Source organism: Falco punctatus, assembly GCF_963210335.1.
Source record: "Falco punctatus genome assembly, chromosome: 1".
NCBI lineage: Eukaryota > Metazoa > Chordata > Aves > Falconiformes > Falconidae > Falco > Falco punctatus.
The window spans coordinates 81,733,490-81,877,668 of record NC_137580.1 but is presented as its reverse complement, the minus strand read 5'-3'; the positions used below and the strand labels follow the sequence as shown (position 1 = coordinate 81,877,668).

The 144,179-nt window shown below is 40.8% G+C and overlaps 3 protein-coding genes across 8 annotated transcripts; all 3 read right to left on the bottom strand.

Moving 5' to 3' along the window:
• Positions 1-354: 354 nt before the first annotated feature.
• Positions 355-56,585, bottom strand: CPE (carboxypeptidase E). The gene is made up of 9 exons (XM_080371174.1): positions 56,228-56,585; positions 17,615-17,811; positions 15,617-15,784; positions 14,551-14,668; positions 13,413-13,595; positions 6,677-6,816; positions 4,264-4,363; positions 1,975-2,093; positions 355-941 (listed from the first exon to the last, which is right to left on the bottom strand). The coding sequence occupies exons 1-9, from the start codon at positions 56,514-56,516 to the stop codon at positions 843-845; spliced, it is 1,413 nt and encodes a 470-aa protein (XP_080227300.1). The 5' UTR covers positions 56,517-56,585; the 3' UTR covers positions 355-842.
• A 7,413-nt stretch (positions 56,586-63,998) lies between these two features.
• MSMO1 (methylsterol monooxygenase 1) lies at positions 63,999-73,752 on the bottom strand. Of its 2 annotated transcripts, XM_080371209.1 has the most exons (7): positions 72,414-72,513; positions 72,113-72,179; positions 70,571-70,880; positions 69,384-69,532; positions 68,356-68,482; positions 66,482-66,636; positions 63,999-64,984 (listed from the first exon to the last, which is right to left on the bottom strand). In XM_080371209.1, the coding sequence occupies exons 3-7, from the start codon at positions 70,823-70,825 to the stop codon at positions 64,777-64,779; spliced, it is 894 nt and encodes a 297-aa protein (XP_080227335.1). In that variant the 5' UTR covers positions 70,826-70,880; positions 72,113-72,179; positions 72,414-72,513; the 3' UTR covers positions 63,999-64,776. The 2 variants fall into 2 exon arrangements, with proteins under 2 accessions (XP_080227335.1, XP_080227336.1); XM_080371210.1 differs by lacking the exons at positions 63,999-64,984; positions 66,482-66,636; positions 68,356-68,482; positions 69,384-69,532 and having other exon boundaries at positions 70,827-70,880; positions 72,423-73,752.
• A 135-nt stretch (positions 73,753-73,887) lies between these two features.
• KLHL2 (kelch like family member 2) lies at positions 73,888-137,791 on the bottom strand. Of its 5 annotated transcripts, none has more exons than XM_080371049.1 (15): positions 135,285-137,780; positions 132,363-132,488; positions 127,748-127,854; positions 123,048-123,169; positions 98,521-98,683; positions 87,144-87,253; positions 85,059-85,175; positions 83,889-84,038; positions 82,793-82,910; positions 81,955-82,152; positions 81,094-81,195; positions 80,041-80,169; positions 75,658-75,798; positions 75,351-75,494; positions 73,888-74,687 (listed from the first exon to the last, which is right to left on the bottom strand). In XM_080371049.1, exons 1-15 carry the CDS (start codon positions 135,305-135,307, stop codon positions 74,659-74,661), a joined length of 1,779 nt encoding a protein of 592 aa, XP_080227175.1. In that variant the 5' UTR covers positions 135,308-137,780; the 3' UTR covers positions 73,888-74,658. The 5 variants fall into 5 exon arrangements, with proteins under 5 accessions (XP_080227175.1, XP_080227176.1, XP_080227177.1 ...); XM_080371050.1 differs by lacking the exon at positions 135,285-137,780 and adding an exon at positions 134,555-135,252; XM_080371051.1 differs by lacking the exon at positions 85,059-85,175 and having other exon boundaries at positions 135,285-137,786.
• Between the last annotated feature and the right edge of the window lie 6,388 nt (positions 137,792-144,179).

The following is a 144,179-nucleotide window of genomic DNA, read 5'->3' as shown; positions in this document are numbered from 1 at the left end:
ACACCACTGACACATGTAAAGATTGCTGAAAAGGTAGTTATCTAATTAAAACAGACATCACCTGAAATGTTGGGGGTTTTTCTTGCTGTAAAACACACACAAGCAGCATATTAACAATTTGTACAAGCTCTTCTGTGCCCATTCAGAATTTTTCATTTGGTTAATAACTAATGAGAAATAATTAAAACCTGATCTTGAAATATGATCAACAGTTTAAGGAATAAAGCTCTGTTTCCTGACTTCATTCCATGACATTTTAAATAAAAGAGCTTATGCAGATTCCTTCTGCTTACTAAAATGAAGTCAGCTTATGTTTCTTACATATTTAAATAGCCCCAACACCAGAGACATACAAAATGTTATACTGAATTTTAATCCTTGTAAAACATTATTACACCGCACACTGTTATTATAAATCTTTTCAATAACATCCATTATCGAACTCAGTAAACAGCACTGTCTACTACTATGCACTCTCAAGTATTTCTGGCAGTATTGGGAATTGACTACAGCATATTCCTTTTTTAAAATCATGAGTTAACCTACATATTCTGAACTTGCAAATAATACACAATAGATTGTATTTCCATATAGGCTGCAGAGACATTCACTCATTTTTTTCTCATTTGTATATAAGAGTAGATTTTCTATAATATGAAAGAAAATTAATAACTTATCTAGCTAGGAAGCTAGTAGTTACTTGTAATCATATTAAACAAAAGATGACTGCAAAAATCAAAGTTAATTAAGTGCACAAAATCTAGAATTTGGGGACTTTCCACAGTACATTATACTATAGTCAACATATAATAGATTAAAAGCTGTAAAGTCAAAATCTTCAATTAAAAATTAAGTGTTTCTGACATCATCTTCCACCATTCCATCAACTCTTCTTTCTCCTCTTCCTTCCTTTCAGACAATGACTCCAGTTCAAAATCAACCTGAGTGAGGGAAACAATTAAAAACATTGGTAAGGCTTGTAGAAAGAGAGAAGTGTAAGCTTTTCAGAGTCATTTATTGAAAGAAGTTGTTTAACACAGACACGGGGGCTTAGGGAGGTACCTCCATTTAGGCTAGGTTTATTTCGAAGTGTCTCAAGGCTGATTTTAATACATGTAATACTAGCAAACCAGTAAAATAAACTTATCTAAAAATGCACATAGGTGAACAAAATTTCCAAAAGAAAGCAGACAGCTGTCCAGTCTTTGACATCTAAAAATGTTAAAAAATATGGGCCACTGAAATTAAAACTGCCAGCCATATAAATCATCTAGCAAAAAATAAAAAGTATTTTCAGAATATTACTAACACCTAGCAATGCAGACCCCTAACATATCAAAACGTATTCAATTTTATGCCATCAATAAGATCCAGGGAGCTTTCCTGACACACGGCTCATTAGTGTAGATATGATGTGCTAGTATAGTATATCCCAGGATTTGATGGAAAAATGCTTCTAAACTCTTAGATGCAGCCTAGATCTTACTTGCCATACATGCTGGGAATCTACACAGAACAGCGCTCCATCACTGTTCCTGCAGAGCCGAACACTGGTTTTAACCTATGCAGGTAGTCACTTGACAAGATTAAAAATATATGGTCTCAATGAAAACCTCAACATCTCTTCCTTATTATGCTGCACTATTTCAATATGTTCTGTAAATGTTCTCTCTGATTGGCAAGTCACACGTTAATCAATAAAACAAAAGTTTAAGTATCTCAATATTACCCTTCTCTGTGTCTTTTCATTTTAAGTAAGACAAGTAGGAGATGAAATGAGTTTACAATGAGATTACTCTCATGGGCTTGTGCAGCAAGTACTAGAAGAGTAGATTTCCAGACTGACTTCTAAATTAGCATATTCTGAAACAGTCTCAAAAATCACCTCCTGCTTATATGTATACCATGCATGACAGAAATAAAGAGGGTTTTTTTCATAAATTATAGACGATAAACCAACACACGAGCACTTACCACAACTGCAGGGCTAAAGGGCACAGCCACTTTTTTAGTTATTGCTAGATAGCCTGGTGCTGAGGCTGTAAGTTTGTAATTTCCAGGCACAAGCAATCTCCAATAATCACCATCCTTGGCTGTAGAGAAGAAGCAGAAGAAAAAAATCCAAATAAATATGTATAAAACTCATTATGCAGCTAAGAAGGGACCGTATATCTTGTCAGAGCCTTTTGCATTCCTGTCAGTCCTTTCCTTTTGTCTGTCTGAACGGTTTCTTCTGTAAGGGCTGTATAAATACACCATTACAGATTTTCTTCTTTTCCGTTAACCAAAACGCAGATTTAAACTCTGAAGTTGTGCTGTAGCCTCCATGAAAGATTTTGCCCGCTGAGGCTGAAGGCTCTCCAGCACGCTGAAGAAAAGGACAATACGGGACATTATCCCACTTTAGAAGCAGTTTATCTTGCAGAGGAAGCTATAAATTGTCATTTCCTAGAATACTGCACATGTATCACCCCTGAAGCATCACCTATGTGTTTCAGTATCCAGGCAACGTCTAGGGCTTTTTTCCACTGTTTAGCTAAACAAAGAAATGAAAGTTTGATCCAATAAGGTCAAAGCACTAAGCTCCTACTGCACTAAGTGCTACTGCAGATCATCTTTTTCAGTCACAGAATAAAAATGCATCATCATCTTCTCTAGATATGACCCTCTCCCATTTTCACAGACTCAGATCCTCCCTGCACCAACCGCACACAACTGTCTAACTTGTCACAGGCTGACACTCTGCATGTCTCGATCTCCAGAAAACACTGCAAGCCTGTTCTAAAGGTCAGTTAGCACTGCCACTTAAAAGCCTTAGCCATGCTCTTACTGCCAGTTCCTTAAATGCTTTTTCAGCATGTCTGCAGCTACACAGAGCACGGTGGGAAATACTACTTAAAAGTCTGCAATTCGCATGGTCAAAACACGTCAGTAGTCAGTCCAGTTGTTCCCAAACTTTTCTCTTCACAAAACAGAAAGGAAAAAAATACTGCTGCAGAGCTACGATAATGATCTCTTTAATTCCTGGCACTGGAACAAATTTTAACTCATGAACAAAGGAGCAAGGAAAAAAAAAAAAAAAGCCAAAGAACATTTATGTTTCTTTTTGAATGTGCTAAAATTCAAGTACTTGTTTTCCTCAGTGTTTTGCAATCCATGCTTCCCAGGCTTATACACACACAATGATGTGAGAGAATTCACAATTAGATGCTTTTCTGTACTGTAGAGGAATGAGCTGTAGTACCATAGGCATTACTCTCATACCCCAAAATACTGCTTTGCAGAGCTTATTCCCTTTTTATTATCCCTCAAAATTTATTTCCAGCCACCATACTTTTTGCCTTCTTATACACAGTGGAAGAAGGTGGCTATGCTATCACAGACTGTTCTGCTTGGTGGAAATGCTGGCCTCTTTGCAGGTGAAGTGAGAACAAATACAAACTGAAGCCACCTGAAGGGTCTAACAGTCCTGTTTCATAGTATCCTGCACCTCTAACAGTACAGTCAGACATGTCACTGAGAAAACGACCACAATGTAACTTCAGGCATAAAGCAATGACATTTTTTTTTTTCTAATTATTATCTGGTGCAAACAAAAGAAATTGTCATTCAGACTAAGAAAGTATCAGATCCACAGGGAAGACTGCAAGTCGGCACTGTGCGAGCTACCTTTGAATTCATTCCTAGAATAAAGGACACCACCACTGAGGAGGTGACACACAATTTTATATGAATACCAACACAATACTTCCCTCTTTTAGAACCACTCTTCTAAAAAAAAGGTCACATAACTGTAAACAGATGAGAGAATTTATCATCATAGGAGGAAGTTATGTAAACTGAAAATCTGGCAAGAATTTACATACCAAAAGGTATGATTGCAACATTAAGTAATATAACACTTTTGAACGACAATTTAGCCTTCAAACTCAAAATGGCACTGCCGACACGACTTCAAATCCTGGCAGAGCTGTGGAACACAGCTCATGCCACAAATCAGAAGACAAACTAAGCACAAATAGCCAAAAGCCACCAGAACCAATTCACACCAGATCCCCACAAAGATCAAACAACTAGTTTCCAGCTACTTTAAGAGCACAATACAAGAGAAAGATTCACTAAATCCTGCAGGCAACAAACTTATTGAAAATTTCGCTCCCTTAAAGCTTCAGCTAATAAGCTCTGAAATGGCTCCAGGCTGCCAGGTAGAGGGAGAAGCACTATATTCCAGCACTTCTTGTTTTGCTGAGGCACAACACTCACCTGATGTAATGTCGTGGCTTATTCCCTCCACAGAAATTGTAGCATTTGCTATTGGATTGCCCTGAAGATCTTTAACAAACCCCTTCACTCCTCGATGAATCTAAAATAAATAAATAAAGTCAGTAACGCATGGGAAATCACTGGAAAATTCTTAAGGGTAGATGGCATTTTCATCATATCTATCGGTGTCTCCAACAATGCATGTTATGGATCCCACGGTCTACAGGCTGAGCACTATCAAAGTTAATTACTAAACATCATAATAGAACAAACAGCGAAGAGGAAACGTAATTCAGCTGCCAGTTAGACCAATCTCTCTGTGCAATGCAAGCATTTCTCAGAAAGGTGCAGCAAATCATAATATATGTGAACATGGACTGGAAAGCCTTTGTCACCAGGGATTAATGAATGCACTGAAAAGCTCTGAAAGATAAAGTTGCATCAACTAAGACTTTAGGGCTAATAATGGACATAACTGCTTAAAGGTGAAACATTAACAAGGTTAAATGTGGGCACTTGGATTTTGAGTGGCAATCCCTGTGTGAGATGCTTGAGCATTACTGTGCACCCAAAACATCCAGGTCTTTCAGCTGGGACCACATGGCCTGTGAGCGAAAGGCAGCGGTGGGCCATGCCCTAGCTCCTCCTTGCCTCTCCACAACACGCTCCAGGCGACAGCACCAGCAGTACCTAATCTGCCTCTTCCCACAACACGTGAAGCAAAAGTGCTGACTGACCGCAGTGTGTGGAGAGACCAGTCCTGCTGGTATTTCTGTAACATGGTCTGAAAGCACTGAGCTCCTCAGGGGCAACCGCCCCTTCCCAGCCCAAAATGGGGAGCTCCCAGCACCGGGGAGAACAGGACGTTCTGAACCTGTGCAGGGATGCATCTCACTGGGAGCCTGGAAACGAAGTGCTGTGGAGTCCAGGCTTCTCTCTGGCTCTGTGATATTTGAAAAGACTTGTGGATCACAAATTTTACTTTGAGATCTTGATGCTCCCCTTTATGAACTTGTGTGGTGCATTCAGCTGCTATGATTTAGTTCAGCAGATTCCTCTAATTTACACTGTGGGAGAAGCCTGACACCGATCGGCTCAGGAAAGCAGAAAGTACATATTTGCCCTGTCCTCTGCAATCTCGGGTGAGCTGGAGCATAGAGCTGGGCCTCTTATCCTGTAAGAGGATAAAAACCAATGCCAGATAGACCATCTGAACTTCAAGGATAATTCAAGGATAAAGGCAGCAGTTCCACAGGAGCAAAGGAAGTTGGCAAAATAATCTCTTACACATTAGTAATCTTGAAAATGCAGTGACACCATAGTTCTCCATGATCAGAGAAAATTAACCCATGCGCAAAGGAGCTACAATTTGAGATGGATCCCATCTCAAATGGGTACAAATCTGCAGGGCAGGTACAGCTTTTTCTTCAGCCCACATCCAACTTACTAACAGAACAGTGTAACTCAAACATTTCAAATAGTCAAATACTTCAAATTTCTGGTTAACTAAAGCATTTTTGCACAAATAAGTTATTAAAGAAATTAATGTATTAATTGACCAGCTATGCTAACAAAGTATGTTTCTGATTTCAAGTCCCAGGTGTGCAGCCATTAATGATATCAGATATATTTGTGATCTTTAACTACAATATCCAGGTTTCATAAATTTGATACTCCCACAGTGCTTGGAAACATCGTTTCAGTGCAGCTTGTTACGCTGACATGAAATGATTAAAAAACCCAAAACCAAACAAAAAAAACAAAAAACCCAACCCCAAAACACACAGAGAGATCTATTTCAGGAGTTTAAACTTATAAAAATGCATTAGCACACTAAACTCATGACTACACTTCACACGTCTAACCAGATTTTGTGTAATTGTTAATGAAATCATCGCACTGACAGCTCTGTGTTGAGTATCAGCAGCTCATGCAATCAGAGAGCTGCAGAGTATCTACAAAACCAGGATCAGAGATGTCCCCTGACATGACACTGAAGTGCCAGGCAGCTACAGCCTAATCCAGCTGTGTGGGGTCTCTGCACACCCAGAGTGATTCATCCCACATCTGTACGCACACGTTCCTATCTGCAGAGGGCAATCCATCTCTCTCAGTATACACACCAGTGCTGGGGGAATTAATTATACACTCCGGTGATGTGTATTTCTTTTCATTGAGGAAACCAACACAAATCATTTAAATTAAATGTCTACAACAGCTAAAGTGAGATACTATAGTATTATCTTTCTTCTCCCCTCTTCTGCATATTTAGAAAGACCACACGGGGTTTACCATAAGAATTATGGAGCACCAATCGGGTTGTTATGAAATCTTGAATTAGATGTTCTCACAGCACAGAGTTTACAAGTTTTATGTACAGTAACTAGAGTTTTGCCAGATTCTTTTTTGTTACCTGCTCAATGTAATTGATAAGGGAGTTCTTGTTGTCCTCCCAGTAGCCCTTCAAAGTTTCTTCGGGTGGGAATTTTTCACAGCTAAGCTCCACTGTGATTTCAAAGCAGTTGCTGCTGAGGTAATTGAAATCCTGCATTCCTACAATGGCAGAAAAGAGTTAGCGATGCATTTTGCATTGTTCTGATGTAAATAAAGGGGGATACGTGAGATGCTGGAGCTATTAAGAATAGCTGTAAATACAGTTGGCACAGTTCCATTTAATCAGCTTCATTCTGAATTCAGAAGCTTTAAATCAGAGAAACCAATGAGACAATTCTCCAAAAAAAGTTTCCTTCCCATGGAAAGTTTACAGAAGACTTGACATCTGCCCTGTATACTTCTACCTGCTGCTGCACCCAGCCGGGATACTCCTACTTGACATGTTTTTGGACAGCTGACACATTAATCATTTCTCTTCAGGAACAGAAAATTATTTCCAATTATGGCTGAAGTATTTCCATAAGCCAAGAAGAAGAAGGACATTTAATTACAAAGCAAATGAAACATGATAAAGTGACTATGAAGAGGTTTGTAAAGATGGGTCAAAAACGTGTTGAGTTTTTCTTCTGAAAATATAGGGTATCAACTTGATTAACATTTTCCATAAAAAGCATCTGTTTGCTATTTTCTTTGTCAAGCTTTTGTGCATAGATTCCAAATATTTCCCACCAAAACAACAGATAAGCAAACCTCCTATAAACTTTATTTACATGGAAATTTTTCCATGGACGGAGGTATTTCCCAACCACTCGATGCCTCTGCAAAATCAATACTGCATAGCCTTCAAGAAAAGAGAAACATCATTATGAATGCAACTTTAATCCTAGGAATTTAGAAATATATATAGTAGCATCACTACTAGGAATAAAAACGTGATGGGAAAGAGGCACTCTTACATTTCTGAGCCCCTACTAGTACTACATGGGAACACTGGCTATTTTCTCAACTGTCAACTAATAACCAAGCTGGTGCCCAGTTTTGTAAATGCATCAACTAGCTGGAGAGGGACTGTGGCTGTCCCCAGGAGGGTTATAAATATATTCTTTTTAGAAGCTGATGTAGAACTAGCTCGTGCTTTCCTGCTCTATCTAGTCAGCAGAGTCAGTGGATTCTCAAATGGAGGACTGAAAAGAAAAAGGTTAACAAGCATTTTGAGCATCCCCATGGAGGTCAGGGAAGGATTTGAAAGTGTTTCAAACACAGCTAATTCATTCAGCCCTGTGTTCCCCCATGCAAAATACATATGAGACCTAACACAGTCTCTTCACCAAAGCACTGGTATTGTTCACTGGTCCAAAAATGTCCAGAGAGCTGATGTCCTATCCAAAAGAGAACCCTGAGGGCAGCAAACAGATTGAGTCAAGTGGGATTTTGCCAACACATTAGGGTGGAAAGTCTACTTTCTGCCAACCAGGCAATGACACTCCTAACTACTGACAGGAACAGAGACTTTTCAGATTCCTAAAAGAATGTTTGCATTTCAAAATCTTTTTTAGACGGCTGAAAAATGAGGACACAGCAGGCAAAGGTGCTCCTGGGAGAGAACTCTGATGTCCCACCAGGAAGAACGCAAGATGGACCATTCACTAGTACACAGTGTGGAGTTGGGTAAAATCCTGACAGCAGTGCTGACTGCCAGGCATCTGTGCCAGACACTAGATAATGCTGGTTTTCTTCATTTCTGTCTTTCTTCTGCAAGAAATTACTTCATGAAGAGGAAAACTGGGAGCTGAAGGGCGTGATGTAATGTTACTGCGGTGCCAACAACTCTTGACCATTACTGCTCCAATTGTCAGGAAGTTTCTCCCTCCCCTCCAGCTCCCAAAGCAAGGTGAGACTCAAGGATGCCCTAGTTTCTCAAGAACGGAATAAAAAAAGCCATATATTTTCCAGTTTTGTGCATGTCCATATCCTATAGTTTGTTTCCCAGCTCCTGGCCTGGTCCACAGTTTATATGTGTCGCTTCTGAAAAAATGCAGCTTGCATTGCTGAGCTGCAGGCGGTGATCTGCATCTCTGGACCGGAGAATGGCATGACGGTAGCCTAGATCTAAATGGTGGCCTACTACATCTGTAATCTGGAGAGCGTTGTGCTGGCTATATACAATATGCACTCTTTATCTGCCTGTGCAATATGGTGATTAGGTGCAATACCCAAGAAATCAACATATTTCAGAAGTTTTAGTCAACACTGCAGCAACTTTGCTGCCACCAGCAAGCTCTAACTGCTCTATTCCTTCTTGTTATGCACATGGCATACATCACATGGATGCACATCACCACAATCCCAAAGCCTCAGCCTCTTGTTTTTTAACAAAGGATAGCACAAAACTAACTTTCTTATACTTCAACAGAGACTGCTCTCTGAAGATCAGAAAGGCTTAGCAGACCTCAGATATAACTGAGATTCAGCAATGAATGCCCTTCATTACTGACCATGTGTAGGACTTTTATTTGAAACCAAGCAACACAAACCCTCCTCTGTTGCACTGCTCTCCTACCCCGAAGGACTGCAGCGTCACTACGTTAGTACTTACATAAATAAGTTTCTAATATGAAACAAAAGTAATTTCTTCAGCTTTTAAAAAAGGAACTCCAACCATCACAAAGAAAGTGGAGTGCAGGGTGTGCCCCTGGCATCCAGGCATCAGAAGTACTTAGACCTTGAATTACAAGCTACAGCACTAAGCTAGTTCAGCTTCTATGCATATAAAGATAGTAACTTTTAGCAGGACAGGATGAGTCTGAGCCTTGTGCATAATGGGGAAAACGTGTGCCTCCTAAACTTGTTGTATAAAATCCTAAAAAAATGTACCTAACATTGCTTCCAAAACTGGTAACATGAGAGGTAATTCAAGTTAGGAATTAATTGAGTGCCAAGAGCAATTTGAGAGTATCTGAAAATAAAAAAAACAACACTTAAACAATAACCTAATAGTACAGCAATGTCAGCTGCTTTGAAGTCCTATTTTTGTAATGACAAGAACCTGATCAGACTCAGGTGACTCTAATGACAGAACAAGCAGAACAGGCATGTGGTTACCTAGTAATTCATTACTATCTGTTCTTCTCATTTGCATTTCCAAATATATACTACACACAAAAGGTACACTAAAAAAAAAACATCAGTGCTATTGAAAAGTTATGTGCTTAACAGCTGAGGAAATACCAAAACTAAAGCTATCTGTGCAAATTTAATTTGGCTTTCTCGTGCAAGTGAAATCATTAATTACATGCTCATAGGGTGAAGACCAGTGTTAAAAAAAGCATGGATATTATGTACAGGCTTGTTTTCCCCAAGGTCTGGTGACTAAAAGGGCCTTTCCTGAACACAGAAGAATGACCCTTTTGCCTTTGCTTGCTGCTCTCTGAAAAACCTACAACAATCAACTAATTACAGATGACAACTAATACAAAACAAGTGTAACAGGCATCATGGTCTGAGGTTTAGCACAAAGATGCTGTTGGAGTTAATTCCTCTGTACCCCTGCTCCACAGAAGAAAGTAACTGCTAAGCAGGTAATGGTGCAAAGAACCTCACAGAAAGTGTATTAAGAGACAGAAGCAAGCATCAAACATTCCTGTACATCATCTGCTCTCTCTACCCCAAAAGCCCAAAGCCTAAACAGAGAATTGCCACCTTGCATGAGGCTGATGAGGAAATCCTGAGGTTTGTCAAAAGTGATGGACATAACATGGGCATAATGGAGGTTCATCCTTACTTCCAGTTTGAGACAAAGGCTGCTACCAGATGGTTCTGCCACCAGACGTTCAGCCTTCCTAATGAAAGAACCCAGGTATCCAGAAAAGCATGTGCAAGAGCAACCCATAGCCACATGAGAGAGCCACCCATATATTATCCCTGCATGCTGAGGAACCAGCGAAGGAACTGCTGGCCCACCACGCGCTGCTGTCTTTTAGAGAAGGTAGAAGTTCCTGTGCGTGAATGATGCGGGCAAAGAAAAGATGCTGCACAATTGAGAGCACCATAATAAGCTCTATAGGAAAACAGCAACTTCAGTAATTTATTAGAATGAAAAATCATCCCTTCCTAGGTCAGAGTTCTTGGTCTGATGAGGTACTGTCAAAGGCACCATCTAGGAGACCACAGCCTCTCTCACTTAGCTCAGCTGTCCCCCACTCTCTCCTTTCCCTTTCCCTTCCCACCGCTCTGCTAAAGCCATGCACCCCTTTGCACACCAAGCACGGCTCCAGCACCCACTCTCACCTATTTGCTATCTCTATTCCCAGTCATGTTGCTCTGGTTCTTGTCCTTCTCTATAAACCTGTGGCAAGTCCTCTTTTCTTTTGCCTCCGTTCAACCCAGGGAGATGACACAGGGATGCAAGCCTAACCTTAGATCCCCACAGGGCACTGAGCTACTTTCACGTCCCCTCACAGGACCTGGAACAGCCCAGAGCAACCCAACAGTGCCATGGCAGAGAAGCACCACTGGAACTAGCTCGGAACTGGGGCAGGTACCATGGAGACAAGGTCTTCGGGGAGTTTCTCTTGATAACTTCTGAACTTGGGTAAGGATATACAATGAAATACTTTTCCTAAAGCAATACAAATGGCTTTTCAACAACTTACACCGCTGCTAACTTTGAGTGCATTATCATACAGATAGCAAAAGGTCACTGATATAACCAATAATTTTACTGCCACATTTTGGTTTCCAGAGCTTTTCTGGCTAAAGCTTTCAAGAAAATTTTCACTTGAACTAAACAATGTTTCATTATTTTCTTTAGCACTAGACATGGAAACAACAGAACTGTTTTTGCTGAATTTTTTTTTTCAAGTCTGCTTATGGCAAACTTTACCATGGAGGTTTTGTTCAAAAGTCACAGTTTGTCAGCCGATTTCTACACTTGGGAAAAAAAAACCCAGATTCATGCTGCATGGTCCAGAGTATATTGTCATCTCAATTTTTTAATTGGCTGTACCATGTTAGGATCATAGATCCTGGTTAGAACCAGGATTCCTGTCCACTAACTTTTGTATAAACATATGAGAAAAAAGGAAAGAGCTCACTTGGGGAATTTGCAGTCCAACTTAAAATAAGATCCAACAGGAAAAAATAATTCAAACTTTCCAAAAAGTTTTTCTAATGGAAAAATGTGCCTTTGGCATGTGCAGTTTAGACGGAATCAGAGCATTTCATCAAAACAATGGAAAGACTGCTTTTTATAGCATTTTCCTAAGGGAAAAGCTGAAGTTAAATATGTCCATGTTTTTATAATTAATACCTAATATTTCAATCATATAATTTTTGAACTGAATTGAAACAAATCTTAACCATTAAACTTCTCAATATTTTGCTTGCAGTAAGGTTTTTTTTCAAATTATGCAAACTCTGTTTTGTCAAGGGTGTTTTAATTGTTCCAGTTCAAAGTCTCTGGAAAGCTTCACACAAAGGGAAATTTTTGCTTTTCAGTCATATTCAGAAATGTCAACATTTTACTTCACACCCCGTCCCTGGTACCTGTGGTATCACAGCAAAGGAAACATGCTGCCCCTGGGAAGACTGGGAATAAGAGCCCTAAGAATAAGCAGGTGAATGCAGATTGTGTGAGCACTACCTGTTATTGCTCTGTTTCTAATTTCTTCACATGACCTTAATTATTTTTATTTTCTTGTAACCCCATTACTGTAACAAAAGTAGTTAGGCTACCACCTAGGCTGTCTAATGTTTTGAGAGACTCCTACTCATTCCAGGTAAAAACTTAAAATTCTTTCAGAGGCTGCAATTGAATATTAAGAGGAAAGCAAACAATAAAACTGGTGTGTGCATTCAGAGTTAGCTGGTATAAATTAACAAAGCCAATGCACAGGCAAATCACTCCAATGCAAGCTCAGTTTCCAGCTCAGAAATCCTCAGCTCAGTTTTCATTCTAAAGTTTTGTCCAAGTTTAGCAGATACAGAAGACTCAAAGATTTAGGTACCCCAACACCTTTTTGCCTCAGTTTACAAAGAAAATGACATATCAAGTCTTAATAAAAAGGAATGAAATGTCTCATTTCAGGCTACTCTTCTAGACTCCTAGAAAATTAGTCTTGAAGTGGCCATAGTAGCACTGCTGTTCTTAGCACAGAAGGCTCCACCAAAGTCTAGGGGAACATCACCCGGGCAAGAATCAGGCACTAATTAAGCCACAAAGCAGGGAGACACAATTATCTTCATGGCTGGTTTACTTTCCATAGAAATCAAAGGCCAAACTCATGTTGCCTGTAATGCCGCAAAACTGGGCCTCTCCAGTTCTTTCAGGGTTGGATGTTTTTATTATTGAGGTTAAAACAAGAGTCAGTAGCCTGCTTTCTCTCATCAGGGTTTGTCAGGGGACTTTGTATTCTTTTTTTAAAAAAGAAAAACAAAAGCAAAACAAACACCCAAAACCCCCTTAAGTTCTCATGACAGCATAGCAATTATTTGCCTGCTGCAGGACTATTAAATTTGCAATGACCTGAACCCTGACTGAAGAAAAAACAGTAAGAGAAGAATATTTTAACAAGCATCATAATGAACTTTATGGGACTTCATAAATGTACTACGGTGAGTGATCAGCCTTTGATTTACCCTTAACCAGACCAAAAGTTGTGGATAACCTGGTGGTATTCCAGACTATACGTAAACTAGTGAAAACTGTAGCCTAAAATGACCACCAGTGACACAAACCCCCACACAGTGGAGCTCACCTCCTGGGACACTGTACCATGCACCACCATTAGTTGTTCCATCCACAAAGCTGCTGTCATCATCATTTTTACGACACGGCGGTCTGTTCGGGTCAGACATAGCAGGATTAAAAGAAGAGTAACTGCGAGCCAGGCTTTGAAAAACAGCATCATCGGGACAGGAACTGTACTCATGAGCACTGCCTAGGAAGGAAAGAAAGCCCAGGAGCAAGGATTATTAGAAGGGCAGTCAAACCAGCTGGGCTTGCAACCTAGATTATCAGCACTGCACAGCAGGGCTGTACCTGGAAACTACACAGGTATGTGTCACACAGCATCCCAATCTCATACAGCATTACCTTAATAACATAAACATTTTCCCAGTACTTCATCAATTGCCTGTATGAGGTTGCCCCATTATTAAGGTGACTATTTGGATCAGTCTCAATATACATGAAAATAGTAAAAGTTCACCACAAAATCTAAGTTATTCTAGGCTTTAGATATTTTCTTAGAAGAACCCACAGTACATAGACAAAGGTGTCTCCCTGAAGAGTTTCACAGTCTGATATAAAAAGGATTTGCAATTAAACTGTGTTTTCCTTTCATCTACTTTCTCAATTACAAACAATACCACCATATCATGACCATTTCAGTCATGCACATCCCCTAGTAGCAGAAAAAAAGAGAGTAATACTGCTGTGGCTAAATTATAACATCTCTGCTAAAATGTGATCCTTTTTATATGGGACCAACACTGAGAAAGTGGAAACAATGATAGTTGTTTCTATTAGCACACTACCACTTTCATAAATCCATTTTATTAATTTTTTAAAGGTGCAAGATCATACAGGCAGCCTAGACACAGCTCTCTTGCTTCACTTAACAGGGTACAGGCAGCCCCAGCTAATTTAAGAGTCAAGGTGCCTTGATTAAAATATCTGAGAGACTATGATTCCCTCAGGTATTACATCATTACATCTTCAAAACTAGAAAACATGGTCATATAGCAACTAGCTTTAAATGTGATTAATATGCTAAAACAAGTCATTACAATGCAGTGACACGATGTTTACAGAGTGAACCTCAGGTAGCAGAGAAATAAGTACAGAATGTAATCTCTATCTCCTACTGTTTCATGTTAGCTTCTATTACATACCACTCCGTGTCTCATCATAAGGATAGTTTGCAACAAGGTCTCCTCCATGAAGATTCGCAGAGAGCACAAAGGGAATATCCATGATCCAGTGAATGACACCTTTTGTTTCAGGAGCAAGCTAAAACAAAATAGCATTACCAGCAGTTACAAACTGAGAATCCAAATTAGAAACTTACTCAATTATATTTAGTGGGCTTAACTCTTATCACATATACTGTGCAAGACATTTAATTGAACAGCAATTTTCAGTTCCAAGAGAACTTAATCAGTCCTTTACAATAGATTTATAATTAAGTAGATTAATATAAGTTTAAAACTGGTGTAAATTAGTTCAGAATGAGACCACAAATAAAGCAACCTCAATCTTTCACTTCTTCCTGTTACAGCCAAAAAGCTCCTACCAAATTTTAAACCAAGGAAAAGAAACTATTTCAAAATAAATAAAGAAATAAAATTGTTAGGAGGATGCAGTCTATTCTCTGCATAGAAAGTAAATTTACTACATTTAATAATTTGAAGACAGAATATTGCTATTAAGGCCACAGTCCTATGGGGCTACAGTCACAACACTGTATTTTCTAGAACTTCCTCTGGGGTAAACACAAGACAACGAAAATCTCTCCAGATACACACCTGTATATTTAAGGCTTAAGCTTAACAAAAATGCACATGTCATATGTGAGAAGAGCTATCTAGCTGGAAATGTAATTAAGCACAACGCATGCGTGAATTTCTGGCAACAGTAAAAATGCAGAACATCTGCAGGAATAGCTTAAAACCAAGGGAGAAGGCTACACAATCTCTGGCCTTAAAAATAAAACATGTTTTGAGTGAGGAATTTTCTTAGGATTAAGCAATGTGGATCAAAAGGATTTACTACAGCAAGCCATTTTGACAAAAATTTCAAGAAGCGTCAGACAGATAAATTTAATAAAATGAACCAAATATTCAGAAGAACGCGAGTTGTAAAGACCACACACACAGCTCGCAGAGGTTGCGAAGTGTCTGCCTGCGTGAAAGGGCAGAGGTGGGGACGTGAGTGCCCCGACATTCAGCCCCTGCTTACCTTCGGATTCTGATCCACAGCCTTTTTCATGTTTTTCAGCAGATGGTTGTTTGGACCACCTTCTTTCTCATTAACATAGACTATTCTATCTAGATCCGGGAAATTTCGGTTTAGATCTATCCCTTGGGCGTTACTTCGACCAACAAACCAGTCTTTAAGCTCACCAGGCTGAATGGGGAGAGAGAATACAAAGAGAAGGGACATGAGCAGACTCAGGAGATGACATACCAAGCTTTATATGGGTAAGTTTAGCCACGCAAACATCAATCATGGGTTTACTTCTCATGTTCTCAAGAATAAGAAGGGATCATGTGGGAGCAGAAACTTCTGAGGCACCAAGAGCTGAGTCACCCATATTTCTTCTTAGAGCACTGTGGGAACAAAACCAGCCTCTAGCTCACTGAGGGTGCTGGAGGAGAAGATCACTCTCATGGTGGCAGATCCAGGCAAAGGATGGGCAAAATTACCGGCCTGCGTGGCCTTAATTCCAGTGCCTGATGAGCCTTGCCCCCAGCCCTGGCTTCTCCCCATTGCCTCAGGCCCACGGCCATGGATTACAGGCCTCATTTTAGGGCACCTCAGAGCAGCTGTAGATTTATTTCTCTGCCAGCCACAAGGAACATCTGTGCTCGTTTCAAAGTTCCTCTAAATGGCTTCAGGGTAAAGAAGGACCTTAATCTTTGTTTACATCAGATTTTGTTTTTATGGTGTCTGTCAGCTTCGTTCACTGAAACAGTAGCACTGAATAAAGATGCAATGAGAATTACTGCAAAATCTTTTCTTTAAGCTGATTCTCTAAAACAGGTTTTGGCTTGCATTAAGAAAATGCCTTCAGAGTACATAGTTTTCCCTAGCTTGCCTGTGTAAGCGTTCAGTACTCTTTTGAAGTAGGTTTAGTTGATGACTGGCTTTAATCTAAGGGTACATTGGATCTACTGTTACACACTGTGTACTTCTAAGTTAGAGCAACAGTGGCACTACAGCAATTCATATTATAATTCACCTGTAACATGTAAGGCAACCATGTAAAAGGAACGTACTTTGACTAGGGAGCAAAAGTTTGAAACAATATTATCACAGAAACTCTACGGAGAGGTATTTCAACGCAGTAAAATACCACAACTTGAGGACAGCTTCTACTTCGCTACCACGAGAGGGCGACACAGGACCGACTATGGTTTAAAAGAGGTTTGTGGTTTCGGGGGTATTTTTTTTTTAAAAGATTTTGTAACAATCAGTTTAGTAAAGATCTTACTAAGGTTTGACTTATTTAATCATAAATAAATAGTCACATAAAAAGATTCAAAATTTCCATATTAATTTAAAAAATAACTACACTGCGTAAAACAAGAAAATTCTTATTGCTGTTTGGAACATAATACACGCCAGAAAACTCTATTTGTTAATTGTGCATTAACATGTTACATGTTTCTTGACTGAGTCGTCATCCTAAAATACATGCTAATTTTCTTGACTAATACCTTAACTAAAGTACCTCATGCCTGAAATTTAAAATCAAAGTTATTTGTATTAAAAAGATGGCTCACAAATATTGCTTGCTTTGGGATCAAGCTCTGATGAATGTGAATAACTCATGTAAGTGCATTTACATGAGACTATGCTCAAAGGAAACATCAGCTTTCCCTGGTGTACCACTTCTGAAACATCATGTGTTACTAGAAGTTACTTGGTAGGAACCAGTCTGGTCAGTGAACTTATATGGAAGAATATGCATAAAACATTGACATCATTATATTTTAAAATACAGTAAACTCACTTACAGGAGAGACAGCTATTTGTTGAAAACCTAAGCATAAAATCCTCCTTGTTAAACAGAACAAGACTACCGTACTATTGGGCAATAATTCAGTTATGCTGTTCCATTCAAGAATCACCACCAGGAGTTCAGGTATCTGTAGAACTGCTAGTCCAAGTGTCATTATGATCCTAAGGTTGACAGGCATTGATAACTATTCTGATATATGCAGCCGCACAAACCTGGGATGCTGCCTTCTCAAAGCCATCTGGATTCAGAGATGGCATGATATGGATACGCGTGCTATGGATCAAGTTGATAATAGTTTCATTTCCTTTCTGGTACTCATTACACAAGTACTGAGCCAAGAAGATGAGCAACTCCCTTCCGACAGCTTCATTCCCATGCATATTCCCAACATATTTAAATTCTGGTTCTCCTGCAAGAGAAAGGAAGAACATGACTTAGAACAACATACAAAAATAACCCATGGACAGGATCACACAGCACACCTGAGACGTAGGCATCGCTATTACCACAACTAGCCACAGTATCCCCAGGGAGCTACAAGCCTCCTTCCAAAAAGTGGATTTAGGTTAAACAAATTGCAATTTATTTTCAGCTGTTTGCCAAAGACAGAGAAAGAATACCAGATGACAACACAGTATGCCAAAATAAATGCTAAGCACTGCCATCAACATTACTATTGTTGAGATCTAATGCAATTGATGCCCCAATACTAAGAAAGAGTGTCTTGATTAGGTAGTTTTAAAATATATAAACTGACACTAACAGAGCTTCTTGCCTTTAATGTTCTTTATAAGATTAAGTAAAGCTTATCACACTACACATGCATTAAACTGAAATTCTTTTACCAAAGCACTGCCAGTGAATAGCTGCTGAACCTAGTGATCTGCAAAAGCCTTATTCAGCTGATGCTCTGCATATTCAGCTCAGACTTTAGAAGCAAGGGCAATAACCTAACTCATAAAATGAATTGTTCCCATTTAACATTCAAATAAACAGTCCAATATTAAATATATACTTAAACTTTCCATATACATATATATCTATATTTGTGAATATGTATGGAATGTTTATGCATATATTCAATAGATATTGTATAGGCATATATAATATTCAATGTGTACTATGTCTTCAATATATATTGTAGATCTATATAATATCTATAAGCCATCCAATATTCCCAATTGCTAATTAGTCTCATTCTTATGACCGTAGACATAAAAAACACACAAGATGTGTCTTGCAGAGCTGTGAAGGATTTACCTATTAAAAGACTACCTTTTGGGCCCTAATTACAGAGAGATTTTAGTATGCATGTAAATACCTGAATATTTAAAGGATTGTTCTGGAACTAAAATGAAGAATATGCCGTTTTCTGGGTTGAAGCCACTTATTCCTTATTCTTTTCCTTTTGCAATGCAGTTCTTCTGTTGTAACAGCTTTAATTAAACATTCTGGTGATTATATGCTCTGCATAGTCTTGGAACACATTTTGTGATGGCCTTTTGCACTACCACAGGGGTAAATTTAAGCCAGGAAGAGTGTTACACTAATAACACCTCAATAATAGTTAACGAAGCACACAGCTCTATCTATTTACGACTCCTCAGTCTGTGCTTGTTAACCTTAATCCAGTGCTAAGATGCTAGCAGACACAGTGCTATTATAATACCATGACTTCCTTCCTTCCAGCTAAGGTGGTTTTGTACATAGGGATTCATCCCTGAGGGTTTTTTGTCAGATAGGTTAAAAAGTTTTCTAGTTTCAGTGAAATAGCTTAATTTTATCTGATAGTCATCTTTTGACATTGAGCTCCTATTTACTGTTTCTTCCTACCTAATAATACAAGGGAATGCAAGAGATCTAATCATCGAGAGTAATCATACCATGCAATCCACCCGATCCCATTAAAACAGATGGATATGATTTAATAAAATACGCAGCACTGCACACCATGTATACGCATAATACTTAATACATACGTATATTGACATGTTACTTATGGGAAAAGCACTTTCACAAGCTGAGAGACAAATTTGTTACTGTGGTAAATATGAACACACAGTTGCATTTTGCATTTGTACTTCACTAAGGAAGCCTAAAGGAGACATTTCTTCTGATTCCCAGCCTTGTGCATTAATCACCTATCTTTCTCTCCCATTTGAATTTTGCAGGCCTGGCTCAAACGGAGAAATAGAAACATGTTTCCCATAGGGTTCTGCTTTGCCCCCTCCCAAAGAATTGCTAAAAGTGTTTAGAAGGGTTGGTGAAAACAGTCACGGGGTCTGTAGTGAACCAAGAGTACAGCCTCATCTACAGCGTATCTTTAGTAGTAATGACCCATCTCAAATGAGCATTAAAAGCTGAAAGCAGATCATGAAGAGGCAGACAGTCACTGGAAACAGGGAAAGGCTTTCCTATGAAAAGCGATTGAAGAGATCATCCCTGTTTTCCTTAGGAAGAATAAAAAGGGTCAGTCAAATATACCGACCACTACGGCATGGAGGTAATGGTCTGGAAAGTGGCACTTCCCGACACCACAAAACAAGAGACAGTGATTTTTAGTGAAAAAGAACAATGACCATTTTTAGACTGATAAAGTATCATTACTTACAACACAAAGTGTGAACCAGTATTCAAAGAATCCTGTTGGCAGTGAGGTATCAACAGAACTCCAAGTTTTGCTAGCAAATCAAGAGTTAAAAAACTGATCTAAAAGCAAATGCAGAATGAAAAGGGAAAGATAACAGCTGAATAACAGCCCTGCTTCAAAATTCAGCTTTGTGTTCATATTTCAGCTCTCCTGGGTATTTTCTTACACCTTTCTCTGAAGCACAGGAATCCAGCTCCCATCAACCCTCCAGCTGTAGGGAACAAGGCTGTGTGGTCCATGAGCACGGGAACTGTTTGCCAGCCCCCAGCCCTGCCTGTTTTCTTACTTCTGGCCACAGCAACCAACAAAATACTGAGTTTCTGCTCAGTATCAGAAGATACTGAATTTCAGACTGTATCAGACTATTTTAGGAAAGCTCTTCATCATTTCAACATGTGATTTACACTTTAAAGAACAACGGAAAAAATGGATCTTTCTCATATCTAAACCTTGCAGCTGTTCCAAGGAAACAAACTCAATTTTTATGTCTATTTCAGCGGAAATAAATTATTGCTACAAGCTGGCTCGATTAGCAGTTTGCTCATTAGTTGTTCATACCCATGACTGGCAAAGCCAGGGAGTCCATTCTGGAAAAAGGGACAATGCTGCTGAAGTCATTAGTTATCACCACAATGGCCAAAAAGCCAAGGGAGCTTCCACAGGCTACAATCTGCTGATACAACTTTGCAGCTAATAAAGCCCTTAATTTGTATTTGCAGTTCTGCCTTTCTTGTTAGACCAAAAACTGCAACTCAACGGGTACCTGCTGGAAACTGGGTTTTTTTGTTTTTTGGGGTTTTTTTGAGTCACTTTTACCGAAATTCTTTGCTAATCATCTTTTTCTCTAGGACAATAAAGCTGGAGGGCAGACAGCTAGCTGGGGCCAACAGAGAAACGCCCAGCACCCTGTTGGCTGAGCTAAGCAAGCCCAGCTGCCTGACCTTCAGCGAGCGGCTGCAATGCGGCCACCATTCCGGGGCCACTATGGCTCACAAGGGAACCAGCTCCTTCTCCTCCACTTCATGGCTAGCGCGGATACCTCAAACACCAAGGATGCCAGCCATCTGGTCCTTAAGCCTCAACACTTTATGGGTCCCCTGGTCTACTCATTGAGTATGCCCTGGCACACCACTTCTACAAGCTTCAGGCTTCTCTGGAGAACAGCTCACCCCATGGGGAAAAGGGCCTTCGGTCACCTTGGCGAGCAGGCTACTTGGCTGGAGGAAGAGCGGCTCTTCCCATTAATCCTTCATGAGCCATTTAGCGCAGACCTTCATAGGATTCTGTAACTGTAATTGCCACACCATTTTTTTTTTTATTAAAAGACTCTGTAAATGTCAATTTGATGACCAGTAGAAACACTTCTGTTCCACTGCAGAACTGGAGGTAGCTTTAAGGGAGAAGAAGCCTGAAGAGAAATAACTGGCTTTTCTCATTTACTTGACCCACACAAAAAAGAAAAATTGTTCTAATGGAGTCCCATGGTCCAAGATACAATAAACACAAAGGAACATTTCTGTTGGTTCAGTATTTAAAACTCTTATTTGATTAATTTTATTAATTTTCTGACAATATATCTTGGGAAACTATATCTCTCATTCACAATAGCCAAAGTATGCCCTGTGTAACAATGTGGGACATTTATAAAAGCTTACACATAATTTCAGCTCAGATACAGCGGTTTGTTATCACAAACGAATGAGTAGATACTAACACCTTTGGGGGCAAGTCATAAGAAATGAAACGCACAATCAAGTTTATAAATATCTTAGTGCGTCTGGGGAAACCTAAGCCATCACATCATTATGGCTTTTAGAAGGCTTTCACTTCCCTCTTAGATTGACTGCGTGGTACATTACAACCTGATAAACGATGGAGGAAAAAGCATTTTAAAATGTCGTGCCTTTCTGGGGCCTGACAAACATTGTGAAATGTCACCATCCACTTCTGCAGCTGCTGTCAGCTAAGGTCTTCTGCAGTTTCCTAGGAACAGCATCTACATCATTAATATCAGACAGGTCATCCAACTAAAGATGACTAACCACTGCCATTTTCAGGTCAGGCTGTATTTGTACCATAAAGACAGTAATTTTCTAAAATGTAGGGACAAAAAGTTTAGCACCTACTAATTATAGATACTATGAGTCAAGGTAATGTCATGCCACTAGTCACAGTCTAATGTCAAGCAGTTAACCTTAAAATGCACAGTATTTCACTCATGGAAGTGCAAGCTATATGGAAGAAAAAAATTAACTACTGTAAAGTTTAAGTGCTTAATGAACTGTTTTGCAAATCAGCCTCAAATACTCTTAAAGAGTAGAGCCCTTCTGCTTTCCTGTACTTCTTATGGAAAAGCTAGCAACATTCCTGAAATAACAGACTTAGTGTTTTTGATTACTTACAGTTGTTTGTCATTTTTAATTTGGCAACCAGTAAATTTTTCTCGTAGATAAATGACATGAAAAATCTCAGAACCCCTGCTGGCAAGAAATTCATTCACTAAATGTGATTGAAGACTTTCTTATGCTCCACATTTTTGGTGGTAGATTAAAGAGAAAGAAATTCTCTGGAGATCAACTACATGGAAAACCAAAGACTGTAAAATGGGTTTCTCCTTTGAATATGAAAAAAAGTAAGAGAGGGAAAGAAGAAAATAAAAGGAGGTGAGATATGAAAGTGAAAGATTAGAAAATTCAGATTTCTAACACCCTGTAAACTAAATGTCTGCAACCTGACTCAACAGCATTTCCATAGAAATGTTGGTCTCCACAATCTGTGTGAAAACGGCACTGAAAGACAGAACTGCAATGCAGTATTGGTTTTTAAATCATTGTATAGGTCTTACATAATTTCAGGACATTTACTAAGATGTGTTGGTCTAAACTTGCTAAAAGAGAAACTACTGGAAGCTTCACAGGCGGCTTATATAAAGTAGAAACAGGTCAACACTGAAGACCTTTGCAAAATCCAATCTTTCACTTTCTTGCCATTAACTGCTAGAAAATCCACTGAGAAGAAAACAAGAGGAAAAGAAAATCAAAGATCTTTTCACAATCTCCTGCTTTAAAAACACATGCATTTTTTAACAGCTATGATACAAGAGGGTCTCAAGCTCTTCCTGGAAACTTTCATAATTATTTGAACACTACCACTTAAAATTAAAGTTAACAGCAAAGTCTGCACAACACATTGAACTCAGAGTGAAAGCTCACAGAGAACACCTATATTTCTGCTGGCCTTGACACGTTCAACTTGAGATGCGATCTCCATTCTACTGAGCACGAAGTCTGTCTGTTGGGCTTCCAACTAGGGTCTTGTATGTCTTTGCGTTGCAAATTAAATTCTCCAGACAGATTACCTCATGCTCAAGACAGCTATTTCCCCAAAAAGGTTCCGTATGACTCGATGCTTTCTCCAGGTTTCCAACGGCCCACCCTCACCCCGGCAGCTAGAGGACTTGGCGCAGCCTCCCACAGAAGTGGGCAAAGCATCTGCTCAGCTCCTGCGGTCCCCACCGACAGCTCTGACACTGGCTTATCCCCATGCTGGGCTTTCCAGCACCCTGCGCTTACACTGTGGTGTTGCACAGTGCAGCGCTGAGTTCGTATTTCAAGTAAAGCCCGCGTGCTTCACCAGAGAGTAGAACAGTTTTTGCCTGCTGGGTTTGTGTTACCACGCATGAACTGGGGCACTGATGATGATTCTCAACAGCACTGATGATGATTCTCAAAATTATAACAAATCATTTGTAAAGCAAACCAAGTTTACTTACTTAATCAAAACCTTTAAGTTAATAAGAAACACTGCAATGAGATACGCACAAAACCCTCATTTTGTGCGTTAAAAAGCCCTCTCTGAAGTTCAAAGCGGATTTAAAAAATCAAGAGAATTTTGGAAGTAATAAATAACCACCTATACATACAACAGGATTGACCAGATTAGTTTTAGAATCAATTGCATTTTTGATGCTCTAGGAAAAATTAACAGGACTTTGCATTTACAGAATTCATTACAGAGTCAGAGCAGCAAGTATCACTAGCTCAGCACTGAAGATGAGGTTCCTGAGAAACCTGACACGAAATGAACTGCCCAGAATAACCCTTACCGGTCTGTGGCACAGTACAAGACAGGTACAGTTTTTTCACCTCCCAGTTTCTGCTCTCACTGCTAGGAAAAAACCTGGACCAAAACATATCCTGGGGTTCTTCGTGAAAGATGCTGGCAATACAGAGACAGCATAAGTAACTCTGTATCTGCTGCGATACTGGCTGTTGGATGTAACAGATTCAATTCATCTTTCCCACCGTGCTCGGTAAGGGGGAGGGGGGCTTTTCCATTTGTGACTCTGTGTGACCAAGTGGATTTTCATTTCAAAGGCATTCACTCTATCCCTCAAGATTTGGTTGGCACATCGAGCAAAGATTTTTTTTTTTTAATCCATCATTTCATCATCAAAATAGACCTTCTGATGAAGAGAAAGTTGATACATAATGTAAATGTGTATTTTGGGATGGTTCCTCTTCAAGTTCACTTAACAAGCTCTCTCTCCTCAGCAGACTCCAGAATCGGCTCTTTCACTTCAACTACCAAGGCACTCCCCAGCCATCAGCGCGCTTCAGAAGGACCCAGCTCATCTATCCCACCCCTTCCACATGCAACAAGTATACGGGAACTTTCAAAGCTAAACTAGTTCAAACACCTGCTGCCAGCAGGAGATACATTTGGGCTCTGCTCTCCCTCATCCTTATTGCACGAGGAGAAGAAATAAAAGTTGGAAACAATTCGTTTATATCTGGATCCCAGACTCTAAAGCCAAAGAGGCAGGCTGAAATGGTGGACAAATCAGGCAAGGAAACAAGCTCTCCCTTTTCACTGGAAACAGACAAAGAAAGAGTCCGTGAGAGGCCGTAAATAGTTCTTCGCAGGGAAGCGCAGCCAGGTGCTCCCTGGGAGGCCACTTCCAGGCTGGGAGCGCTGAGCGCTGTGGTGTCTCCAGCGTGCCCAGAGCAGCAGGCAGCCGTGAGGAGTGCCGAGGTCCCTCCCGAGCGGCCGGAGCCCCGGGAGCCACTCAGGGCCGTGTTTTGGGAGAAAAGGCACCCAGGCTGACCCTTGGGGCTGCGCGACCTCGGCCCCCGGCCGCACCAGCGCGGGCGAGGGCAGCGCGCTCACAGAGCCCACCTTCACCCAGCACAACCCTTGGCACGTTCTCCCCGTGGAGGAGAGCTACTTCTGACTGAAGGGGACGTTCTGGGTCCTTAGGAAACACTTTCTGTGCTTGGGGATCTAGGAATAACTGGCAGGAATCCCCCAGACTTCCTCCCTGGATCACCTTTCTGGGGCATCCCAATGGTACCCATGGCTCCACCAAGGCTACACATACTGGACGCTCCTTCTTCACTGGTAACTGGAACACGATTTTATTCCACTTCTGTTTTGTCACAATCTGACACTGCCTGAAAAAACCCGTGGGCTGCAGATCTGTGATTCAGACAGACTGTGCTGAAGTGCATTGGCCATTGCTAACAGATGGAGAGGGATAACATCTCCCCATAAACATGCATCTGCAACACATCCCTCATGTAGACAGCATGTTACAGAGCAAGACTTTTGTTTGCACATTTATTTAGCTTCCCTTGCTTAGATGAGCCCTAGTATTTATTGATCTTAGTTTCTGCGATTCCTGGCCATAGATTTTACAGAAGGAGATACAAAGTGCCCTTTTAAAATAAATTACAGTAAGACAGATATAGGCAAACTGCAAATGCTAATTACGCTGTTACCTTGCTCCTTTGGGGAAAAAAAATACACAAGATTGACTTGTGATGACTAACAGAGGTCACCATTTACGTCACAACATAAATGACCTGATTTATGTCAATATCCTCAGAAACCAACAAATACCCAGGCAGCTTCTTTTAGTCCTGATGCTGTTTTAGCATTACCTTTCAGCTATAAATAATTTTTAAAAACAGAATTCCGTAATTTTAGAAGTTAGGTGGGGTTTTTTGCCAGAAAACCTGCAGCTCCACTGTAGGCTTAAAAACCTGCTAAACTGTGTGAAACCCTGATGAAAAAAAAAGGGGCTCCCTGAGGTCTGTTCTGCTGCCGCACTTCACCTTCAGCCTGATTTTAGCAGCCAGTACTCTCTCAAGTTTCTGCATTTAAGATATGAATGCTATGTGATAACCTGTAGTAAATCTTGATTGTACTTCTTCTTGAGATAGCAATGGTTAAATCAGCTCAGTGTGAAGCAGAAGAAAATAAAGGTTACCTCGGTAGAGAGTGATTAAGATTGGTAGTGCAGCACTATATTTCCAAACATTGCAACACTTGGCTTCAGGATCTTTCTATGGTATGCAAAATTTTATTTAAAATTGGTATTGTACTTTAATGATTTATTTTAGCCAGTTTAGGTAGTAAGGCAGACCGGGATGCTTGGAGGGGGTCAATCTTTTCACTCACATATGTCTGAAATACAGATACCCTTTAGAAAATGCAACCCATATCATCTTAAAAATTAAAAAAAAAAAAAAAAATTGAAAAAATGTGGTAATTCCTAGCAAAACAGTATAGGGAGAAGAAGCTGAAGTGGTGCAGAGGCTAAGAAACCAAGCCTGGTGCGCAAGAGGAAGAAGTGAATCATATAACAGCTTGTTGACTCAAGAATAATGATGGAAATGACTGAACCAGACAAATCCTTTGTCTCAATAGAAGATGGGAGTGGATCCAGGCTTTCAAGAGATGTTTTGCTGTTAGACGAGGGAGCTCCAGACAAAAAAATCCCATATGGATACTGACCCCCACACCGCAAGCCACAGCACAGCTGCATAGCTGCAGGACACAGGACAGCCTTTGTAAGATAGAAACAAATGCTTAACAAAAAGTCTGTAATGGCTTTTAGGTCTGCTCAGGGGCACACAACCCAATGTGCTAAAAACAGACGTGTTTTTTCCTCGTATAAGGAACAAACATAAAAGCTTGGTAACTTCTCAGCTGTCTTCAGAGCTTCTGCTGGGTGTTCCCTCCAAAAAGTAACAGGGCAGCTCTGTGTTACGAGAAAGGAGACGTGGATACCTGTTGGCCGTATGGTCTTCAGCCAAGGACAACAGTAATCACAATCCTGCCCACGAACAGCACCTGTAAGTGCAGAAAGTGAACCTGCGGCCAAGTAACGAGGCATTTTATAATGAGCTCTATGTATGGCGATAGAGCTTTGTGCAATTTGATATAAAATGAACCTACCTAGGGTTTATTCTAAGTGCAAGCAGAAAGGTTAGTTCAAAGCAACAAGGCATGTTCGTCACAAAAGGATGAATAACAGCCATTTCCTACAATTATACACACTATGCCTCCAATATGCCAAGCACATTAAAGTGCAATGACCAGCAGGATCAAAACCCAAGTAGCTCTTCCTAACACTGTCTAATTATCGTTTCCTCTGAGCAACATAAAAAGCTACAGCAAATCCATCTTTTGTGGTCCCTTTCATCTCCCTTGAAACTCTCTTTTATGTTACCAGCAGTACATCAGGCAAGATCTTTCCTGCCAAGGCAGGAAGAAACATCACGTTAATGAAAATGTACATGTTATTTAAGGGCAAATTCCTTCACTAGTAGGAGTCTAAAGGGTTTCTGTTATTGGTATCTGGCATCATCCTGAGTGTATTCACAACGATTCCTGCACGCTCATTTATATTTTTTAGTAAGTGTAAGAAAACACTAGGAGCTGAAATGTTTTGCCATACTTCTGCAATTCACACCAATATTACAGCAGTAAAAGCAAGAGGAAAACTGTGCCCTACTTTCAAGATTTACTGCGTTTTATTTCAATTTTATGCAGGTGTAGAAGTCTGGCAAGGTACAATGAAGAGGTATAATAAAGTCTGGTACTTTTTTAAAAGCTGGTTTCATGCATTTTTTACCTTTATTTATTAAAAAATATTCTGAGATTGCTGAAATTACTTCTCTCTTACATACTGTCATTCTTCATGGCTAGAGACCCCATGAAGTAGTAGCTAACTAGCCAGCCCACCGAGGAGCACATAATACAGGCAAAAAGCATCTCCTGAGAAGCCCTACTGCAGTTATTTTCACCTTGAGGTTTCAGGCATTTGGGTCTTTTTGAGAAGAAAAAAATTCTCTAATGAAGAGAAAATGGAATCTAGGAAATAATGATTCCAACCAAATAGGAAGATGTGGTGCCTGATCCCATATGCATCTGACAAGCTCATAATTCAAGGACAGTAATTCAACAAAAAACAGGGGAACAGCACAGAGCAGTGGAGATGCAAAATCTTTCCCAACTGCATACAAGCACATCCGTACTGCTGTGTGTATGTGCACACGTACATCTTACAGACGTGCATAAATGTCCCTCCCTGAGAGACTCCGGCACCAAGGAGGTCATCCCCAGGTCATGAAAATATTTTTCATGTTTCTGTTTGCTAACATCTTCTTAGATCTAAAGCACACTTCTAACTAACTAAAGAAATTGCATTTGCAGATATTCAAAATCACATGAAATGACAGATTTGGCACAGTTCACAAACAAAATCAAAACCACATGACTGCAATGGAGAAAGGAACTGAACTCTTTAGGAAGCAACGTAGTACTCCCTGTATTTATTAACCCTCTTACACCATATGATTCAGTAGATCATTCTTATTTAATCAAACAATCTGAAAGAAAAGCCTTTTTAATCAAATGATTACATTTTTGCATGAAAAGACAAACTTAAAGCTGCTTGGATCGTTTCATAAAATACTAGCTATTCAGCTTTTGCCATATTTTCTACTTTTTTTAACATGCATTTTACTTAACTTTCCCTTTCATCCTGGGTTTAACTTTTATGATCACAGTGTGATGACTGCCAAAAGCATGTTTCAGTATATTTTTCCAGCAGTCTGCTAAGCCATAAAGAAAAAAAAATACAGTTACAAAATGTAAAATAATCTACAAAATTGTGTTCAGGTTATAGGAACACAGGAACAGGATCCAAAAAAGATTACCACACTGTTCTTTAAAGGCTTCACCTAATGAAAGGCAACAAATTCGGGAAAGAGCAGCTGGTGCATAAAACTCACCAAGCAATGCTACTAACCCAGTAGGCAGGAATAATACTTTTCTCCCAAAAACATCGCAGTGATATTTGACCTGCTATGGCTCTTCTAACCATAAAGACTTTGATAATGATACAAGAAAGACATTTTCCCTTTTAACTTTGCTAGTAGCAAAAACTACCATTGAAATCACATTGAGAGCTCAGTTTTATTGTCTTTTCTCTTCATTTAGGACTTGAAGCAGTGAAGGACGTTAAACATAGGCTTACCTTCAGCACATCAGCATCAGAGGGGCTAGTCTGGAACATCAAGCCAAGCACATGCTCAGGAGTTTGCCAGAATAAGGGATTATGGTCTCGTGCAAAAGCAACAACTTTGAGAATAGATTTTTTCCACTGACTCCTATAAATTCTGGATCAAGTCTTTATTTATAAAAAATTTATTTCTGGATGCAATTTTTACATATTTGGTTTCTGTCCACATTTAACTACTTTTTTATTTTTTTCCTTTAAGCAAATGCTTTTCACCTATTCATAAATTATCTGGGGGTAAAAAAATATAGGCCCTAGTAAGACAACTTTTTTTTGCAAAGGTATCTTCTTTCCACTTGTGTAACCCAGAAAACAAATACATTTTTCATGTTAAAATTCTCCAGATGGCTTATTTCCACTGAGGCATCCTCTTCAAACCAGGTATGAACCAACAGATGTACAAGCTTGAAAACTCCATCTCGCAGCAGGCAATACGAAATTTAGAACCACGACATTATGTGAAAAGCTACCAGAAAAGGTGCATATAAAGATTTGGTGCTAGACACATGGCTGTAGTGGGGTGCTGATGCTTAACTGCACACAAACCTGCAGACTCCTACCTGGTAACCGACTATAGAAAAGAACACTGAGGTTAGTGCAACATCAAGTCTTATTTCTCTTGTTTTGCTTGAAAAGGGAGACAGAAAGTAAAATTACATCTAGATTATACTATTGCTATGCCAAGAAAACTATTTCAAACCCTTCAGTGTTGAAGAATGACACTTTTTTTACAGAGGTTCTCAGTGCCAGGCTCTCAGGGTAATAATCTTTATTTCCCCCGCTGGACATGGGTGTCTACTGCTGTAATCCCATGACAGTGACCATCTCGAACACGAGGTTTTCTCATAAAATATTTCACGTCAGAAACAATGCTGTTATCACATCTCACACTATTCAGAAGGCCCTGTTAGATCCAAACAATCAACTCAACATATCAAAGGAAGCAGGATATGAAGCGAACCTAAGTCTTTTATGGCAAAAAGAAAAAAAAAAACAAAACCCAGCAAACCAATCAAAAAAACTCACACCTAAACAACCCAAAAACCCAAGAGGTAATTTCAAGAACTGTAAGAGTTTCCTGACAAGGAACAGCTCCCAGACTTGCACCATGATGCTGTTCTGTCATGGCTGCATGACTTACAACCTAAAGCTAAAACCTAACACTGTAACACAGAAAACCAGATTTTACCAGGCTTTTGGAGCTGTGTATTGTACACGCCTGTTATGAGCAGTCCATGCTTGGCTTACAGCTCTTTCCAACCAGGCAAAAATAGTCTGACCACGAGGGTTTTGCCCAGACAGACTCTTGATTGCTTGTCAATGGTGAGTGGCTTGAGTCATGTATAGAAACAGAAAAAAAATCTATATAGTTTATTGTGCTGGTCACTGAACAGCAGGCTTTTTTGAAAACAAAAAAACCCCAAATAAATCAGTCAGACCCAACAGCCCTCTTTCCCACCATAGAGGCAAGCACGGTGACAAGGGATAGGTGTAGTGCAGAAAGCCACACCGGGACCTCAACTGTGGGTTACTCCAAGCCACAGTGTGAGCTTTCCATACAAGTATTAATAATATCACAAATCCTAAACAGGCTCCACGATGGACAGACCACTGTGCTGTCACCGAACACAGATAGTACCTGCTCTCAGAGCATGTGCTACCCAAGCAGCAGAAGAGAATAAAAATATATATGGCAAGCACAGGGCAGGCGATGATCTTACCGTAGTTCTCCTCTTCCTCTCTCACCTTTAGGGGACTACTGCGACAAAAGTAAATATTCTAGAGAGACCTAAAGAAGGGCATCAAACCGTGGCCTCTGAGACCGTCACGGGGAAGCTGTTTGCTACCACAGATGTCACTACAGGACAAACTGCAAGGAAGGTGGGTTGAAAATTTGCTCAGTGGACAACAGAAGCAATCATTAATGGCTCAGAAGTACAAATGCATATTTTAGTGTTTACTGACATTTTGGCAGTTAATATCTCAACAGCAACAAAATCAAGTACCAATCCTAAATGATACTTTCCAGCCTTTGGACTCAAAAAACCCTCCAAAATAAGCAGAATAAGCAACATTTAACTCAAATAGACAACTGAATACGAGTACATTTTTTCTTAAGGAACAGTTTATCTTCCTATGCAATGAAATTAATGAGGAAATCAACAGGTTTGTGTCAGAAAAGCAAGCCTGTAAAAAATGAAAAGTAGTTCACAATTAGCATAAAAGCAAATGAATATTAGTAGAGGAAAAAATAATAGCACTCACTTCTCATTATACTGCAATTGTTCCTGAGTATATCATAAATATGTTTCCACTGAATGAAAAAGTAAGGGTGTTGATATGACATTTTTGAAAGTCCGGGCAGCTATGCTGCAGAGAGTTTTCTCCACAGATTTTCCCTACGGAAGTACCCCAACAGACGTCATCTTGGCATCACATTGATGTGCATGAGAGAAAGCAGGATGACATGTGATGTTCAGCTGCTGTGTGCTTATCATTGGACTTCATAGCTACATATTTCTATTTAAATGAAGGAAGGAAATGTGCTATCTTATGGTTTTATTTTAGGATTGCTGAATCAGGATTACACCCATCCAAATCCACCTACAAAGGAAAATGCAAGTTTTATGAAAAGCCACGCCACACCTACTGAATATCACATTTTTTCAAGTAACTTAGACAAAACTACAGAAAAGATTGTTTTCATTATGCCCTTCATGTGTAGTTTCACTTTAATCCCATGAATATTCTAAATCTCAACATACAAGAGTGAAAGACAACTTTTTTTTTTTTTTTAACCAGGTAAGTGAATAAGCCAGAAAAGCTGGCAACATCTATGTGGATATCGCGTATTCTCCTCCTACTGGGAGATTTTGCTCTAAATGTCCTTCAAGGTTTGTATTTTTATTCCTGACACCCTTTGTAAACTACTCCCCGGTCTGATGAACCTTCCAGGAAATGTTTCTTCATCACTTTGACCACTGTAACAGTTCCTTGCACTGAGCTACTTGACATCGTGTCAGTCGATGTGGGTTGCTCGCTGCCATTTTCTTTCACTTCTCCTTTAACATGTAATCTGCAAAACATCTTCCAGTTCTCACAAGCACCCCATCCTGGGGAAAGAAGGGGGACATGAGAGCATGCAGGCGCTGCCTCTCAGGGCTGAGCTCCGGACCCGAGCCATCAGGAGGCGGCCGGCTGAGCCAGGAACAGCCCCGCTGCCCCACGGGCACCGCCGGTGAGACAACAGGCAGCCTGGCCGGGCTGGCGACCCCGCAGGAGTCTCCAAAAGGCGACAGTCACAAGCAGGTGACGTTCTGTAGCTTGATGACACAGCAGCAGAAAACTGTGGACTTAGTTCACAAGTTCACAAGAGTTCACAGCCTCCCGCTGCAGCTTACGTGGACTGAAACCTTCTTCCCTACATGGAGCTTTTAAGCTTCTTCCCTCAACTCCATCTCTTCCGAAGTGGAAATCCTAGCCAGAACTAAACTAAGTCCCTTCTTCCAACAAGTGAACGACTTCAGAGGCTGCTAGCATCCTAGAGAGCCAGTATCCAAGCGCTTGTCAAAGGAAAAGGTCCATGCCATAGCAATTTTGTTTTTAAACTGGATCTGCCTGTTAAATTTATCAGTAAGAGAGTAAATGCTAATATTCAAATTTATCATGAGCATTCACAGTCACTTCTTTCTTAATATGGAAATTAAGAGTCTGCTATGGTTACTGTTTGAGCTTGTAAACATAAGGAGCAGTTCTGGCTTTTCGAAGGGCTGAAAACATTAATTCATGAAAAAAATTAACATTCTACAGGATATGGAAATATTTTAGCACACCTGAGATTTGACAAAAAAGTGTCAAACCAGGTTCCCTCAAATCCTGTGCCAAATTCTCTATGAATTAAAGAAGGATCACTGCCTGAAGTAATCAGGCTGAAGTTCAATACCACACTTAAACCCATTTCTGACGGTGAGCAGAGAAGTAACCTCAACTAAGTTTAGAGCAGAGCTGGCACAGAAATCACCACACTGGTTCACAATAGCGATTCACTTATTTAAACTTCACCCACTTTTTAATAAAAGGAAGGCCCAGACCTTTGAAAGTGCAAAACCTCCACACTTCAAATGTATAAGCACATATGTAAGATATCGGTAAGACCTGGATAAGTAACATTTCCCATCTTTTTTAATGTTTTTCTCATTACATGTGGTGCTAGCTTTATTATTTTATAAACAAGAGAGAGGATTTTGCTCTTTGGAAGCTTGTTGAGCTGGACTTTTTGTTATGGTTTAGTTTGGTGGTTTTACTCTCAGTTTTGCGGTATGGGATCGCTGTGTTACTCCGTGATGTGACTGCAACTAGTCACCCCTTACTAAGGAATTATCATGTAAAGATGATGGGCACAGCTGAGCATGGGTGGCAGCAAACCACAGCAGCAGCAGCACACTGCTGGTCTGATGAGCACCCATGGAACGCAGACATGCCTTCCATAAATAATTCACTCCAAAGATACACTGTTTTCAGTGACATTGTACGTTTCAGAGCATTAAAGAGGCAAGAGAGATTCCCCTCAGAGCACATTTTATATGCTTGATGTCAAATACAGGAAATTTAGATTTTACTTTGGCATTAATTTCTCCGCCTGGGGATACTGAATCTGCCACATTTTGCTGGCACAAATGCTTCCCAATGCTATTTTTTTCTTACACAAACCCTGATGTAGGTAATGTCATAGAATTATTCTGGAAGCAAAATACTTGGTAGCAGACCAAGCTAAACTCCACTTCTTAAGACAGCCTGTTCAATACCAGCTGCTACATGGACATACCAGCAACAGGCATGTAAGGAACCTTACAACTTTGTCCCCCTGCCATGCACAGGAGGCAAGGTATGGGATTTGGGATCTATTCTACTCTCTGTTACATGGTGCACGTCAACTGCCTTCCAGAGGAATTGCACTATTCTTTCATTTTTTACAGTAACGAACACTGACATATAGCAGAGAGAAGACAGAATTTATACATATATGCTCTATAGTATATATGGTTATCTACCAGAAGAGGCAAGATTTAGATGCTAGGAAAGGAATCTGTAACTTGTTACTACCATGCCTAATGCACTATGCCTAATTTGCTCTTAAATCTCCACTATACATTGCAGAAACTATCCACAAAGCAGTGAAGCAAGTATGGGGCGGCTCAGCACACCAAAAGCACCCTATCAAGGTTTACATAGTAGCTATTAATCCTACTTTATATCACAGTGTGCATAAACTTCATTTCAAACCATAATGGGCTTGAAGCAGGTACAGAAAAATATGCTTTTTCTCCTTTAAAAATTGTAAGGCTCTTGTATTATAATTATTTCTATCAACCATTACATATATATAGATATATGTATATATGGTGTTGCATTAAGACAGTACATTTCTTCCAAGAAGTTCCAAGCACTCACCTTACTTCAAAAACACTTGGGGGTTTTTAATTTCTCTTGCCCTTTTACAAAGACTATTAGAAATGGAAGAGAAAGAGGCACATTTAAACTACTAACTTGGAGGAGAAGCAAAGGACACACTTTTTAAAAAAAAAATCTTAAAATGAGGAAAACATTTAATACATGCTAAGATTTTCCTCTGGAAATCGCTATGGAAATACAAATGCTGCTGTACTCCTGGAGCACTTACACGTCCTTTATTTTGCAGAACGGGAGGCCAGGATTTCCTGAGGTTAAAGTACAGCCCAGAGGATAATCACACCGGGCTTGTTCCACTGAGTCAAAATATTTCATAAGTTATTGCGGATTTCAGGGAGAGTTCAGCTAAGCTGCCGTAAGAGGTCAATTAAGAGAGGCAATTATAGAGAAGAATACAAGACGAGAATAAGCTACCCCAGGCAGACAGTAAGATGAAATAGGAAGTAACGTACCGTGTAGCCCCTGCAAGCACGTGTCGCGCTGTGCTGCAAGGCTTGTAATGAACCAAGGGAGCAGCCTGAGGCCCCGCTGCGCTGGGGAGTGGCGCCCCGACACAGCCGCTGGCCCAGGAGGCTGCTCCATGGTTAAAGCTGATGTTTTGGACAACAGCGGAAAAATACTTTGAAGAAGTTGGAGGTCCCCTGAAGAAAGGGGGAGCAAGTTACACTGCATGGGACCCCAAAAGAGGGAGGCCCAGCGGCAGAAGGTGCAAACCCCACAGCCCGCACTCAGACGGTGCGCTCTTCTGGAGCCGGAGGAACGGAGGTGCCCGGTGCTGAGCGCCCCGGGTGCACGGCCCTCAGAACAGCTGGCCTCCATGCTGCATGATCCCGGCGACAGGGCATGGGCCAGGGCAGCCCAAGCACCACACTCAGACTCAGCAACAGGCAGCACAGGCCACCACGTTAACGTGTCCATGACCTCATTACAAACTAGTGACCCTGCCACCAGCTTCCTACCATCATTCACCCTACGAGACCACACCGCCCAGAGCACCCCGCTGCTTTTCCATCACCTACAATTGCAAAGGATTGTTATGCTGGCAATCACAAGGAAAAAAAAAAAAAGCAAATCAGGGGAGTCGGGGTGGGGGGGGTGGCATGTTTAGTCTTTACTGGCTTCTCCTTCCACAGGCCTAGCACGACCAACAGGCAGTGGCCTAAGAACAAATGGGGAAGGAACACTTCGGGAATCTGCTCATATTTGTTTTCATAACTTAATACTACTAGAAGTTTTTCCTGCCTTTTTTTACATGACATTTCCTTATTTCCTGTTTCCAGCCTTTTCTCAAAAACCATCTCCCCACTACAGCTTTACACAGTTCATTACTTCCTCTGTGATCATGGAATCATGGAATGGTCAGGGCTGGAAGGGACCTCTGGAGATCACCTGGTCCAACCCGCCTGCTAAAGCAGGGTCACCCAGAGCAGGTTGCACAGTCACGTCCAGGCAGGTTTCAAACATCTCTAGATGAGGTATTCCACACGGAAGAGTAGTTTCCATACGTAACCTCACCACTGCTTAATCCTAACCCTTACCCTTTGTTTTCTGTCCATCCACTCTAAAAAATATTCTATTTGACACAGTGATTGGCATCTATTCACTGGAGACCTGTTGGAAACCCAAGACAGCAGCAGCAAAGTCTCCCAAGTTACTGCCAAACTAACGTATTTGAGTTTATTCTCTGTATGGCCTTGGCAAGTAAAGTAAAACTAGCGCTTAGCCTCCCAAAGGTCCCTAATGTTGGGGTTCTTTTCAAGTGCTAGGAACTGATGGAACATCATGTGCATTGGGACAATGATGGGACATGCACTGTCCCGGTTTGCCTGTCAAAAGGTGACATTGTTCCAGCTGCCACCTTTACAGGCTTAGTGCTTTAAAATTACACACCGCTCTGTCTGAACCATTGTAAACCTTCCTCTCTTATGTTTTTACACTACATCCATCACCACAGCATACCTACCCCTGGAAAAAATCTTGCAACCAATTTCTACTTCCACATAAAAAGCTGTGTAGCAGGTAACTGTTTATACAAAAACCAACTCATTTTTCCACTGTTGTGTTGACATTACTACCCAGGAACAATGCATCCATCTTTGTTATAAGTAGAATAAACTTGAATTAAGGAAAAAGTATCCTTAATAGTGACATTTTGGTCCACAATATGGACCAAAACTACGTCTGAATTACAGATCACTCTCAAAAGTCAAAGTAATCAAAAAATCAGATATACTGTGATTTCACTTTTACTAGAATTACAAAGTTTTGCCCAGTTCTTTCTCTTCTTACCATTCTAAAAATGACAATGCTTAATAATTAACTAAAAACACTTCTCAATTCATTGTTTGCATTCCACTTATCAGTGAAAAGTAATTCCACAGAGTCTATCTGCAAACACTGCTTAAGATTCCTGGTTCCTGAGGAAATCCCACAGAGATACAAGTTTGAAACCACAGTCATGACATTATGACAATTTTATGGCTTGACATGTCAAATGCAGGTCAGCACTTACATGGGAAAAATCAAAAGGTCACGAATTTCCTTCCAGAGTTCTGATTTAAAAAAATAACATAATAACGATGTAAAGAAGGAAGGAACAGAGAAAAACATTTAAAATTTTAGTTAAGTTTTATAGTAATTTCCAAAGTCTTCCTTGAAGAAAGAAAACATGAACTAAATCATAATAGGTATAATTATATTCAATTTGACTATTTTATGAAATTATGTTTATTTTAATTACTAGGAAAATGTGACAAAAAATCCACGCTAAGAAGTTTAGTAACATAGAGGCATCAACCGGCTAGGGACATTATTTCATACAAAGATATCAAGGAAAACCTAATAATAACAGCACTGACAAAGCAAGACGTTTCAATGAAGATTTCTTTCCTTGCCTATTTTCACAGAATACCTGGATATTACAACACCTCCAATCCCAATAGGAATTGTTATAGATCATCTCTCTCCAAGGGTGTCGACCTCCAGATTATTAACAATAAATTCGTATCTGTCCTTGTTAAAAATTCTGCGGTACTTCCTTAACGAGTGGATCGTTTATCCTGGTCCTTTCTCCAGTTTTCCATTTCAACTGCCATACCGCACGAGGAAATCTTGTAACTGGAGGTGTGACAGCAGAACTGACAAGTTTAACTTACCAAAGTGGGTGACAACAGCGATGACGATGCAGGTTTAAGCACAGGCTAGCAATACAAACAAGCACCCAAAAATCCCCATCAGCTCAAAACACTCCCAGGAAAAGCTCTATTCACATAGGGGAAAGCCTCTATTAACATCATTGGATTCAGCCATTTGACTACAGAAAGTGTTAAGTATACTTTCTGGTACAACCGCACTTCTAGTTATTTGGTAGGCACCCTACAATGGGATGAGTTTGTGCATCTCCCTTCTGAATAAAGCTGTCCTCCACACATATATATTGCCCATATATCAGTAATTAAAAATAATGAAATTGACCTTGAATATCTTCTTAACTCTTCAGCAATCTTCAAGCCTCTTTTAGGTCTTGGTAAATAGGCTTGCCATGATTCTTCTAAACGTAACTGAACAAATCTCTCGAGATGGAGAGAACTTTTTAACTGGCATCAAAACACTTCTTTCTCTTTTGATATAGCCTACAGAAACCCCTTCCCAGAACAGTGGGCACTCAGTAAACATTTTCTGCTGCTGCATTATAATTGTTCACATAGCAACACACTAACAGTCTTGGGAGAATTTTGTTTCTTCTTTTCTGAAGAGCTTTCACAGACTTTAACATTAGGTAGATTCTTTTATTTCTTTTCGCTATTTGTAGAGAAAAAAAAAAAGTTCTTCAAGATGCACCATATGCCTCTAACCTATCTGCTCTTACCCCTTCAATACATGAGAAAGTTTTAGAAAGTTACCTTTGATATTTTTGTTCCCATTCTCTAAGACCACTTCCTTTCTGAAGTTATTTATGTTTTTCCCCTTTGAAATTACTGAACTGCAAACAAAGTAAGATCTTGACTTGAACACATTTTAGCCTTAGTGGATTTTAAAGGCTTTTGAGCCCGATGTGAACATTTGAAATTCCCTTTTCTGAGGGTATCTTTCATTCTGCCACCAGTAAATGGTATTTTGGTTTGCCTTGATCTTCTGGTGAGACAGGACCGCTGTGTTTGCAGTGGCACAGCTACTGGCCTCACTCCTGCAAGTCGAGCAAGCAGGCTGACCTGAGAAGCCTCCCCCGAGCACACGGGAACTTTTAAAGAGTTCCAAAAAGTTCAGAACATGTTTTTCTGTAACATATAATAATGCTAGAAGTTTTGAAAGATGGGTCAACATATGCCAGGTCATCTGCTGCAAAACCACTTAATAAACAGCTGGCAAATTTTGATGCACCATGCAAGAATGGCAAACTGAGACTTGAATTTCAACTATACTTTCATGCTTCAAACCTTGACTCATAGTTGAGTAATTTTACATGTTTGTTCACTTTTATTAAAACTTATTTAACCAAACTGTATTAGGAAAAAAAATATCTCTTTCTTCAAGGTGAAACCTTGTCTCTGGAAAATTATGACCACCTCATATTATCATGATCAATATAAATACAAGACACAAGACTTGTGATTTTTGATATTTCAAAGTCCAAGACGTTTTATTTTTCTAAACCCACAAGACTCTAGTGATTTCTATATGGATAATATTATTCTTCTTTTCCTCTCCTGGTAATTTTTCAAAGAGCAAAATCCAAAGGAATTAAAAAAAATGCATTTTTGTTTTGTAAGGCTTTAAAAATAAAAAGCAGGTTTGGAAAGAGTTTCTTGTTTGGTTCTTTTTGGTGTTTGGGTTTTTTTGTTGTTTTGTTTAATTCCCTCAAGAGCTCAATAAAGGGTTTTGAAGCAGTCTGAAATTACAATTGCTATTCGGGACAGCCAAGCAAACAGGGAAGAAAATCAATCAGAGTATCAACCTTCCACGCACTGAAGACAACGAAAGCTGGGCTAATAGCATCAGAAAAGGCAGAACATCACAAATTAGCTACATAACTGACTAGAAACAAGTGAGGAGCCTGGCCTTCGCATAGTGTATCTGTTAAACCTTCGGCTGTGCACCCTGTTAGCAACGTAACACCATTTACAGCACAAGCTCAGACTCGCTGGGGTGTCAATTTTTATCAGTGTATTATCTTCAGATGATCCAGCATTCATTCACTTATCAAACAGAAGACTTAACAAAATCTCGGAACCACTGGCTACTTCTCGGCCTGCCCTGCCCCCAACAATTTTGAAGTCTCCATGAAACTTGGCTGCTGTGGCCAGTGAATGCCATCAGGGCCGCCGTAATAACGTGCAAACAGAATGTTTGCCATGCTGCTTTCCATCGCTTTATGAAAAAGTAACTGCAGCATGAATATGAAGGGCTAGAAAGTTCACCAAATATCTATTTCTTTATGTGGAATCCTATCTAAGATAAGGACTAATATCAGTTTTTTGGTCTTCTAAAATTACTTTCTCCCCTTGAGTATTCAATGAGCTTTGAAGATCAGCTCAGCAATTACCCCACGGGTCTGTGCACCTTCAGGGCCACATCGACAAGCTTCTGCTGCAGCTCCCAAGAAACGGATCCTCCACACAGCTGATGGCTGAGAGGTCAGATTTTTCCTTTCTGCAAGGAACTTTTGGAAGATTTTTGATGTCAAATGTACACACAGACAGGAATATGTACATGCAATCACGATTTTAACCTATTGTAAGTTATTTCATATTGTTAGTAATGGCTTATGTAGACACGCACAGCCCACCCTCGTCTTGCTCCCATGGTATTTGGCAGCGTAGGTAGTATGTTAAACTGGACCCCTTGATGTCACTGGCAGAGCTTCAGTGGACTTCATCGTGTGCAGAACTGAAACCTATACAGATTTCCACGCTATTTAATTTTGACTGCTTTCCTGGGAAATGCATTCATCACTGTAAACCAGTTAATGGGAAAGCTGGAAGAAGTAACTCTCGACATATACTTCCTGAAATGCACTTAGAGCGCTTCTGCTAAATTCAGAAATTAAACACGTGCTACCCAATTTGCCAAGTAAACACAAAGAGAGACTATGCTGCATTGATTTCAATGTATTTTTAAACAACAGAGAGTAACACGAGGACAACCAAACGGACAGTTAACAGAAAAGCAGGAAGACTGCACTGAAACCAACCTACCCCTAAGCAACCAGGGGGAAGAGTTTGACCCACGCTCCTCTTGACTCTGCACATGAAAACCTCAATAACCAAATCAGCATTTTTCTGTAAATACATTGATGCTGAAACTATCACAACGTTTTGTTTGCCTGCTTCCACTCCTATTCACTAGACAAGATCCCGTACACTTACTGCCGCTTGTACTCCCCGGCTCTTATGCTCAGAGGTTTCTATTCAGACACCAACTGCAATGAAATACCCGTTTGTTACAGACTGCAGCAACCAGCAGCAGCAGAACCACTAACTTCACTATTTGTCTATTCCTTTTATGTATTTAAAGGTAAATGCGATTTCTATCTCTGTTCAAAGCTTTGAAAGGGACATTTAACGACAACGCTATAAATGGCAGAGAAGGATCCCTGCCTGTGGTTTCTCCCTGGCATTTTTAATACACGTTTCCTTTTACAGCTGCAGCCACTTAAGTTTTCCTGGGATTCTGCTGGAGATCCTCCTACAGAAAAGGCAAGTTTTGTTCAAAACCACCATGTTATAAACAGATTGCTGACTAACATGCCACATCCTTGCTGCAAATTCCAGCCACAGCTTCCTTCTAGGTAGTACAATCTTGATACAGCCGACAATGCAGCCTCAGGGCTGGAGAAAACTGGAAGTTTACAGAATCTGTAGCAAACCCACATTTTCTTTAGTCTTTTCTGTTTCCTCTCCTCTTTCACCTTTACTGTATTTTGAGAGGCTGCTTTTAAAAGACAACTGCAGTGATTTAAAAAAAACAAAAGCCACACAAACAACAAAAAACTATTGGGGGAAAAAAGGACAGGAAGAGTGAAGAGAAAGGAGGAAGAAGAAAGGAAAGAGAACAATGTTTTAAATGAACCCTTGCATGAAAAAAATACATGTCATTCACAGCTTTCCAGGGTGCAGTGAGTTTAAATTACAACTGGGAGCTCATAAAGGTTTCAACTTACTTTTTTTTATACCAGCAATAGGGTAAGGTCTATCTAGCTCAGTGTCCATGCAATTAATTTTAACAGAAATAACCCGGGAAGTGCTCCCAGATGACAGGCACCAGCAATAAGCAAACTGTAAATTGTTCAGCTCTAGATGATCACCTGTCCTTTGCAAAATACAGCTCTCATTCTAACTCTGGTTAGCAGCACGATACTCAAGGTCCTGCCTCACACCAATCTATTTTATGCTGGGAAAAAGCCATGAGATCTGTGATACATATATAAAGCAACTTAAAGTGAGTTTTGCTACCAAGTGAATAAGGGACTCCTAGCGTCACCACGCTCTGTGTGAGCCAGTCCCTTCATAGCAGATGAGTAAGAGCAGAGGGCAATGCCACTGCTCATTAGAGAGGGCCCCAAGGAACCCTCCAGCAGCCTTGCAACACGAGCCTCCACCTCCTCCGGCCACATCAATTGCTTTTTGTTTCTTTGTTTGTTTTCTTTAGATTATTCTAATCCTTTCAGTTCCTAGGAAAGAGAAAACGAAAAATAGATCGGGCTGCACTAACCAGCATCTCTGGTTGCTGTGGTGTCGGGGTAACAGACACCACACTGCCCCTCCCAGCCCCCACCAGCTGTGCCAGCGCCACCGCTCCGGGGTCCCAGCGGCTGAGCCGAGGTCCAGGCAGAACAAACCCTGCCCAAACCTGCTGGCAAAGTCGGGGCCATCGATGGGCACTACAACCTTCTCAAGGCGCAGGGTAACACTCAAGCGCTCCACTGCGACCTTATAGCGTGATTTCACTGGGGTTACAGGGATTGCACTGGAATGCTACCCAAAGGTGCGATTTACTGGGACAACGCTTCGGAAGCACAAATCTGACAGCAACTCTGTTTACATTTGCACAGAGCATTCTGGTGCCTTCCATTGATTTTTTGTACAGGAGAGGTATCACCTTCTGATTCAGCTGTTTCTAACTACAGGCTTCTGAAATTGCCCCCATAATATGGAGTTATATTAATTAATCCATTTAATATAGAAAATTTACTGTTAAAACAGATCTATTGGATCTACAGCGCTACTGAAAGGGTACTGTGAGAAGAATTCATCTTTAGCCATTTATGGCCGGTTGTTTCAAAAGCACATTTCCATATCATTAATTTTCAGGGCTACCACTAAAATAGATCATAAAATATACAATTAATTCATGTATGTTCATTCCAACTCATACTAACAATAAATCTAAAGAATTGTGTTGGGCATTCCAGACAAGAAAGCCTTGCTGCAAATATTTCAGTTTCAGACAGGCCAATGACCAGACGTTGCTGCTCAGTATAACGTTATGTAGCCCCACCGCTACTCCAGATGTAGTTGTTTCTCAGCTCTGTCATCCTTCCTCACACTGAAATAATCTGTGAATATTTTAATCAGATGCAGTAGGCCCATTTAAGTGCCATGGAAATGCAGCAAGAATGGAAATGGCATTCCATCCTTGGAAATGAATAAAATGGAGAGAAAAAAAAAAGTTAATTCCCAGACTAAAAATATCAGTATGTCAAATTTCAGCATCTGGAGAACTGAAACAAATTAAATGCTACCAAAGGAATGGAGCAGCACCTAGCCAAAATCAGTGGCTTCGGAAATTAAGCTCTAATACAAAAAAATTGCAAGAAGCCAGAACTTCTGATTATCAAACCGGACACCAAAAGTGATGACTATGCCTGCGGTGCTGAGCGCACCCAGGACACCCCGGTGCCAAGCGGTGTAGGTGGCTCACACCCTCGCTGATCAGGACCAGTCCCTTCTCACCATCCCCACTAAGATGGGCCCCTCTGGGTGTCTTTAAGAAGTAACTACTTGTGGGTTTATCTAGTTCAAAGTGCTTACGGTCATGTGAGGCTGTGCCACAGCCCGTCAGGCTGGCTTTAACAGTGTGTTGCGAGCGCCGGTGCATGCAGGTGATGCTCTGCCACGGAGAGGTAACCTGAGGGACTGCTCCGGGTAAGAGCAGCAAGAAGTCCTGCGGCATCCTTGCCGCATCACTGTCGGGGGGACTTGGGGCAAACTGATGCCCAAAACTGCACCCACACTTTCTCGCAGAGAGAACGGGATGACCAGCTTAAAAAAAAACAAACCCAGGGAGGGAATTGACTTGCAGACAAGGGACTGAGGGTTGGGAGTGGGCTGGGCAGAAAAATTACTTGGCTTTCTTCATGTGCTCAGTGCTCATTCTGACAGAGTTAAAACAGAACTAAGCTGTAAAAACATTAAGTATCGAATGTAATCATTCTGAAGCTATTTAAAGGAACTAAACCATCCAAAGCTATGTATTTCTTGGGTCTTGCATTTTAAAGTGAAATTATATGAAGAATTTATTTTCGCATCAAAGTGAGAGCTCCAGAATGAAAGCTTAAAAGATTTGTGAAATAGATCCCGAGTCCTTGTTTCATTTTGCTGTGTACTACGCAGTACACCATCAATATCCAACGAGTATCACATCAGTATATGTGGACAAGCACTACACAGCTGCAGAACACCATTATGAATGCTTTCCATCACTGACTTCAGAAGAACATCAGTAACCTGAGAATGCAAAAATGCTTCCACTCCTATGCTTTCATAGTGTTTATTATCAAGATTCAACTTCAAATTCCGTTAGGTTTTAAGTCTGTCCAGGAGAGCAAAGCCTCCAGACAGTTTTCTCTCCAGCCACTTCTCCTAGGACGCTCAGCCCACAGGCAGACCTCTACGCTGGAACACCTAAGGTCAGACACAAACATTTTCTGGCTATTACTTGGTCACTCTTTAACCATCCATCTCTGTCTGGGGAAAAAATTCTTGAGAATCATTAATTATCATTATAATAATTATCAAAGAAAAAAACAGTGAAAATTTACAAGCGTCTGAGGAATTTCCTCACTGTCATACATCTTCCAAAGGAGCTTAACTCCCAGTCCAGAGTGGTATTAAGGAAAGCAGATGAAGACTCACAGCTATAAATAGATCAAAGATAAGGTTTATCTCAGACTCTACAAACTGTCTTTCTTATCAAATACTTTGCCACAAAATATGTTTTCAATGGTATATAGTCAAACTAAAAGGAAATACTTCTTCTTGAAAGCATGGGCTGTGACGTAACCTGGAGGGGCTCCATCTGGTTAGACCTCATTTTGTTCATTTAACTCTGCAACGTACTTTTCCTTAACACACAATGCAGTGAGCAGTATCATCTCAGCTTGTTCAAGGTGCGGTGCTGTAGCTCCCGAGCAGCTTTGCAGTGTGCAGCGAAAAGGCTTCGTTGGAAGGAGAAGCATGGCTGGCTCCACACACCCCTGCAGGAACAGGCAGGACTGCCTGTTTGTGCAGCAAATAGTTCGAATCTGCGCTGAGTATAAAGCAAACTTCTGACATTCCCCATGCTGCTTCCCGAAGCCACAATTCATCTCTGTACGCGCTGTGACTTTTCAGAATATTTTTAGTGCATGAGGCAGCTTTTCAAAGACCTCTTAACTCTTGTAATTCATCCTACAAGCATAAACCAAACCAGGTCAGACAACTCTTTCTGTAACAGAACTGCACCTTTAAATACCACTAATGCCAGATGGTCTCGGCATATAAAGCAGCATGAGACAACATATTAATGCTACTCAAACAAGCAACTTGTGCCAGCAGCAGACCAATGAAATCAGCCTCAGCCTGCTAATCCTCTCTGTCTCCATGGCAACATCTATTTCAGACAATTCTTCAATTTTCAAGTCAGATGAGCTTGTTGGCTCTTAAACTTCTCTATTGAGGGGGTCTTCTGCTGGCAGGTACTTTTTCACTTTGTACTGGCTACTGTTATAATACAGAATTTATTTTCATCAGCTGCTCCATGGAGTATCAAGGAACAGATGCTCCTCTGTTTCTGTTTATTTATAGACTTTTCCAGTAAAGATTTCCACTATAAGATTTCCACTATATATTTCCACTACAGATTTGTTCCCCTAACTGGGAACCCTGGAAATGGAAACCCTGCATGGAAACCCTGCAAATACAGACATCTCTGTTGCAACTCTACCTACCAGCACCAAAAGGAAAGGAAGAATTGGTACCTTCTTCATACTCCTCTGCTACCGAGGCAGGGTTTTAAAAAGAAAACAACAAAAAAGAAAAACAACAACTAAAAAAAACACAAACCAACCAAAAAAACCCAAAAAGAAACAAACAAACAAAAAAAAAACACAAAAAATGTGTATCTGCAGCAGGCAAACAAACAGTGAGAGAAACTCTTGACTCCTCCTCCCCATATGGCCATTACCATAACTGAGCCAGCACAAGGAGTGGGCTACCTGCCACTCGGCCAGATCTGTCAGGGCAAGGGCAGGAACGGCACCTTAAGGTCAGCTCGAACGCTGACCCGCACGCCATCCACGCGAACCTCTGTACTGGGTACGGCGCACAGCCACACACCGACCTGCGGCAGGGAAGGTGAGAACCCCGGCAGGGAGGCGAGAACCTGGGGCACAGGGAGAGAATGTTCTTATCCCACAGACAAAAAATACACGGCAGAGCCAGGAAAGAAGCCAGACATCCTTTATCACAAAACCACTTTTCCTCCCTGTGAAACAACTTCCTACAACGACAGTGTCTGAAGTTCAAACACACGGTAGCCCAGCTCCCAACCCCACAGCCTTTTTCTTCTCTCCATCCCACCCTGTACTGATGTCACCACAAAGACAGACATTTCATTCAGAAAGACATAAACTTTGATCACTCATTCCTTAAGTGCAGGCTATTAGAGAACCAAAGACACATTTAGCCTTCTTTCCTAAGGGTGCACACACACGAGTTGGCTTGAACATTAGGATTTATAAGCCTCCTGCTTACAACAAAGATTTCAGATGTGCAGCTCCCACTGACTTCAGTTTGATTTGTGGATGCTCAGCACCTCGATGGGAGGAGAAATTAAAACACTGTCTACTCTACAGCAGGTGAAATCTGACATGGAGAGTCAGCTTACCATAGGCATAAATCTCCATTTGAAGTAACAGGTTTTTACACATGTAAAAAGTGTTTATTTAGGTCTGCATCTCAGCCCAATTTTGTGTATAGTTCCAGAATTGTGCTTTGGTGCAATAAGTCAAAATGCAGAGCCAGCCAAAACCACAAAACATTCAGTTTAGCATAGGAAAAAAGGTTAATTTTGAATAATAAACGTGCAAGGAATGCACCGATCATAGCCGTGAAGGGCAGTGATGCTGTGTGTGGGCTCCCTTTACTTTTGAGGGACACAAAAATAAAAGGACATGCAAATTACATGTCTTGCAGCTAGAAAACTCAGGGAAAAAACATGCATTAATTCACACACATGTTAGCTAGTTATCTCTAATGTAGTGGTACAGGAAACAGCTATGCAAAAAGTTTTGACCTTTAAAATGTCTCACCGTCCTTTCACTTTTTTTGTATCTTTCAACTGTTGGTTGTATTTCTCATAGCAAAGCACTGCATGATTCTTCTTTTGTTTGGGGAACTAATATGCAAAGGTCAGGGTCATACTTCCTAGGTACCAAAAATACCTACCAGATCATTCGACTGGTATACTACCAAGGATGTCTCTGCTAAGAAAACGCTTATTCAACTGTGATCAGTCAGATGTCCCACGTGACCGAACAGTTCTTTCTGCTCAGCTTTGAGGCAGCCCTATATCTAAGGATAAATACTCGAAATGGTGTTCTCACTGTAGGTAGGCTCTGCAGCCAGAGAAGTGGATTTCTTTTGTCGTAAATCAGGCAGCTCACGCTCCATGGTCACAAACAACTCCATACAAAGAACGACTATCTCAGCTTTCTCCACAGGACTTGACTTGTAAGTAAACAAGGATGTCAGGATTTGCTCATAATTCAGTATGAGCCACCAGCAGGAAGCAGCTGCTAGCTTATACATTTATAAATGTCTCACCTTGGAAAAAGAATTAAAGATAAATTTTTACTGCCTTCGAACTGCCAACCATGGGTTTATGATTCCAGATTTCCTCTTCTCTGGCCATTCTAACATACGTATCTGTATGGACCCGAGCCCCACAGCCCTGTGACAACCACCCTGTTACCTGCTGCTGCCATGGGAAGACGCAGCCGGTGGCGATTCAGCCAAGACACCCTCAGCACACTGCCAGAAACCTCCACCCCAAAGGGAGGGGCACGACAGACCGAGACCGCGCTTTTAGTCTGGTGTCCTCGTCCCCAACAGTGCCTCTGGAAGCAGTAAGCGAGGTGACAGCTCCCGTGCTACAGGGCAGCTACCACATTGTGGCACGTGTTCATCATTTGGCAGAATTCCAATTCCAAAATCCCAAATTCCAGCAAGCTGTCTTCCAGCTCTGTTGTTCTGCAGAGCTCCTAACCCACTCACAACAGAGTATCAGCTTTCAGCCTTAAACCTGAGATAACACACGCAAATCTGTGGCAGCCAAGACCTCAAATTCATGCTACATGGCAAAGCAAACCTAACCACTCCGCTACCATTTTACTGATAGGGATTATTTTTTTCCAACCTTTTAACTACAAAGACCTTTGGTGTCTTCATTTAACCTCAGCATACCAGAAAGTAAGCCTCAAATATAACATCCTGATCCCACTGAATTCACTGAACCCTGGGTTTTGATGTGCACACCAAAATGAAGTATATGTAGTACATGACCCTTTACTCCACTGCTCATACGAAAAAAAAGAAGTGACATGACTTTTTTTTAGGAGGAACATGAATTAAAATAGGCATGAAGACTTAATAATATAAATTAATCTGCTAAGATCAGGCCAGGTTAAAAAATGGTGTATTTCAGAAAGCAAGCATATGAAGCACAACAAAGCACTTTAGATGAAGGCTGGGATACATCAGGCCTTAGCCATAAGCTCCTGCACACATTCCCAAGTTCAACGCCTGCCCAATGTCAGCTCCTCATAGTCAGCAGAGAAAAGAGACATTTTCAGAGGGTGCTGCAGCCCAACCAAGAGGGCTACCTAGGAACCAGCAAGGCAAGATGATAGCATGAGTATGGATGCACAGCAGCAGGCTTCTAAATCACGTACCACCTTTAAAAACAAAAATCAGGCAGCATGAACAAAGAACTAATTCTAAATTAATTTTAATACTAAATTATTAGCTGAGCCTAGCAGCAGCTCCACTGTTACAACCAAAACCTTGTGTTTATTCTGAAACAGGAAGACCTGTCTCACACTTTTTGCCCTCTGTGTAATTTAAGAACTTGATACATTGATCGCTAAATCATAGATAAATGAAAAGTTTCTCCTGAATAAAATAAATTAAGAATTAATATCATAACGAGATCACTTTTCAATAAATCACATGGTTATAATTTACTGCCTTTGACAAAATGTCTCACAAAGTCTTGGGAAATCCCTGTGCTTTATAGACTCCTCACTGATCCTCTGGAGTCTGTGTTAATGTCACCATAATAAAACATCCCTTTAATTCAGATCAGCAAGAAAACAGGCTCACCTCGTGTCTTCTTTGGGAACGGTCAAGGTGTTCTGCAGCTGCAGGAGGTGGTAACAACTCTTCCTTTAAAAGAAACTGAAGTAATCTACTCTTTCAAAAGGAGCAGGATTGTCAAAACCAGCCTGAGTCAGATCAACAAACTGGATGTTCTGCATACTCTGACTAATATTAAGCCTGAAAAAATAAAAACAACTGCCTTCTGTGGAGTCCTGTTTATTCTTAATGATTACAGCCCCTTGTTTGCCCTTTGTGTCACTCCTGCCAATAAAAGGGAAATTTCTGAGGCAGGTAGCTGGGATCTACAGGGCTTTTGCAGGTACCACACAGCCTCTCTTAACCCTTTTCTAAATGATCTAACAAGGGAGGCCTTTAAATAGCAGCCAGTGAAGGAGTTTGGAGTAAGGGTGTTGTATCTCTAGGAAATGCTGCAGAGCCTGCCCAGCACAGCTGCCGAACCACACGTACCGTGAATTTCCCCTGACTTCAATGGGAATCTGAACGGCATTAACAACCAGCTGCAAATGGGACTCATCAACATGCCTACCTTGCTGTGATTTTCACTGGAGTTGTTAGCACATTTTTCTCTTGGTATTCTACACCTCTGTTCTTAGCTGAACACTATTAGAACTGAGGACGAAATCAGAAATATTAAGGAAATATCATTTATTTAAGAAAGAAGATACATAAGGAAGGAAAATATTTTCAAAAAAACTGTGTGTTATGAAATACATTCTAAAAAAAAATATGAAGTTATTCAAGGGTCCTAAAAATAAAATAGATGCTTCTAAAAATTCGCTCAGCACATACAAACAGCCATCTTATTGCCAGCAAATCCTACAGCCCTCCTGAGACCTGCACAACCTACACAATCTGTGAAGGACACTGGGCATCCCACTCCGAATGCAAGCAGCATTATAATCCTGCTGCCAAAGACCACCCCAGGCCAAATCCTGGCTGGGAGACTCCAGGGGGACCACCCTAAGTGGCACTACAACCCATAAGGGATTGTGGTGGAAAGTTAATTACAGCCTCTCGTTTTCTGCAGAACAAGCGCGGTGCAGCCAGCCCCAGATCTGCATCCCAGGAGGCGAGTCCGCAGCGCATCCCTGCAGTGCTCGCTGGGAAAGCCAGAATGCCCTCACAAGCTCTAAAGGAAAATCTATTCCCTGATGCACAAAGGAAAGAAAGATCCCAAATGCAGAGGGCTACGTGAATAACAGGTTCAGCCATGGTTTATTCCACGTTTCATGTCATACATCCCTGCAGAGACACCAGGAGCTGCCCTCACTCACACGCTTGGTCTGGCACTGCGGGTGCTCGTCACCCTGCTGCCCAAAGAGCAGCTCATCTTTAAAGAGGATTGCAGATGTAAGCCATGAGATAAGGAGAGAAGCTGAACCACAGCTGACAGAAAAACGTGACAATATAACGTGGTCAGCACAGCACCTCCTGCACCGACACACAGCTTATACCCACCCACCCACAGCCCCAGCTTTGTGCAATGCAGCGGGATGACTGAACTCAGCACACTCGGTGTTTACCAGCAACCAGCCCCATATCCCTCAGCAGCTCCCTTCAGAAAAGGAATGCTAAACAATTGGCCTTTGATAAAAACTGGTGTTTGCTTAAACCTCAAGCATGAAAAAATTAGGTTTCCTCTCCACAAGCTCTTGCCGCATACAATTTGTATTAATGCTCTGCAAAACTGGGAAACACTAACAGGGCCCATCAAAAAGCTCACAAGATTTCCACTTGCAAATTCCGAGCATAAGGAAAAGAAGCTTTAGAAAATCAAGCGCAATTAATTGAGAGTGATAAAACTAGCACAGCTGCACCTGATGACATCACCATAACCAAGAGCCGAGCCGCGTGCTTTCTGCCACCGCCAGGACGCCCTGCCCTGCCGCCCCACGTTGCGCTCACCCACCCGACTTGGGGCAGCCCGCAAGCCCCAGGTGACACCGGGTGGTGTCCCCCTCCTGGGACACACACCGGGGCAGCACAGCGGGTGCCCATGCCGGGCTGGCTGAAAGCTCGGCAGCCTCCTACACGTTTGTTTCTTCTTGCTGCCACTGCTTCTCTTTGAAAAAGAGCAGCGCTTGCTCACGCTTGCTCTGAAATGGCTGCAGTCATTGCAATTACAATCACTTAAAAAGTCTTTAGAAATGGGGTTTGTGCAACGGTGAAATACAAACACTTTTCCCCTGTGAGTTGGTTAGCTTTACTTACCACAATTCTTACCACAGACAGCGTTAGTTCACACAGACGGTGGCACAGCTGAACGAGGGAGCACTTCAGTGACACCACGACACACAGGTACGGTTTCTCTATTAGCGGACGGATCTTGGATTTCCCCATTCATTAGCACCAAGCAGAGGCACGATTTTCACTTCTCTTTCAGTTACCCTTTGACTCCGTTTTTGCAGGAGGAAACAGCTCCAGCACTGCAGGGCTGGAGCGTGAGAAGCCAGAAGCCCAACCCTGGGTGACTGGGGGCGGGGGGGGGGGGGGGGGCTGGTCCGGGAGCCACCATCCCATTTGGGAAGTCACACAGCTTGTTCAGTGGCGCAACGCTCTGGTGTCCTTGGAAACCGAGAAGCCCAAAGTATGTCATATCCTAGAAAATCGCCTCTCAATTACAAATAAACCTTCTCCTTCTGTTTTTAAAGATGCTTGTCAGGAGAAGGATGAACAATAAAATCATTAACATTGAAAAAAACTTTCAAATTAAATACTGCTTTGGAAAAAAACATCAAGGATTTTGTTTCCAAAATGTCATCATTCCGGTATTCTCAGGATTTCCGCTTCCTTTTCTCTAGCATGAACAGTCCGATGAAAATGTCACAAATGTGCGGATTATTTTGTTGCCACAAAATCTGTATTTTCATCCATCCCCTCTCCCCTCTATTTGATGCAAAAGTAATTTTCAGAGCCTGTATATGTAACACACGTAATCAGACAATTACTAAGCCTTGCTTTGAGGATTTCTTCAGAAAACTAAACACTGACAAATAACAACCATAAAAATCTCAGTAATTTATTAAAACAAAAAAAAAAAGTAGGAGTTGAAAGAAATTCTTATCTATGTTTTTTTCATGTAAATGGAAAAAAAATACTCTTTAAAGTGTCAGAATGTTTCATTTTCACATTAAAAGTGAAGCGGTAAGGGAGGGGACTGATCTTGCACCACTGAAATCAATGGTATAAATGAGTCAGAAGTGGCAGCATGCCTAAGCAAGTGGCTAAACACTAACGGTGGAGGAACTGCTTTTGGCATTAATCAATTCTAAATATACTTCACTGCTATTCAAGAATACCAACTTACACTCAAAATGAGCTTAGTTATGGTAATAAAAAAAAGCCTCGGGAGACAGCACCCATTTGGTGCTTGTTCAACAGAACATCAGATACCCAATGCCTGTTTGCTCTCTCAGGAGCAGTCAGTATTCTCTTGCACCTGAATTAAGGCAAAATATTGTTTAGTCTGTCCCACAAATAATCTGTGCTTTACTATCAACTGTTCTCTGTTTCCCCTTCGTACATCATCAGCTTCCCACAACCACTTTCTCCTCGCTTTACCTCACCTTGCCGTATGCCATATTCCTTCAATTTTGCCAATTTTTGGCAAGCACAGGGACAAAAGCGTATTTTCTTACATAATCAAAGCTACTCCAGAACATTTTGATCACTTCCAGTCTAGGTTCATACAACACCTACATCCAACCACTGACACAGACTCATTCAAGTCTTCCTCTGCCCTAATCACCTAGTCCCCACCGACTCAAAGCAAGGTTATCCCCGTGGGACAGCTGTGTCACTAGAAAACTGTTAAAAGTTCAAGTATCTTCATCTCCGGATTTTGCCTCTCCTTATTCAAGGGCTTCTTCTCCAGCAGCAACTGCAGGCTCTAATCTCTCATGCAGGTGCAGTATCAGCCTAAAGAAATTGCTGCCACAAAAAAACAAAATCACAAAATGTTAGACCAGCCTGGGTTTGGTATGACCCACCAGGGAAGCAGAGGTAGCCTGGTGCTCAAGTCTGCGGAGAAGGCACCACGTTCTCCGAGTGTTTAACCTAAGATGAGAAACTTTAGGCAGTCTCACGCTTCTGGCGTTCACCATGTCCCTGGGAAGAGCTCAGTGAAGGCTCAGTGTGCGTCCTCCAAGTGACTAATTCGGGTTCCCAAGATTTGCCAAGACACTTTGTATGCTTATGCAAGAAATGAGACTGACTTATATACAGTCATTCTGGTTTCCAGTGCAGTATCAGGGCTTCAAAAACAAAAAAACTCACACTGTGTATTTACCCCATCAAAAGATGAAGCCTTAACAATTCGTTCCAGTTGCTTCATTCATGGAGGATTTGTTCCAGCTGCTTTGGAAGTCTAAAGCATATTTCTAAAATTTTCCTATTTCTCTCATGCATTTTTTTCAAATACTGCACATGTATTATAAATTCATTTTCAAAAATAGCTGATACTCTAAAATTAAAGTTGATTTATATGCTTGCATACAAAGGCGCTCACACAACACTGCACAGCCGTGCAATATGGTTATGCAATATATGCATGTATGTACATTATTTGATTTACTCAGTACAAAGCCTCTTTACTCAGTACAAGGAGTCTTTATTGGTGCTCTGCTGACACTTTCCTGATTTATTTTGTCATCATCTTGCTTACTAAGTGAACAGAAACATTTTTTTTTGTATTCACAGCAGCTCACTAGATAATTCACGTATCATGCCTGCATATTCCAGGCTTCTAGAAGCATGAGCTCTCTACAGACTGTAAACCTATGAACCACAGTATGCATTTCATTTATGCTCATACATGTTTAAAAATAAACCCTGTGACACTCAGGAGTTCTTGTAGGGACAGATTCTGTTCAGCAATAACAACTGGTTGGCCTGTCATGAAAAATTAACTATATGTATATATAGTCTGTGTATATATAGTGTCTGTGAAACTATCATTTTTTAGTAACGATGATAAATCAGGACCTGATCACACAAGCTTTAATCACAAAATATGTCTTTATTCTTGTCGTCGCCCTGGGAATCAAGCATGGATGCTCTGAGCGAGTGAGCATCCCCCCTCAGGTACGAGCTGCAGAATCAGCCTCCTATTCCCTGGCCAGCCTGGTACAAGGCTCCACTTCTTCCACTGCACGGCTTAAAAAAGCTCACACGGAAAAATAAACAGTGCTACCTTCTACTGCACAGCAGAAGAAAGGGCACGCTATTGAGAAGCACCATTAGGATAACACGTAGGTGCTTAGGCTCTGTAAGGAAGGCGCCGGGATGTTAATCCGTGCCTTTACAACTCTCCCAAAGGACCACAACCATAACCAGGCACGGGGTCTGGCTCACCGCCGTCCCTAGGCGGATCCCTGGGTTCCCCGCATGTGCCACTGCAGACAGCGACAGCAGCTGTAGCAGCTCTCCACTTCTTGAGAAATGCTCGGTACCTCACAGAGTGAAACTCCGAGGACTGAAATAAAACAATTAAATTGTGCTGGGTCAACCCCTGGTTAATCCTCTGCAAAACCCAGCATTTTCAGCATCCGCCACTAAAGATTGCCAGGACTCATCACATTCCCTGCCACGTGACTGGGACATTACAACATGTGGCATTTTTGTCTATAGGGCTCCCTTTGTGAGGGACCGAGCACGTTCTAGGGAACGCTTGACATGCGCTGCGGCTTTTACGTGGATGGAATCCACAGGAAATTTTCTTTTCTGCAGCCTGTTATTGCTCACTGATACGCAGTTGGAGTCTCTCTGGGCTGGGCTCAATGACAAACCCTTTCCCAAGTCAGTGACGCCAACCGGAGAAGCAGCGTGTCCCCGGGACGAGGCACGGCCGCGCCGCGGGCTGCAGCGTGCTCCTGGCCCCTGCCCCAGCCGGCACAAGTGCCCGACAGGGACCTGGGGTGATGTCCCCTGACACAACGGATCATTCCGGCCCACAAATGACACAGTGGCGACAGATTCACTCTGTGCTTCAGGACCACCCCTCACACCAAGATGGCACCAAACCACAAGGAAAATTCTCAACTTTCACTGCAGTTCCTACATTTTTCATTCCAGGACAACGCTTTGCTACCCCGGCCTCCTCCTCCGTCTCCCTTACACTCAGCACCGCGTAACCTCCACCGGCAGCCCCAGCGCTGGCAGCGGCACCGAGTCCCCTGCGGGCGCGGAGCCAGGTGACGCTCAGGCCGCGGAGCCGCACGCAGCCCCGGCCGTGCCCGACACGCCGGGGCCCACGGCAGCCGCGTCTCCGCCGACAGCCCGAGGGCTCGAGACCCGGTCCGTGACCCGCCGAGGGACGCGCGGCGCCGCGCCGGTGGCTCCTGGCCGGCCCCGGGCACCTGTCGGGATGGCGCCCTTGGGCGCGCCGAGCCCGGCGCCGCGGTCCGCCCTGCGCGCGCACACGGCGGCATCCGCGCGCCCTTCCGCGCGCCCCGCGACACCGGCGCGGCTCCACGGGCACGTGCCCCCCGCAGCGCCCCCGCCCCTTCACCGGGCTCTCGCCGCGCCTCCCCCGCAGGGCGCCACGGCCCGCCGCGGGGCGCGGGGTGCGGCCGGTGGCGCTCCCGCAGCAGCGCCCCAGGGACAGCGCCCGACCGCAGCCGCCGCGCCCCGCACCGCCCCGCGCCCCGCACCGCCGCCAGGTGCGGCGCCGCCCCCTTACCGGGCTCGTGCTCGCCGGGGCGGTCGGAGAGCTCGATGACCAGCAGCTCGCGGCCCTCGGCGCTGCGCCCCACCGTGTAGATCCTGCTGATGGCCGGGCACTGCAGCCAGACGGCCACCAGCGCCTCCCGCAGCTCGGCGTAGCGGTGGTACTCGAAGGAGATGCCCTCCTCGGCGCTCAGCCGCCGCCGCCGGCTGGCACCCCCCGGCCCCGCCGCCGGCTCGGCCGCCGCCCGGCAGGCAGCCAGCAGCCCGCAGAGCGCCAGCAGCACCCGCGCCCGCACCGCCATCCCGCCCGCCTGCCCGCGGCCGCGCAGCTGCCCGGCCCCGGCGGGAGGGAGGGAGGGACCGAGCGAGCGGGGGGCGGGGCGGGGAGGCGGGACCGGCCGCGCAGGGGGGCGCTCCCGCGGGGGGGGGGGGGGGGGAGGCGTGCGGACCCCGCGGTGTCGGAGCGCGGGGAGCGGCAGCGGCGCGGGGCGCACCGGGCAGCCAACACCTGCGCGCTGGAGCGGCCCGGGGCGGGGCTGGCGCGGCGCTGCTTCGCTGCCCGGTGAAACACCCTCCCCCGCCGTCACCCGCTCCCGAGAGCCGGGGAGCAGGCGGCGCCGCGGGGGTCACACCGCACCGCGCTGCTGCCGTGACACGGCGTGCGCGATGGGTCCCACCGGGAGGGCGGCAGGCGATGGGCCGTGAGGCAGCGTGGCCCACAGCAGGCAGCGAGAGCAGCAGCACTGGCTCACCGGTACTGGCGGTACTGGGAGACCGCGTCCCGCGTGCCCAGCGGGAAGCGGAGCCTTCGCCGCACATCAGTGAGTCACCGGCTGCTCCAGCCCGCAGCCACTGCGGGACCCCCGGCGCCACCTGGGTCCCCTCCCGTCGCTATAGGCGTAGGTGTTCAGAGTGTGCCGAAACAGCCCGTACAGGACAACTGATAAAAGAAAACGGCTAAGTGCTAAAGAGCAACTTCCACGTTAGTGTTTTTCATTGTTTTTAAAGGACAGAAAGCCTCACTGGAAAGTCTGGAGACCTTCAGAATTTTGAAAAGTTTGAAAATCACACTCCAGTTTTTCCTTCTACAAACAGAATCTTGTCCCTGATAATCTAATACATATTTTACCCTGATCTGAAAGGGTGAGCCTGTATAATGTCCTGTTCCATCACCAAATTACATCAAATCAATTTTCAGAAAGATCTGTTAATAACCCTTTGTGATCTTAGGGATATTTTCCTAAATTACAGGTTATCTAGTTCCAACCAAGAAGATAATGGAAATAACATCTTCCAGGAGAACATCTTCATTGATGCTTCGTGATACACCAGCTCAGAAACTCATCTAACACCTGAAACTCAGACCTGAAAATGCAACTATTACATACAAATACTGACATCTCCATTTGCCTAGAGTCACTTTCGCTCGTTACCTGTAAGTGTCCTATCAGTCCTGGGCTATTGGAGGTGTTTCTTCCCAGCAAGCACCAATGCTCACTCACCCACTCCTCACCATCATCCAGCACCAGCTGGGTTCAGAAGCTTCTCTGCCCAGCGGAATTCCAGGGTTACAAGAATGCGCCTATGTGCAAAGGGACCTTCAGAGCACTTCTCAGAGCCTTCAACTCTTAATTCTTACTGCAACAAAACTTTGGGAGATGCCCACCATATCACATCGCATCAGCTCTGGGGTTATGACAGTGCAAATTTGCTCTAAGCATTTTCCAAGACTTGGATGCTGATGCGTTGTTTTCTCTTCCCAAGACCACTGCTCAGCCTCAGGATCACAGAAGTGCCATCCCTCTGACAGCATGAAACGTATTACAAATTTGTTGATGACTTCACACTGCTTTAGAATTATGTTCAGTACGTGCAACGCTCTCAGAGCTCCAAAAGGAACTGCAAATAAAGGTAGCTGACCTAGCATTCAAAAGATTCACATTCTTTTTCATTTTTGTTGGCTACATTCATCACAGGCTAAATATTCCTTCTCTCCATCACTTTCCCTTGCACCCTATACACAAAGTAAACAAATCTGCTGATGTTGCGATTTTAAACTTTTTTAGTATCATTTTCTGGGAGAACTTTCTGATCAGTCAAAAAAACCCTTTGTGCAGTGTAGCAACTGCATTGGCTTCCCTTCGAATTTATTTGCCCAAAATACAGTGTTACTAGAGGATGCAAGTAAGCTCAGAAATAATCTTTTTCTTTTCATCTCTTCAAGCAGTGAATTATTATTCCACTACACAAAACTAGTCTCACAACGAGATCTGAATGGATTTACACTGATTTCCATACTTATTAACCACCCCTAACATAATTAAGAGAATGAGTACCTATAAAAGCACATGCACACACACATCTTGTATAAAACAGGGCATTTTATATACTATCGAATGTTTCATTTTGAGTTCACATGTACTAAATTTTTTTTAATACAGGATTAAGAAACGATGATTAGATTCTCAGGCATCTTAGGAGCATTCGCAGAACTGAGCAGGAGGAATAAATCTGTGACTTCCTTTGGATCTGATCCCTCCCCGTTTTCTACAGTTCGGAGATGAGGACTGTCATCACAAGCAAAGGCCAAATTCCCTTGTAATATAGAAAAAGGTTCTGCACTTCCCTTAGCCTCAGAGGAACACCCTAACTGCAAGGGCGTTCTCAGCCTATGTGCATAACCAGGCTTCTGGGCAGGGCCTTGTAAGCCTACGACACTAACTAAAGCAGGGAGCAGAGCTGCTCCCCGCGCAGAAAGTGTCCCCATCAGCAGATTTCAAATCTGGTTTACCTGTCTCTTATGTCTGTATATGACACCAAATAGTAGACTGTATTTCGCTGCCTAATAATTTGGTACTGGTGAAGAAAATTTCACTGACATTTCCAAAAATATTTATTTATAGGCAAATATATATACACACACACAAACGTATATATATAGTAATCATATATATTGACATATCACTACATTTTTTTGGCCAAAACAATTTGCTGAATGTGATTCAAATTTCAAACACTTTTGACTCGCCTGAATCTTTTTCAGCAAATCACGATCCACCAACAAGTATATAAATAAATCTTCCCCAGAAGCCCAAAAACCCTCACGCTCACAGAGTTCTGCTTGCAAGACTTGAGTAATTCTGAACCGTTTTTATATTTGTGTGGCAAGACAAGCAGGCTGAGGCAACTGTTTTCTTGTATAACCCAAAATGAGAACCATAAAGCTACGTCCATTCAAAACAAGAGAAGCACATCAGAACAGCACAAATCCTAAAAACACTCTATGATGGAGGCCACACTATTAAAGGCAAGGTACGGTTAATGATTACACCATGGAAATACTCAGTAAACTTCTCTGATTTATATTTGGAAAGAAGTGAGAGGGTGCATTATACTGCATGAGGAAGACTGTTTTTTTCTAACATACTAGGAACACAAGTAGGATGCTGGCCATAACGCATGCATAAGGAGAAGCGTGTTCAGATAAGCAAGACCAAATCACCAGCTGGTCTTTAAGCCCCCCTCAGAGGAGGGCTATCTTGGGCCTGCTAATAGCCAGTTACATTGCATTGGAAAGCCTTGGAAAAAATCTGAAAGACTAATTAGGGTATTCACACAGCACAGCTATTCAGAGAAAACAGCTACGGACCATATATGTCCTAAAGGACCAGGTAAAGGCTAGGAAGGGTTTCAATCAAGAAATTAATGACAGAGATAGAATAGCTCCAATCAATTTTACAAAGGGAACAGTTGATCTCAGTGTTGACAACTTTCTGGGCAAGTAGGTAGAGATAAGTTGTGGAAGAAGCTTTCACAAAACTTGCCTGAATGCTTATTATATACACATACTATACCTGGCAGCTCTGGTCACTTGAAACTGTCAAGGCAGAAGCTTCTATCACCAGCCTCCCAAATGTCTCACACAACTCAATGGCTCTGTTTCTTGGCTGCTTGCAAAACACGGTTGAGATACAGAAAGTTGTGGCGTTTTCAGTACTTTGACAACAGGCTTAACAAAAGGCAGGTCAAAGGAAATATAAACAAAAAAAGAATGAATATTTAAAAATGCAAATACAGACAAGGCAGTTAGCAGGTTACAGAAAGGGAAAGGGAAAAAACCCCAAAACTACCCCACCTTCCAGTTATGTATTGCAAGACTGAATCTTTTATTGTCTCCCCACCTGTTAGATGACTCACCCATGTTACTGAAACTCAACCCTATCAGGTGTTCATGAGCTTACTGTGGTGGTGAACCCCCATACATGTAACAATACTGCACAGAGCCTGTTCATAGGCTGCAACTCAAATTACACATCAATGTACCTGACGTTTGCATGTACACGCTGCGTACCTACACAAACGGCTGTGGCTTATTGCTGCCCCTTCCTTCAATTTGCAGGATTAATCACTGCAGCGGTGTTAGGTCCTGGAGACTGAACTGCAATGCCGTTCCTGAGAGATGGCACGGCTACAGCACCAAACACTCACACAGAGAAACACAACAATTAGTATTTCAAGTCCGGGGGCTAATTTATTCAGTGATTACATAAATGTGAATCAAAACTGATTAAAATTTGCAGATGACAAAAACCAGTGAGTAATAAAGATACAGCGGGTCTGGAATGTGATTTAGATTACTTGGTAAGTTGAGCACTTTTAAATATTTCAGAGCAGCAAATTGCAAATTATGCTGAAGAGCAAGAAATACAGAACACACTCCTAACAGTCTGGCAAGCAGTATTGCTGGTAGCATGGAGAGAACACAAGAAATGGGTAACTTGACTGTATTTTCCAGCGTAGTGGTGCAGAACAGCTAATTTTATCTTTGAATGTTTAGACAGAAGGACAACGGTTAAGAGGAAGGATGTGATTATACCGCCAAGGTGGTATTAGAAAGGATGATCCGGGGACACAGTTCTGATATCTATAGGTGAAACAAGACATTGACAATCCAGAGACAAGCCACTGAAGGGATGTGAGAAACAGAGGCTACGCCTTGCTGTGGAAGACATTATATGTTACAGTTAGTTGGTGAAAAATACCATTAAAAAGCAATTTGATTGCTGTGCTTACTACCTTCACGGATAGAAAATTGTAACTAGAACCCATGGCAAAAGGTTGCCTTCTCCTTGTTAAAAACTCTGTTGAAACCTGCCAGTTACAGGTTTTGATGGCTGAGACTTACCCGAAGGCTGCACCTGGCAGAGAGAGGCAGCAGCAACGGGATGGAGATTTGGAGGCAATGGACCAGGCACCATAGTCAGCAGTAACTAGCTGTAGCCATAACGTAGGTTTCGGTATCATTTTTCAGTAAAATGCATGTTAAAATCTAGAAACATATTGCACTTTTCTTTAAAATTATCTTAAAACAGTCTACCTCAGCAGTCACTCATTATAAATTCAGTGATGGAAATAAATTAAGTCATATAATCTACAAATAAAATCATAGTATCAAACATTATTTTCTGGCAAGCTTTGCTGTAGTGTAACGTAAGTCTTACTTAGTATTTCACATCAGCAGCCAAAAGCAGTTGTTTATTTTGCAATCCTAATCTTAACAATTCATTACATTTTTCAAGTTTCCATGTTTTTTTGACACAAAACCCAAGAAATTGATTCATCGCTTTCACAGGACTTAACTATTGTTATGCCCTATGGGAGAGTACGAGCTGTTATTTCCCACAGATAAGCATTACTTAAACTAAACTGGACTTTCAGAAAAAGATTAAGTTGTGGAAGATGTTGCTCCCCCTCTTATTCCCCTATCCTACCACTTCTAAGAGTTAAATCTGTCTCCTGGCTAAAGAGGATAAAGAACAACAGATTGTGTGAGGTTTTGTTGTGCCTTGTGAAGAGCCAGAGACTGTTACCCATACGTTGCTCTCATTTTTTTTGCTGTTGCACAAATACCTTTTAGTATTCAGAATGACACACACTCTATACTGTCTCTCACTAAATATGGAAAAAAAATCAGTGCAGCCTTATTTAATAAAAGGCCTAAAACCTCAAAAATCTAATTTCCTGACATAGTTGTTGATATTCATAGAAGACACGTAGTAATGAAGCAGGTCATTCACCAGGCAGCATCACTACGTTCAGTAATACATACAAGGTTCTGCATTTGAAAGGCGGTGTGCGGTGGTAAAACGCGGGTCTGCCCGAGTCCTGCGGCAAAACAAGCCTGTCATTTTCAAATGCAAGTTCCTCTCTCTAAAAGAGGCACATTTTTTCAGCAAAAATTAAACTTATAAAGCACAGCTTGCATAATTCTCCAGAGATCTGTTAAAGAAAGATCAAAAGCAATGATGTCATCACATCGTACACTAAGGATGTGCATAAAATAACCCAAACCCCTGAAATAGCAATGGGTGTCAGAAAAAGATGGATTCAAGTGCTGAACAACAAACCTAAAAAAAAAAAAAAAAGCAAACACCATGCACACTACCTAAACTGGTGGCGTAAGCAACATGTTAAAATTACATTCCTTATTTTAAAAACCTCTTGAAGAACGGAATATATGTTTTAACATTGTAAGTAATCCTAAAGCTTTTAGTGCTCTGATTGAGCTCTCCAGTAGCTGAGGAGGCACCAAGCTCTTACAAATACCTTTACTGGGGTATTTAAGCAACTGGGTCATAGCTGTACACAATTTTGTGACAGGGTACATATAGGCACAAGCCAGCAGGCTGAGAACCACTGAATAAAATCCTGTATGCAGGAAAAAATCCGAAGCACTAAAAGCTCTTTGTATTTTTAGGCTAGGGGTTCAGTAAAGTAAAGCTAAGTATGGCTGCAGCTGCAGGACGAGAGTGGGAGTTGAAAAAGCAAAGAGGATAATGGCCATCTCTGAAATCTGATTAAAAAGGTTGCTTTGGAGAGTTCAGGCTGGCAGTGCGTATGGATTCAGCAAGTCTTAAGTACCAGTCTCTGCTATAAAGTGAACACAGGATTTCAGCTTCCATTCACCTGCCACAGTCAAGTTTTTTTACTTCCTTTTACAGAGAAGGGGAATAACACTGATTCAACAGGGATACAGACAGAGAAGTAAAAGCTTCCACAAAACACATGCAGAAGAGGAATCTGAACCACTCCCACATCTCAAGCAATATCTGAATCACTCTCAATGTCATTAACACCTTGGTTTTTTTGTTAAGACGCCTGATCTCATCTGCACTTCCACAGGAGTGCCTGTTCAGAGTATTACATACACCAGACTTCATGTGAAGCGGCATGAAAATTCAGGTGGTTTTGAATAAGCAAAACACTCTAAGCGTCTCTAAAGGGGTTACAGGGTAGATGAAGTGGTATTTGAAGTCTGTATTTTAATGTCAGCTGCTCTTCAAAGTGCAAGACCTTTGTAAGGGTTAAGCCCTTCTTAAATACTTCCACTGTTATTTCCTGGGCAACAGACAGAGTAGATTCAACAATATTAGACTACTGCTTCTATTAGGAGTACAACTCAAATAGTAGATTTTGAGATTCTAGTTTGGAAAGCTGTAGCTTAACTTGAGAATGCACTTGGCCCAAAAGTTGTCACTACACTGAGTAGCTATGTAATCAGTCCCTCAAAACACAAACCAGCGGTACTTACAAGATGTTCTCCATCTCCATTTTTTACTGCTGTCTCTGTAAGAAGTTTAACAGTTTAGCTGCTGTAGACCATACTAACAGAAACAATGCTGCTTCATTAAAGAGATTAACTTAAGAGAGTAAGACACTATATCCTATATGGTTTCTATTAAAGCTTTGTTTTTAAAAAACATATGAAAGGTATAATACACGCATCAAACCAAACCACATTTATTTCATCAGTCACAAGTGCAAATATAGCAACAAGTCAGTTCAGCAAATTACAACACACAGACAAGAATGTAATGTAAATGCTAAGTACACTGACAGACCAACTTCAAAAGAGCAGCAAAAAACAGTTTCTTCAATTAAAAACTTCTATTCTTTTTACCCTGTAATCTAAAATAACGTAATAAATCTAGATCAGGAATGTCTCTGCTAACTCGTGTTTAGCCAGGTATTCAGTTATTAACAGTTCGCATTATCCAGTGTGCAAAAGGCCAGTCCAAGCTCCCCATTAACAGATGTTTTGGTTTTAAGCAACTTTTATCCAGTATTTAAATAATACAGTTCTTATACTAGTTAATATGTTCTGCTATTTGAAATTACAAATTTAAGAATATATATTTAAAAAAAACTAAGTCAAATTTCAGTGTACATATACAATTCCACCTGGATCCAAAGTGGGCAACATTAAAGATAAAACTGAATATTACTTCCACACACCGCCCCCCCCAAAGAAAAAAGGATAGACGCAAGTCATCTCATTTTTTTTGCATCATCTTTAAATCTGTAGTTAAAATATATGCAGTGCTTATGTATAAAATAGAAAGCATTCCCATTAGGAAGATGCTGCAGTGTAATTAGCTGTTTTTGCCTACCACTTAGTAGCCAAGGAACAAGATTTATGCTTAACACCCAATCCCTATTTTGCTTTACAGAAAAGCAAAAGTTGACTACCAGTATTAGCATCAGAATTTTTACACTGGAAATCTAGTTAACCTTCTTCTTTGTTATGAGTTGTTGCTTCTTCTCTTTTTCTTTATAGGCAATGAATTGAGAGTCTGTACCAAAGATTCTATCCCACCACGTGAAAGTTGAAGCATAATTGCCGATAAAGTTCATGTGATGGAAATCATGAAAACGAGCCCCAGCATAGAAAGGCACCAAGTGAAGAGGGTTCAGTGGAACATCATAACCACTACAGGGGAGGAAAAAAAGATAAAAAGTAACTAGAGTGAGGACTTTTTCCAGACATAAAACACAAAATATAGGCCATAACTTGTCATTTTTATATAAAATGAAAAGATCTTTTGGTATTATAAGACCCTGCAGTAATCACTGAAATACTGGCATAATATGAAAAACAAGACCCCTCCTATCCTAGCCAAATACTTCTGTAAACTATCCCCACAACAGCTTTGGTACTCGCTGGCCTTTTCAGCTCAGTGTACTTGGCAATACAAAAACATTCAAGAAAGTCACCAATAAATAAATAAATAAATAAACAAACTCACAGTGGGTGACTTCCTGCTGGCTTAGCACCTTTTCCTGACTCAGTGTGACATTAGGCAGGAGGAACAGTAACACTATCTTTTTGTGACAAGCTACGAACCTCAGCTCCTCCTCAAACAGCATCTCAGATCAACTACAACTGTAATATTTCTAGTCTTATTTTCAGCTTATTGCAAGTTCTTCAAATTTTTGAAATATACGATTAAAATAATATTAAAAGCACTTGGTTTAGAGGGATTTCAACTTTTTTGCTTAGTAGTACTGGAAGGCATCTTACCACCACCTAGTGGGGCAAGTGCAAGGTGGCTTGTTACAAACACCTCACGTAATTGTCAAAGGAGATTTGTATTGCATCAATTACTTCATGGTATGTCACAACATACACTTCTCAGTCTACAAGCAACATATAACGAAACCCGCAATGATTTGTACAATGAGTTCATTAGTAGCTCACATTCCACTAAAACACTTGACACAGCTTACAAGAAGACACCATATGCTTCCTAACATATCTACAAGATGTAAGGCCAAGTGTTAATACTGGCATTTTAAAAATGAACTCCTACTGCCCTCTTCCTCTTGAACATAGGAAGAAAAGCTCATTCATTCACAGATGGACCCAACCAAACCTACTGGGACTTGCACTAGGATTGTGGAGCCAAATCTGAAAGAAGTCAGTTTTACTACAGAAACAGGAATACTTGTCCTTTGTATTTACAATTAACAAACAGACAAAAGCAATTTATGTAGTTGTTTTAAAGACAGACAGTGGTTGTAGAGCCTAAAGTTTCTCTTGTCCAGCAAAACTGTCTGACAAAGTACTAAATGGAAAAAAAAACTCTTAGCTGGAATATCACTTTTTGTAATTGATTTTTGGTGTTCTAACATGCGTAAGATCACTCGTACACCAAATATCCTAATTTGTACAGCCAGACATCCTAATCAGGCATCTAGCTTCTGAAACCCTCCTTGTCATGCTCTAGCTGATAGCCTACACTCTTTTAATCAGCAAGATTTGCTACTAACACTACCTCAAAAGAGAAAACTGGTAACTGTTCAGTCATGTTGTTCTTTGTAAGACAGGTAAAAGCATTTCAGTGCAAAATAAACAATAAATCTCAATGACAGAGACAGGTAAGTTGGAGACAGACTTAGGGAGAAGAGAAGGCAATGAGGATTTCACCTGTGTACGTCAATGGTTTCCATCAAGCGACATATCACCCATGCCCACAGAAGAATCACATGGTTACAGAAAACAACAATCCCAATAAAAAAGCCAGTTCCAAGGATAAGTGTTTCCAGAGGATGTGCATATTCTGCTTGCATTCCAAATGGAGACTATAAAGAGGTAACAGACAGGAAAACAGTCACCATTTTTGATTTTATATACCCCCAAATCAGAATCACCATCTTGCAGTACTCTCCCGTTCCCATCACCCCACAAGACTACAACAGGACAAACTGAATGATGTTGTGGGCAAAGGAAATGGTACAATTGAGCAAAGGCCTTAACACGGGTGTTCAGCTCCTCGTCGGGAAAACAGTATTCCAAAGACATAAGGATTATCATCCCATTAGTGATTCCAAACACTTCACTACTAGTTGAAACCTTTTGTTTAGGCTTACCCTTACCCCAGGCCAAAGTGTTATTTCAGGAATATTAAAGCATTTGGCAAGCTCCTATCAGCTTTGCTATGCATCTAGTCTTGGAAGCAGAAGAAAGAAGGAAGCCAAAATATTTTCAGAATCGGGATTGACTTAGTTTATTTTTAAAATAAAAAATAAAAAAATCCCTCAACTTTGATGATTTTTTAAAATAAATTTGTACCCTTCAAATGTTTGAGACAGAAATAAAACATTTTCTTTCCTTTACATATGTGTGTGTATATACACACACAGCCCCCAGTCATTCCTACATTTGGTTTACCAAAAAAAACATTCTACTGAGAGTTTTCAGAAGTAGAACACCATACAAAGAACAATTTAAAAATTTTTGATCTAATGCTGAAGGTTTGGTTATCGGAAGAAAAATAAAGTCCACTTTGGCTTATGGACTTTTACCATCAGGGAGAGTTTTTAGTGAAACTGCCATTAGTCTACAGATGACTCCCGTATGAACTACTAACCACTCTCAAGAGTAACGGGCAGAAGCTGCTCCTGTCAGAAACCTGAAGGGCTGCCAGGAGCAAGAGGAAAACAGTATCTGCTGCTGCAGATGTACATAAATATGAACGCATCAATCAATACCAAGCCTCTCTGCTACTGGCAGTCTGTATAAACCACCCCTAACCCAGCAGCTTGCAGCTGACCTTAGGCACAGTACAAGTTACACACTGAAACACAACACACACACAGTAGCATTAACACTTCTGTGACCCAAAGCCAGTGCCATCTAAACACGGCGATACTACCAGGTGTAGGCACTGCTGCACCCTACCTTACTCAGACAGTGCCACCTCCAGCCAAGCACAGCTCATTACTTTGTGCTTAGTGTCAGCTCCAACGCTGATACACACAGAGCCACCCAATGTATCTCCATGCTGCACTGTGCTCTCCATGCAGATTCACACAACTGGCTATACTGCTTCCACGAGGCCCATTCCCAAAGCTACAATCCTTCCCCGAATCAAGTATGCTGCACACATGATGCACACACCCAGGCTGTGCAGGTTCATGTTCTGGGGATTAGTATGCCCTAAACAACACCCTAAATGGTGGAGAACTGACGAACAATCAAAACCAGAAATCTATCATTTCCCCTCCCCTAACAATGAGACCTATATATACACTTCTAAAAGCCTGCTGCACCTAGCTCAACAGATATGATCAAACTTTAGCAAGAGTGCACTCTTTCATTTCCATTAAATGAAATAAAATTACAGGAGGTGTTTTCAGAAACAAAATGGATGCCTGTTCCTGACAAAGAGCTCAAGAAAAGACTTCTATCACAGTATTAGAGGGATACAAAATTCTTAAGTCTTTCAAATAAGATGTTTAAACAAGTTGTATGAAACCTTATATACTAAAAACTATTAAAAAATATCAAGGAATACATACAACAAACTCATGGTGAACCTTATGGATATACTTGTATATTCTCTTGTGATGCAGCAATCTATGCAGGAAATAGTGCCAGGCATCCTCAATCACTGCACATCCAAAACACTGGGCAACCAGAACATACCTTTAAAAAGCAGAAGAGCTATTAGTTATAGAATATAATATATACATATATATAATATACACACAATCTTGATGGAGAAAACAGTTATCTACCAGTAAGGGTAGGAAATGTTCTGCCTATTACTGACTGAATAACAGTGCATTATTAACACTGTCTTTTTAACATACTAAAAATGTTAATGACCATGTACATGGACTACTGGGCTTATCAGCTCATGTGTTGATATGCTGAAGGGAGTCAGCACGCAGTATAGCAAGCTGTCCTTCCAATGTTACACATGCAGTCTGTAAGGAACACCCATAGACTGTGTATGGCCTAGATATAAAAATACAGAGCTACGTCAGCTGTCTAAACTAAACAGAAAATAGCATTCCAAGAAAGATGACCTTCTTTTGCAAAGAACCACTATCGAGGCAGGGGTGGGGTGGGGGAGGCGGCAGCATTTATAATTAATTCAGCTTTGTTTAAAAGTGTATCAGTTTAGTGCATAAGGAGGAAAATGTCAAGCAGGTGGTACATTGTCTCCTTTGAAGGACACACTGCTGCTATGATATAAAACAAGGGAGGGGGAAGAAACACTTAGGAGGAATTAAAAAAAATTTGCATAAAACCCCCCAGAAATCCAGTATTAAACCCATGCCATCATGAAGCTTGCTTCGCTTCCATAAACTCCCTCCTAATCTCCCTTCTGAGTATCAGATCCATTTGGGGCCATTTAAAGAACTCTTGTAAGTTTTAATCAGCTCTTCTAGCAATTAACCATCAACAGAAGCAAGACTAACAAATACAGCTCACATCTCCAAAAAATTATTGTGTATTAGAATTGACGATGCTATTTGTTAAATATTCTGCCTTCAACTGTATGTAACTCAGCATCAACACGTAAGAAAAATCTACCTACCATCTAGGCATCTCTTCCCACTCATACGGGATGTTAAAGTACTCTGTGAAGTAATAGGTGCCACAAATCAGAGGAAGCTGAATGAAAAAGTGATTGAAGAGCAGCGTTTTGAAACACTTCCACTGTTTTTCCCATGTTTCTGGTTTATCCTAAGAAGCAGCAAAAAGAATCAGTTGTATTACGTATTTCTATTGCACATAACCATAGTGCTGCAAAAACTACTTTAGAGGCAGTTCCATTTCACCTTGGAAGACAGATAGCAGGTCTTCCAATAATAAAAATTAACTCAGGCAGTACAAATTACATGGGATTGGATTCAGCTTTTTCAAAACCTCATTTTTCTAAGCTAGCTTTTTATAAAATATGAAGTAAGCCTCTCAACAGAAGTTGTCTTTGCCAGTCGCCCCAAACTATTCTTTTTATCAGTTAGCAGGAGCACTTTATTTTCAACAGCTGAATGCAAATCTAAGTTCGCTTTTCTTCTTTACACCACAGAATGTATTTCTACAGCTAGAATAATACAAAGATGCTGAAGATACAAGCCTATGAAGAAGTAAGTTACCTTGATAACATCTAGTTTTTGCAGGGAGACATTTCACTAATTACTATAATAATTTAGGAGCTGGCATTATTAATTTCCAATTCAAATTACAATGAACTGGAGGAAAATTACCATCCTTAAATACAGATTGTGACTTTACTATCAATTAGGAGCACACAGTCCATCCCAGGCTTCTCCATCGTTAAAAAACTTCAAAATCCTTTCAAGACAGTGCACGTAGAGGTTCTCTGAAAGAGATGCTTACTATTTAAATAAGCACACTGCTTAATTATTTTGTAATATCAAGACACACCTCTACTACCAGATGCTATTACACCTTCCCCTGCTGACACATAAACTATATAGATAACTTTGCTAACATAAAGATTGACATACACTTTTCTCTTTATACCACCACGGTGGAAAGGACACCCTCCCTCAGAAAAAACTCCCTTCCTTCCTCAAAATTCACTTCTCTTGCTCTCCTCACACACATTGGAATTTTTTTCTGTCAATTCCAGGACGTCCAAGTGATAGACGAAATGGAGTCATACAAATTGGAAACTAGGATACTGCAGTTATACATTCTACTTCACGCATCTATACAGACAAATCAGTAAGCTTGTAGTTCACAACTCTGTCTTACCTGCTGAATTTTATATTTCTGCATGTATGGTATAAATTGGAAGACAAATCCAGGTACACAGAGTAAGAAGTACGAAACTTCATGAACTATAAGTGATCCCCAAGTTGCAATCTGGAACTTTGTATAGTTATCCAGCATGTAATTCCAGGCATTTTTAAATGGTTGCTGCAGAGGATTGTCAGGCAAAAAGGAGTCTATATATTCCACCGCCAGATAAGCAGAATTCAAGATATTAACACTGTCGTTCACTGCCATCGTTCAAACATAAACCATCACAATTATAGTTCTGGTACAGTTGTCTGTAAGTAACCTGCAAATTTTGAGAAAAAAATAATAAACAGCAGTTCACCTTCAGGAAAAAAAACCCCACGCTACCTATCTTAGCTGTCACCTAGTTTTAAAGTAAAGGGAAAAGAAAAGCAGATTCTCTTTCTACAGAACAGTCTAAAAGAACAAAACTTAAGATTGGTTTGAGAGGCAAACCAATTTGAGAGGCAATCAGCTCTCAGGTTTTGAGATTAGGAGCAAAGGGATAAAAAAAAATATTAATTATTACCCAATTTCATTTCAAGCTTTTTGCAAGATAATTGTATTCTGTACTAAAAGATCACAGAGAGGTTCAAGTCAGATCTAAATATTAAATCAACCCCAATCTCTGGATTATCCAGCCTCATTCTTCTCATAGCTGTGAGCCAGAATCCACGCAAACTACAACACGGCAGACTGCCTGTATAGACTGCAGCTGGCTCGAGGCAATCCACCTCTCTGTAAGCAATAGAGTTTTTGTCACAGTTTGCAAAAGCACAGGGGCAGTGCTCCTGCAGGCACCCCAAACTTCTGCCGCTTCCACAGAGTAGAATGAGTGTTGGTTTGGGTTGGAAGGGAAAGGTCATCTAGTCCAAGCCCCTTGGGCTAGGCAGGGGCATTTTTCACCAGATCAGGCAGGTGAAAGCCCCATCCAACCTTACCTTGAATACCTCCAAATGATGGGGCATACACTGCTTCCCTCGGCAACCTGTTCCAGTGTCTCACCACTTTCAGAGTAAATAACACTGTCCTTATGCCCATATACCCAATCCAGACCTACTCTTTTTAGTCTAAAACCGCTGCCCCTCGTGTTGCTGCTAGAGGCCTTCACAAAAAGTCTTTCTCCATCGTCCTTGTAAGGCCCCTTTACTTACCGAAAGGCCGCAGCGAGGTGTTCCCTGAGGCTTCCCTTCCCCTGGCAGCCCGGCCCCAGCCCAGCCCCCCCGCAGGCGCTGCCCGGCCGCCCCGCGCCCCTCTGACCGCCCCGCGCCGCCCCTGCGGGTCACGGGCCCCCGGCCGCCGCCCCCGGGCCGGGCCCAGCACAAACCCCGCACCGAGCGCGGTATCTGGCACCAGTTGGCGTGTTTCCCTCTTGGCAACGGCACCACGACGCTATCGCTCCCATTAAAGCACGAACACCACGACGGACACCGTGTTGAGGGGAACGCGCGGCAGCAGCCGCCCAGCGGGGCTCCAGCCCGAGCTCCCGACGGGCGGGCACACGCGGCTACTCACCCTCCGGGAACGCCGCCGGCTCGCCGAGGGACCAGGCTACTCCGGGGTCCCAGACCGTCCGCGGCCCCTGCGAGGAAGAGGAGAGACCCTGGCACACGCCACCCGCGCTCGGGGCGACGGCGGCGGCGGGGGAATGCCCAGGGCAGACACCCGGCCGGCGGCACCCGCGCACGGCCGGCCCTCCCCGCGGAGCAGCCGCACAGCCGGACGGGCGCCCGCACCCCAGCAACGGCACCCCCGGGTCAGGCCGCGACAGCCAGCCCGCCCGCCCTCGGCTTCCCCTGGCGGGGCGCCCCCTCACCTGGGTGACGGCAGCAGCGGCGGCAGCAGCACCGACCACACCCGCGCCCGCCACAGGAATAACACCCGCCGGCGCCGGCACCGCCGCCTCTTCAAGAGCGCCCTCCCATTGGCCGCTCGGCAACACCCGGCGCGGCGCCCATTGGCTGGCTGGCGGCAGCGGCGGAGAGTCAGGCGTGAGGAGGGCCGGCACGGCGCTGCGGCTCCCGCGCACCCATTGGCTGAAGGGGTGGAGTGAGGATAGTGCGACCCCGGCCCGCGGCCAATGAGGCGGGAGGGACGCGGGCTGACGTCGGAGACGTGATGAGGCGGAGACCGATACCTGAGGTGGGCGCGGCCTTTCAGCCGCCCCGGGGCCGCCGGTGGTGCCGCCCCTGCGCTCGCCTCTGCTCTTCGCACGGCCGGCCCGGGCGGGACCGGCGGCAGAAACCGCCGAGAAAGCCAGCCTGGCGGCAGGCAGGCAGAGCGCGGGCCGCGGGTGCGAGGGAGACGATCGTTCCGAGGGAAGCCGCCGCCGCAGCTCGTTCCCGCCGCTTGAAGCGGGCCGTGCCCCACGGCCACCACCCTCTCGCTCTCCGGGGGGCGGCTCGGCCGGTGGGCGCGCAGCCGCGACCGGTGGCGACCGTGCAGGGCACAGGGGCTTGCGTACGAGAACTGACATAACCGCCCACAGCATAAATAAATGACTGGAACACAAGGTATGGCAGGGTGGCAACGGGACAGAACCGTACGCACCGAGTTTGGTATCCTGCCGGGGAAACTCTACAAATACAAATGCACAGCCTCAGTGAAAAGTTCCTGCTGAAGCCCGCTACCACAACGTGTCACACCCCGGCACCCACAGTGAAACGCCATCATCGATGTAAATGCAGCCTCTGCCAAAACCCTGCGCCACGCCGCCCCGTGAGCTTCGCTGGAACTTGGAGGTGGCCACTACCTTCACTCACTGAAGACCAAAGCTTTCCACAACAGACCTGCTGCAAATGAGAGATATTTACATGATCGGTTCCTAAACCTCAGAAGTTCTTTTCAATATGCTTGCATTCAGGTCTTTAGAACACCAACCCCACCCCCACCCCCAAATCTCTTCACCAATGTACAATTGTTTGATTTGAGACTTGCATTCAGAAACACATGTTTTAAGCCATCTGTTGGCATTAGGAAACAATATACAAACTTTTATTTGAAGAAAATGTCTCAAATATGACAATAACTTTGGTCATGTTAGAAAGGAGGCCGTCCAAGAACGAATAAAAATGAGCTGCTTTAGAAGCATGGCCACATACAGTATATTCAGGTATTAGCTAACAGAAGCTAAGGTTACACACATAAATAGGACTTAGTACCATGCAAGTTCAATGCAATTTCATACATTATAAATTTTCAGTTATTTTCATGCCAAATCACCTTTTGGATAAAAAGGTAAGTAACATCTAAATGTGACCAAAATTGAACACAAAAAAAAAAATCATAAGTACAGGCAACATTTTTATTAAAAAGATTTTGAAATTACACCTGTTCGAGAAGTGTTATACCATCTCTGATCTCCTTCAATGGGAATTAGTAGTGTTAAGCATTGTTACATATCAAAAAATACAACTCTGTTTTACAACATAGTACTGACATATTCAAAGTACTTTGCCAAATTATAAATAGTAAAATCAGGTTTTGAAGAATTTCAATAGAAAGCAACTTAGGCTCACACAAACATATGCACATAGTATAGTCATGTAACAAAAGTTTTATAAAAGGAAACAGATTTACCCCATGCCAGCTTGAATTACTGAGGTGGGATTCAATACCTACTATGAAGACTGACGGTTCATTTCTTTAAATATATTTATTAGACTCTGGAAAAAATAAGACAAAAATTTACTTTCACCAGAATACACACCATTCTTCACTGACAATCCGTTTCTCAGTCATGACTGACAGAAGCCGGTCCTTACAAAAGTGGGTTGTTGGTTGTTTTTTTTTTTTTTAAGACCTTGCTAAAAAAAAAAAAAAGGTCCACTTGACTTTAAAAATTCAATCAGCTTCTGCTCAACTGCAGAATAATCCTACGCATTGCTTCTACCTAGAGTAATCTTCATCATCTGTCATCTGCAATTGTAGACAGTCACATCTTCCACTGTGACTCAAGGTGCAGCTACAAGTAGAGAAGTGCTTAAGATACTCAGTCACTTCAAATACACTTGTTGAAGACTGCTTCTAGTGCATAATCAAGTTGAAAATCCCTTCACTGATCATAATGGTTTGTCGATAACTGTAACACCTAAAGTGAGAAAGGAGAGGCATAAAACTTTAGGTAGTATAAAAAAAATAAAGAATATGAAATAAGGTTTTAATATAATACCTTGCAACTAGCATAATGTCAAAAAAATGTGCATCAGAAACCATTAAAAAAAAAAAAAAAAATCAGTGTTTGTATCTTCCCTAATTTCTCTGACAGTTTTCTAAATCAGTGCAGTTTTCGAAAGTTTCACTTGAAAAAATTTTCCATTACTCATGTATAATTTTGTTATCAGTGAAATACATCCGTAACATTCACTTAACTCATTTGAGAAACTGCAATTATTGAAGTAAAAGATTCCTTAATCAGCTCTTGTTTTCTAAATATCAAATCCTAAAGAACTTAAGAATTGGACCCCGTAGATTGAGACACAGATCCCATTTTCATAAAAGGACTGGTCATACCCGAGTCATCTTTCTGACTCACCACTTACGTGCTAAATCCCTCAAGTACAGTTTAATACCATTTTTTTCCTTGTAGCAAGTAACAGTTTGAAGACACCACTCAAAACCTATCACCAGATTCTTCATACTCATTTTAGTATCTTAGGTTTTACCTTAGATAGGTCTTTGGATGCTTTGTCAAATTTCTTAACCTAGCTGTTATACTGTAAAAAGTCTGTTAAAAAATATCTATAGACATTACCTGCATAGCTCCTCCCCGTACTCATACAGGATGACACAACTGTCCATTTATCAGTTGTTGGATTATAATATTCCACTGTTGATAAATTACAGGAACCATCATCTCCTCCAACTACATACAAGAGACCATTTACAGCACAAACACCTAATAAAAGCACAGGAAACCAGTATGAAAATTAGCAGTTGGCCTGTTCACCCTGCAAAAGCATGGTTTCTATTCTGCAACATCATGAAAGCAGCAGAAGTCCAGGAACATGCCATTTACACCAAACAATACTGCTGCTGTTTTCAAGTAATTGCTGTTATACCTGCATTCCTTCGGCACATGTTCATGTCTGCAACCTGCTTCCATGTACTGGCAACGGGGTCAAACACTTCAACACTTTTTCTTACCAAAGGACCATCGTGACCACCTACTGCATACAATAAATTGTTTAACACACCAACACCTGTGAACATATGAAAATACTAAAAATTAACCAGAGAATGGTTTGACTGATACAAAGGAGAAACAACAAGTATTATGTCCATTAACACAAATCCTTCATCCAGTCAATGTTAGGAATGTTATTTCCAAAAACATTTGGGTCAGGACGCATTAAAGGAAACAGACAGTAACTACAGCAGACACTGATAACATGTCTTGTGTGCCTATCTACCACACTGCAGCATACAAAGACCAGAGCTGTTCTGCAACAGAAGATTTAGAAAATTCTAGGTGAAAAATGATGTGCGGGAGTAAGAGGACTATTGAAATCTAGGACTAATTAGAAGTGACAGTAAATGAGACAGCATGCTCAGCCAGCATAACGGAAATCTGACATGATGACAAAGCGTAAGTGAATTTTTAGAAAGTAAAAAAATGCGCAGTACAGAGGATGAAAGCTGAATGGATAGACATTATACAATAGGGATGTTTCCACTGAAGTGCTGGAATACCTTGTAAACCTATATATGAAACAAAATTAAAGAGTCAGCACCTTCCTCCTCCAGGATTCAGACACCAAACTTCCTTGAACCAAGCTTCAGTTACCCAAATACCCAAAAGGATATTAAAGGGACTCCTTAGATTTACAATAGAAGTTTATCAGTCTATAAGCTTGGAATGAAAGAATAAAGCTAGTCTGTATCTGCTTGCTGATTGGGCTGCACATACTGAAAAGATGATAATAGGAGAAACAGAAAAGAAGGCCTGTGCATTCCTCACTTTATAATCCACTGTTAGAACCCAAACATAATAGATTTCAGAAATGTAGGTTTTTTGCATTAAAAATTGTGAGCAATGGACTATAAAAACAACTGAAAAAACACTATGAAAGTATGCTGAGAAATCTTACTGATGTCACATTTAAGATCATGAAACTCAAAGCTGAGATACAGATTTGCAAGTATAGTTCTTAAAAGGTTCCATGGAAAGGGCACAGCTTAAATTTTTTAAAGGGAAACAGCAAATATAAATGCAAAAGATCAGTTAAGTCCTTCAGAGTAAAATAAAAAATAAAAAAGCTGGGTTAAAAAGAGAACCCCGAGACCTTAATAGCCAACTGAAATACCTTTGAAAACATATCACTAATGTTTATTTAAGAGCCATTCCTAAATGAGGACAGAAACTACTCCTGCTGAAATAACTACATTTTCTTAATAAAAAGACAAATTTTAATAATTAAAGGAAGAGGGGAAGGAAACACGGAAGAGTTAATTGTTACTGCAAATCTGAAAAAAAGCTTCTTAATAGGACACTTTTATAAGTCATGCTATCTAACACTTTATCAGTGACATTCACTACTAACATTTCCCCTTATCTTTGCCAGTTAATTTAATTCCTCTTTTATTGCTATTATTTCTAGCTATCATGTCATAGTATAGTTGACCGCTTTTATTTCTCCCGCTGTGATCACACCATTACACAGGATAATACAACATTCAGCTTCTGTAGAATTAAACACTACAGAGCTAGGAGGGCTAAAGTGTTTAGTTTAAATATGTGATGTGACACAAATGCCCCCCACACACCCCCCCAGGTTTTCAGTATAGTTACTGACCTTCCTATTCAGTGCGTAGTTTCCCCTCTGCCACATTGCCATTTTTTCTTTGATAGCTCCTTTTTTTTAATAACGTCCTCCGTTCTTCTTTGGTGCTTCATTTTCCCTTAATCCCACACCCAGTTTCCAAGTCCTACCTTATTTCTTGCTCCTTCCGTCTGTATCCTCTTGTTGCCGTCTTCCGAGTTCTCCTTTCTTTGTTAATTTTTCTTTCCTGCCCATTTTTCAGGACCCTGTCTTATATCTCTCATCCCTCCCAAATGGCCTCTATCTGGATCTGATGTTCCTCATCCCAGTATGTTGCAGGAAAGAGATCTGTCCCCGCACTGATCAACTGAGAAGCAGTTGGCACTAAAGAAGAGTAACTGAAGCTGCTTTTGAATGAAGCTGAAGCAGTAGGAACAGAAGAGACGGGCTTAAGTTCCTTCAGATGACCAGAGATCCAGAGGTTTAATACATGAATAAAATTATCTGTAGTTAGCACCTGGAACACCACCAGGACTGATTGCCAATTGAAACAGTTCTGGTGGTTTTAGGTATTTGGCCACTACAACCAAGCTCAATCAATAGTCATGATTTTCACATTACCATCCACTCCCCTACGCACAAATATAATTTTCCAGGTATTAACAGAGTGACACAGAAGAATGTTGATTATTTTAGTCAGTCACATGAATCTGAAATAACTGACTACATTTACTTTTCCTCCCCAATTTTTTTTTTTGTTTAATCAGAGGACAAGGTAAAAGGCAGCAGAGCGTTGAGTAAACACAGACAGTCCTGAGCTCTGGGACAAGGGGAGGGAAGAGGAGCAGAAAGATTCCAGTAATTAGTGTATCTAAGGCACTAATTTCAGAGTTATAGCAATAACTCAACATTAAAAAAAAATCCTGAAAATACCAATATCTAGTGTATAAATAGGCTACAAGCACAACGATAGTTTGCAAAACCAGAGTATTAAGAAAAGAACAAAACAAAACAAAAACCACTGAGATAAAATGGGTGCGCGGGCAAATTGCAAAATGAAGCTTTGTCACAATCCACCAACACTATTTGTCTTCATAGTGATACCTGTAATTTGCCCATTTTATATAAATATTTTACTCAAAACTTGCCAGTATCAGACAGGAGTATTAAACAGTACCTCTACTGCAACTCTGGCCGTTTTTTAATCCAGAATTTACTCCCAAGACACACAGACTTGAGTAACCAGAACTTTCACAAGACAACTATGTTTTCTGGAGATACAATTTATCATGTTGCCTTCAAACAGTTTTAGTTTAGAAACACAATTAAAACATTACCTTTAGCAATAACAGACTTACCAACTTGCTGATTTTGTAAAGGTATAATGAAAGTATCACAAACTAAGTTATCTTAATTCTAGTAACGATTGTAATACTTCTGTATATTTCTTTTGAAAAATTTTGGTCTTAATTTAGACATCATGATACAGATTAAACACTGTTCAGCATTAATAAAGAATAATGGAAGGCAAGATGAAAGTCGGGATAACTATTGAGCATCCTAGAGGTCCATCCAGTTTTATTTGTAGCAACAACTCTTCCAATTATGAAGCACATTATTGCAATCACCAGTAGATACTTGAAGGGTGTTACTAAAAAGCACCACTGAGTACTTGGCAAAAAAGTGACTTGAGTAACTATTAAAAAAATAAATGTAGAAAAATAATGCCATGCAATTTGACTTGAAAAAGTCCATGGTAACACATCTAGAGAAATAAAACAACTTCTGCGAGTTGAAAAAACCTGAAATACCAAAAGACAAATAGAGGACAGTGAACAGTAAATGAGATTTGAGTCCATAATATAAATAGATAATGAAAATGCTAAAGTCAATTTGGAACTGTGGAAACATCATTTCTTTAAACAAAAGCAGAATACCACAGGGACTTTTGAAGAGAAATACACATACTGAGAATTGTAAGAAGGGAAAAAAGAAATCCACAAAAAAAAAAAAAAAAGGGGGATTTTTAAGATTATAAGGAAATAAATGGATATACCTTGACTAACCGATAAGGAAGGATAACATGTAGTAGCCTATACATATCCAAAGGATGTAAACACCAGGTGATGAGAAGAATTACTGAAGATGAAACAAAGGGTACATAAGTGGAAGTAATACGATGAAACCAGTAATACAAACTTAAGAATGAACAAGGACAAAATTTCCCGCAGTGAATCAGAATGCAGAACAAGTCCTCCAAAGAGGCAGAAATCTAGTCACAATTCAGTTATCCTGAAAAAACTATTAGAAAAAATCAGCCCTACACTGGCAAAGAGACATCTTTGAAGAAATATATTTTAATCCTGGCCACATAGATTTTGCTACCTTGTTATTTAGATGATATTAAATTGACTGTCACAATCCATGCGTATTAGTCTATATGCTAAAAACATCAGAAGTTATGGGAAAAGGAGGAATACAAAAAGCAAGGAAAGATATTTACTATTAATAGACAATCTTACTCTGTAGGACAGTTTTGTATTTATAACCTGCAACATATCAACCATCTAAGACTAACATGTTGCAATGGACACAGACTTCAGCTTACCTTTTATATTTTTAGACACATTTTAAAACCACAAATTTGTTTCAGTTTTACATAGTTGATTCTCATCCACTCACCTGCTCCACTCCGTCTAGTGCTCATTTCAGCAACATAAGTCCACTCATTTGTATTAGCATCATAGCACTCTACTGAACTAAGGCACTGACGCGACGCCCCATCGTAGCCACCGACAGCATACAGTTTACCTGGAAGGATAACCAAGAAACCCAAAAATTTTTAATGCACACAGACTATATCAGTACACAGGCTGAGGAAAAGCCATCATTCTCTGAATTAGCTCCGAATCAGTACCTATCATCAATCAGTTACTGAGTTTCTATTTTGTAAACAGTCTGAGATACTACACTAAAGTTCTTGTCATTTTTAGGATGTAAAAGGCAGCCACTATCTAACAAGAACAACGCGAGTCAAAAGATTTTAAATTGCCCAGCTGAAATACAAAGGTACTTTACCCTGGTTTTCATTAAGAATTGTTCAAAAGCAAGCTAATTCAAGTATGTCCAGCACTGGAAGCTTGCAAATAGGCTTCCTAGAAATATCAAAAATTCACATGAAAATTACTTGCAGTGTCTGCATTTTCAGATGAGAATTAGCAGTGGTTCCTATGCAGTTAAAACACACACCTGAAACTATGCTAAGACCCACAAGCCAGCCCAAGTCTGCGCTGTGCAAGCAACATCCAGGCTATTCACCATTGAGCTTACTCAAAAGCCAGCAGTTTTCCTGGCACTGTCCTTGAGGTCATCCCCAGAGTGCAACTAGCAAAGTCAGCCACAGATAACAGTGTTGACAATACTGCAGTGCTACATCACTAAAGACCAATTTATAAGGTCATCAGTTCAGTCATCGGGCTCTCTAGCTTTGCTGACATGTAACCTAGAGCATGCATGCTTAGCAAGCTTTTCCTTCATTTGGCCTCAGGCACAGTGGAAGCTCTGGGAAAAAAAAATTAAACCAAGTAGAATGATTATGTATTGTTCGTACCATTTGAATTACAAGGTCGAGCAAAACCACAGATCTGATGTATGTTTTTTAAAGTGAGAAAAGGTAATAAGGTAAATGGTTGCTTTCCCCTCCCCCCATCTTTTTAATGTCATTTGTCAACTTACCTCCAACAACACCTACACCAACACTACTTCTTCTTGTGTTCATTGGAGCTACATGAAACCACTCATTAGTCTTTAAGTTGTAAACTTCAACTGATGATAAACCTACAAAGAAAATGTAACATTATTTTCTCTGTAAATCTGGATGCAACATACTCTCTACCTTCCAGAAAATTCTTCATAACTGAAAATTCAAATTATTTCATTTTAAGGACCGCTAATTACCGTGCAAAAGGCACAACTGCTGTTCTTTAGATAGCCAATTACAGTCAAGCCATTCTTGGTGTCTGAAAATGGGCAAATTAATAAAAGCTTTTGTGGAACTGAAAAATTCTTCCCTGGATTTCTTTCTTTCTAAAGTCAGTCACAATGCTCTCTCCTATATATGCTTTTGTAATAGTTATTAACAAAAAGCATCATCTCTGCACAAATGGTTTAATGCACCTGTGAAGAGAATGAACAGTTTATGTCCAAAGCTCTCCCACAGGTCAGAGAAAGCTCTTTGTAATCCTACTTATGCTACACGAAAATGCAGATACATATTTCGTATGCAAATAGGACAAAAGCGATCAGGTAATTTTTATGCTCACATCTTCCATGGGTTAAGGACTCTGACTATAGAAGGAATACTGGAAGGAAACTTGTTAAAGAGTCACTGATGCTTAAGCCTAAACTCTTGGATGGGAGCAAACAGTCTACTGTTCAGGTAGAAGGATGTGTCCACTAAAGCACATTCCACACCACAAGATGCCAGGCCAGGCTCGTGTCTGGTTTCATCACAGCTACCAGGGAAGAGACATTCAGGTTTGATAAAATTATGTCAAGCAGACAAAGCCAATCAGCAGTGTATAAAGGCAAATATACCTGTACTCCCATCAAATCCTCCCACGGCATAAAGAAGGCCATTTAATACAGCTGCTCCCAGTGTGCTTCTCCTGTCTTGCATATTAGCAACACTTGTCCACTGGTCCTTCACTGGATCATAGGAATCCACTGTGCGCACTCTCAAAGAACCGTTGAAACCACCAACGGCATAAACCATTCCTCCCATGTACACCATTCCTAGAGCAGGGAAGCAGGGAGGAAAGATACGCGTTTCAGTTTCTTTGTCAATTAATTTTATTCTGTACTGTCCCAAGTATGCAGATACGTGACACAACGTACAGTACTCATGACACTATCAGGCTTTTGACAGTGTCCCAGCGCCACAGTTCATTCAGATTGAGCACCAGAAGTTTGGACACTTTTTTTTAGTAATACCTCACACTTCTGAATGTCACGCTTGCGGAATTTCTTCTTGCTTATGTATCTCAGCTGCTTTAAGATGATATTTTTAGTCTTGGTTGGTCACTTCTTCACATTCTTCATCTCATTTAATAATAATAGGGTATTTATTAGCAAAATAAGTCATTATTATTATGCATAAATATTTAAATGTAGTTATCCTTTGTATCTATGGGAAGTAATAAAGCAGTTTATTCTACTGATTACAAACTGAAGCACAAATTAAGATCAAGTTACCAAACTTGTATTGCTCCAGATTAGCAAGTAATTCAAATGTTAAAAATGAACACTGAAGTCAAGGCTTAGCCCTTCTCAGATAAATATCTTAAGTATTGTTCCAAAGAACATACAATGCTTTATACAGATGCCCAAATCCTGAAGCATTACTAACCACAACAAAAAATTAGACATGGTTTACCCGCTCTACATCTTCTGGAAGGCAGTTCAGCCACCTGATGCCAACGCTCTTCTTTAAAATCATAACATTCAACACTGCGAATAGCCTTTGGTGCCTGTCCTCCAACTACCATCATCAACTAAAAGGGAAACAATAATATTTTTTAGTTATTTGCATATATGAGAGCACCTGAAAGGTAAAAAAAAAAAAGTGCTAAAAAAATAAATCAAGCTTCTGTACAAGAAATAACTACAGGACAATTCTCCTAAAAAAGAAATGTAAGTCTTGTGAACTAGGCAAAATTTGGGTGGGGTTTTTTTTGTTTTGTTTTTTCTTGTCTGTCATTTTATTTTTAGTGGGTTTTTTGTTTGTTGTTTTGTTTTGTTTAAAAAAAAAAAAAAACAAAACAACACATGCAATTTGTAATTATTGTGCCCAGAGAAAATATTTGAGGTAGAAAAGCAGGAATCAATTAGAATCTAGGTAGAGCTCCCACGAATGAGGCAAGTTCTGCTGTATCTTCACATCCTACTCTGACCTCAGGTCCCAGAATCCAGTGTCTCTGATGTTCAACGGTACTGTGACTATCCACCACAGAACAGCATTAACTGGTTCCTTTGACAGAAACATGCTAAATCCGCTGAATAGAATCTCCTATTCCATTATCACAGTTGCCACAATAGTACTCTGAAAATAAGATCATCTCTAACGTTTGAGATGAACTAATGCCAAAATGAACTAAAGGCATTATTTAGCTAAAAATTGCATAAAATGCCTCAAACCAGAAGACTCAGTCTTTGTTTTGATTGTTTGGGGTTTTTTTAAATAGGTTTACTTCCCCATAATTGTGTATTTCTCAAATGCTGAAGCACTTATTAAAAAATATTTATTGCTAGGGGAGGTAGCGGTCGTGGTGGTGGTGTGTAGGGTGGGAGACTAAAACATCTATGCCATAAGTAGTACGGAGCATGAAGCTAATCACTTGTTATATTTTTGTGATAAATAATTCTGTTACGAAAATTTTTACTGGAATATGCCAAGTGACAGTCATGCTGTCATGAAATCTTTTAAAATGCAGTTTGAAGAAATAAGTACATAAGAAAACCAAGTGTCCTACTTTTGGAAGGCTAGCAGGTGTTCTCAATTTTGTTCGAGTGCTTTTCATCAATGCTCGTTGCTCAGTTGGCAGCAAGTGATACTTCATAGCTTCAATGAGGTAATCTTTACAAGCACTGCTGTTCTTAACCAGTATTTCCTCTTCAACTCTCTGTTTATTAATAGAAGTTTAACAAGGTCTGAGCATATTAAGGAAGCAAATACAAATCACAATCTGAACTGTAATAAAGCCTGTGTCGTATCACACAAATGCAAATTAATCTAATTTTTTAGATTGTCATTTAACCAGTTAGACACAAATTTATGTGATGGCAATATGCAGTCACTAAAAATAAATAAAAATCAGAAGTTGATTCTCAGTTAGTAAGTTAAAGAAGCAGTGTTAGGCAAGGTAAATCACTTTTCTTACAATCTGTCATATTTCTTGACTTTTCAAATACAGGAAGTACAGAACTCCTGGGGGGGGGGGGGGGCAGGAGTAGCACAGACAAATTTAACAAATTAGTAAGCCACCCCACAACAGACAAGAGCAGCAAAACACCCAAAAACCCAAACCAAACAAAACCCCAAAACAATCCACACGAAGTGGAGGACATTTGCATCACAAACACGGATTTTCTAACCATAGTACCTACCAACATACTACTACACCTACTAACCAATGTTAATAGCAAACTCATATTTTCAATGTTAAATATTTATCCCGACACCAAAGTATTCAAAATGAGCTTATAAAATTTGAAAAAATGCATTATATTCGAACCAGGTAAAGGAATGTTTCCTTTGTCATTCATTCCTAAAAAACTTAACCAATAGATGCAATTCTGAGGTTGAAAATTCCCTTATGAAAACAAACCTTTTATCAAAGATCAAATTACAAATGAAAGCCAACTTGATCTCAGCAAATTAAATCATTCAAATTACTAGTGTGGTATGACAAGTAGACAACCAGACAGATTAATTACTTATCTATGTCATCCTGTATGTGGCAATCCCTCATTTGACATTCCATGTATGTGCACGTGCATATGTGGTAATTGCTGTCTGTTTATTTTTACTGTCAGTAACACACTGCATTACCCTGTTTAAATTTAAAATTATCCATCTGACATTAAAAATAAATAAGTGGAAATGTTCACGTGCAGAAGAATTAGTATTCCTTTTTGCTTACCTGAACTAAATATTCCCGGGATAGCAAAGGCAGCCGAACATGCTCCATCAGGCGTGCCATTAGCTCCTGCCTTACATCTTTGTCATGGTTTACCCACGCTATCACTGCTTCAAATACCTTCCAGAAAACAAACAAACGCAAGTCCCTTGACTTACAAGTTCATAAGTATGAAAATATCAGTGTGCCTCCAAAAATAGTTTTTGCTTATACTAAAATTCCTAATGTAAGAAAAGACAACAGCAATTACAGCTCCCTGTGTTCCTGTATTTATCCACTACAAAATTCTGAAGATGCACGAGCCAGTCTCTTTTTGTGGATATCTACTGTGCATAGCCATGCTACATTGACAAAATGCACACTGTAATTTCATTGACACTGAAAATCCAATAAAACTAGGTACACAAGCAACACAGCAGCTGCGATATTACAATCCTCATACTTTTCTGCATTTCTTGGGAGAATCAGCCTGCCACATCATCATTCAAATGACTTGTCACTGCATCTTAGGAGAAGCCTAGTTTCTTCTCTACTGCACAGCAGCTGTGCTAGTTTTGGCTGGGGCAGGGTTGATTTTCATCCCAGTAGCTGGTGTGGGGCTGCGCTCTGGATTTGTGCTGGAAGCAGTGCTGGTGACACTGGGATGTTCCCTTGCTGCTGAGCAGCGCTGGCACAGAGCCGAGGGCTCTTCTGCCTCTCACCCCCCAGCGAGCAGGTTGGGGGGCACAGGGAGCTGGGGGGCACAGCCGGGACAGCTGGACACAGCTGGCACAAGGGGTGTTCCAGAACATGTGGTGTCACGCTCAGGATATAAAGCTGGGGAAGAAGGAGGTGTGTGTGGGACACACTCAGAGTGACGGCGTTTCTCTTCCCAAGCCACTGCTCCAGTGACACAGCCCGGCTGTCCTGGGGGTGGCTGAATGTCGCCTGCCGATGGGACACAGTGAATGAATGCCTTGCTTTGCTTTGCTTGCATGGGCAGCTTTTGCTTTACTTTCCTTACTAAAATGTCTTTATCTCAGCTCATGAGTTCTTTCACTTTCACTCTTCTGATTCTCTCCCCCATCCCACTGGGGGGAATGAGTGAGCAGCTGGGTGGTGCTTAGTTGCTGGCTGGGGTTAAACCATGGCACAGCTCATCATACACTAGAGCATTTAAACCTTAATTACACTCCACAAAAGCAGCATCACGTGTATCAAAGTGACAGATAGATCTGGACCTTCAGGGTATTATGGGAACAGCAACATGACTTTGCTAGCTGCAGTTTAGGCAGAGAGTTCTTAGAATCAAAATTTCAAAAGTTTTAACACAAAACACTGCCCAGCCATACAACTCAGTTTTCAAACATGCTTTTGAACACAATTTAGCGTCATTTGAACAGAGGTGTTAGTACAACTATATATGCCTTAGAAAAAGAAAACCAACACATTTTAAATTGATCACAACTGGATTCAAGAGCTCAAAATGAACACGACTACAGCCTGAAAACCAGTAGAGGTTCAAAATGGTACACTGGGCCCACTGAAGATCACAGTTTCAAAAATGGCTCTGGAAGAATGAGATCTAGCTAACGCTGAGCCAATACACACTTAAACTCAGGTTTGGTTATACGGAGCTACCCAACCATCTCCTTTGCAAGCCGTATTTGTTCAGGTAGGCTTAACAGCCCACATACACATACAGTTTTAATTCCTTTGTGGGACTGATGATGATGTTAGTGGATAGCATATACTTGCTTTTCAAACTATTTTTGAGTTATTTATCCCTTGAAAAACCAAACTCCCATGTATGTGACTCACAGCATGTGTTCTATTTGTTCTGCTTGAGGATGAGAAGGAATTTCCATTTAATTCCATTTTTTCAAAGAACAAAGGGTTATGTGATTTTTAAGAGTTGAGACTAATATTCATCATCAGACTGACAACACTTTTGGGGAAAATCCTTTAAACTTGAGCACAATACATGCCTAATTTCACTGAGGAAACAAAGAACACATCCAACTAAGTGTACAAGTGCAGTAAAAGCAAGCTTACCCTCTCACCCAAAAGGATAAAAAGAATACTGGCATACAGATGGTCTTGCCTTACCTTCTCTTCTGAGGCAATTGTGAGTTTGTCACTGGATATAAGACTGCACACCTGCTCTACACCAAGATTGAGGTATTCTTCACTAAGTACAACATCAGAAAAATGCTGTTCTGTTTGGAGGAAAAGAAATATTCTAACACACAGTGCAAAATGTATCCCACTACAAGTATTAAAGCAACAGAGGAAAACAATTCAATATGCATTCTATTTTGTCATATCTAGAAGTAACACCTTAACTTAAAACATTTTATATAGGTTAAAGCTTGGTCTCACAATTAGCTTTCATATTTAAAGACTTTAAAATAATTGAAATGTTAAAACCCATTGCTACTTTTAGTATAATCATAGCAATTACCATTTTCAGCATTGCTTCATCTCAGCACTTGTCCTTGACAATACTTTAATCTCATTTTGCTAATTTTGTAGAAACCAATACAGCAAAATATTTCTATAAAAAGGATATAAAATCATAGATTCATTTAGGTTGCAAAAGACCTTTGAGATCAGAGAGTACAACCAATGATCCAGGACTGCCAAGCCCACCACTAAGCCACATCCCTAAGCACTGCATCTACACATTTTTTAAACACCTCCAGGGATGGTGATTCCACCACCTCCCTGGGCAGCCTGTTCCAATGACTGACCACCCTTTCAGTGAAGAAATTCTTCCTAACATCCACTATAAACCTCTCCTGGCAAAACTTGAGGCCTTTACTTCTTGTCCTGTCACTTGTTACCTGGGAGGAGAGACCGACCCCCACGTGCCTACAACTCCCTCTCAGGCAGCTGTAGGCAGCAATAAGTTCCCCCCGAGCCTCCTCCTCTCCAGGCTGAACACCCCGGTTCCCTCAGCCGCCCCTGCCAAGACTTGTGCTCCAGACCCCCCACCAGCCTCGCTGCCCGTCCCTGGACACGCTCCAGCACCTCCCTGTCCCTCTTGCAGCGAGGGGCCCAAACCTGAACTCGGTACCTGAGGTGCGGCCTCACCAGTGCCGAGCGCAGGGGGACGGTCACTGCCCTTGCCCCGCTGGCCACACCGTTTCAGACACCAGCCAGGACGCTGCCGGCCTTCCTGGCCACCTGGGCACCCTGCTGGCTCCTGCCCAGCCGGCTGCCAGCCAGCACCCCCAGGCCCTTTCCCCCCAGGCCCTGCCCAGCCGCTCTCCCCCAGCCTGTAGCGCTGCGGGGGGTTGCTGTGACCCAAGGGCAGGGCCCGGCACTGAGCCTGGTGGAACCTCCTACAGTGGCCTCGGCCCAGCCTGCCCAGACCCCTCATACACCCTGTATGTTTTTCAAAAACATGTTTTAAACCTGTAGTTCAACATGAATAGTGGCTGATTCATTAGACCTACCAGCAGCGTCAAATCAAACAACAAGCCTGGATCCTGTTCCATCAGTCAGAGCTTCTCCAAAGTCATAAAAATATTACGTATCACAATCTCTACAACATGTAGAAGGTGTGTAATTTTGACTCAGAGGGTTTTTTAATGGCTCAAAGTAAACAGAACTGACAAAATGTAGAATCAGGCATTTTATTTTAACATAGAGCATATATCTTTATCAAGTAGTTGTTCAGTTATTCAGTTGTCCTCTCCCTTTCTTAAAAATAAATTATAAGCCATTCAGTTGCTTAAAAAGTAGCTCCATACAGTTAACTTATTTCTCCCCTCTTCAGCTATTCTTATAGAAGTTAGATGGGACTAGAAGTTACTGGGAATTCAACAATTAATTCAAAATTAGAATATGTAGAGAAAAGTCAAACATATTCAAACAAAAGAATTTTTAAAAAACCTTTTGTATCACTCCACTAGTGCTACTATAGTTAAGACTCCACACCTGACAAACTGTCTTCAGCTGTTCAGAAAAGTTAAAGAATGCTGAATGCTTCCAGCATAAGGAGTCTAAATTTCTCAGGTCAACTTTGTAGGGTACAACAGCTTTTTCACACTGTACTAAAGCCTAGAGAGCATAAAAAGATAAACTTAACACTGTATAATTCTCATCCTTTATCTAATTCAGCATTCTGTTCCTTGAAACAGACAGCACAAATAGCTTCAGGCAAAAGTCCAAGAATATATACAAAAAGCACGGCAGTAACACCTCCTCCCATAAAGGTCTCACTATAATCATGAAAGATTAGAGACTGCTAGCCTGAAGAATGACATTTTACCTTAACCACATTTCACTAAACAATGAGTTCAGCGAGATACAGTTCAGTCCCCTTGAATCCTGTTAAATTAACTTTAACACTTTCCTATAGTAATAATCCCAGTCTCATTGAACAAAAAGCCCCACATCTAAACTTAACACCCAGTTTACCATTAATCAGTTTTTCATTTAATATCCCTGTGTTCTAATGCTGAATACATAGTAGGGAAAGCCACAGTCTGTCTACTCAAAATCATTCATTATTCTGTATTCCTTTTTAGCCTTCATCTCCCAAGCCCTGCCTTTTCAGTCCCTCATCCTACCAGCCTTTTCATTCATGCAATCGTCATCACTACAGTCCCTCCAGTTCTGCAGCATTCTCTTATGATGGATGGCTAATATTTTCTGCATTATTTCAGGCAATGGGAAAGAAAGGATGAGAAGAAATACTACCGATTTTTATAACACCACCATTATGTCTCCAGTCCATACAAACCTTTGTGTATGTTTGCTTTTCAGACTACCTATGTGCAGTTCCTTAAGCTGAAGTAGAATTTTCTGAGGTACTTTTATTGAAATAAGTATCTGATGAATTTTACTACTTGCATATGGCAAACAGAAATTGAGAAAGGTAATTTACATAAATTAGCTTTGATAAACTCCAAATTTCAAGTGACAGTGCCACAAAACAGCAAGCCTGACTGTACTCAGAAGCTGAGCTAGGAAGCAACACTCACACAAGTCTCAAGCCTGAGATTCAGAAGCCTTGTTCACCTTCCCTCGAGAAAGCTGATCCAACAGTGGATCACATCCAACAGGATACACTTCGTAAACTAGAAATCTCCGTTGATTTTATAGACTCGTATGTAAAAACCTTGCCTTTTCAAAGTCGATTTAGATTTATGACACACCCCAAACTGGAAGAGATCCAGCCTCTAAACCAGAAGAGTAAAAGTTGAGAATTTTCAAAGTAATACAATGAATGGAGGCTGCCTTCTGTTTTCTTGCCAGGAAGAGAATTGTAGAAGAAAACCTGAAAAAAATAGTACTTGAACAAAAACTAAGACTGCTTTACTGGATGCCAGCACCTGTCTTAAAGCACAAAACAAGGCACATGACCAAGAGAAGAAAGAAGTGTAAAAAAAAAGGAGAAATTAAAACAAACTACTCAGGCAATAGCTACAAGCTCAGGTTCTCTACCAACACCAGGAAACAAATCCTCAGCTGAATGAATTACAGAAAAAAGAGAAATTGGAGAGTAGATTGCTATATGAATTTTAGTCATAAAAAAAACAGGTAAGGTGAAATCACTTGTCTTTTAAGAACCAGATCTCTTGTTGTCAAGGAGACCATCTTAACTGATTGATAGATAACCTTTTGGCAGAAGCCAATTGAAATTACAGCTAAATGGGTTATTCAAAATAATTAGAAATTGAAAAGGAACAACGAAATACAAAAACACCAATTAAATCTCCCAGTGGAAATTTATTTAAAGCTGTTCAAATGTTGAAGACAGAAGGCATTATTTTATTATATATAAATCTAATGCTTATGAAATTCAAATTTTTGCTTCCTTTTGACAAGAAAGATATCAGCATCTTTGAAATAATATGATTCAAAAAATCCCATTTTGATCCTCTTTATCCAATAATTATGACAGAAAAATAGTATTGGGGCTGTGTGGGCTTTTTCCGCAATCTGCATTAGGATTTGTATTATCTGATCTTACTGCTCACATCCTGAAAGCTTCAGTAATCTGGAGATATTAAAATAAACATCACAAAACTTATGACATGATTATTTCATGCATCCCTCCCCTGAAAATTCTCTAGTTAGCTTCATTTCTATTTGGTGCATTAGGTAACATTTTCTTCATTAACATCTCCTAGATAAGCCAACAGATAGAACTGGAAGTTGGAATAGTTGCAATAGTAGGCTGGAAGTATTCATGAGAATAAAAAACTTATTTTTTTTCCCAAATCAGAATTTTCCACACAGTGTGCAACTTTGACAAATTTGTATTGGAATCCTGCCCCACTTCTTGCCACTTTACCCAGACATTGAAGCCAGCTGGCTCCAGAGTCAGGCAGCCTGGAAACAAGCTGGCTTAGGAGCTGCAGAGGCTTGGCTCCTAAATTCCCATTTCCTAAGCAAGTAGAATCCTACTTTTATTATTATCAAAACTAAAATCTGCCTTTAAAAACCGTGTCTTCCTTTTTAGGACATTTCTAAAATAACTGTTCCAATTGCATATGAAAAACAGATTTTCACATTTTCGCAACCGACAGAGACAGCTTCTATCTGAACAGCTAAAGATCTGTCCTTGCCTGCCCTGTACCAGCAGGATGGGACTTCAGCTTCAGGGACAAACTAAAAGAACAAAAAGGAAGTTCTAAACAACATGAGAGGGGCTAGTAACAAAACATTTGGGAGTACAGTAAACAATACCAGTATACAGAGCACAGGAGAGTAACAGGAGCTGTAAATGTACCACTTTTTGGTACTTTTTCATTATGGAGTCTGGAGATGTGTATTATACATGCACAGAGCAGCAGCAAGCACTTGACCTACCTCTTCTATCCAAAAGGCACATAATCTTGCTGGCCAGAAAGACATTGATGCTAACTTTATATTTTTCAATTACATAGGAAGGAAAGCTACATCTGAAATCTGCACAGGACATTTTATGCTATACACATTTGTTGATTAATTCACAAACACTATTTCACTCCTTTATATACCTACAGTCAGACCTCCCCTGCTTACTTGCCTTTACTAAATGGAATAAACAAATACAGTAGCAAAGGGCTGTTGAAGTTCCCTCGGATTAAAAAAACTTCCAAAGAATCATGGTGGCCAAAAAAACCCAGCCTGTAACCCATCTTCTCCTTTTTATTATATGACAGTGGCTGTTATCAGTGTTTGTCTCTCTGTATGACACTGCCATAGACTGCCTAAATTTCTGTTCCATCATTAATAGGCTTCAGTCATTTTCTAACATTTTTCTGAGGTGTTCCAGCAGCTGATGACACTTAATATCCATTTCCAGAAATCTTTTTAAGATTTTGTACACTTTCAGAAATCTTCTCCCAAAGATCTTCCCAAAGCCACATTAACAGGCATGAAGAACATGGCCAGAGCTTATCAGTGCCAGAGGCTGCAGCTGGAAAAAGGAGAAACCCCCTCATATTCCCTAGACCTTTTAACTACAATACAATGTCTACTAGTGTGTGAAGCAATATCACAATTGAATATATTGAGTCTCATAAGTGTCTTTTGTCTGGTTCAGGCCAACTATTTCTATTCTGCAGAACAGATGATGATTTTTTTTATAAAATAAATGGAGTACCTGCATTTTTATGACACAATAATGCTACAAAACTAGCTGGAACCTTCCAGAAATGTAGCTTCTTGCTGAACTGATAAAGTCTTGGTTTAGAGCAATGCAGAGAATGGGAGCTTGGAAAGATCTACAGCTTACATCCACTTAAAAGAACAATGGCAGTTTCTCAAGCAGATGAAACAAATATATTAGCAAGAATTCATTCATTTAATTATTGCTGCAATTCAAAATGTCACATTGTGATTGTTTTGGCTTGGGACATAAGGGTTTTGCTAATCATTTAACACAAGGCACTGGTCAAGCAGGAACTCCAGCCTTATTACAGAGGGTTAGGCACAAACCCTGCCAGCTGGGGAACCAGCAGAAACTAAACATTGCAGAACCAATTTTTTTTTACAAAAATCTGACTTACTTGTTAATTTCATGCTTAAGTAACTGCTTTTGAGAACACCATGAAATTCATAGCAGCCAAGGTAACAGCAGCATAGCAACAGACATTGCTACTCAGAATAGAATCATAAGAATGATTCTGCTAACTACATCCTTTCAATCTCATGCATACGAAGGAAGGTACACAAGAATAGTCTACAGACATGCATGCTTCCAAGTCTAGTCAGAGCACCAGAATCAAGAATGCTGTATCCCACAGTTAAGTACAACACACCAATCCCTGCTTCACAACATGTGGTAAGATTCCCTAACGAAAGTTTCTCCTCAGCACAATGCTAAAAGCCAAGAAGGTTTGCTGTGTAAAGCTGGTCTTCAAAAGATACTCCCTCCACAGGTAATCCGGTGTTTCCAAGCCCTGTACCAACCTATGCAGGGAGTGCAGGTACACTATTATTCTTTGGTTATAACTATGTCAAGAAATAAGCACTGAGCCAGTGTCATTCTAGTCCAAGCTGGCATACCCCTCCTCATTAAAAGGCTTTACCAACCTATCTTCGGGTGTCCCTGCCCGTGGCAGGGGGTTGGAACTAGACAACCTTCAAGGTCACTTCCAACCTAAATCATTCTATGATACCATTAGGACAACTACAAAATGCACCTTATTCTCAGGAAAAATTGTTATTTTTTACACATCCTCTAAGCATGTGTAAGATGCATCCCAGACAAAAACCAGGATGGACTAGCAGCGTTCATGCCACATACTCTTCACACACGAAGGGTGAGAGGTCTCAGCTGTACATAGTCCCTAACAGTGCAAGTGCGACAGGAACCTGAGCAGGACCGCTTGTTGGACCATCATGAGAATAGGCAGCCCCTCAGAAAATCGAATTTCAACAAAAGCTCATTCCAAGTAATCTGTATCAATTGTCCACGATTTTCAGGTCTCTCCATAGGCATCACAGATGTATATAAATGACTCAAATTATAGAAATCTCACGCCCTGCTACAGGAGGACCAACCTCACCATAGGATTATGAAGCTCCTGTTTTAGTAGAAGCAGGATTTTTACTCCCACTGGAAGGAAGTTCCAGAATTTCACTTTTCTAATAACTTCTGATCTACGTTGGCATCCATTTCTTTATGCCATCACTGTCTATTAGCAAAAGTATCACCCTGCCTCTTTTTCCTAAGTATAAAATAGCAAGTGTAACAAAAGAAAGACTGGGAGAAGTCCAAAAAGCATCCAAATGCTTCTCTAGCAGGGAAATATTTTCACTGCTTTTTCAATCTAATAATCCTATTCTGTACTCATTCTAGTTTCTGGAGCCCTAATCCCAAAATGTCTGTTCCTGGGAGTTAGCTGTCTGTGATACAAGGCCTAATTCTGAAAGGGCACAGCCATGTATCTGTGGATCAGACTTTTTTTTTTTTTTCAGTTGTTAGAAAGTCTTGACAAAGTACAAAGAGCTATTTGAGATAAAAAAACGGGGGGTGGGGGGTGGGGGTGGGGGTCGGGCAGGGAGAAGCTGTGATAGCTGAGATACAGGCAGTAAGAAGCTTGAAAATATCAAAAACATTGACCTGAACAGGTATAAAACTGTACAAAAGAAAACCAGGGAGTCAGCAGACATCCAGCAACACCAACAATCAGCCTGTTTCAAGGAGAAATGAAGGCCAACCTTTCCTCCCTGGATGCTTTTGCCAGGAATACTGAGCATGCTGGTGCTCAGCCTAGTAGCGTGCAAGTCCCACCTAGGACCAGCAAACAGTTTCCTTCTTTCCACTTGCCTGCATCCCGCTTGCAGAGTCTCTCTGAGCACAGGAAAGGATGCCTGAACAAAGTGAGCCAGAGAGGGAGCGTTACATGCTGGACACAGTTCCTGAGCTGACCGACACATTTAACCAATATTACACTCAAGGTCTTGCCAGGCTTTTAGATTTTATATTTCTAGAAAGTAATCTACAGAAATAGTAGCTTCAACTACTAAATTGAACAAAGATTATTCAGAAGTAACTGAAGTAGTTTAGAAGTAACTAAGGCACAGTCAGAATAGAAGTTGGAAAAAATAATTTAAAATTCAAAATTAAGCAACAGCTATACCAAAATGCGTTCCCTAAAACTTTAAATATCTGAACATTAATTCTAGTTAATAAACATATGCCTTGCTTCCTAGCGCATAAAAGGTCATATATCGCTTTTGGGATTTGATATTACTCAAAGAAAAAAAAGATTTAATTAAAGCTTTTTGCATAATAGTCTAAACAGAGTTATTACCAAGTCATTCAGTCACATACACATTAGAACTTCTCAAGTAAGATATGCATTACAAAAACTAGTACTTTCAGAAAAAAACTGAATAGCTTTTGATTTTTTTTAAATAGCCATCTAAATTATTTGAATACAATTTCACTAGACTAAAACTTCTGAATATAAATGATTTGTATACCTTAGTTTCACACTTAAGACAGCAACCAAGGATTCTGTTGACAGACACCTGATCATATGAGTTTGCTGCATTTCTGGTTTTCCCTTAAACACCCATACTTGATAGAAATACTACAATCTCCTGTAATTGTGTTAAAAAAGAAAAATCTATACTGGAAAACAAATTTTCTAGAAATTAAGGCAACTGAAAGCATTCATCAAAATCCTTTTTTTTTTTATGAGGTCTAAAATTACCCAACGCAATAAAAAGCCTATTATTTGGACCTAGACATATGAATTGAAGCACTTAGTGCTCTATTTTAGGAAAATCTTCAGGTTTAACTCTCTACTAATTGTTAATGATGCTAATTGGCCACTGTACATTTTAGAAAATTTATGAAAAGGAATACAATCATGAAATTTTTCTGCAGCCTTATCAGGACATTTAATTTTTAATTCTCTTCTCAGTATTGCTCTTGCACTAAGCCTGACAGAGTGCTGGGGATTAAGGAAGGCAGCACAGAGAGTGCAATGCAATGAAGTAGCTCACACCCTGACTATACACAGCACATTTATCTCAGGAGTAAGAACAGAATGTGAATTGCCTTAAAATTTAACACACAGATACAGCAAAAATACAGTAGGAGTTGAGCTGGCAGCTTGTGGTACGGGCCAGCAGTACTCCAAGAATATGATGACAAAAAAAGAAGCATAGACAAGGAAAGTGCCTTCTGGAGAAATCTGACAGAAATGGAAAAAGCTTGATTATGGAGGACAGAGGAGGTTAGTTGCAAGCACAAAAGTAGTAGAGAGATATTAAATAAAAGGTTCAGGTGAGGGTAATTCTGCTGAACTGGAAAAGCCAAGGATGAGAGGCTGGAATTTGATCCAGGGGAAAAGGAATATTGCAAAAGCAGTAAATTGACCTTTGCCAACAAAGTTATGGCAGAGATAGACTTACATTGCAGCAGAAGGAAAACATGGTGTAGAGCAGACTTGGTAGGGAAGAAAGAAAAGAGGAACACACAACTGAGTAGGTGAGAGAAAATGGCAGAGGAGAGAAAGTTGTCAAGTTTACAAACCTGAATGACTGGGAGAACACTGAAGTCACCAGTGACAGAGGAAGACAAGGAGAAGGGAAAGATGTTTAGATGGAAAGCAATTCAGTTTTGCTGAACCTGAAGTAGAAATGAAACATCCAAGAGACACTGAAAAGACAGGAAAAGGTCTGTGACTGGCAGGCAGTGCCAGCTGCGTGTAAGAAGGCATACCCGCGCGCTCCCAGCTGCCGGCACGGCGGCCTCGCCATTTCCAAACACTTCTGTCCGACTGAACGTTCACTGCCAAAGCGCTAATCAAACTATACTACTGGCTACTAAGTTAAACCCCATACAAGAGGCGGTTTTGTTCACTACAAAAAGCTTCAATTAAAAAGTAATTCTTCAGTGTAACATCTTCAGTCTCCACTCAAACATCAAGACCACAAGGTACTCCACACCCCACCACAGCATGATCGCTACTCGAGCGAATTAAAAGCCTTAGTTTGGTTACAGTGTTATGCTACAAACTTACAAGCTTACACAATGTTTCATTTACTCTTTAGCAATCCACCTTTTGCAAGCTTTTTTGGCATCAAGAGCAGTCAAGGTTTTAATCCGTTATGTTAAAAGTTACCAATTTAGTAACACACTCTGAAACTACACATATATCAGTTTCCAGCAGCAGAAAACAGGTTTGGAAGGAAAAAAAAGAAAAAAAAAAAGGATTCTAGCCTTCGCAGAACCATAGAAACGTAAGCTAGAAAGAATTTCAAAGCATCTAGTTTTGCACACAGATGTGATTTAGATCAACTTAAATCAAGTTACTCTATTTAGTTTTTTCACAGCTGCCAGTCCATAACATCCACAGACGACTTGCCTGATCTGTGTAACTTTTACAATTAGATTTTTTTCCTTAATATCTGAAACAACTTTAAAAATACCTCACAAGTTAAGCTTACTCAGTCATTTTTATGCACAGGAAGATTTGCATTCCTTGTCCTCCTCACCTTTTAGTTTCTTGACTGAAAGGACTCTCTTCTCTCACAGACTTCCTTGGATTCACTTCAGCCTCTGCATCTATCTTAAAGTGTGCTTCAGTATTTTTCCACCTGAGGCTTGACCAGCATGAAGAAAAAGGGAATTGCCTGCCTTGTCCCCCACCATACAACACTACTGTTACTACACCACAGAATCAGAATTGCTTTTTCATTTACAACAGCATACATAATAAAACCCTAATTTTCAAAGATGTCAAGACTTGCCATGAGCCAGTCCTCTTACATATACGAATAACACTATTTAAGATGACCATGACATTGTACTTTTAGCCATAGAATTAAGAACATTTTCCTTCAGGAAAAAATGAGAAACAACCCAATGGCAAGTGTTCTTTCAAGGAAAGTAAAACTTCGTTGGCTGTACAGTGGCTATACAGTCAGTTAGAAGATGCACCTCTATCTACTTCGTGTCAAGGAAGAAGAGCGAGACTGGTACGCTTTACAGCTCGGAATTTCAAGTCTTGGGCTAGATGAGTAGGATCTTCAGAAGACAAGTTGGTAACACAGTATTTATGGCAAGTTTCTTGCTTCTTTAGCCAGTGCAGTACAGGGGCTACAGATAGCTCCCCTCCATGCCCTTATCTTCTTTCTTCCCCTATGTACTTCCTACAGACTTCTGCTTGTGCCAGAATTTTAATTCTTCTTTCCTGATTTCCACACCTAAGTGATGGTGTAAAATTTTAAACAGAAAGCTAGCTTCTTTCTGAATTACAAATTGCTTGGACCCTGCGTGGCCCTGATAAGCACAATGGGGCAGCATCTTCACAGCCTATTCTAACTATGTTCCAGCCACGAGACTTTAGTTCTCTTAAAGACATTCATATCAAAAACACTCTTCATCAGAAGATACATGTCTGCAATACCCTGGATAAAATTCAGTTTCCTCTGGTTGGGACTGGGTGGGCATCATACCCGTATGCGTGTATCCACACAGACAGATACCAAGCTACACGCTATACTAACGGTAACTTGCCTGCATATGTGTTGGCCTTGTTCAAGAGATCTGTGCATGCGTGCATGTCAGCAAAAGCACGGATCCCTAAGCAGTTGATAGGATGAAGCTGGGATTCCAAAAATTCACAGCAAGTCCTTTTCACATCCTGCAGTTGCAAGAGACCAGCTGCTGGGAGCAGTACCTGTAAGAAGCAAGCAGGTGTTAATATCTCAATTCAATTCTGAGCTTACACAAGAGGTTTCCCAATATTAATACAGAAAACGAAAGAATCCATTAAAAAATTAAGACTAAAACAGAGAGGACAATTTCAGCGTTATGCAACTGAAGAACTTTAAACCCAACATAAACATGATTTTATCTCCCTGCAAATACCGTTTAAGATTTAAAATAACAAGCAGCACCTCTATGAACACCATGTTCACTGGAAAATCATTCCATAGATTATAATTTCTCACACTTCATGTAAATTCTTCCCAATATTCATTCACAAGTTCCCTTCTTACTGTTCCCAACACTCCATAATTACATCTCGTTTCCACACCTTCAGCATTAGATATTTCTTTAAATCAAAGTTTTCTAGACCATGATAGAATATGTAAATCTTGTTTGCATGCAAGTGCTGGACATTGTACCACTTTTTAGCATCAATAATAAGCATCTTCATGCAATTGATTCCAGCACAGACTCAACTCAGCTTCCAAAGAAGTCTGTGACCTTCTTGGAAGACTGACAATTCAGGCATTTAAAAGCCCGAACATACAAGATATTCTGTAACTCATTAAAAATCTGTATCAGTAAGGAATTAGTCTAAATTACTATCTGTCCTTCAACTTTCACAAAGCAAGCAAAAAGTAAAGAGGAATTTAAAAATCTCTATCATATACACCTTATTTGCTCACTAAAACTTAAACATGAGATTTAGGTGAGCTATAATTGTGCCTTTGAGTGAAATTCCATCCTGCTAGCTACAATTTTTTCTTCACTATATTTTACTTTTCTGTGCCTTTGACAGCTATTTTAATGAGACTTCTATTTTAGAACACTTAAGTGTGAAATTAACGTTAGCTTGCATCTTCAGTGGATGACAAGTAAGATTTTAACACAGATATCTTGCAACTGTTCACTTACATATAGAGAAAACATACACTATAGGGCTGCATCAAGTAAGCAAAAACCACATTAAAGACAACAGCTGCACAACACTTGTTAATATTTGCTTTTCATTTAAGCAACTACCTGGACAGAATTAGAGAGAGTCAAACAAGAAGAAAACGGGAAGAATAAAGAGAGCTGGAAGAGCACAGTAAAACGATTTAGAAAACTGTACCATGTACTACATGGAAGCTGCAGAAAATACTTCTAATTTATTGCCCTTTGGAAGAAGCTTTAGTCTTATTGTCTGTAAAATAATTTGCCATCATCTCTGTAAGCGTCCATCTACTTGGCTTCTAAAGAGCTACTGTTACTGTTTACTCTTTAGACTTCTTTTCTTGAAATAAAGCTAACAAGTATGACCAAACTAAAAGAAAAAGGACTTCAGTTGATACAAACTTGTAAAGCTAACATTTGCTTTAAACTTCATTTTTTGGTCCCACTTCTACTATTTATGGCTGTTCCTCTCCCTTAAACTTGCCATATATGAAGCCTGCTTGAAACCCATCTTTCTATTCCTCAAAATATTAATCCCCAATTTGAAGCAGTAATCCACTAAAGCATCTGTTTTACACATACGGCTTTCAATATAGACAGCAAAAAGGAAGGATCATACATTTAACAAGAGTTTGCTTTTAATGCCAACTGTTAATGAAAGAGAAGTGAAGGAAAAACACAAATGTGATTGCAGAGAGACACAGACTGCTGCTAATAACTAACTAAATAAAATAGCTAAACTAGTTTAAATCTCTGAAAGTACCAAATAAGTCGACAAAAATAAGCAGAGAAGATGCGTACGTAATAGGCACAAACATGATAAAGTCACACAGCTGAAAACAAATCTAGTTAGCTTAAAGGTTACTAATGACAAGGTTAAAACAGTACAGTGAACTCATTTTATTTTAGCATGTTTATGAAAATGTAAAAATAATGTTACTAATAAAATTTCTATTACTAGAACTAAAGTATGATTAGTTGTAACAGTGAGTAGGTAATTCATTTGACAGTGAATTCTAGGCTAAGATATGTTCATGAAATTACATACCAAAAACTCAAGGCCAGAAATATAATACAAGTATTTATTTGCACAAGTCATCCAAATGAAGCAAACAAGGATTAATATTTTGAGGAATAGAAAGATGGTTTTCAAGCAGGCTTCATACATGGCAAGTTTAAGGGAGAGGAGCAGCCATAAATAGTAGAAGCGGGACCAAAAAACCTGCTTACAAATTCAGTAATTCAAACACAGTCCTAGGTAATTTTAGGAATGTTATCAGTATAGTTGAGCAAGTAACTCCGAGAACAATCCTTGCCTGCTTAAATGGATTCAGTAGAAAAGTGCAAATCATCACCAAAACAGTAAACAAAATCAAAAGGTGCAATTTGAGAATCGTATATGCAGAAAAGAATTTAAGATTTGTACGCCCAGTCACACTGAGCCACTTGCTGGCTCATATGTAGAGTCAAAGCAGTGTTACAAGAACAAGATCACTCTTCATTATGCAATATTTACATCTGTTCTTAGATGATTGTAATTGAGTTTGTAAAGTTGTAGATTTTAATACAGTTTAGTTATCAAACAATAAAACATTAAAATCTAAATCTATTTATGTGTATTCCACTACTAAAAAAGATAGGAGAGGCAAAGTGCATCAAATTTATGCAGTGGGCTTTGGTTCCTAGGCAACGCGAGCTGCGGTACCATTCAGCCATTTCCATCTGCACCTATAGAACCCTCAGCCTGGAGCTGCAACAACCTGCATTTAACAACACTGTTTCATCACAGGCAGATTGACGCTGCTGAAGCCAGGGACAAAACCACACAGGGAAAAAAAGACCAGAACAACACAAGCTCCTCTCAAACCCATTATAAAAAAAAAAAAAAAAAAAAAAAAAAAAAGAAAAAAAGAAAAGGACTACGTTACAACTGGACAACTGCAGTACAGATGAAGTTTAACTGCTGCTGGCTAAACCGGTGGGCTATCACTCAGATTTATTTCCAAAAATAGCCAGTAGGGGGTGTCCTAACTTCCCTTAAAGATCAAAAATACTTGAATATGCATGCCGCTCTGTACTGCAAGAAATACGGGGGGGGGGGACACATCTCCAATTGCTTATTCTATGAAAATATCTCATCACAGCGGTGGTTGTTTTAATAATAAAAAGCTTGAACAGATAATTATTACAGATGGCAAGTAATAAATTATATATTCTCTTTTTTGTTTCAAAATTGTGGTGATGAATCTTGGAACGACTGCTAGATTTCCTAAAGCGGATAATTTAACCCTTAAAGGTCTGACAGCTGTTCCCTGACTGCGCCCTCCTGGCTCTCCTCCCTGCAGTGGCACTCCTGTTCCCACAGCTGTGTGCACCTGCCCTGCCACATCCACCTTCCAGCCACGCAGACAGACAGGACTGTGAGCAGGCACAAGGCTTTATTTTAAAATCCACCTGCAGGTCACCTGCATAGCCAGGAGGGATCCACTTAAGGCCCTAAACTCAGGTCCCCGTTTCCACCGGAGTAGATTCAAGCCCTTCAGAGTAACTCAGACCACCAAGCTGCACCCCAGGCTGCTGCCTTCTCTTGTGGCCCTTCAGGTACGTGCCAGGCGTACACTGACTGAGGGTACTGACCTTGCCTGCAGCTTTTCTCCCTCTTTTTTTTCCAAACAGCATCATCGTGCCGCTGCTTACCCTTGCAGGGCTGGGCATGCCTCCCGTGACCACGCACATAGCGAGCCCTGGGGCGAGGCGCAGCCAGTGCAGGCAGGTACATCCCCAGCTGCGTGACCCCTCGGGTGCAAGGATTACATTTACAACTGTCTCGGGGAGACACAGCAACCAACATGTCCGTACAGCGGAATAAGGCTCAGGGGAGATGGGCAAGGGTGATGAGCTCACGGAAGAAACATAAGGAATGACGAAGCGGTGCTTAGAAAGCTGAGCTTAACACAAGGGGGGAGTGGACGGTAACCTTTATTTTAGGTATACAGCTGTACCACTGAGTCACCAGGCTGCGTAAACAGCCTTCTCTGAGATAATTAGTAGAGTGTAATGTCTTCCCTAGGTAGCCAGAGCAGCAGCAGGAGAGGCACATATGTAGCTCAGCCCAACAAAAAGTATACAAACTGAACACAGCCAACAGAAGGAGCTCTGAAAAGAGCAATGGGCTTGGGCTGGCTTTAGCCCACATCTTTCTTCCTGGTGATCTGGGGATGCCCAACATCCTGACAGTGGGCACAGAGACACCAGTAGTGGGAATCACTTTTGCATGTTGATCCAAATGTACGTTGCAATTACTATACTGCGCTTGAGTTGTGACTTCAGTACGTTGCTGTATCTCTCTGCTAAATTAAAACACAGCCCTATGTAGCACCAATTATTTTCAAATCAGTAAATTTTATATAAAATATTAAACCCTCCATGTGGAATATATAGAAGAAGCTGGCTAAGAGAAGCTGCCCTGGAGTGCCTCCACACCAGAGCTCATCCTACCCAAAGGCTGCCAGATGACCTAATGGGAATCCCTTCACAGTATATTTGCTTCACAAAGTTCAGTGCCACACTCCCTTTCACACAGCCCCTTGCTGCCACAAGCTGGTCCCCCTTCATGCAACACAAGCTTTTACTAACTGTCCTGCTAGTTGAGAATGGAGGAACTAGTCCAACAGAAAGAGCCACACCAAGATGATCAGAGAGCTGGAGCATGTGATATTACAAGGAGAGGCTAAGAACACTGAATTTGTTCCATAAAAGAGAAAACAAAGGGGAGATCTTATTACTGTCCACAGCTACCTGACAGAAGGGTATAAAAGAGTGAGCCAGACTGTTCTTGAAGATGCATAGCAGTGGGACAATAGGCAAGTACAAACACAGGAAAATCTAATTGGAAAAAAGGACTTGGTTTGTTTCTTATTTTAAACCATGAGGGTAGTTAAGCCCTGGAAGAGGTTGCCCCAAGAAGCTACAGAATCACCACACTTGGAGATACTCAAAATTCAGTGGACAGGCCCCTCAACCTGCTTTAACTGGACCTGCTTTTAAAAAGTTAAACGACAAGTAAAATTTAAATTGCTTAATGCTTTCTGCATGCTGATTTAAATCAATAATTCCGTAATTTTATGTAAATCCATGCTATCACCTTTGCACTCCTCTTTGTACCGATAAGATTCTCCTAGCCAGAACATATTGTGCTACCTGCAGTACGAAGATGTTTAAGGCAATATTTTCATCTCCACTATTTTTAAATTTCTTGGAATTTCTTTAAGATTTCTGTCATGAATTCTTGCCCAGATTCAAATTGATACCCACCAACAATGCTTTAAGATCAGTATAATGCCTATATGAAAATAATGAAAGAACATATTGCAGGTTTTGGAAACAAGATCCCACAGCATAAAAAAACCCCAAATTTCTCAGAGCACTGAAGGACTTTGCCAGCAAATAAGCCAAAAAAAATCAAAGCAATCAAGAGAAATTAATAATGTGCTGTTTAAAACAGAAAAAAATCATTCTTTATCAGAGGGGAAAGAAAACAAATTTCTAACATTAGGCAAGAGGCTAACCTAGGAAAGCAGACGTGTGAGAATCTGAATGCAGTACAATGCAACACAGAAGCACACAGGAGAGGAAGTTACATCCTTGCTAATTGCAGATATTCCACATTTTCAGTTACAACATTAAAATGAAATCAATTTCAGAGAGCAGCAGTTATGTTAATGCCTGTCATAAAACAAGTTTTGAGGAAATACAGTGAAATTTAATCTCTGAGGTTTAAATAACCATGTTTAAGCAAACTAGACTCCTTCATTTGCTGTTCATACTATCATGGCATAAGGAAGAAAGAAATTAAAATAACAGTCAAAGATCATCCAAATTATCTTGGTTTTTTTATTCTCATCTACATGCATCTGTGCTGTAATTAAAACTGGTTTGTAACTGAAGTGTAGTCTTAAGGTCTAGTGAAATCATTCAGCACTGCACTGAAATTATGCCATTTGGGAGTATGCATACAAAACCACTAAAATAGATACAAATATTTTAACACTTGCTTCTGTGGAATAAAATGTGGAAGTTCCAACTGTGGAAAATTCAACCCTGCCAGCATTTCTATACAAATAACATGTGCAAATTAAGTGTACTGTTCCAGTGTTAAAATACACAAATAAGATGCTGCACTGGATTTAAAGATGCATGAGCTGTAAGTTTAGAACATGATACCATGTTATCTCATAAAATATACCTTCTGGGTATCTTAACATCCTTGACTTCATAGGCTATTGCACAGTGAAAACTTGGCTGTATAAATGTATCCTTTAGCTTAATGAGCCCCATCCAATTAAAAATCAGGTGCAGGTGGCAGTTTTACAGTATCAGAGGAAGGAATCAGGCTGCTAATCAAGATACAATCCTATTCCTTCACATTCCCTTAGTACTAGAGACAAATTGAGCACTACTTCAGTTGAAAAGCAGAAAATAATCATGATAATTTAATATATTGAATGTCTGACACGATCTAAAAAATACTAAGCAGCTCCTGACTTGGAAAGCAACATGACAAATTAAAGTGGAGCATAAGGAAAAAGTAACTGGTTTACACACCTGCTTTTTAACCAGCATCACAATCTGTGCTCAAGTCCAGTTAGTGACATGCAATTTATAGGAAGCAACTGATTTGCTCCAAAATTGGCTTTGGAAGAGATATCACTTTACAAGATTAGTCTGAATGAATTACTAATCAATTAAAACATTTGGGGTGGGGGTGTGATTTCTTTGTTGTTTTCGTGAAAGGGGTAGGTGTGGAAGTTTTGGGAGGGATTTGGGATGCAGTCAGGGGTTGCTGAAGTGCAGAAACAAGATTCATGACGCAAAGTAACAGAAGGGTCACTTTAATCAAATAATACACTATAATTAATGGTGTCCATCTGATCTACAAGGGGGAACTATGCAGTCCTGTTTGGCTTGAGCGTTCTCCTACTTCTCTACCAGAAGAGTGCCCTAACCACCATGTAACGGCACATTTTGGCACAAGCCTCCGCACAAAACAGATTGATTTTCCATTCTGATGGTTATTTTTGTTAACTGTCATGAGCTTAGCCTTTCATATCCTCTTCTTCTGTTAAAAGATACTGGAAATAGAAATGAGACATTGTCTCACTTGGAGTGAAACATTCTTGAACCTAAAATAATTTTAGCTAGAATTTTAGCTTTCTCTTTCAGTGAAAAAAATGGTAGACATTTTGATTTGATAGAAATAGAGCTTTTGAATTGAAGTTTGGTCACTGATTTAAGTACATGTCCAGTAAGTCATCCAGAAGGAAAGCTCAGAATCCTTTATCATACTGCAATTCAGTGCTTAAAAGATTATACAGCTGCATAAAAATACCTTCACATTTTCCTAGGGGCAGGATAATTTAAACAAGACTAACCAGAGTCTGAACAAAGCCACTTGCTGCTGATACTGTCATTCAGAAACTGGACAATTTATTCTTCAACTTAGCTGAAGTGCCAACCAGTCAAATAATATATGAAGTTCGCCTGCAGCAGGATTAAAAGCAGCTGAAGACATTAAGTAGGCAGGATAACATAACTCACACTATGTGGTCTTCGATCTTTCTGTAAAGGCTGACCCACATAAAGAATCGCTGTATCAGCTGACGCCTTTAGTTAGGTATAGGATATACCTCCAGATTCAGCTGCAGGGTTTACCTGTAACATCTCACACCTTCAGCACCAGACCACCCTCAGTCTCAGACCCTACTGACAGATACACTGCGTTTGGCTATACCAAAGATTATTATGATAGAAAAATTTAAAAAATATTCCCTAAAATTGAAGACATAAAAGGCTATCAAAAAGAATCAAAATGTTCACCTGCTATATTTCCTAAAGCGTAAAAGACAGCTTTGGGGGGACTGAGGGGGAGGGCATCGAGGAAGGAATTGTTTGTTGGCGGGTTTTTCTACATTGCAGATTGACTGACTTGTAACAAACAAGGCTTGTTCTCCTTGTATAACTGCATATTTTCTGGCAACCTGAAAGAGTGGGAATGAAACACCATTTGCAGAACCCTAAAGCCTGTGCTGAAGACAAATAGCAGCATAACTGGGATAGTAGATTGTGATTCTCTGCTTTCCCTATTATCCCATTCTCTGGTGCAGAAGATGCATCCGTACTAACGAGTTTTATAGTAACACAAAACCAAGAACTAAGGACAACAGAAACAGCATGAAGTAGAAGTGCTTTGTGTGCATGGTGCTTATCTTCAATACAAAAATTGTGTTAATATTAAAACCTAATGTACAATAAATGGCCCTTCAGTGGAATCAAGACACATTTGATTACTCCAAGCTTTTAGCATTACAGTTATGTTTTAATATTTTATTGAGATAAACTCTCACTTACTCAGGGCCCTACATCAGACCATATCTATATTCTCCTACAAATGTCACAGGGAAATGTCTCCTAAAAAAGACATTAAGTTTAGTGATGAATTTCGTAATCACTTTAATCTAGATGTTGTGCTTATAAATTTCAGGTATGTAGGGACAGAACATCCAAAACAAATGGCATCTCTAGTATCTCATTTGAAAATGTTTTCAGGTGGAGGTTTAATGCATACGTTTCATGATTTAACCAATATCCAGAAAACAAATATTTTCAAGGAAGCCTTTATTCAGCTTCCAGAAATTTCATCGTATGTGTAACAACCCACTGCTGAACCTATTTGCAAGTAGGAGAGCTCAAGCATGGAACCTCTTCTTTAAGTGGCTTAATTTACTCATAATAAGTACCTTGAATCTTACAGGGAGGTGGACAGGCACACATGCTTTCATTTGAACAAATGACCTCTGCACTTTAAGTCAGCAAGGGCTGTCTTTCAGGTTTTGCCACAGGTAGCTTTATGGTCATACACAGAAATAAGATACAGGGATGCCTACGGTAAAGGTCATAGCTGAGCCTAAAGTAGCTGCTTTCATCTGACTTGACAGAGGAGTCTCTAACACAGCCTAGCAGCGTGATGATTTTAAAGATCACAGAGTCAGAAAAGTTGCACAAGCTGTTCGGTCTGAGAAGGCAGTTTACATACAGAAGTTCTTATTCATTAATGTCTAGTTAAAGGGCAACCACATCCCAGCTAGGCAGGATGAAGGCACCGCAGTTTAGCATCAGAAAACTTGTGAACTCAGTCCTGATTACTTCTGACCTACCCATTGGTCACTGTAGCTCTGTTTCCCTTTCTTCTTTTTTTAAATAGTCTATTCAAGTCTGTAAACACTTTTGGGCCACACCATACTTATTAGCTTGTTACTGTAATACCTCTCATAATGGAATCCAAATCTCATTATGGGACCGGCCCATAGAAGAGTTTAAAATATTTTCCAGGTTAGCCTAGAACTTTACAGTTTTTCAGCTAAATTATGTTCAAATAGTTAAAATCCCTGCCTTCTAAAAAGAAAAGGCAACGCACGCGTCCCTCGTCGACTGCATGAAAAAAAATCTCCAAGTTTCCTTCTGCATGTTCTTCCATTTGCATGTTCTTCCCATCCTATTTTTAGAAGGCAACCACCCTTCCGATGTAGAAGCTGAGCACTTCCAAACAGTTCCAAGACCAACCTCAAGTCATGCCAATCATGAAAACACTGGGATATATCAGACCTAAGCAATAGTCTGTTCACCCCAGGTAGTCTAGCAACATCCAACTTCATCCACTATCAGAGTGCAGGAAACCCCACAGTCCAGAGTAAAATCAGCCACAACGCAGAATGTTTCCTTGAAACGTAAGAACAGTTTGCTCTTGAAACACAAGGTCACATCCTACCTTTTAGAACAGCATTTCTAGTTAAAACAAAATGTCACTTGAAAAAAATTGGCAGTCTCCAGTGCTTCCCAGGCAAATAAAAGTAAACGCTGCAGCATGACAACAGCCTGCTCTTACATGTTTGAAAGGGACAGTACAAGGTCGTGATGGTGGCTGTGGTTCTGGCTGCTGGGTCGGGGATATGCAGGCTTTTGTAACAGTAGGAGAGGGGTAGAAGATAACGAGGAAGAAATGGCAAAAATTTTGCCCTTCCTAGAACTGTTCTTGTCTAGCTCTGCTGCAACCAGCCAGGGATCTCCTCCACACTCTCAGCCACACTGGAAGTAAATTTGGCAGCTGGCTCAAGACAGAATCTGTCATGCTCTCCTCCCTTCCCCAATATGTGGTTAAACCCAGTATTTACTGAAATGAAGCTTCACAGCTCTGCTCTGCTTCCATCAGCACCACCTCTTCCTCCGCCTTCCCCCCTTCCAAGGGAAAGGGGAAGAAGAAACTTAGGATGGAGAAAAGCAGACCAGGTGAACCCAACCCAGACCTGGACCTCATATGCTGTCACCTAATTAGGAAGGTAAACCTTACGGGGTGAAAGTACCTGCTTTGAAACACAGTCTACTCTAACCCAGCATTCACAAGTAATCATTTCCAGACCAACCAGCACAGCTAGAAGAGCACATTGCTCACCTTCCGCGTCCGAGCAGCTCCTCTCACGCATTTTGCAGCACCGTGCTCTATTCGTTAGGCCACCACTCTAAGTGTAATAACAACAACAATACATACACACATGTATGTTTTTGTGTACTCCTCTCTAGGTATCCTAAAGAAAAGCTTATCATCTTTCAGTGTAAGTAAATAACTCACACTTTTACCCTTAAAAAGGGTATGTGGAGTCTTTGAAACAGATACTGGAGAAAAAGTAGTCCTTGTTTAGTCATCTCACAGTCAAACCTAAAAAGGCCAGAATTCTCTCCTTCTCTTCAGTGATAGCTTTTCCATGCCTTTAGCAGCTTTAAAGCCTTCCCCAAAGCGTGCTATTCCTGTCATATTTTAAACCATCCAGCAGAGTGGTACAGGTGAGAACACATTTATACACTGACATACAGATGCTGCTGTGCCATTTTTTACACTCCTTTTAAAAGTCACTATTTCACAATGAGCAGAAGTTTTTCTAAGGTGACTACAGTATGTTATTCTATTCTAGGAAAAGCTGTTAATATAAAACATAGCAATACGTAGGAGTAATTCCATTTTTTCTTTTCATGCATTACTTTACACTTTCCAACATTAAATGCGGCCTGCGATCATGCTAGCCCGACATCTAGCTTAGCTAGAAAGCAGTGAAATTTTCTATTTTTGTCCAGTCTTGGAAAAAAAAAATTAAACCAGTTTATCACCTACATCTTTTGCCATCTACTTTTTAAAATTAAAGAAAATCTGTCCTCCTTTGGAAGCTTGTGACACATTACAACCATTCTGATACAGTGAAAACCAACTATTTATTCCCATTTGCTCCTGTGCTCCCTAGGGATTTTTGATCTATTTATTGCTCCTCATGTGACAATTTAGGAGGGAGTATAACTAACTTGACTTTCAAAAGCCTTTGATATGGTTATTTCTGGACCACTCAAAGAATTACAGAAGGTTTCTAGGAGCTATGGACAACTAATAGAATTCTAAAACATACTGAAAGTTTGAACATCCCTTATGCTAACTGACACCAACAAAACAAAAAACCCCAACAACTTGATAGTCTCTCTAATGCTCAGGAACACTAGGGACATCGTACCAATTTACTAAAATGTGAGATGAAACTGCAAGGAATAGACAGATAGAGAATACAACATTTTTACACAGTCTCAGCCACCTCACACTAAAAGTTTTGTCTCCATGGGTATGCAAGGATTATTTTTACACGTATGTCTATGAATTCCTATTTGCCCAAATGATCTGATACTCTTACTTGCTTTGGCATCTTCATCTTTTGACCCTTTCTCTAATCTGATCCTTGTCTTGTAAGGGGACGTACCTTGCAGGGTCTGTTGGCATAACCCAGCCTCTCCACCTTCATTAGTTTTTGGCACCTTGTTCATGCACGGCTCTGGCAGCCTACCCACTCTCCTAAATCACTCATTAAAGAAACAATATGCAGGAAATGAACAGCTGTTATATTTAGAGCTGCAGTGCTGAGTAAAAGTGTTTTATTCTTTTTATCATTTAAATTAAACATGCCTGTTTAAATCCCCCAGTGACTTCCCATTCACCTCCCACAGTAATGAGAATCACATGCTTCTGAAGTGCGGGATTACAGATCAGTATCTCTTCTATAATGCACTCCTGCCTCAAGCCCACTTCTGTCTCACCCCATCACCTCCTTCATCAGTTTCTGATTCATTCCTTGGCTCCTGCTTAGACCACACTGACACAGCCAAGCACAAGCCTCTTCACCGCCTTTACCCAAAAGTCTCTCTTCCAAAAAGTGGTTTTTACCGTCCCTCAAACCATCTTCTGAAGGAACAGATTTCGAGACAGGGATAATCTGCGATTCAGTCTGTAAGACTTCAGTCTCCCTCCAGAAGTTCAAGACACTGCTCCCACACACACTGGCACTTGATAGTCCAATACAGTCTTTTACAGCCTCAGGACAATTTAATGCACCCATACCTACTGATCCACATTCTAGATTCACCTTTCTCTCTTGTACTCAGTTCTGTTCCTCCCTCATGTATTTCCCTTTAGCAACTACAAGCTGCTGTACGACAGCTCAGCTTTCCATTCAGGTATTTTTCATTCTTATGAGGTTCATACCCTTCTGCCTACCCAATTTTCTTCATGAACAAAGTTCTGAGATCTCCCATTCAGCAAGATCACAGCAAAAAAAAGTATAAAAAGACTTATTGGCTAGAAAATGCCAGCAAAATGTGAATAAAGCATCACTTGGATGACTGAGAGAAATAGCAGCAAGATAGCTTCTGACAAAAAAAAAAGAAAAAAAGAAACCAGAAATGTAAAAATGTGAATACCTCTGGAAAAGAGTAGTTGCCACATCTGTGCAACATCTGCTTCTCCTGGTTCTGATGGTCCTGCCACCATTCTCTGCCTTAACCAAATCTACAGGTGTATAGAAACAGCAGTTGCCTCCTCTACAAACTCCTTTTGCTGCCTACCTTCTGGAACCTCACCATATCACCTATAACCAAGGGGAGGGAATAGTAAAGAATTTTATCTCCAAATGAAGAAGTGTGAATTACATTTATTCAGCTTGGCTTATAACATAATTTGGGAAGGTCTGCTCTAGGTCTAGCACCACAATGCAAAAGAAGGTGTTGGACAGACACGTCCAAGGGACGTTTTAGGTAGATGGCCCAACTCAAGGGCCATCTCAACAGAATCGAGACAGCAGCCGAGTATTTCTGTCTGCACTGATCTGTGTGCCTGGCCGCACACACGTGTGCTGTTCACATGTGATTGTGTATGTCCCTACCAGAAATACGTGATCAGCCTCGCTACCAGCCGAAGCCTGGGGACACGGAGCGGCAGCGACCTTGCTGTTCCCAGGCTATGACAGTCCGTCAGCCTTACACCTCCCTCACGGCAGGCACACAGCACCATCTCCTCCTGCCACATGCCACCAAGCCAGCCAAAGCAGAAAAGGAAATCCTTTAGTAGGGCATCAAATGCCTATCAGCCAGGGGCGAGGCTTCCAAATACACATTCAACCAAACCAAAATACCCAGTTTCTTAGTCTTATAATAATAATACTGTACCTCAAAATCCAGACAGTTTCTACTTTGTACATACAGAATAGCTAAAGCCACAAAAGATATGTCTTGGGGGGAAAAAAAAAAAAAAAAAAGAGTAGAGAAAAATGACTACTATTTAATATGCATTGAAAAACTGACAGAGGGCAAAATACCAATTTTCCCCACAATGTTGTTTGCTTAGTATCTTGGTCAGCAGATCTTTTATGTGAAGCTTACTCATTTAAAGCACAAATTAATGAAGCTTGTATTGGTAATAAAATATGCCTGTAGAAAGATCACATTCTTCTTTTCCCTTCCCTCCTACACTCACTCTCCTGACAGGCAGGCATGTATAAGCAAATGAATGCATAGCAGGATTATTTCACAGGAAAAATTAGATCCTTTACTGTTGCCTGAAATGTCTTACAATGCATAAAAATTCAAAAAGTGTGCCACTGTCTCTCCTCCAGCTAAGCCACATATTAGTTGTGCCCTCACATTATTAAAATCCCCAAAGCTGTTGTCACGAATACCAAAAAAAAAAAAATAGGTCAAAAGAGGTAACCAGATGGTTGCTTGAGGCCCAAGTTATAAAATATGTACAAAAGCAAAACACAGTGGTACTCCACTGGTACCCTTTCCACACACAGTCGAACAGTATACTATAAGGCTGTTTAGTCCAACATTAAATTCTTGCCCAGTAAGACTTAAACATATTTCTATCAATAGGGTTTGTAACGAAACTCATGTCAGCTTGGATTTAAGTGCCTCTCTGCAGTGTCAGCAAGCCTCTAATATTATTAGAACTGTACTGGCATAAAAGAAGTGAAAGTTTGGATTACCATATAAAGAGTGGTTTCAACACACACCAGGATTAACTGATTTAATTTGGTTTTAATCATGAAGTCATTAGGATGAGCCAGTTTTATAAAACATTTTAACTTGAATGACTTGGAATGCAACTTCAGAATTTGCAAGAACTTGCAGAATGTAGTAGCTATGCCACTGCAGCCATGACGGAGATCAGCAGAAAGATCAAAGACTTGTTTATTTTCAAAGCTCTATAAGACAATCCAATAAAGAACTCCATCTCCCCCTAAAGCTTTAATAATGTCTGTGTCAGGGAAATAAGACTAGGGACCACCAGCAGCTTTTGACACTCAATAGCACTATTACATAGAACACTTTTTGTAAATAAAAATGCTTTCAAGAATGAGTGGTTTCCTGAAACCTATTAGCAAAGAAAAGAATTAGTTTATGGACATAAAGTTTTAGGTCTCCACGAAGGCTATGTAAAAAGTCATCATAAGCTGAAATATGATGGTGGATATATCAAGCTTTCAAGGTTACAAGCTCAAGCCAAGTCCATCACACACCCACTGGTGGAGGACATGGAAGATGAGGAGCCTTAAGAACGGGACAAATATTTTAATTACCTCAGAAACAAGCAGGATTGTAACCTGTCATCTCAGGGTTCAGTAATTATACCTTACTTGTTATATATTGAAGGCAGAGAGGGGCTGTCTTCAAATGTCTGATAAGAATTATCACATAAAATGTTAAAGGAACACTAAAACTGTCACATCAATTAGAAAGTTGAAAGCATCAGCTGAGATACCCTCTGTCCTTAAGTTCTCTACACATAAAGCTGTCTTTAAACATTTCTCCTTCCTCTCTTCTCAAAATGTTCTCACAAGGGCATAAGTGAAGAGAATCACCCGTGATGCTGCGTTGCCCTGCACGCTGGGACACACCTCGCAGTCTTCACACGCCTCACCCGGCTCTTAAGACAGAGGAGAAACATTTTGTACAGGCATTCCTGAATTCTAGCCCTTGTTCTAAGTGCCTGCTCCAATACTTAAAGCAGCAGTTACAGACAACAGTGTTAATTACTCATTTTTGACAACAGTATTTTATCTAAAAATTAATGCAGCTGACAAATTATTCTGTCACTGCATAACCTGGTTTTACCTGATGAGAAATTAGGTACCTGTACCTCATTTGTAAAAGTCGTATTTTGACAAATTATCCTCTACCTACAGAAACTCACAGAAGAGATTAAATACCCCAGGTATACGGTTTAACACTTGGCCCTTCAGCTAAAAGAAATTTTGACACAGATGTACTTGCTGCAGGGACAGGTACGACATGGTGTTCCAGCATGCAAGGCGATTATCAAGTCTCAACAGGTCAAAATGTAAAAACAAAATTTCATTTGTGCCCATCAAAATACAGTGCAAAGACCATTTTTGTTTGAATGGTGCTGGAAAATTATGTAGTATCACAATTTAACATTTCATGGGTTTTAACATTATGTGGAGAGAAAGTCAATTTTTGAGCAGCTATATCAATTGTCATCAGACAAATCTGTCCCAAATGTTAAGCTCACTAGAGATTATTTGTGTCTCAGAATTCAGTATCAGCTTTAAAAAATGACACTATATGAACAGCTTGAAAGACAGCCATCCAGTTTTAATGAAGATTTGGCCTAACAGTCTATCTAAAAAACTGTGCGTTGCAGCAGGATACTTCGCTGAATTTCTGGCAAAGAGTTAAATTTAAAGTCACAGGAAATACAAATTCACAGATTTCAGCCCTAAAGATGCTGTCAACAATATTTATAATGTAAAGTCAGAGCTCTTTTCAGTTTAAAAAAAACATACTGCAGCTATTGACAGAGAAATCAGTGCAATATTGCTCCACTTTTTTAGGGACAGTAGGAGAAACAAACTCATTCACTCAAAAAAATTCTCTAAAAGTAAGAAAGAAAGAAGTATCACTGTTATCTTAAATTGCATTGGTATTGTCTGACCTAACTTCATTCTTCATTAGCAGCATGCAGAATTTAGCAAGAAACCAGCTCAGAGGGATACTCAGACAGTCCAATTCTGTCTCCAGCACCAAATATGCAAACGGCCTTGCAGGAAAAGACTTTGGAAGCTAAACCAAGATGAGAAAGTTGTAAGAAGTGGCTGCCCAGCTACTGTGGAGATGCAAGAGGACAGCTACACAAAGAACTGGGAGGGGAAAAACCCCACTGGCTTAAAACATACATCAAGGAACTCAAAATTATATAATATAACGAAGACTTCAGTGGAACAAAAGGTATTCTCTGAAGAATTATTTTTAAATGCTGTCACCAGGCAATCATGATTAGTAAATAGAGGCAAATACAAGAAGAAAGGCCTTTATCAACAGTCAGCCTGCAAATTTAAGGGATGCTTAATTTAACCTGTGATACAGCAGTAACAGTTTTACTAAGCTACCTGCATCTGCTAGAAGATTGTGACTGCTTCTAGCCAGAAAAATTGCTATCATTACCCATACCGTCATCACCAAACGGCACTGTCTAGCATATAATAGTCTATTTGAAAACCATTCAGTGATTGCTGTTAATTCAGGATAAACTCTTCTGAAGGAGCCCTGCGTTTCAGTAGAGTGCATGACTGGGAAGGTACTAGACCTGTATTAATTATCTGTTGGTCTCTTGGTAATGTGCAAGGTGTTAATTGTGACATGACCAACAGGGCTGTAACTGCCTAGATCCAGCCTACCTAGCACTCCCTCTTTGAAAGATAACTTTCATTTAAGCTGTTTCACTTTCCCTGATTATCAACAAGTCCTTAAAGAAGAAGTGGCTGGAGAAGCACACCTGTAAACGCATGAAGATCAAACCTGTTCCCTCCCTGCCCTTTGATTTTAGGTTCTTAAATCAAACGTAGCATTTTCTCCTGGGCATCTCTTTCATGGGCACTCTCTAGGAGAATAGCCAAGTTCCCATGGAAGCAATTTCAGCATTATTTGGTCTCAAAGCAGATTTAAAATATAGCATTATATATATATTTATATATATATATATATATAATGTTATATTTAAACCAGGACCTACTGTATGATAAGATTCAGTGAAAGCTTCACAGCATTCAGTTCAGTTGAATACGTGTTTCTTTCTTTTCTCTCTCCCACCCACTCCCACAGCAGCACGCATACCTCCGGGACACAGAACGCACATCTCTGCTCCAGTGCTGAAATGAACTCTGTCCTCTTACAATGCCCAGCACACAGCTGTAAAGGACAGTCAGTCTTCAGTTCTAAAAAGGAAGAGTCCATCCCATTCAAACAGAAAATTTTCTGTGTTCATAAAGCTAACCAAATTACACTGAAAGGTGAGGGACATCTTTTGATCCAATAAGGGAAAGATGTTCTTTAGTGTTCGGAGGTATAAATTTTTGGTAGGCTTTAGAATCTCTTGAAAAACGTTCCAAGTCAGGTATCTAAAATGAAACTAGTTTCAAAAAACATGCTTCATGCTCTTCAAGCAACATCTCAGTGTTGCTAACTCACGTAAAGACTGTTAGCTTAGTCACTAGTTCGTATATATAAAGTACTTTTGAGGATAAAGCTTGACAAGCATCAGAATATTCCCAGGAGTATTTTGACTCTCAGCTCAGATACAAAGACAGTATGGCTCTGAAAATTACGGGAATTTAAGCTATAGTAATTTGATCGTGTAAGTGTTCAAAGACTGTAGCAAATATTAAGTAAAAAGATGAGCCTTATAAACTGGCTTATACTAAGTCATTTCATATTTTCTTCAAGCTAAAAGCACACACAAACAGCTGCTGTTCAGCTGATGTGCAATATTAAGTGGTTAAATTGGTAATTCCATTATCATCCTGAACCCCTTTTTTAATTAAACTCCTCTAAACTGGTGTACCTATCCCTTAGCGGAAAGGGTACTGAAGGAGGGAATCTGAAGCCATCATGAAACACAGACATGAGGAAAAAAACGACTGTTACCAAATCTGGTATTACGGTAATACAAGTTTCAGAAGAAACTGGTAGCCCCGAAACAGAGGTCACTTCACAAGTCCCACTCACATAAAACTGCCTGTGATAAGCAGACCATTTCTAAATGTAATACAACAATTTTTTGTGAATATTCTGATCCGAGTTTATTCCAGTGCTCAGCACAACAACAAATAAGGAATGTTACATGCTGCACAGAATTTTACCTTTTCCTTTAAGTTAGTAGCCAGTAAAGATTAGGCATGGTAAACACAGACCCTATATTTACATGGGCTTCGTATTACTGATGGCACATATTTTTACTACATTTTATTGGCACTACTACCTACTCCTTGGTGGTTTGTTGGGGGTTTTTTTGTACTCCTCAAAAGGAACAAGTCTGGATTATTCATTCTGCATTCTATTCTGTGTAACAATCTCTCCAAAAGATACGACATCTTCCTTTCGGACATTTTAAAATGACTTGTATGCACCTTTCTTCTCCGCCCCTGCCCTCCCACCCCCAGACACATGTAAGTTTACAAGGTTTTCAGTAGGCCATTCTTTTCTGTTAACGATGAGTTTTAAAAGATAACTGAACATTTCTCCAAAATGAAAATAATTACAGTTTTAGCATGCGGTTGCACTCTGAAAACAGACTTGCAAATTGACACCCCTTCGTAACAGATATTCCTGGTGTGAAACTGAAATCTTACCTGCTAAACTTACTGAAAGACACTACTATAAACCAGATTTGACTTCTGCTCGTTCTGTTTATTAGGAGTACTATGCAAATAAGCATAAATACTTACAACAACAAATGAGACTAACTGGCATTAAGAGGTACCACAAGTTCCTTCTCCCACTGCATGACGACCATTGTCCTGTTCTCGTTCTCTTGACTGGCATAAAAGAAAGTGATGGCTAGAGTCAATGTCATGTTACTGGGAAAGAGCGTCCACTCAATGACAAAGAAACCCACCCTGTATTTTACTCACAGGGTAATAATTTCACTCTATTCTGTATTAACAAGGCCTCAATAAGACTACTGGGTCTAATTTTGGCCACCGCGTATTGAAAATGTAGATATAGGTGAAATGGAAAGAATTTAGAAGAGCAAGAAGAATGGTAAGATTTAGAAAACTTTGTCTCCAAAGAAAAGTCTATGATGTTCAGTCTAAAGAAAAAAATTAAACTATATGAATGAGAACAGTCTTTCAACATAAAAGACTGTTACAGCAAAACCAGTAACGATTTGGTCTACAAGACAGCAGAAGGAAGTACCAGAAATTGGTCTACTACAGACAAAAAAATATTTAAGTGAGATACTATCTTTTTAACTGGAACAGCTATTAAAGCAACTGGAAAAAACTACCTAAGGATTAGTATGAAGTTACCACTGTTAGCTTAAATGTGCTCTGCCAAGGCTAGATACATTCAGCCAGTGTTTCACTTTACAGAGTTAAAAAGCAATTATATTTTATGGTATTCCCTGTAACCTCCCATTCCTTCTTCCTTTGTGCTCCTTCACATACCCTCAGTCCTGCTTATCCAACTGTTTGTGGTCACGCCACAAACAAAATTCAGAAGCCTATCATCTTGAAAGGCACACATCTGTTTCCCCCCCCCCACATAAGCTGTGGGACTTCTCTGGGTTTTGGTGTGAGGTATCTCTTCACTTCCAAGCTAGAGAACTCTTCAGGACTCAACGGCCCTGCAAAGTTGTTCAACCAGTAGACTCCACAGGTGATGAGGTGCAGCACAAATAGTCAGAGCCCGTGTTACCGAATACTGTACTATAGAATGACTGCCTTAGTAAGAAGTTTGGACAACATGAGGATCTTCTTTTTTGAGGATTTCTCAGGGAAATCAGCTGCTTTTTGGACCTTGTTTTGACAGCACCTCAAATCAAATGTGCTGTCAACTCTCACACCCACGCCCTATGACGCCATACAAACAAAAGTGTCTGTTATACTTTAGATGGCAACCTGCGTAAACATTAAGAGTTACAAAAATCCATACGTACTGGGTGTTCATATATTTATAATTGCTTATTGCTATACAAAGATTGTTCTTGAATAATTTCAGAAAATGAGCACAAAAGATTACACATATTAAAAGGGTGCTATTCAGGATTTTGGACTTCACATTGGTTGTACCTAACACAATTCTTTGAAGGGAAAAATATGCCAGGACAGAGCTTTGTGAAAATACCAGTATTTGTGATGGTTTTCTTCTGATCTCTCTCATGCACACTTCCTGTTCAAAAGCAGCATCGCATGTTTATTGGCAAGTCCAACGTGAAGCTACATGTAATGTTTTCCCCAGGCAGCAGGGAAATGTCCGCCCCCTCAGGTACATGTTCCCACATCGATACAGTAACCCAAAGTATTGTGTGAACACAACAGGTAGGGCTATGTTATAAACCAGATCCTTGAAGTGATTCAAGTTAAGAAAAATAATTAAAAAAAAAATAAAAATGCCAGGGAGAGAGAGCAAGGGGAAAGGAGTGTGGTGGTGGTGGTTTTCTTTTAAGTTAAGTTCAGTGATCTGTTTTATAAAGCAGTCCACTGAACAGCTGTATTAGTACAACTACAGCAACAGAGAACTGTAGCAGAGAATCAGAAAGGAACACGACCAACTTTATCCCATGTTTACCCCAATCACATCCCGCTCGCCCTTTTAACAAATCCCCAATCTGCAAACAACTGCAGGAATTTCTTCTCCGATCCATTTGTGCTCAGTGGAGGCCCTAGGTATACAGCTGACTAAATACGTGCTGAAATGCATACGCATAGTGTGGGAGAATTACTCACGCATGAGCTTCTTATAGTAACTAACTCTCCCACATTGTGCACTACGTGTAGTTAATACCTACATGGAAATTGAAAAAATTTGGTGTGCAAGAAAGTTGATTTGCCTTCTGAAAACGTTAACTTTGATGTTCCCTTCTTAAAACATGACAAATGTGATATTGCATTGTCTGACATTTCATTTCATTCCTGAAATAAAAAAAGAAAAAGGTAGAGCAGAGAGCTGAGAACACAGGAAAACGTGACGCAATATGTAATATGACAGAAACACTGGTATGGCACTGTGCGAAGTGAGTGCCATTAGAGATGAGTGATACAATAACTCATTCTAAATGGACAAATACCAGGAGAAAACCAAGAACATACACATTCATATACCAGCTGTCTTACTGTTGGGGGCTGGGGGGAACCTCTTGAACCAAGAACTGAAGAAAAGAACAAATACTCTTTTATTTAACTACTACAGTGATAACATTCAGTGCTGAGGGCCTCTCTATGCTGGTAGTTTATGCACTAAATAAATGTGGTTTTCTCCTCAATCATCGATTACACCTGACTCTTCTACTCCCCCCCTACACCCAAAAACATACAAGTGAGAACATGACAGCGGCGAGCAGAATTGAACAGCTCTTATGCAGAAGTTGCAAAGGCACAGTAAGGAAGCAATCTCCTGTCCACATCTAGATCCAGTAAAATATTGAAGAAAGAAGCTCACAGTTAACCTGTCCCTTGAGAAAGACCAGTGATCTTGGCTGTATCATTAGGTATTCATTTATAATCGGTTTTCATCAATATACAGTGTAGCTATTTTAATACCAAAGAGTACTTAGTAATTCTGTATTAAACACGAAGCACTCACACCCTTTTCAAACATTGTATCATAACTTACAAATTAATTCAATACCTATTCTTGCTATGTATAACCTGAAAAGACAGAATAATGCACTTGAAGTCCCATGAAGGGTATCAGAATATGAATCATAACCAACTGCCTAGAAGCTGAAGCTCTAGTTTAGCACATTAGCCCAAATACAAAAAAAGTTAAGACAGATGGTATTACACGGTGTCTTAGGTTTTCATGGTTCTGTATTCCTACAAGACAAATTCTTAACCATTATTGAAATTTCACAATACCTTCTAGCAATACTTATTCTTGTCATATGGACAATAAATTAAGAGCTAGAATTAGATCTCAAGAGCATGCAACACATTCATGGAGAGAATACACTTTTAACTAAGGCCTGACGCTCTGCACTAGGTTTCTAAGTTGCCAGAAATTCACAGTAACACCTCCCTGGCTTTCAAACTTAAAGAAGAGGACTTTCACCAGTATATTCATTTTTATCTGTAGTCTTTGGTTCTACCATAATGCAAATAAACACTACATATCATTTAGTAATAACGCAAAAAGGATGAAAGTGACAAAGTAGGAAGAGCTTTACATTCATTACCAGTCACATTACGAGTAGATTCAGTATCAACATTGAAGTCCAACTATATCGCAATAAATCAAAATCCACTTAAAAACTTGACTGTCTTCTCAGTACTCAAGTAACCACTAAACTAATACCACTCACTAGGCCACATTATTTATATTACCATCCCAAACATCATCAGATACATCTTCAGACAGATAATCTGGAGCTGTGAAGATGAAAGCCCCATCAGACTCAGAAGCTTTAAAGCTGGAGATTTCTGGCCTTCACCAAGTTCAGCGTGAGGAAGAAACATACCACTGACTCCTCCTGCCCGCAGACAGGCGAGTCGGCAGTGCCAACAACAGGCTACAACGCACCTGCCCCGGCACCCCTGTGGCCACAGCACAGCAGGCTGCCCACTGCGTCCAGTCTGATACTACTGATCCAAACTACAAGACTGGGGTCATTGAGGTGTGTCAGCAAGACAGAATATTCTGCTTTAAGGATGAAGAGCCAGCATGATGAAGCAAGAAGGGGCTTGTTAGGGAATCTGACACCTCTGGATTTTGCCCAGTGTCTTCCACAATGATCCAAAAATTTGTGCAACCACCAGATTGGCAAGATACAACATAATTTCAGACAGTTTTTTCATTATGTACACCCATCGTCAGACCAGAAGTAAACAACTACTTAAGTAGATGACAAGAAATTAATATTGTAGAATTAAAAGACTTATGGTACAACCTAAGATATGGAAGGTTTAGAGGTAAGGTATTTTATTTCAAGTTGCTAATATTCTCATTTCTAGGCCTTCAATCAAGTGTAGCCGAAACTAGCAGTGACCTCATCTGATTCAGCAGCCGATGAAAAGCTAGCAATTTCAGCCTAATGCCCAATAAAAGCAAATACTTTCAAATCATACAATTGCAACAGAAATTTTCAATGCCAAATACAGCAACATGGCTTTGCCCCCTGCAAAAGCAGCACAATAACTGCTAGTAACATGGCACTGGGCAGGAGCAGAAACAAGGGCTTAGAAGCAAAAAGACAAACAGGAGACTTAAATCCATCACCTGTTACGTAATTAGTTTTAAACTTAGCAAACATCTACACCAAACCCCAAAAGACAGTGGAAGGAAAATCTACTCTGTCCATCTTCAGGATCTGCGGTTAGAAAACATTAAGGGCAGGAAGCTATGTTTCTAAGCTTGTCTTTGTTTTATTCTAATTGAAGTTTCAGTTTAATGTACAGCTGATTAGAAAATCTGATCAGCTCTATGTGGGATGGGCAAAACCTTCATGCTAGATATCGGTTGATTTAAAAACAAAAAAACCAAAAAAACCAAAAAACAGCAGTAGCTAAAAATTTCTGCACAACTGGCCACTGGCAAGGTACAGAGACTGAGCAGGAGAAAGTACTGTATTCTACAGGCCAGCAGAAAAAAAAACAAAACACAGAGACAGCTTAATTGGAAAACATGTTTTTCACGTTTAGGATCAAATCTACTTTGTTTATGTAAATTGTACTAAAGTATCAGAGAGGGGGTGGTACAGAGGTGACTGACAGCATTCATTTCATTATTACATAAGGTTTGGTTGCAAAGCCCATTTAAGTCAACTGACTCTTCATTTACTTCAATAGCCTTTGAATTTGACCTAAAATTTAAACAGCATGACTACTTGCTTTGTAAGCACAAGGTCTGAAAAATTCCAGTTTGCAGACAAGATTTCCTGTATCGAAGCTGAACCACACTGACAAAACAAATGACTCTGCACATTACATCTCTTTTGCAGCAGAAAATATTCTCACTCTTACCTGCACATTTTCTTCTGTAACTTGAATTTCAGCAGTGTAAATATAATCAATAAGCATCCTTAGAGTCCACCCATCAACTTCCTTTATTCGAACTCTCTTTGCTCGGCTTTCACTCATCTCACCTACAAATACAGTTTATTAGTCAAGTAAATGAGACAGAAATACAGCACATATGTTTAATACACACAGAACTTTTTGTGTATGATCAGTTGCGACAGTAAACAACTTCAATAATAATTCAAGTTCCTTCCTCCCTCCCTCCCAAGAGAAAGGAATACTTTGTTGTTAGCACCATGTGGATGCTATCTGAGTCAATACTTTTACAGCAGGTGACCCATTTTCTCCGGTGTACAATATCAGGAAAATATTGTTATCAGGCATAAATAACTCTTCAAATGCATATAAAATCATTTTTCTGGCAAAGCAAGCAATTAAAACACTCTACTTTTATTAATTTCTTAACTGAAGGAGCACACCAAAGGCAGTCTGGAGTCTTTTTAATTAAATAAGAAAAATTATATCCCCGCAGAAAAATTAACATACATAATTCTTTGCTTGACTACTTATTATTCCCTTGGCAATTTCACCTCTGATACAGATGTGACTAAACAGTTAAATCTCAAGCTAAGATAAAATGGTAAGCAAGGGAAAACTTCTTGGATCTCATTTTGTGGAGGCTGACATATTGGCCATACGCCACAACTGATCTTTGTAGGAAAGGCCTGCAGAATAGCTTCCATCTTCTAAAATATATCTCACAATACAACATTGTGTTAATATCCGAAATAACTGCCCAAAGATGCATTTTGAAGTAATGATTATAACTTTCTCCATGACTACCAACCACACATCTGCTCATCTCAGACTTTTAACCCCTTTTGCCTTGACTTGCACTGACAAGCAAAGCATGAACTATGCCGGTTATGTTGGTAGATACATAAACTTTGACTTTGGAAGAGTATATTCCAGCCTCTGGATACATCAATTTCTTATTTTTCTGTATTGGCTGTATTTTTGTTTCTTTCCTCAAGGCATCTAGAGATAAGGGCACTGACGAGGTAACAGATTTAATGTGTACAACAGAAGCAGACAGGATGGGGAAGCGAACAAGATGATGCTGACCATTGCTGCTATTTCCTTGTAAAGCACATACACATTTTCATTGTTTGTTACCCTGTGGTCTCTAGGGTTGGTGCCAAACAATGCATTTTACCCAATGTTTTTGGCAAAGGGATCATCACTGAGAAATTTGTTGCTAATATTCATGTCTTTTTTTGAGCTGGAGGGTAAGGAATGGCATTTTAAATCAAGTCTTTAAGTGGTGTAAAGCGCAGAAGAACTTCTACAGAACATGATACTACTTAACGGCAGCACAGGTTGCTAGCATTCTAGAAAACACTGATGAAGAACCACATCAAAACCAGCAAAATCCAGCCCCCCTCAGAGACTTCTCTTTTCACCTGCTCTTCTGAAACATTCCCCTACACCTCTGAAGGACGATAGCAGTGTGTTCTCTGCAGGGCCCTGTATTCCAAATTTCTACTTGTAGTTTGACACAGATTAAACCTATTGATCTTCAGAGCATGTATGCTGCAAGTTATTTATTATGCGAGCTCCTGTGGAGGTGGTCCTTTGGGAAAATTGTGTGTGTGGGAGAGCAAAGTTTGGTATTCTGCAAGCACATTAGCTTTGTTTTCAGATTTTGTCAAGGCTTCTGGAGCCATGGATAGGCACCTTCTCTGTTTAACAGCAGAGCCCAAAATACTAAAAAAAAAAAAAAAAGAAAAATCTATAAACCACCAAATGCAAACAAAACCAAAACAAAGACTTGCTTCTATCTTCACGCTAAACGGGCATGCAGTCTTACTACAATCCTAGCTCAGCCCTCTTGTGAGCTGGACTTGACAGATCATGTGCAGGAAAACACAGATTCACTTGCTAGGCAGTCCCAGCCCAGAATTCAGGCTCTGAAGAACCCTGTTCATGACTGGGAAGCTGCACCGCCGTACCTCCACAGAGCTGTTAGCAATGGGAAGTCGTATCGCGACCAGAAAGGAAAGCACTGAGCTGATCCAACCTCCCAAGCAAGAACAGCAGAGTACTACGCTAAGCTGAAAAGACTATCTAGAAAGCTTATATTGTTCCTCACAAAGTACTGTAAGGAGGCTTTAAAAAAAACAAAAACCACCCACCACACAGAATTTTACAAACTAAGAATGGAAGTGAAGAGAGCAGGTAATTCCCTAAGGATAACTGCCATTGCAGAAGAGAAAATTAAAAGTCAGGTCATCTTTGTCCCAAGTCAAGCTGTATGGCCACTGAAGCGTCCCCTTCTTTCCTTTAAACATTTAAGTGTATTTAATTCAGATCACAATACATTTCTAAAGAATTCCACTGCATACAGAAGGACAAATTATTCCTAGTAACACAGTCCCAGGTGTTTAATCTTCCCCCTGTCTGCCACAGGATAATTGTTACTAACTGACTAAATTTTGTAACTTTAAAAGGCAGTAACTTTTTTGTTCTGGATATTTAATAGGGCTACTTGTACCATTACACCTGCAAACAGGTAAAAAAAAAAACAGGCAGAGCATTTGATCCCAGTTCATTCCATATCCCGGCCTGCACAGCAGTCAGCACCCAAGGACTCGGAGAAAGATGGAAGTAACCTGCAAACTTGTCAAAATATAAGCTTCTAATTCCTAGTCAAGAAGTAAGCATAAAGCATAAAAGGGCAATTGTTTTTTTTACTATCTTTTCGGTTCCTGTTTTATTCTGAATGGAGGAAGACATTTTCCCATTTGGTTGTAGCCAGTTAAGGGATCAAAGTTGCTTATTTGAACTTGGCGATTGCTGGCTGAGAACACAGATCTGCCTGCGGAGCGTGAACTGCAGGCTTCGGAGGTAACAGTTACCATGAACATCAGGAATTTTTTTCTGTGGGGAATGTCTGACGTGCACCAACACCACAGCCGGGCCTTGCTGGAACCAGCCTATGACAGTAGCCTAAAATCTGTTGCTAAATCTTGAAGGCACAGCTGAATTCCATTTAAACTCCCACCAGCGTGGTTCACCAGCTACACAAACATTGCCACAGATGTATGGGTTAAACACTTCCCACCCTTTACCCAGGTGAGCATTCCCACCCTCTGCACCACTGGGGGCCAAAGACAATCTACATTCAAAAGCATAAAACACGCAAAAAATGTTAAAAGGGACTGAAGCAAGGAAAGAACCAAGATTTCAGTGATTCCATCTGGAGAGCAGCCACAGCCACTGCTGCACTGGCACTCCTAACAGGTAATAAACTTATCCACAGAAAGGGCAGGAGGGGCAAGCAGAAATGCCTTAACCAGAAAAAGCTTAATGTAAAACTGTACTCCAAATAAAGAGCATTTCCAATGTGACAGCCAACTACAGTTAATCTTCCATACAGAACTAATGTGAGAGGCTTGCGTTTCCCTGTTACTACACTGACGGAAAGGAACTGCAGAAGAAGCTGTTTTCATTCTAACTTTAAGGGCAGCAGTAAAAATTAGGAAAGAACGTATCAGTCACCTGGAATGTTTGTCTCAACCACAAATGCAAGCTTGAAGAACTACTAGAAGAACAGATACTTAATTTTACACACAACTTTAAAGCATTGTTGCTGCTTGTAGTGACTTCACTTCTAGCTTTGGTTGTGTCAAAATATTAGCATATAAAAATCAGGAATAATCAGCTGCTTCCCCAAGACCCAACAGTATTTCAAATGTCATCAATCTTCCAGTTGCATACAATTAAAGTTATTAAAACTCTAATTTGCTTGTATAGTGGCAGGCCAAGAGTCACATTTCCACTTCCACCTGAGCTGGTGGTCAGAAGCAATATGTGGCAGAGAATTCTTTTAGTTTCAGACAGTCAACATTAACCACCAGACCGGTACAAGATTTGAGAAGGAACCAACAAAACTTCAGAAGTTAATTTTAACATGCATTTAGTAGCATTTTCACTTTGACACCAAATTCCACATGATTTCCATGGGATTTGTAAGCATTATGAAATTAAACCCACAGCACAGGAATTCAGCAGCTGGAGGCTCCTATGACCCTGAACCTATCTTAGCTTTGCGAGCCCTCGGCATTCCTATTCTAGCAGCAGAGCAGTAACGTGGCCAGCATGGAGCGAGCCGAGGCAGAATCAAGCCCGCACAGAGAAGTTGTGGCAATGATGCAGAGCACATCTGTCACAGAGAATTAACCTAAAAATACCGAAACATGTACTCCAGCTACAGGCTGTCAAAGCCACAGGAAGCTTTCATATCTACTAACAGCCTAAAGTACTTAGGGTCTGAGGAAAGTAGCAGCAGTAGTTGTTACAGGACATAATTTACTCCAAAATGCACATGAAAGTTATTTTAACCTTCTTTTGGACAACTGACATTATTAGAGCCTTAAAGGGTATAACAACTCTGCTATTCCTGGCTGACCTAACATTTAAATTTGTTTAAATGAAGGAGATTTTTTTAAAGCATTCATCATGCTAACAAAGAAAAAGTTGCCACTATGTCCTTAGACTGAAAAAAAAAATAAAAGAAACCCAAATGTTCCTAATGGCTTACCTAAAAATGAAATGAGATCCTAAAAAGCAAAAGTTATTTAATTTTGTGCTTTACAAGTTGGATTGGATTACAACATAGTAAGTATTGAAACGTTTGGTACCTGTAAACATGGCATGGAAGTAGGGGCTGCAGGCGGCTAACACAACTCTATGCGCTGCAATTTCCATGTCTTCAGCTACTATCGTCACATCACACAGCAAGTTTTGACTATTTAGAAATATCAGAGAAGGCAATTTCACATCAGTGAACTACAACAGAAAAGTATATAATATCACACACAATTTCTTTTCCCGTGCCCTCAAAAGACGCAGGCAGACAACGTTGATGAAGCATTGTTTTTAAACGTGTTAAACAACCACATGGTTATTATTCATTGGGATTACAGATGGTGCCTTGGTACACAGAACTTTCTAAAAATCAAACAACTGGATTGTGATTTCTTGCACAGAAGTTTTCTGCATTGAAGAACCAAAATTTGTGTCAAGCCCAATGTGTAAATCTTCTCACTGGAAGTCTGGGCCTCTTTGAATAATTAGCATAGAAAAAAAATGATACACACAAACACTAAAAAAGAAAACCGAGGTAAGAAATAAGACCTTACAGATAACAAAGAATCAAAACTTCAGTTGCGGTGCCTGTGTCACATTACATTGGAAGCTCATGCCTACTTCACTGTTCAAAATCACTACTCCATCATCTCTATTTACTCTTTTCCAAGAATTTTTCATAAACAGTCCATGCACGCAAGAGCAATTATTTTTTTCCGCTCTGACCAGTTTAGAATTTATTATGGTTAACTTCATATCTTGCCTGACATTTTATCTTCATTACATCCATTTGCATTCTTGTCCTTGTCTTGTAATACATATTTCCTCCTCCTTCTGTTGCAATAAAGTAACATCCATTAACAATCCCGCCGTCCCTGCCCGTGGCAGGGGGCTGGCCTGGACAACCAGTGACGGTCCCTTCCAACCCAAACCACCGTGATTCCCAATACCGGTGCTTCCAGTGTGGCTTATGGCTATTGGACAGCCCTGTCCCAGATAAACCCACCACACCACATACTCTTCATAATCCAAATTTCCAGATCAAAAGGGATGGGGGGTGGGGGGAACGCACACACCCAAAAAAAAAACCCACACCCTCAAAAGGTTCCAATCACCCAGCACCTACGGAGCGGTAGTCACTGCTGCCTCTCACCCCCTTCCCATGCCAGCGCGGTCCCTGCAAAGTCACGTACAATCCACAAAACTCTGCCAGGGCAACAAAGGGAAGCGGGGAAAGCACGATCTAACATCCTTAGGGATGGGGCTAGAGCTGTACGTCAATCCAGCGATCTCTATTCTTAGTACTTCCAAAAAGATAAAATCTTACTTTTTCTGAATATATATTGCAATTAGAGTGCAGGCTTTCTGATAGTTTGCAACTACCACAGACGGTTGTTGCAGAGACCAGGGGAAGCAGCTGCAGCTACAGCTCGCAGCCAAACCGCCCAGCTATTCTCCTCAGTCCAAAGAAAATCCCATGATCTCTCAGCCTCTGCAATCATCCAGTTTATCTGAGCCCACCCTCAAGTAAGGTGGCCGTGTGGAGGTCGCACCCCAAAAAATTTGGTGGCCACAACTAACCTTTGGGGCCATGCTGTAATCCTGGCATTAAAATACTTTCCCCCTTTCAGCTTTTAATATTACAGCAACTAAGTCCCGTAAGTTTAGCCTGCAACACCATTATTATCAAAGATGTATAACACAAGATAATGACATACCCAGATGAAACACACAATTCAGAGAAGCTTGAAAACAACTATTAAATTTATTATACAAAAATTGAAACAGAAACCTGGACATAAAAGGTCATCAGATACCCAGCTTCTTCAGACACCTGCACTTATCCTGACAGCAGGAACAAAACATTTTTTACTTAGCCACACAGAAATACCAAAGATAACAATGAAGCCAGAAGCAAGAATTACATCAATGCAAAACTCCAGCTAATTAACCACATTGTGCATATATAGACATAGTAACTTAGAGGTAGTTCAGATATATCTCTACTCTGGAACTGCGTTAAGTGAATGAATATGCTCTGTGTTACTACCACACAACTGAAAAGCTAAATCAACTACTAAAACTACTAAATAAACAAGCTTATAAATTTAATCACGTACTCTGCTGCAAGCATCCTGTAGCTTCCACAGCAACTCCACACCTTCATTTCATGAGGACACACCAATTTGTTTCAGAAAAGCTTGCATTCTGACACAACACTGTACTCATTTGCTTGTACAGAGCGACTGAATGAACCGAGACATGGGGGTACATCATCTCAGTAAAGGAAATGAGAAAATGAGAAAGGGGGAGCAAACAAGTATTGATTTAAGAACAATAACTGTTTACCAGCTCACAGGCTATTCCTCATTGGTTATTATAAAGAAAGGTCAATACCCACGCCTTCAGAAGATCTTGGTAAAGTCTTGTTTGTATGAATGAGGATTTTAACAAATATAAGTAAGGTCAAATTCCGTTGTGATAAAAGGAAATCATAATGAAGAGTAAAGATGGGTATCAGAGGGTAATTTCTTCATATGTCAAGAACTAATTAGCTATCCTAATGATCTCTCTGACTCAGTGTTGAGATGATGGTGAGTAATGCAATGACAAAAACTACAAAGGACAAAATTACTCAAATTTGTCAAAATTTGAAGGCACAGAAAAAACCTCTTATGAGCTAGTAGAACCAGGCAACTTGACAGCAGCTGAAAATGTAATATAAACTCACGAGCTTAAGCATTCCAAAACAAATGTATTTCAAATGCCTAAGCAGATGATTTCTTCGCTAGCTATCCACTTTCTGGAGAGTAAACCCCTGGGCAAATACCTGCTTGTGCTATACTAATGAAAAAAACTGAAATAGAAACCACTTTAAAAATGTAGTAAATAAAATCTAAAATATCATTTCCTTGATTAATATTAGGTCTTCATTTAGAATAATGAAATCTGAAACACTTCTAAAATATTTTAGTTTATAATTTCAAATAAATAAATACAAATATTAATGTTTATACTCTTATTTAATTAGCACTTACCATTCTAAAAGCTGTACTCAGCTTGAACAGCGACATTGCTGCCTCAACTACCTTATTAAATAAGAACTACCTAAGTTAAGGTTTGCATGGCTCTGCTCCTGTTCCAACTTTATTTATACATGTAAGACAAAATTGCTCAAATTTCTTCTACACCAATTCAAATCTAAGTAACCATGGAAACTAAAGTATATTCTGAAAATGATCCACGGCCTTCAACAATGCACTCTGCGGGAAGACCATGTATCTTTTACTCGCAACACAACAAAAGCAGGTAAGGTTTCTGCTTCTGGAATTGTTGCAAGATTCATTCTGGGAAGCTGTTTCTTCGTCTAAACTCTTGCTCATCCTTAGGAAGTGATGGCTACTGGCTCTAGCCAGGCTCTGTTACACTCCTTAAGACACTGAATCTGGTTACTGGGATCCTTGAAAAAGTCAAGGGTGTTAAGTAAGGTGAAACGCAAGTATCAGTCCTTCTCGCGAAAGGTAACTGGGTTGTTAACAGACTAGAAAAATAGTCTTTGCTCTTATCCCGTTATCCTCAAACTATGGAAGTCTTTCAGCTGGATTTAAAGTCATTTATAGTCAGCATATGATTTTTCTCCAGTCTTCCAGTATGGTATGAACTGTCACAGCCAGACAAATACATTGACTGACCACAGTATCTACCAGAGTACTAAAAGTTTTACCCATATGGAACAGCAAAGACCAAAGACAGAGGCATACTTCAATAAGGTATCAGTTGCTGTCTTTTTTAAGGTGAAGTCTCTCCAGGTTCTAATCTTCTACGGGAAATAACAAAGTAGTACAGGATTTTCACATCCTCTGGTATTGTCTGTGCTAGAGAAGTGGTTTATTTATTTAATTCCTCAATTCTGGCTGTTAGTTATAAAGCTGAATTACTGTCAGTGATAGTTTTGAGTCCTAATTATCAGAGCTCAGTTGTGAGCTCTAATTACCAGCTATCACAGTTTTCAACACCATCCCACCTCACTCATATGTAGAAAATAAATCAATATGGGTGCTAAGAACAGCATCAGCACCAGTCTCCCAGTTTTGCTCAAACTGATGGCAGTACCACTTGAAGTTTTACAAAACTTTCCTGAGAAAAGTTACTTCCAATATTTGATTTGGGAGTTCATCAGTTTCTCCCAGGGGGCAACAAAAGATAACTAAGAAAAGGTACTGTCAGTTGCTCTACATTTGTTAGACTGTGACCTATGTCTCCAGACTAGAAAATTTTAACATTTTTCTAGTTCCCAGCCTACCACAAAAATCAACGGAGGCACATGAAGAGCCTTAGACTCAGCTAAACAGCCACTTTACATCTGTCCAGGATCAACTACATAGAAGACAGGATCAGTAGCTCTAACTCTTCAAATACAACCTCCACATATTTTTCAAGTCTCAAACCCAGTTTGGATTTACTTACGAGGGACAAAAACATGCTTTACATTACAGCTGTCGTCATATGACTATCATTCAGCTATCACTTCACTGTATATTTAACCCTTCTCATCAGCTACACTTCTGGAATTGCACGTTCTTAAACAAACAATTACTATTAACTGAACAAACGCAAATGAAAGTAAAAATGTATTATGGACTCCAGATGTACACAGTGTAGTAATACCTTCTTAATTCATTCATAACTTTAAAGGCTTTCTTCATGTGCCATGGGTTTACTGTAACAGGACAGTGAATTTCAGTGTTATCATCTTTCAGATCCAAGGGCTTCTGGTGGCAAAGTTTGGTACATCTGGAAAGAGGAAGGAAAACAAAGAAGAGAGTTAACACTTCTGTCTAACCTCCAGTTCTGTCACTCTTATTTTCCCCACCTTCATCTTGGTGAGGAGGAAAAGATTTGTACTCCAACTTACTCTTTACTCCAAGCAATTCTAGTTTCCCCATTACCCACAGCGCAGAGTAGGTAGAATTCCTGAGGAAGTAATATGTTGGTGACCCAGTGAGGTTCACAGGAGCACTCAGGGCTAACAATAGTCTCCACTAAGGAAAACATGAAGATGGTGCCTTAGAATATTTACAATAAGCCCTAAAGTGAGGGGAAAAGCAGAGGTTTGGGAACTTTTAGCCTGATGTCCATACAGACCAATGGCAGAATGCAGCATCCATCACCCCCATCTCTCAATGCTGTCACCACCTGTGAGACAAGAGCCACACTCTGCCCCTCTCCCAGGGCCTCCTTACTGGTTCATGCAGCTCCCAGTTCATGTCTGACAGGAAGACCACAGGGCAACTACTTCAATTGCCCAGGCCTTCCCTAGCAGCAGCACAAGACGTAAGTGAATATGAGGAAAAAGTGGGTAGTTTTAGAGATGCACTAAGTGTTTTGAAAAGCAAAGCAACCAACCTCTTTAGTCTTCTCTCAAAAACGCACCCAAAATACCAAGAGAGAAAAAAACCTAAGCACTGTGAAAAATCATTAGCTCTATCTGCAATTACCTCCTTTCATAAGGAATACCCAAGCACTACAGACAATAACTTCTGTAGAAAAATGATTATGTACACCCCTCAACCTCTAGGACTGTCCCAACAGCAAGTGGGTTTTCATGCCAAGCAAAGCCAATGGCTTGTTTCATTGTTTACAATCACAACATTATTCTTACAAGGCAAACTGCATTGTCGTAGTACTTAGAAAATGCTTAGCGTCAGTGATGTTTTCACCTATGGTATTGTAAACCTATTCCAGAACCTCCAAGCTGGAAGTAAGCAGGCAGGGAAGTCACCTGGTCGTGCAACTGATCCTGGTACATCAGAGATGTGATTCTAAATGAAACCTAAAGCAAGTAAGATTGAGTTTATAGTAAAATTTAAGGTATGCATTGAATCCCGTAGTTCCAGCCTCATTTCCACCATACCTAAAGCTTTTTACTTGGGCAAGTCTAAAGAAGCTTAAAAGAAAAATTCAACTATAATTTAAGATTTTAAACTCGAGCCCCAATTCTGTGCACTACAACATGCAAAGCAAAGTAGTTGGCTCTACTTCCCATGATTCCAAAACTAGATACTAAATTTTGGAGAAAACAGCATCAAACAACAAAGGAACAGAAAAAAGTCCCTGAAAAACACCAGCTAGCAAAGTAAAATCCACCTACAAAACTCAAATTACTACCAACTTATTACACTGTACCACGAAACTTCTATGAATTAAAGTTTCATGCTCAATTTTGAATGATACAACTCATTGCTGAAAGGAATCACGTAACAAACAATTTTGCATCACTCAGAAAAAAAAAAATCATTACATGTTACAGAGCACATACACATGCTGCTGTGTAGAGGTTAAAAAAAAAAAAAGACACCCTATCTAGAAAACTCCTTTGGACTGAGCATTACTCTTCTAAATCATGTGACATGTAGTGACCAGCATTCAAAAAGTCACATACAGAAATCAGTGACTTCAGGAAACACTCAGAACACCAAAGGATAACTGAGGAAGAGACCCAGCTTTTAATTATACCACTGCCTTATCAAGTCCAAAATACAAACACTTCTTGCATGGCACCTTTATAAATCCCAAAGCAGTGCATCAGGTACTGAAGCATACGTATCTGCACACGTATACGGACTATGCACACATCACATACAGACAAGCAAGGAAAAAGGGTGGTCAGAGTTGCCTGTAGAGAGCTGCCAAGCAACCTGGACAGATGGAGGAGTTCCTACGAAGCGTGAATTCCTTTGCTGAAGTTTCATTAGTTTGTCACAAAGGATGACTTTGTTTTAAGCTAATGAAGCCTACAAACCCACCAGCCATACCCCTCCCGTTCTGAGAGCGGCTTGTCTGCCTGGAGTCTCCCTTACCATTCCACCAGTTGGGTCAAAGCCGTCTGAACTGGCTCCCTTTGGGTTGCTCTCAAGGGCTTCACCCGGAGCGCAGGGGCCGCAGCGGGGACCGGACCGGCCGGCGGTGCCGGGGGTGCGGGGCTGCGCGTCCTGCCGAGCGCTGCCGGGACCGACGGCTCACCCGGTCCCCGACACCGCCGGCGTGCGCCGAGCGGGACTGCTGAGTCAAGCGGGGAGCAACTGGGGACCGCATATGGAGGAAGCAGAAGGAGTGAGGGGGAGGATGGAAGAAAAAAAAGACCAGGGAAAAAAGCGCCTGTCCCCGCCAGCGGGCGGGCTGCGGGAGGCGGCGAGGGGGTGCCGGCAGCCCTGCGCCCACCCGCGGGGACCCGGCGCCCGCGTCCCCCGGCCCGGGCGGCACCCAGCGCCCGCCGAGGGCACGGGCGGCGCGGCACGGCGCTGCAGACGGCCGCGCTAGCCCCGGGCCGCCCGGCAGCGATCACCGGCTCCGCCGCCGGCGCGACTCTCCCGCCAGTGCTGCCCCAGCCGCCGCGGCCGGGTCTGCGCCCCCGCCAGCGCCGCTCCGCCCCCGGTGCCGAGGGGAGCCGGCTCAGCTCGCTGTTACGCGGCGGGGCCCGGCCCCGCGCCCCCAGCCCGCGGCGCTGCACCGCGCTCCGCTCCGCGCCGCCGTCCCGGCCGGGCTCCGGGAGCTCGGCCGCCTCCCCGCCCGCCCCGCCGCCGCACTCACACGGGCGGCAGCAGCATCTCCATCGCGGCTCCGCTCGGGCTCCCTCCGTGCAACGCGGGCGCGGCGCGCTACCGCCAGCACCATGCCAGCCGCCGCTGCCCCGCCGCGGGGTGCCGCCTGCGCCCGCCCGGCGGAGCCCCCGCTGCCCGCCGGGAGCCGCCGCCGCTGCCCACTTCCGGGTTCCCGCCCGCCGGAGGGCGCCGGAGGGGCGGGGCGCTGGCGCAGGCGCGGTGGCGGGGGGCGCCCGGGCCGACCCCGTGGGCGGGGGGCTGCGGTGCCGAGGTGGGCGGGCGGCTCCACGTCGGTGCCCCCGGTCGGGCGCTGCGCTGGGCGCCGCTGGGGCTGTGGGGCCGGTGCTGCCTCTCGGCGGGGCGGCGCCGTCCCAGTGGCTCTGGGAAGCAGAGGAGGCGCCGCTGCCCGCCGCTGAAGGGAGCGGGGCCTGAGCGGGGGCGAGCGCGGCCCGCGGCCCCGCCGGTCCCAGGGCGCGTCTCCGCCTGCCGGGAGCGCGGGGGCTGCGGGCAGGGCCGGAGAGCGGGCCCGGGCCGGGGCGTCCGGCGGCGGGGGGACGGCGGGGGGCGCGGGGGCGCGCTGGGCCCTGCAGCCGGGACTGCCCGTGGGAAATAAACCAGCCAAACGTGGCCGCAGGTCTCGGCTGCGAAAGGAGCCGCGCGGGCCGCGGAGGGCACCCGCGGCTGGGTCCCGGGCCGGCGGGGAGCTGCCCTGGCAGGGCCCGAGCGGGGCAGCGGGGCCGGGGAGCGGCTCAGGGCGGGGATAGGGGCGCTGCGGGGGGCAGGCCGTGACCGATCTGCTTTCATTTGAGCCGGTCCAGCAGAAGAGCGACTGTGCGGGTGCCAGCAGCTGCCCTCCTGCCTGCAGTCATGCAGTCGCCAACGTCGAGGATGCCGACCATGAAGTACTTGTGTTCTAGTGTTTGCTTCAGTAGCCTCTGTGATGCAGAACAGGCCAAAAGAAACAAATGCAATAGGGATCTCTTTCAAACATGTCTGTGCAAGCGATGCTAATTCGATTAGTAATGAAGAATACTACATTTAGCAACTTCTGCCCTGATGTACTCGAGAAGAATGTACTGTACTAGCCCCTCTGTAAGTTACTTCAAAATCTTAGCTTAGATTGTGTGGTGGAAGATGTGTTTAGCAAGCTGAACACACTTTAGGTATTTATGTCTGATAGTGTTTGTAAAAATAAAATGCTTCTTCACTGGAGAAAGATTTTATATTGGCAAAGTAACTGCTAAACTAATAAATCTGTCACTAACCGACCAACTCTATTTTGTCTAAGAGTGGTAAGTTTGAGGACAGCACATTTTAAGTAGAAGGCAAAACAGAAAACAGCAGGCGCGTTTTGGGTGAAGAATATAAATGGATACATAAAACCTTCACCAATGTTTCTAATAAGGTTATTAAAACTAAATGTATTTTAATTTGTTACTTTCATGTTTGGTAGTCTAATAATATTCCTCACTTGGAAAACACCATGTTAGTTTTCTCAGTTTACCAATCCTCTTTCACTACGCTGTGATGTTTGATCTGGGAACACTTCAAAATTTTTTCAATGGGTTTCCACCAGAGGTTTTTCTAAATTAAATAGTTGCAATTGTTAGTGCCTGTTTTTATGAAGTCTGTGCTTCATAACTGCTGAGTTTGTCTCCTCGAGAGACAACTAGATTTGCTTCTGGGTTGTATTGGAAAAGACGAGGTACTTGTTAAAGATCTGACAGATGCAACAAAACCTGTTTGCAGGGCAGTCGGCTCCAAAGGAGCCAACCAGCAATAATGCACTCTGAAAAGGGGGTTTAAAATTCAGCCTGCTCCATGTGGTATAGCGTCAGCAAGTTCTGAGTTCATAAGCAGGGATGGCCTGGGTAGATCAGAGAGTTGCTGTTGACCGTCACATCACACTTCAGGTTTTTGTACCCTAGAATAAAGTCCTGTGCGTGCTACTTGGTAAGACAAAGTTCCTAGCTTTTACTGATCCATAAGACCTAAGTGAACCCAACTAGTCATAGATTGCACGGTGTTTAAAGGTCCACACGGGACATGCATCATTGTAAACTTGTCCAGAAGCTGATGAGGGGTTTTGTACACTACCTGCATATACATCCTGCAAGCACCTATGTGCAGAAGCTGCAGATTCTGCCCGTTGTTAACATGGCAGAACTGTTTATTAATGTTTATTCTTAAATGAAATTTAGCATTTCCAACCTGTGATTTCTTTTCTTGTAGTGTTGTTTTGGCCTTTAAGCCAAATGTTTAATGTTTTTTGAAGTAACTTTGGTGATGCAGAACATAAAGAAACACAAATAGAGCAGGATTCTATTTTATTTTTCTAAAATTATGTCTTTGTACTTCAGTAATCATGAAAGAAATCATAAACAGCTGAAACAAAAAAGACTGCATCCAAACTACATTATGTGATTACAGCAAAACAACTTACATATCTAACCATGAAAAAACACATCCTTTAAATACAATGTTTGGATTTTTATAGGATTCAGCTTGATCCAATGTCTCGTTGGACATTGTTAGAACTTAGAAAAGAACTTAGAAAAGAACTTTTAGAGAAAAAAAAACTATTTATGCGGGGGGAGGGGGGAGGTGTATGTAGTTTTGAAAGGAAATAGGCTACATTTCTTAACTATGATGAAACAGCTGCCATTTTTGTTTATGCTGCTGCAGTTCAAATCACTGCATTTACTGAGGAAATTCTCTGTTGTGTTTAGGACTGCCCCTGTAACAACTCTTGGTCCTTTCCCACTTGTTTTAGAGTTCCAAAGGAATGCTGCCAACTCTTACTATACGATTGCACAGTTCTTTGGATATATTGATGCTCGAAGTACTTTACTGGTATAGAAATCCTGACGCTATACATCAGTGAAGTGCAGTGAAGACAATGAAGCTGTGTCAGCAAAGTTCTGCTTTCTAGCAAGACAGTTCCACAAGTTACACAGTCCCACAACTGGTAAAAGTCAATGGAGGGTGTTTTGTAAGCATCTTTGAGGGATCACACACCATGCTGACATGGTTATGTTAGAAGAAAACTGCATTAGGTTTAGCCACAGTGAACACCAAAATAAGTTCTTACTAGTATTTTTAATTGACAAATGCAAGTTTGGAAGACCCTTCCAAAAAGGACAAAAATTATATTTATAAGAACATTTGCTCTTGTTTAAGATATTAGAAGTCATACCTTCTTAGCAATTTGGGCAGCATGCTTATGAGAAGTTACTGCTAAGGCTGGGATGCTTTCCATGGAAAAGGAAGGGACTAGAATTGAGGACTTAAGTACCTCTCCGTACTCCAATTGCTTCAAAGAAAAACAAGGTCCTTCCTCACTTTGCTGGCTGTTAGGTTATCCATTACATTTGTATCTTAATGAATTTAGTTGTGGGCAATTTAGGTATAAGATTTCTGTAAAAATAAGTACATATTTATCTGAAATCTTTCAGGGCACACATCCATTTTTTCCCATGCATTTTACCCCCACTAACATTACAATCTGGCAACAGACTTTTATTCAACCAGCATCCCTGCATCTAAATAGATTCACAAGAACCTATGTGGAAATCATGTCAGCACTTGAGGTCAACACAGACATTAGCCGTTACTGCATATTTTTTTTGTCTAAGACACTAGCACTAATGAGCATTAATCCAGCATTAACTAATATTAAAAGGCCTCACTCTAGTGGAAGAGAATTTTCTTCCCCAAAATAATGGAATATTTGAAGTTTCAGGGAACCATCTGCCTAAGGACATGAATGCAGTTGGGAAGAACTACTGAAAAGTGAAAAGGAAAAGCAAGAAAGCACATGCAGCAGACTGAGAAAGGGACCAGACTGCAGAGGAATATGTACTGGAGAGTAGGCAGAGAGAGAAAAAAATAAGACGTGTAAATTGGGAATGTGAAATAAGGAATAGCAAAGCAGCCACTATCAAAAATAAATTGTACTGTGACCAAAATGAGTTAAATACAATTAAGCATGCGTAAAAATATTTAGTCTTTTCTATCATTATTCTTCTATGTAAGCAATTTCTGGAGGCCTAAGAATGATACATACCTAATGAAAATAGGTGAAGGATAAGACTCATTCTGTAAAGTTCATGGATCCTATAATGATGATGATGAAAATTAGTAACTGAGAACTGGTTTTATAGCATTCAAAACCAGACATGGTGTAATTTCCAGAAAGACTTGATATAGCACACAGTCTCGTAAACAGACTTTAAATACTTCAATCCTAGTTTTGGAAAGAAGAGGCAAATAAAAAGCGAATGGTATGATGCTTCTGAGTTCTATTCAATAGAGAGGCCAGGTCCCTGTGGTCAGTGCTGAACAGTGCAGTGTTCCTGGTAGATTACAAGTTCGTTTTAGTGCCATGGAAAAAGGAAGTCCTAGCTCAAGTAAGCATGATGAAGAGAAGCAAGTGTAGGTCATGGCTTTGGTTGATATTCATACTGCAGACTACTAAGACACAAAGTAGAGATCTTGATGAGCAAATCTTAGACTCAGCACTGCGACAGTTTGGATTTCATATATGGTGTATCCCTGAAATGACTCTGAAAGAGGTGAACCAACTCCTGCTCTCACAGATGTGGACTGGTGTTGCCTCCTGTGCACTGGGTAAGGCAACGACATCTCTGTACTGAGTGGGTTCCTTTCACTGAACCAGCAGAAAGCCCATCAAAAATTATTAGTTTTCTCCTTGTAGCCATGTGATCACTTAGAAAAGGTCACAGCAAAAACCTGCAGCAGGGATTTCTTGGGGAAAGCTGGACCATTCCCGTCAGCAGCAGGCAAAGCTGATGATGGAGCTCCACCCTTCAATACAGAGCAATTCCTTACTGAAACAAGTTCTGCACAGGTTTTGTATACTGACCACACACACACAGAGACACAGACACACAGACACACACACACAAAAAAAAAAAAGCAAAAGAAGAAAAAACTACTTACAACATTCACTCTTTAGCAAACAATAGATACATCATGTGGATAAGCAGGACCTTTATGGTAGCCTCCTTGTTCACAGAAGTCATTTCAGTCACTGATATGTTTTTCCTGATCATTTTAGTTGAAAAAAAGTGTAGATTATTATTCTGTTCAGTCATACTTGTTTAACTTCTCAAAACATTGTTTTCTTGAAAAATGAAGCAAAAGCAGTTTTCTTCATAGAAAATAACTGTAAGGTATAGTACTGTATCTCTCAGGTGCAAGTCCATCAAAATCTGTGTACTTCTCCTCCATCATATTCTCCGCTCTAACAGTGGTGTTTTAAGATAGTCCTAACCCATACACAACATACAGGTACAGCTCATTAATTAAAACTACATTTACACAGTTGATATACTACCATCTAGTGCTCACTGACTGCACAACCGTGAAAAGAAATTCCTGTTTCAATAGTTCCCGGTGTCTGTGATCAGCCCATAGCACAACAACTGTTATACTCGCCAGTTTGCATGTAGTCATGCATCTAGTGAGCTTACCTAGGAACAGTTATTGGGAGCAATCTACGCTGCAAAAAGTGACACAGTATGCTGGAAGAATCAACCTAAATATCTGTTGTTTCATATGCATGTAAATAAGTCTGTAAGAATAGTATTTGCGGAATTTACAGCACTTGAGGGGGCATTCAGTGAAAATGAAAAATACTGTAGACTAGGAAAGAGCAAGTGGGATATAACTTACACATTGTACAAATTCTTTTGTACACAGAGGCAATGAAATCAAAGACATTAAAATATTAAAAGATTATATTCAGGGAATCATAACAAAAACAATCACAGGTGTAGTTACTGCATATAATTTTGCACAGACATATTGTTCACAGAAAGTGAAAAGCATATCATGCTGCTGCTCAAGAAATTGAGTAAATCCTCATCTAGAATAATTTTGTGTAAGAGAGACTAGAAGATATTGCAAACTTGTAAAGATTAAGAAAAGAGCTCAGGATTAGTACACTTAACTATGCAGAATGTCTAGTAAAATTGGACTCCTGTTAAATTAAAAAAATGAAGGGGAAATTGAAGTCAAAGATAAAAGTAAGAGAAGTTTTAGTCCAATAATTATAGTACAGATGTTCATAAAATGAATAGATTATATGGTGTTCCTGAAGTACAATTCTCACTGGTATGAGGGAAAGTCTCTTGCCGTTTTTTATATGCAAAAGAATAACATTATGGTCCACACTAATATACCGGATGAAAAAAAAAAAAAGGTATCCTTAGAATCTAAAATATTCAAAAGACTACCTTGTCAGAATGGTAATATTTAACTATACAGCCTAAAAAGTTAGTTTATGCAAGCTAGTTCTTGACAAGTTCATTTTATGATTTTCAAACGAAGTATTTAGAAAATGCAAAAAGAACTGGGGGGGGGGGGGTGGGGGGGAAGCTCTATTTCGTCTTTGAAATTTTATCCTCTCCCTTGGTTTTAATTTTATCAGTAGTTTTCTTGAGGTAAATTATCTCAAACATTCCTCTTTTTCCATGAAAATCACCCCACATGATATACAATCTAAACCCAAATATCTTCAGAAACAGCTCTGCATTTTCCTTTCTGTATTTCAAGTAAATGCTTGTCATATCGTGAAGGCTCTATAATACAATAGAAACAGAAACGTAATTTTGAAAAATCAGAAGAAAGTAAAAAAAAATATATAGTTAAAAATTACTCTGCAGAGGGAATACTTTTCACCCTGAAAATTAGATGTTTTCTTAAGCCCTAAACCATTTTAAACACCAAAACCTACCTTTAGCATGAAGTAAATAAGATACATCATGCTACTTAGTTCCAAAGTTTGATTTATACTTTGTGTATATTCATAACAATAAATACAAAATTGACGAGTGGCATCCTTTCTTTAACCTCAACGTATTTGCTTTTGAATATAACTGAAAATCCAGTAAAATTTTAAAAAGTAAGTAAGAGTGCCCACTCTGTTGTTCACAATTCTTCCATTTGCTATTATATTACGTCCTTTGTCTCATCTGCATGAAGCAGTCCAAATTCTCTCTCTACAGCTGTATTAACTTTTATCTATTTGTTTTCATCAGTCCTGTGGCTGGGCTTCATTATGGGCACACAGGACATTTTGCTAAATTATTTGTACTAACAGATTAGTTGAACTAATCAAGGGCCACACTAAACCTCCAGCATTCAAATTTGTATATTAATTGGTGAAAGGCTGGAAGAGTTTTTATTAATACTAGTGTTATGCTCTTCTCTTTTTAGTAGCTTGCATTTAAAGGCCAAAGAATTTTTAATGGGCATTTTATTTATAAAGCCAAAGCTTCATAGCAAATGGCAGTTTTTGGTTACATGATTACTGTGTATAAACAGCCCCATGCTGTTCACCACAAAAAGCTTACACTTGCATGATGTGAAAATCTGAAACTGTACATGGAAAGAAAGGTTCCTTTATTTTAAATGTATTCAGCAGTGAACTGTTTTTTAATCTCCATTGGATTTTAAAAACTTACAGAAGCTTGAAGTAAAACAAGTACCTGTGAAGTGTCTGTAATTTGAGGCTAGAACATAGACTGTGCCTACTGCAGTATGACTGTTTGGACTATTACAACCAATTCATGTGAAAAAAAAATTGTCCTCACTATTATTTTTACCTTTTCACTTCCCATTTGTAATTATAGTCATGCTGGGGTCTGTCACAACCCCATATTCTCAGAACAGAGAGTATATTCTTTACATAGAGCTGAATACAGTTTAAGTACTAATTGTACCTGCAATATGAATAAGAAACAGTAATAATAATTATACCTTATAGTTGAATGTGAAAAAGGTTGTGAGCCCCATCCTGTTTCCGTTCATGCCAAATTTTAAATAAAACTGAGAGGAAGAAAAGTAGGTATTAGGCCTCTTTGTGAGGATACAATTGTGATAGTCTCCAAATATTGTAAAATTATTACCGATATGGAAAATGTTATGCCTAAGTATAGGACTTAATCCTCGGTATCTAACCTATGCTAGCTTTTCTTAAGGGCAGCTGGCAAATAAGGATGTTATATCATGGCATTTTGGGGGTATACCACATGTTTTTAAGTTACCCTTTTCAGATACCTTCATCGTTACTGATGGAGCTGCAAAGGAAGTAATTTAAGAACAAGCCATATCTTAATCTGATTTAGACTCCCCAGCACTGCAACAGCCCTCAGGAGCAGACTTTCAAGTCATGTGTACTAAAATGACAATTTCTGCAGAACTGCAATTAGCAGAAGAGAATATTTCATTAAAACCTTACTTACATCATTAAATCCTCTCGCAATAAAGATTACCTGTGAATCTAGTAACTAAAACAATATCTCAATACCAAAACACGGATTGGGTGATCTAGTAAGAACAAGAGTAGACTAGTACTGTAAAGATTATACGCATATTTTAAGTAAACCAGTTGAAATTGGCAGTCACATATTTCTAAAAATGCTAACTGGTGTTGTGTACAGTAAACATTTATGCATCTCAAATATTTAAACTTAAATTTCTAAATTAAATTTTTAATTTTAAATGTAAATTAAACTATGCTTTTCAGTAAGCCATTGAGAACACTACATTTTCTATTCAGTAGAAACAATACTTACAATTACATATAGAATTACACTTACTCACATGAGAGCTAATAAATGTAAACTTCCTGGGACTTCAGGATTCTAAAATTATACTTAGAATAATTTATGTATTTGATTTTATCTCAAACACTTGTCTAATGGCATCTATCCTGCACACTGCATATATGTATGTAAGCCACTGAACGGAGGTGTATACAGCAGTTTGCAGTAATGGATTACACATTAGACCAAATTTCTAAATCTCTGAATGGAGATTGTTAGAAAATTCTCCTGAACAAGCACAGAGAAAAGGC

Excerpts from the sequence above, each read along its gene's own strand:
- CPE (XM_080371174.1), bottom strand. The coding sequence starts at position 56,516 with ATGGCGGTGCGGGCGCGGGTGCTGCTGGCGCTCTGCGGGCTGCTGGCT. Across the intron at positions 15,785-17,614 it reads TTGAGAAGGCAGCATCCCAG|CCTGGTGAGCTTAAAGACTG; the intron begins GTTTGTGCGGCT and ends CTCCCCATTCAG. Across the intron at positions 6,817-13,412 it reads ATGGTACAGTGTCCCAGGAG|GAATGCAGGATTTCAATTAC; the intron begins GTGAGCTCCACT and ends CTGCCATTGTAG.
- MSMO1 (XM_080371209.1), bottom strand. The coding sequence starts at position 70,825 with ATGGCAGTGAACGACAGTGTTAATATCTTGAATTCTGCTTATCTGGCG. Across the intron at positions 69,533-70,570 it reads AGAAATATAAAATTCAGCAG|GATAAACCAGAAACATGGGA; the intron begins GTAAGACAGAGT and ends GCTGCTTCTTAG. Across the intron at positions 64,985-66,481 it reads GAAACCATTGACGTACACAG|TGGTTATGATGTTCCACTGA; the intron begins GTGAAATCCTCA and ends CCTCCCCTGTAG.
- KLHL2 (XM_080371049.1), bottom strand. The coding sequence starts at position 135,307 with ATGGAGATGCTGCTGCCGCCCGT. Across the intron at positions 132,489-135,284 it reads GAGATGCTGCTGCCGCCCGT|ATGTACCAAACTTTGCCACC; the intron begins GTGAGTGCGGCG and ends TCCTCTTTCCAG. Across the intron at positions 123,170-127,747 it reads CTTCCATGCCATGTTTACAG|GTGAGATGAGTGAAAGCCGA; the intron begins GTACCAAACGTT and ends CTGTATTTGTAG.